We start from the raw sequence: 144,179 nt of genomic DNA, 5'->3' as shown, positions 1-144,179 counted from the left end.
TCATGTCGTCATTTTGAGGTTATAACTGATTTTCCATATGCACTAAGTACTCAGTTAACTATTTAATAAAACTGATTTCCGGATAGCAAATTCTTGTAAGATACTTTCACTTTCCTTTCAAAAATACAATAGTCCTTATTTCATGAATTTTTGAGATTCAGTATTCTTTACTTTTTAATTTCCTGCTTTCTAGATCTGCTTTATACAATCTGTACATTGTATAGTCTGCTTGTGGTTCGAGTGTTGTGACGTCCCTGCTCCTCCTGATGTCTTCTGCAAGGCTGTAGGCACTTTCCTGGGCTCTGCTCTTTTTTTTTTTTTTTTCCACCTTGTTTCTTTTCACACAGTGCCCTTTACCATTTGGTAACACACATATCTACCTGCTTATTAAGGCTATTTGTCTGATTCTTAACAGCTTCCTAAGAAGTTTAATAATACCCCTATTATTTAGTGCATATTGAAAGAGTTAATGTGTTTCCAGAGATTCTATTTTTGAAAGAAATTGTTGACATTGCTAAAGGAGCTGTTGTAGTAAACATTTCATCAGAAGACAAAGCATATTTTGGTTCTCCTGCCATCCTTGATAATACTCTAAAACAGACCAATGGGGACTAGAGCCTTGTGTCTGCTAGAACTTTTTGGAAAGCTTTGTTGACTTCACTTTCTACTGTGTTGGTATTATGCACATATGTACATCTATTTATTGGTGTTACTCACCTGCTCTGAGCAAGTGGCTGGTACATTTGATGTCCTTATTGACCTGAATGATGGGTGGGTACATCTAAATGCAACTTTCAAAGCTTAGGAGGAATGCTGTATTTGAAAAAGCAGTTGTATGCATGTTATAAATGGAGTTAGTACATCCTGCATGTGAAATTAGTGTTAATTTTAACAGAACTGTATCATTGTGTATGCTTTCACTTTCTAAAATTGAGAAAATTGTATTTCATTTTTGCATATGGATTATTCACACTGCCAATTATTTGGGTTTTACTCATCAAAGTAAATAACAACCTTCTTGGTTGATTTTGTTTGATTAGCCAGTACAACTTAAAAATAATAAGCACACACATATATTTGAGTACTTAGAAAATTATTTCCATTAATCATCTCAAAGTTAACAGTGAGATAGATAACTGGCTTCTTTTTTTTTAAGTATGGAAATTGACTCACTTAGTTCATAAAACTAGCAAACAGAGTTAAAATTGGAACCCAGGTTTGTCTAAAAGATTTGGGGGAGACTAACTTGGCTTCTTCCTTTCCCTATCCAGTCCAGTAGCCTGGGTACACCACCATTGTTTATCTTATAACTGTATTTTAAGATAAGGTTTGTCTCATCAAATGATATAACATAAAGAGGAATACCATCACTTTAAGGTCATGCCTGGCATTTTTCTAATCCATTCCCACAGAGCTTACACAGATTTGTCAGTCCATTTAGACAAGTCATTCTAAATTTTTTTATGCTAGAGTTGTAATAGTTATAGGATACATACCTTTTAGTATTAATTATTAGCTGCAGACTAGCCATATTTTATTTCTACAATGTAATAAATAAAGTTACAATCTTCCATAGGATATTCTTTCTTTTTCACAAAATAACCTAAAAAAATCCATATTCTTCCTTCAGGATCTGTCTCCAGTTAATCAAAGCAAAATTCTTTTTGGCATCACAAGACATTTTTAAAGTATAATAGTAAGATATACAAGCTAGAATGTCTTTATTAACAGGAATAGTGCAAGTTAAAGACAGAGAGAAGAGGGAAATTTTATCCCTGCTATCACAAATGTTTTTTTTGAAAGACATTATTTTTTAAGAGTAGTTTTAGGTTCACAGCAAAACTGAGAGGAAGGTACTGAGATTTCCCATATACCCTCTGCCCCACATATGCATGGCTTTCCCCATTGTCAACATCACCCACCAGAGTGGGACATTTGGTACAAATGATATCTGAAAAATCTACACTGATAAAACAAAACCACCCAAAATCCATGATTTATCTTAGGGTTCCCTACTGGTGTTGAACATTCTATGTATGGGTTTGGGCAAATGTAAAATGACATGTATCCATTATCATGGCATCATATAGAGTATTTTCACTGCCCTGAAAGTTTCCTGTGCTCTGCCTGTTCTCTCCCACACCCTCCCCCCAACCCCAACTCCTAGCAGCCACCAATCTTTTTTTCTACCTTCTTAGTTTTGTCTTTTGCGGAATGTTATATATTTGAATTCATGTAGTAGATAATCTTTTCAAACTGGCTTCTTCCAATTAGTAATATGTGTTTAAGTTTCCTCCATGTCTTTTCATGGCTTTTCAGTACTGAATAACACTTCACTGTTTGAATGTATCACAGTTGATTTACATATTCACCTACCGAAGGACATCATGCCTGCTTCCAAGTTTTGGCAATTATAAAGAAAGCTGATATAAATATTCGTACACAGATTTTGGTGTGGGTATGTTTTTAACCCCTTTGGCTAAATACCAAGGAGCCCAAGGGCTGGATTGTATGCTAAGCGGATCAGTTTTGTAAGAACCACCAAGCTGTCTTCCAAAGTGTTGCACCATTTTGCATTCCCACCGGCAAAGAATGGGTGTTCTGCTGCTTCGCGTCCTTGCCAGCATTTCTTGTCGGTGTTCTGGATTTTGGCCATTCTGGATTTTAGCCATTCTAGTAGGTGTGTAGTGGTATCTCATTGTGTTATTTGCGTTTCCTGGATGACATATGGTGTGGAACATCTTTCTTATATGTATTTGCCATCTGTTTATCTTCTTTGGTGGGGTGTCTGTTAAGATCTTTGTCTAGTTATTAGTCAGGTTGTTTTCTTATTAATTTTTAAGAGTTCTTCGTGTATTTTGGATAACAGCCTTTTATCAGATGTGTCTTCTCCAAGTTTTTTTTCGCAGTTTGTGACTTGTTACTTGTCTTCTTGTTCTCTTGGGAAGTGATTTTTCATAGCTTAAGAAGTCTCACTTTCTCAGTCTGTTCTTAGAAACATTAGTTTCCTATTATTTCAGGGCAGTTGCTGAATGATTACCTTGTGACTAAGACATTTGTTGGCATGGGATAGATTTTGTAGGCTTACCTTTGGTGAGATTTGATATAACTTATTTTTCAACATTCAAGTTAAAAGAGATAAGTAGTTTTTAACTAATATAGATGGAGCCAGTATATTTTTTTGTGTGGATAGAGATTCTTATATAGGTTAAAAATTTTATAAATATATATCCCTCTGTGAATACTTTTGGTTTTTTATGTGTAGATTTCCAAGTGCGACATACTCATTATTTCTATTTTCCCAGTGTGAAATTCACATCAAGGTGAAATACTATTCCAAAGGGAACACCGTATCATGTTTTTGACTTTTAGTTCGATTTCACAACCAGTACAACATGAAATCACTACTAAGTGCAACTACTAATGTCTTATCCTTCTGTGAAATAGATCTCTTTCACAAAGAAACCTAAGTAAGGGGAAAATTATACCAAATGTAGACTAATAATCAAAGTGAGGTGAAAACTCTCCTAGGGAGAAAATGACTTAAGTAGAATAATTGTAAAATTATTCTCATTGAATTCATCATCATGCTAGGGTTTTACCAACTTCATTTTAACCAAAATGAAACTATATAGAGTTGGTCACAAGACTCATGGTACTTTTACTATTAAAGAAAACTCTGTGTGCTAATTTTTGACACTATGACTTATAGAGAAATATACATGTGTCTGTGGAAACAATACCTATTGCATGTGGTTCCTTTCAGTTTGTATTTATGTATTTGCCTTTCTTTATCATTTGTGGTATTTATTAGGAGTGAATAATGAAACATAATATAATCATTTACATGAGGCAGAATTGGCTTTTAACAATCAGTCTTTCCCTACAAGCTACACTTTTTTGTATAAATTCCATAGCCTAAGGCTATGAATCTTCTCTAATAAAGAACTTGGTGTCTGATCCTAGGCTGTGCGTTTCTCTGACTTGACAGTTGACTTTCTTCTGTTCTGAATGGGCATTCTAATTGCATCATCCCAGTAACTATTTGAATAATCTTCAAAAAATTCCTCCACACCACATTAAGGCTGATGATTTTCAAACCTTCATTTGTAGCTTGGCCTTTTCTCCTGAGCTGCTTCTCTAATAAAATTTCCGTAGCCTTTGAAGTCTGTGCGTGTTTATCATCTTGGTCCTCTGTCTAAGTGGCTCTCTTTTTTGTAATTTCTTCGTCGGTCAGTTGTCCTGTTATTTACTCGGTGGCCTGAGCAAAAGCAGTCTGGGAGTCCTCTCTCTCACTTCCTCTGGAGTTTTTTTTCAAATTTCTTTTTTATTGAAGTTTAGTTGATTTACAGTGTTGTGTTAGTTTCTGATGTGCAGCCTAGTGACTCAGTTATACGTGTATGTATTTTCTTTTTCCTTATAGCTAATTGCAAGATACTGAATATAGTTCCCTGAGCTATACAGTAGGACCTTGTTATTTATCTATTTTATATACAGTAGTCTCGTGCTGTCTCTTGATTCATCATTTTACGTTCTCTTTGTTTTCAGTAGTTCAGGACAGCTTTTGTCTGATATTTGTACACTGTTCACCTGGTGTCCTCTTGACTTCTAAAAGCCACGCTCCATGAAGCAATACGGTTAATCTTTCTGAAAAGTAAATCTGAGATGATGTCGGTGCCTGACCAGATGTCATGCAAATCAGTGCAATTTCCTTCACAGCCAACCTTTATGCAAAGGCAGAGACAGGCAGCTGGCTCTAAAAGGTAAAGCAAGGAGTGACTGGAGTTTCTCCTTCTCAAATATCTCTCTTTGCAGAACCATCACTGTATCTGAAATTTCCATCTTCCTCATTCTTTGTGTTAATCAATTGAAGTCTTGTTTTAAAATGCAGTACTTGTTTTTTAAAATAAACTCTTTACTTTGCACTAGTTTTAGTTCTACAGAGAAGTTGCAAAGCTAATACAGAGTCCATTCTAGACCCCTCATCTATTCTGCCCTCCCCACCCTTAACACACTACATTTCATGGTATGTTTATCAAAACTAAGAAACCAGCATTGTCATATTACTGTTAACTAAACTCCAAAATGTATTCAGATTTCATCTGGTTTCCCATTGATTTCCTTCTTCTCTTCCAGGACCCATGTCAGAATGCTACAGTGCCTTTAGACAACACTTACATTGATAAAGAAAATTAAATGTAGTTATTGAAAACTTAAGACAGTTTATTAGATGAATGAGCCAATCACTGTTTATACTCTGCAGAAATGAATGCAGAATAGGACAGTAGGCAGCAAAATTTAGGTAGAGCATGTTGGGGTGTTGGAGTGTCGGCTCTAGTGTGGGATCCAGGCCAGGCTGGGTATGGCATTGGTGGGAGGCCCTGGGAAACCAGGAAACACCTTGAGGACAATTGATTCAGCAGATATAATGTGAAGGTGGCAATGAATAAAGGAGCAAAATGAATCATTGCAAGCCAACATTTCAATCCCTAGTTTGTTTGTGAATAATATTTATTGATTCATAGATAATGATCAGATTGTTCCAAGTCCAAAGTGGGAAGATATTTGAAGAAAAAATAAAAGTATATGTACCATTGACTAGGACTGCAATTCTACAGATGTCTTCTTAAGAGACGCTTTGTGCATTTGAAGGAGATACCCGTGTGAGGATGGGAAGAGACACTCAGAGTAACTAGTCTGATTACTGTCTTGTCATGATAGGCTTTTCTTCAGCTGCCACAAAACTGATGATTGACCTTAAGTATCTGAATGTCAGGTTTCTAGATTCAAATGAATCTAAAGGGGCAAACTGAACTCTCTGGCTGGCTCATCTACAGAGGAAGCTGGGGGACTGTCTGTGTGTTGTCAACCTCCCTGGAAGCATCAGATGTAGACCCCTGCAAGGGCAGGATATTGGATTAGCTGTTCCACTTTTAATTTCCTGGGAACATATTGTGTGGTTCCAAGGACATCATAAGAAAAACCTGCATTAAATTCCTTTTTAAAAATGAGATGTTAACAAAAGATTTGCATGCTATAATCTCTGTGTGGAGGAGGTAAAGAGTTTCTGGGTGTGGATTTGTGTTTTTGTTGTTTTATGGAGTTAAATTTTCCATTCCAAGATAATATAATGTGCTGCTGAAAATGAGGGGTTTGTTCAAGTACTAAAAATGAAAAACATACTCAGAAAGCACATTATCCTCAGCTGAGGGCTCTTATTTTTATATCAGTGTGTGTAGGTAGTATTATGGAGAAAATATTTTGATTTATACTAATTGTGCAGTCATATAGTACATATTTTAATTTATCATCATGTTTATATTTTAATATATAAATAATTCATAAAAAAGCAATAGTGAGGCATAAAAAGAAAATCAATTAGGATTTACTCCTTCTTATAAGGTGTCAATAACTTTCTTATTTATATTTTTAATGTTTAATACCTAAAGTTGTAGCTAGAAAACAGCAAGGCCAAGGATGGTTTTTGTTTATTGGAGCTGGGTTTTATCAATATGCTTTGGGATTAGAAAAGTCTCACATCATAAACCTTTCCACTAGTTCCAGTGATAATTCAGCCATAATGTCAAATCATAAGTTTATCAGGCATTTGTCATAACAACAATAATGATAAATTAGAGCATTTTATATTCTTGAGAATGAGGAAAGTAATTAAATTGGTGGTTTCATTAGTTGATGGACAGTTTAAAAGAGTTAATTTCTTCTGGAAAATCCAGGTGTATTGTTCTTTCCTCTTCTAAGTAAGTGCTTAGTAGAAAAATGGGTTTAATAGAAATCTCAATTTAACAATAAAATAATGTTATAAATATTGACTTGATTTTATTAATAAACTTTAATATACTTATTTTAAAGATGCAAAGCCTTAGCTTGGAATTTAAATATTAGAATTTTTCTGCATTATATTAGATTTCATTTTTAAAAGATAATTAGATGAATTCAAGACCAAGTCATGATAATATTACCTGTTGTATGGTCTGTTCTTTGAAAATATGCTAATTGCAAGCTTTACAAAAAGACGTGGAGATTAAAACCTTTGTAAATCCTTAAGCTTTGTAATTAGCCTTTCTGATTTTTGTTTTTTGCTGGCCAGATTTAAAAGCATACAAATGATTAATTTGAGATCAGCCAAGCTGAAAAAGAATTTTTCAATATTTTTAGTTAGTTAATTCTAAATTGGCTTTGTTTGCTCTCGTGCTATTTCCTTATTCTCACTTTTTCCTGAAACTGCTAATATCACAGAAGGAAATTAAAATAACAGTATAGTAAATTATAAATACCTTGTTCTGATGTTTTAAAAATCCATCGTTTGTAGCCCTGTTTTAGATTACCAGTGTTTTTTTTTACCAGAAAAACTTGAAGCATGACTACACATTCTCACACATTCTTTCCTTTACATTTTTTATGCTACAGAATTAGCATTTACTGAGCTTCTACTGTATATTGTCCTCTGATTCTCCACCTCTCATGCGATCATTGAAATGTGAAACATTGCGTGGGCATATACTCTTGCAAAACGTGTGTTGCTATGTGTATGCATATACTTCAATTTAAATAACTAAATGATGTTTGTGCTGTATTTCATCCTGTTTCTTAATGTCTCTCTTCAGTTTTATGCTTTTTTAAAAGACCCAAACATGTTGCTCTGTAATACACTTCACCCCTCCCCCATCTGCCCTATAATCAAATGCTTCCAGCTCCCAGCAGCCACAGGTACAGCTCAACTGAGCATCCTCCTTTGACTCCCCTCCATCACTGGTTTTCAGATGAGGAGACCGAGGCTTGGAGAATTGCACAGTCTCATCAGGATTGCATGGCTGGGATTAGAATGTGGGTACTCCACCCCCAGACTCCCCCAGTGCTCCCAGCATCTCTGGTGCACTGTTCTGATTTCAAAGCCATCTTGTGCAATCCAGTCCAAATGGCTCTTTCTGGAAGGACTACACTAGCCTTTAATACTTAGCTTAAACAGAATAACTCAGTGGTTGATACAACAGTCTAAACTATTAGCATTATAATAAGGTGCATAGTGTGCAATGAAAGAGCTGAAAATACCATGTTGTATGCATCTAGTCAAGACTGAAGTGGCAAGGGAACCGGCAGTTGTTAAGTGTCCACCACGTGTCAGGCACGGTAGCAGAAATTTTATGTTCAGTAATTAACTCTGCCCACTTAGGTGCCCTTTGAAGTAGCTAAAATCACTCTCTTCTAACAAATTAGAAAAGCAGCCTGAATTCTCATCACTGCTCATCAACAGAGTCTGAAGTTCAACCAATATTGGTCGGCCCCCAAAGCTCATGTTTTTCTTAATAAACCACAGTATCTCATTTTAATGAATCTACTTAAAATTAAATAAATAAATAAAAAGACTGTGGCAAGTTGGCTGGATGAGCCAGGTGTTTAACTCCTCGCAAACTACAGGCACCGTCAGCCTTAGCAAAGATTTGTGTGAAATTCTTTTCAAATGCCAAATTCTATACGTCTGTGTTTTCTTATTGTTAAATAACCTCTGGGAGGTATCAAGAGTAGAAAATATATGTTTTAAAAATGAATTGGAGATTCATTTTCCTAGAAAACAAACATCAAAACTAAATTGATAAATCAGTTGGAAACGGGATCTCGTATCACCAAGCCTGTTGCACGCGGAAGGTTTGGACCTGGCCCTCCTGTGTTTGTTGGTGTACAGATGGACACCCAGATGAAGTTAGAACATTGTTTCTGTCTCCCATTTACCTCTCAGTGAAAACGACCTGCAGGTCTTCATGGTGATTGTGACAGGGAGTTACTAAGGGTCTCTATTAGTTCTTGGAAGGACCATTTTGAGAATTCCTGAATATTGTTGAACAGAAACTCTCTTGTTCTCTCCATAGATAGTTTTTCTCCTATGCTTGAGCAGTGATGAACGTGATGGTGAGTCAGTAACAGTGCAGGTATCAGAATGTCTCCCAGATGACAAATCCCACCAATAAAGACGGAACTGACGTAGTGTAGCCAAGACTGGGAAGTAAATTCAGTTTGGCACAGGAGTTTCTCTTCCATGAGAAATATCTCTCCCCTTTTTTTCTGCTACGTAGACCAATCCCAGGAGAGAACAATGTTGCAAAAGGGCCAGAACCAAGAGCTGAGCTCAACACAAAGTTTGGCAGATCTTGCTAATGTAGGAAGGTCAGAGTCCAGCCCCAGGGCAGGGGGAAGTTGGAGACAGGCTGATAGAGTGAGATCCTGTGACGTCCCTCAAAGCAAACCGCATAGGAGACCACTCTGCTTCTGCCCCACAGTGTGCACTTGGCTCAGAGGTAATTAGCAGACGTAATTAATAATGTTACTTCGAGGATGTTGTAGCTGCTTGATTTATTTTCAAGTCAAATGGAAAATTGTAGTGTCCCCTTCACCGACCCAAAAGCATACTTGACATTTCTAAGTTTAATGACTATGTTTTTTGGATAATGCAATATTTTGAGTGTCTGGAAATAGCAAGGCATGGGTTTCTTTAAAATACAAATAAATGAGGAAATTAATTATGAATATTTTATAATATGATATATATTAGAAACAAAGGGAAAGAGGTGTCAGCATTTGATGCTATACATTTTAGAGCATGTTACCAATCACTAATATGTGACTGTATGCACGTATATGCTAGTACAGTACATGTAATAGTAAATGTACAAATATGGTGACACCACTTCTTGAGTTAGAATGTGCATGCTGACTACCAAAATCTTACTAAATTACCAGTTAAAATATATAAACTATTTATAAGGAATGCATTATTTTAAAAGACTTACACTTTTATTTATGATGGTATGAGGCTGTGTTTTTCAAAATTATTTTAAAAAGAAAAAGTTGAAGAATAGTGAAAATACTAAGATAAATGTATCTTTAAAATTTTAAACATTGTAAAAGTAGTACTTTTAATCCTTTTAAGTTCTGCTTAAGTTATTTAATGATACATGAATACAGATAGAGGAAAAATAATTTTATATTTAACTTGCCTTGTATACTCTAAATAACATCACACTTCAGTTATTTATATAATACATTACTTGAGACGATGGTAATCAGCCACCTGCTCACCGTTCCCTTGAGTAAGGTCTACTTAGTATCATTCTAGTTGCTTTTCTAAAAAGATCTAGGAAAAGGATGCGGTAGTTTCTTACGTTTTCTCTAGTTCCAAAATTCTGTGGGTTCTGTGAGCCTACGTCTTGCCTCTTTTCTTCCTCCCTGTGAAGTCTGATGTCCTTTGTGGACCTTACTCTTTTACAAATTTGAATCAAAGACTTCTTGGCAGACTATCAGTTCTCTGACAATCTGTGACAATATATTATTTTGTGCAAATGTTACCAAATGAATAGCTACTAAAAGTTTTCCATTTTATGATTCTAAACTTGCTGAGTTTGATGAGTAGGATCTAATATTTGGCATTTTTATCTTTGCATGTCATCATTTTAGTCTTGGTAGCAAGTTCATTTATATAACAAACGTTAAATCTCTGTACTCACACCAATGCAGTGCAGGGAAAATTGCTTTCCTTCTTGCTCCCTTGATTTCTTCTTTGTTGACCAGATGGATGGAAGAATCTGTGTTGCTTTTAGATGAATTTTTTTTCCAAGTGGAAGCTTTTCTATATTGACATATTGCCTATCGTATTTTTTCGTACAGAATCTTCATCTAACTGCATTATTTTTGAGGTCAAGTTTAATATCTAAACACCACTGAATCCATTCCATACTCAAGATGTTTAGATTTTAGATTTGGGTGGTGTTTCTTCTAAGTGTATAATAAATCAAGTTCAACAATAATCTTAACTATCTGAGTGTCGTTTTTTAATTGTCTGGTACGTATAGTGTCAGTGGGTCCTGAAATCTTCACATTGTGAAGTCACTTACCTTGTGATATGTAAATGATTTTTTCAGTCAAAAATATGTAAATCTCAACTTTGCAATTGTGCTCTGAGGAACGAGCTTCATTTGAGAAAAAAAAAAAACAAGCTTTTTTTTCCTGCTTCTGAAAGGAGCATTTGCATGACTAACATATGGTATAAATGTTTGCATAGGAAATTTATCTTTTATTTTACATCTGCATGGCTTATAGTCTTTAGTTTCAATGATTCAAAGCTTATCTGAAGGACATAGAAAATACTTAAAAGCTACATACCATTTTTATGATTTCAGCTAATTAGGAAATAATTTTTAATGCATAAACACCATCTTCATCAAGTTAAATAGACTTGGAGGGAAATTGTCACACAAGAGTATTTTTTTAAAAGGACTGAGCCTAAAATTGGAGAGACTTACTTGAAGTGGTGAAAGAGGAAGAAATAGGCACTGCATCTGCCTAGATCTTTGAATCTTCCTTGTAGGAATAAAATACCCAATCTGGCAGTGGTATAGCTGTTGTATCATTTTTAATGCCCATCCTATTCAAGCATTTAAAGGCACTAAAGATTAATTTATGGAATATGGTTTATCTTCTGTGTAACACTGATGTTACATAAAAAGCTAAATAGATTAGCTTATCACACTTTGTTTTTTGCTCTTGACCGACCTCTCCGGATTTAGTTCAAATAATTAACTCTTCTCTCTCTCACATACCCTCAAACTGAGTAATGTTACTTCAGTATCACGTTGCGTGGGGAGGGAGATTCGTATTCTTTTATTTGGTAGTGCACTTGGCATTTCATTTTGCCCTGTGAGTGAAGGATTAGCAACGTGATACACCTGTAAAGGAAAATGCTGAGCACAATTGTTAGCTTTACCCAAACAATCCTTGAAATTTGACTCTTAATTTTGGCTTCTGTCTCAGTGTCTGAGCATTTAACGTGGTTCTCGGCCCCTAGGGGGCTACATACAGTGACTCGAGAAGTGAGCTTCATGAGAAGAAGCCAGTTCATGTGGAAATGCTAAGTCCTCAGAACTGAAAAATCAAAGGGGAAAGTCAATGCCAGATAATGAGGCAGGCCGTCTGTAACAGAGGAGCTTCAGCTGACACAAGCGGGCCATTTCATCAAGAAGAACAAAGCGGGACCGGACAGCTCAGGACAGAGAAACAGGAAACTCATCCTCTGTAGAATGTCTCACTCCTCTTAAGAGCTCCCTAGTGGCTTTACTTTACTTTAAAATACATATTGAAGGTAATTAATTAGTTTAATTCTGGTTAAAGAATTAAGTGGCTTATTTTAAGCCTGAAAAAACTTTGACATTTGAGTACTGGCAATCTTGTCTAAGTAAATGGTCAGATTTCAGAGCGACTTTCTGAATTCCAGGAGTTAGCCATGAAATGCAGTGTTTTATAGATAATTGATGAATTCTGAGGAAAAGTAATATTGCTTTAAAAAATTCAACCTGAGATCGTTGTGTAGAGATGACGTAGAGTGGCAAATAGTGATATCTTCTGGCTACTTCGGTCCAAGTCCATGTTCAACTCCTTTCTATGTTAATCCTCTGGGGCAAGTTATTTAACCTTTGAAAACCTTAGTTTTTCTATCTCTAATGTATAGGAAGTAGGACTGAGCTTTTATGCCTATAGTGAAAATTACATCAGTCAGTTGACCTGAGCATTTATACAGGCAACTACTTCGTGGTAAACATTTACAAATGCTGTCTGTTACTAGCAAGGAATCAGCATTTCAAAACACATATTTGGCATGTACATAAAAATCAAATAAAACAGACTTAATTTTTCATCATTAGTAGAAAAAGAAAATAAATTGAAATGGGACACAGCTATAATTTAGAGCAATGTGAGTGACACAGTTGAGAAAGCAGGTACCACATGGTATCAAGTCAAATTATTTCATTTTCCTGAAGGAGAAGTTCCAGAGAGGAGTGGCAAGACTTCAGTACCAAAGGCCCACCAGGTCGATGGTGGTAAAGTTTTGAAATAAAAACGGTGAATCCTGAGAACCAGGTTAGAAAGAAACGTCATTTGAGTGATAGAATTATGCTTATTTTCTCCAGATGCAGGATTCTGAAAATGTGATTTACAGAGTTTACAGGAAAGGCAGTCAAGGAAGGAAGAACTAAAGATACGGATTGAGGTTTCAACCGAGGCATAGTTTTGCCGGGGCTATGGGTGTTGTGAGAGAAATTTTAAGGATGAATGTGGTAATATATATGAAACACTCTCTGTTCCCTGGAAGAAAGGTTCTATAAAAACATAACATATTGCTGATTCTTAGAGTGAATGGTGAAGGTTGAAAGATTTTCAGACACAGGAAAAGGGCATTCACAATCCAGCGAGAAGCAAAGGATATTGAAAATGGAAGGTCAGAATCAAGAGAAGGACCTTTTAAAGCTCCTTATAAGAATACACAAACACACACACTCATGCACGCACAAAGAGCAGTTTTAAAGAGAGCTGTCTTCATTTTGAGTTACTCTGTACAATAAATAATAGGCTGTATTTTTAAAGGATTTTTATTTCCAAGATCACTGCACTTAGAATTGAATAATTTAAGTGCATGAAGTTAAAATGAATACAGTGATCAAAAAGAACAGAGTGAACTTGGGATAAATGTTGAAGGAAGCAATGTTGTCAAAGAAAAAAGTATAATAGAAACCGGAAAGAAGTTTCTTCAAGAAAAATTATTTTGCCAAAAACTTCAGGAGAATGTTTTGTAGGATGAATTTTTTTTTTTTTTTTTTTTTTTTAGAACTTCCCTAAAAAGGTCTGCACGTAGTGGGTAGAGAGAGCAAAAGCTTGCAAGAGGATTTATGGCCACTTTTAGAAAGACAAAATGAGTTGGAGGAAATACAAGGAAATGAGAGTGTGCCACCAGGGCATCTCGTGTGGAGCAGCTGATTGCATATCTGGATATCAGAACTGATGCAGAGGTGGCTATCAGGTAACTTGGCCAACAGGATGCCTTTGAAACAAATGAACTGTCCGAGTTACAGACACTGTTGACTTGAAATGTGTTGCCATGAAACACCCATACTTCCTTCGTGATTTGAATCTGGATATAATGTTGACTCTGAATAATTAGGCAACCTTCTTATGTTTTTACTGAAACATTGTTAATTGAAATTTCATAGTTAAATAGAATTGGGATTCTAATGGTAAATGTCTGAAGACTTAAGGAAGGGACATTTGGAAGACAGATTTAGCAAATGCTCACAGGGAACAATTCAGTACTCTAGTATTATCATAAATTGAAATCATGTGTTTTGTTTTGTGTCTAATATACACTTGGAAAGATGGTAATAGATTTTTCATTTGCAACTACCGTAAATCTTATGAAAGAAGTAATTCAATGTCCTTGATTTCAGAATGTTATCAGAGTCTTTTATTATACCAATCTGTCACATATTTAAGTGCAAATAAGGAAAGAATAATCTCTAGCTATCTCATTAGAATTTTCTCAGGGACTTGCAGAGAGGAAATAATTTTGACTTTGTAGACTTTTCCTTTAACTCTTTTTTTTCTTTCACACTCCTCTTCCATTTAGTTACCAAGTTCTTTTGCTTCTACTTTCAAAATGCATCCACCACCTGACTTTTGCTCATTCACATCCATCACCACCACACTGATCAAGCGTCAGTTCTCTCTCCCCTGGATGACAGCTCTTGTCTCTGTGCCCCGTCCTTGTCTTCGCCCCTGCAGTCTTTTCTCACCCTGGTGACCAGGGTGACCCTTTTCTTTTTTTTCTCCTTTTTCCTACCATTTCTCTGGTAAGCTGGGAAGACATAGGAGGGACAAAATCAAAGCTATATTATAATAAGATCCCTATAGGTATTGTATATAAAATGAAAAGCTGGAAGTGGTAAAAATCTACTGAAATAATTCGGGTGAGAATATATGGTAGCTTCAATGAAGGTAACAGCAATGGAAGTAGTGAGGAGTGATCAGATTTACTGAAGACTTTGACATGCGGTGAAATTTTACCAAAAAATTAGACGCGTATGAGTAAAACAAAGGAGTTTTTCTTTGTTTGTTTTGCAGATCCTAAATTAAGTAGATTAAACTAATCCCTAATTTTACTGATGGAATTTTCATATAAACAGCTTAACTGGGTTACTTAAAGGCACTGATTTTATTAATTGAAAAAAATGCATTTTGTCTTTTTATAGTTGACCTGCTCTTTATCTGAGTTAGAATTCTTTATAACTTGAACACTAAAACATTTACACATATTTCTGAAATATCTTTTTCTCACTAAGTACTTTCTTTAGAAACCCGCCTCAAAAAAATTTGGTAAGACTGATTCACATCGATTTTCACTGTTTATTTTGTTTATATGTATATAATATTTGCTAAAATATCTGCATGTAAGTCAGATTGTATTTCTCTTCCACTCAGACCTTCCTATTTCCATCCCACTTGGTGCTACAGCTGCGCGCTGGAGTGAGCTGAGTCCCCCAGGATTTGTCCCCCGTCACCTCTCTGACATTGTCTCCTTCACACGACCTTTGGCTCGCTCCCTCCAGTGACATGGGTCTCGTTGCCACCTTCTGTTTTTCCAGCCCTCATTCTTCCTCAGCTACGTGTCCTTCTTTCTGGACATTTCTCCCCTGACCATCTTGGTGACTTACCGCCTCACCTGATTTGCTCACATGTGAGACCTCACCTGAAAGCGACGTCTAACACATTAATACGGTGCAGCCTGTCTGCTGCCCTTATGATTGGGGCCCCCTGCCTGTGTCACTTAATCCATACACACAATAGCATTTATACCATCTGGCAAACTAGCCTGTTTTTTTGACTTTTTTCTCTCTCGCTACTTGAGTGGAGAACTCCAGGTAAACTGGGGTTTTTGTCTTTGTTAACTTTTGAATCACGGAAGCTAAAACATTTTTAGTATGTAGAGACATGTAAAAGTTTTTTCCTAACATACAAATCAATGATGTTACACCCAGACGCTTGTTAGTGTAAAGACTCTTTGATAAAACCTCATTGTCTTAAAGCTGTAAAATACTGGGAGAGGTTGCTGGATAGAGTCAAGGAAATGGTACGCAGTGGGAGGGGGGAGTTAGAGAAGAGGATGGAATAAAGACAGTGAAAAGCCCACAAAAGTGTGCAAAAGAAATGAAATATAATCAGACTAGCTTGCTAATTTCAGAAGACACCTTGGCTTTTCTATTTTTAAGAATTAAGAGTACCATATATTTGATGAGCTTAACTAATCTTTGGGAAAATTAACAAATAAAGTTTTCCAAATTTGAAACTTGTTCTCCAGCTACACGTTTAATCTTTTTTATAACAACAAAATTGGTGCTTTTTAATTTTTTTTCCTCATAAGATGACAGCTATTTAAGCCACTTCTAACATAACTTCAGTATTTGGGGTTACAGATTTTAAATAGTCCTGTTGTTATATAACTTAACCAAAGCTATAACTGAACATTAATTTCTAAATAAACTTTTAATATTCAAACTAGAGCCCTTAAAAAATGCTACCCAGTTTGTAAGTGAACCAAAATTTGTCTGCTTACTTTTGCCAATAGATGTCAGTGGTGACCATGTTAGTGAAGTGACTGCAGATGTACGTGTTTTATGCCGCTGTTAAAAGGCTTGACTTTAAAGGAATGTCTCATTCCTTAAATGGTCCTTTTTATTATTTCACCTTGAGAAGTAACATATTTATGACATGATAAAGTTGACAATAGGAAATTTTAATAGATTCCCTAATTGATTGCAACTATTGAAATATTTAAGAGCTATAGGAAGTATTCACAAAATTAAAATGACTTTTTAAAACGCTTGCTTTGTGTACATAGATTTATGTCTATTCCTCCAACCAAGCAATTTTCAAAGTGCAGGAGCAGCTGTTCACACGCACAGGGTTTTATTCACATTCATATCTGCAATGGAGGTTTTTATTGAGGTTTCTTGCAACTTATTCAAAAACAAAACCAGGAACATCGTCCAAGGCAGTTTGAAAATAAAGCTTTTTTTTTTAATACATGACTGTATGGTAGTTGAGTAGTCATCATGGTCTGCCTGTTAGATGTAATTGTGAACATTGCATTCGACATGAAATCGTCTCGTTCTAAAGTCTTCCAATGAGATACAGTGTTGTTCCATTCCCTTGTCTATTTAGTGTTTTTATCCTCTCAGTGTTTTTTTTTTCCTTTAATATATTGTCTTCAGTTAGATGTAATGTTAAAGTAAAACAGTGTATGGCATGTTTACTTGGACTAATAATTTGAAAAAATTTGAAAAAATTATTAGTTCTTCAGAATTTTCAGGAATAGTAATCCACACATCTCTCCTTTGGTCAATGGGAAACGCTCAAACCTCTGAGATATTTCAAAACTTTCCTCATTCGTGATTTTTTTCTCCTAGAAAACTGCCGTTACTACATTGAATAAAATATTGAGGTGATATTTTGATAAGGACTTTATTGAACAGAATTGAAATGTATGCTGTCATTTATTAATTCAACACATACATACTGAGCTCCCACTCTATACCACGGTCTTAAGATGATTTCTTTCTTACCTGTGGTTATCTGATACCCTGTAGAGATCTTTGCTCTCTTTTTCCAATGTGTAAGATCACTGTGTGTGTGTTTTCAATAAACTCCTTGAGTGAATGAAAATACCAGCCACAGAGTGGGAGGCAATATGGGCAATATAGAATCTGACATAAGATGTGCGTGCGGAACATAGAAGGAACTCATAAATAAATCAAGAAAAAGACAGCCCAACTGAAAAAAAAAACAAGCAACAAGGTTAAGAAGCACACTTCATAACAGAGGTCATCTTTAGTTTCTTTTACAGATGTCTTTGCTCACTTTTTACATAAGACTGTGAAAATATTAATTGTCTCTGTGCTTTTTTTTAAAATTGTTGTCGATTTACAGTGTTGTGTTAGTCTCTGGTGTACAGCAGGGTGATTCAGCTAGACACACACATATATATATTCTTTCTCATCTTTTCCATTGTAGGCTATTACAGGATACTGAGTATGGTTCCCTGCGCTATAGAGTAGGCCCTTGTTGTTTATCTGTTTGATGTACAGTAGTTAGGGTCTGCAAGTCTCAAACTCCCAGTTTATTCCCACTCCTTTTACTCCCCTGGTAACCACAAGTTTGTTTTCTGTGTCCTTGAGTTTCTTTCTGTTTTGTAAATAAGTTTATTTGTGTCACTTTTTAAGATTCCACATATAAGTGATAGTTATCTTTCATAGCAGAAGTTATCTTAATGGCTGATAAACTATTAAAAGATACCTACAAATTTGAGTCATTAGAGAAATAAAAATTAAAACTTAACCCCTTAACACAATAACTAAAAATTTTAAAAGAAATAGCAGTATCAATTGTAGGCAAAGCTGTGGAGCAGCAAGGTCCCTCACACAGCTCGGATGGGAGTGTAAATTGTTAGAACCATTTTGGAAAGCTGTGTGCAAATTATCTTTAAAGCTGAACATGCGCAAAAAAACGTGACCTGGTAATTCCAAGAGAGTGGCACACACACGTGTCCTTAAAGATACGCATCAGAATGACGTTGGCAGACTTGTTTGTACAAACCACACGCTAGAAATAACCCTCATGTCCACTTACAATAGGAGGGATAAATTAATAGTGGAATTCACACAAGGAATACTCTACAGCAATGGAAAGAAGGAACTGTCACTACATGCAGCAACGCAGAGGCATCTCACAAACATATTAGGTGAAAGAAACTAGTCGAAAAAGTCTACAATTTAATTCCATTTTTATAAATTAGTTCAAAAGCCGTCAAAACTATAGAGGCAGAAACGGCAATGCCTTGAGGAGGTAATGACTAAAAGGGCTCTTGATGGAGGCTTCCCAAGAGACAGTAACCTTTCTGGATTTGAGTGGCTTTACACAGGATGTGCACTGTGACATAATTGTGGTTCCTCCACTTTTCTGTTCAAGTGCTGTGCCCCAGCACAGTGCTCGAAAATTGAACTGTGATTATGCTTCGTGATAGTTCACTGAGTAATACTGTTACATTGTCTGTCACTTCATTAAGCACTCCATTCCAGATAAAGGATTTTTTGAAACTCTTCATAAGATATGCAGATGAGTTTCCTTATTCACTCGTTAATATTTTTACCATAATCTGTTGGTGAAAGGACAGGACTCTGGTGGCGGACAGGGAGAAGTGAAATAACACAATGGCGCTCCTGCCCCAAGGAGAGCCATTTAAAGCACAAACTTAGTTCTGAAATCTTTTGGAGATCCCATCAAGAGAGAAACATAATGGAATATGGAATTTTTTTTGTTTTGTTTTTGCCTGATAAAATAAAGACTATCAAAAGAAACAAACTTTTTTTTTTTTTTTGCCACGTCTTAATGTTGAGGAAATCATGTTTTATGGGGTTTTTTTCTTTTCCTTTTTAAATAAAAGTCATTAAACAACATAATACCTGTAGTTTATGGCTGTTTGTACAAGATACATATACAATGAGAAAAATTCAAATTAGAAATTATCTTACCTGCTACTGTTTCCTGGCAATAAGAGTTGACATTTAATTCCCAGTGGGTACTTGAATCCTATCACGAGACACAACTGAAACAGCCAACTTCCTTGTTTCGCCAAGGATTCTGTGAAAGATGCCACTCCTTTCTTTCTTTTCAACAATATTTTGGACATTTATTACTTAATTCCACAAATATTTACACATTGCTTACACTTTGTGTAATAGGTACATAAAATAATAATGAAAAACAGAGGCTTTTCTATGAGAAAAACGTTTAAAGATGCGATTGTGACAGTCCTTTTTTCCATGTTCATTCTGTTCCAGCCTGACTCTCGGTAGCACACACACCACTTAGGTTCAGTTCATCTGTCAGGTGTTTTTTGTTTTTTTTTTGTTTGTTTGTTTGTTTAGTGTATCATTTACTTAAGTTCTATATTTAAAATAACAGAAGGAAATAAGTGAAATGAGTCAGACAAAGAAAGAGAAATTCTGTGTGATTTCACTTATATGTGGAATCTAAAAAACAAAACAAATGAACAAACCTAACAAAAGAGAAACAGAGTCCTAGGCACAGAACAAGCAGACGGTTGCCAGGGAGGAGGGAGTCGGGGGGTGGGGGGCAGGGATCAGATGAGGGACTTTAAGAGGTACCTACTTCTGGTTACAAAATAAATGAGTCATGAGTCTGAGACGTACAGCAGGGGGCATACAGTCAGTAATGATGTGGTATCTGTGTATAGTGGCAGGTGGTGTCTAGGCTTAACATGGTGATCGTTTTGAAACGTATAGAAGTATCGAATCACTGGGTTGTATGCCTTGTATACCAGGAACTGTCACAGTGTTCTAGGTCAATGACACTCAGAAAAAGATGAACAAATTCAGAGAAAAAGAGATCAGATTTGTGGTTACCAGATGTAGGGGTGAGGGGGAGGAGAACTGATGAAGATAGACAAAGTGTATGAATTTCCAGTTATAATTAAAGAAGTACTAGAGAGGTAATGTACAATGGAGCTTGTTAAGAGAATAAATCTTAAGAGTTATCACAGGAAAGTTTTTTTTTAATTTCTTTAATTTTATGTCTATATGAGATGATGAATGTTCACTAAATTTATCCTGATAATCATTTCATGATCTATGCAAGTCAAATCATTATGCTGTACATTTAATTTTATACAGTGCTGTATGTCAATTATGTCTCTATAAAACTGGAGGAAAAAATATGGTGAAAAAGAATATGAAAACAAATACATGTATGTCCATGTGTGATTGAAGCATTATGCTGTACACCAGAAGTTGACACAACATTGTAAACTGACTCTACTTCAATTAAAAATATATATATATATGAATATATATATAAAAAACACTGGAGGAAAAAACAATGAGAGGAAAATAACTATATGGTTTAGTCTTAGCCAAAAATCACCTCTTTTTCATTTGTTTATTTTTTAAAATTGAACATAGATCATTTTTCACCTGGAGTTCAGAGGGCTTAAGGAAGTCAGCTTCAGGCTGGTCCGTCTGAACTATAATATGGCTTTAATATTGCTGACTAAAGCTTTCTCATCTGTAGGTAATGCTGTAGCTAATTTCGTGTATAATGTACTTTTGGGACCGGATGGCTTAATGGGTGTCCCTTTCAACTTTTTCAATATTATGGTCTGAAAACATTATTTAGAGGAATGTTCTGAGTTGGTAAATACATAGAGGCAGAAAGTGGAATATAAAAAACCTTTTCAGACTGTAGATGTTACTGTGATTGGGTCCAGAGACTGAACTCATGTTCATTTTCTTACTTTTCTCCACTCAAAAGCTGAACACACAATTATAAAGCACTAGGTTTTGTTCATGATGATACATCATGATATAAATGCAAGAAAGGGGCTTATGTATGTATATACTTTATACAAGTTACATGTATATGTAGTCTATATAAATATATATGTGTAATTTATCTTTATAAATAAGCTTTATGTATAATATACACATATACATGAAAAATGGAGCTAAGAAGGGTTATGAGGAGAACTCACACTTTATTTTAAATTTTCATTTTTTTGTTCTCTTGGTTTATTTGATATTTCTCTTGAGATTTCTTCCACAATAAAGGAAAAATAACTGTTTATAAGCATAAATCTTTCTCTTATATTTAGCCATAGTCCTTGGGCAACATCCTGAAACTTAATAAACTTGAATTTTGTCAGAAGAAAAGTGAAGGTAATTTAATGGTCAAGACCCTGTCAAAGAAAATATGTTCTTCTTGGAGCTCTCTGAAATTTGAGTTGGTGAACTTCTCTCTGGCAAAAGGCAGTCCAGAGACCAAGTAGAAGAGATGCTCTTAAACCAGTGCAGGCAGAAACTATAAAACAATATACTGTTTAAAACTTCTGCCTTTATGGAGGCCATGTTCTGTAGGAGAACAACGTGGTGGGAATTTCACTGGTTTTAGAAGACATAAGTTCAAATCCTGTCTCTGCCATTTCTAGTTGAACAGTGTTGAAGAGAACAGTCATTTCTGGACCTCAGATTACCCATTGGAAGAGTTAGGGATTTGGACAGTCTTTTATGGCTCCAAGTAATGGTACAAATTCCAACACATTCAAATATCAGCAGTTTAAAATAAATTCACAAACACTGACTGTGTTCTATTGAGTGTTCTAATTGTTGCTGCTGGAAAACAAAACAAAGCAAAAACGGTAATCAAAAAACTCACAAAAAATAGTCTGCTCATGAAGGGCTCATAGTCTGTAGAGGCAGAATTTAATAAATCCAGCAATTAATATCAAAAACCAAACAACCCAATCCATAAATGAGCAGAATACCTAAAGAAACATTTCTCTGAAGAAGACAGCCAGATGGCCAACAGGCACATGAAAAGGTGCTCAATATTGCTATTTATTAGAGAAATGAGAATCAAAACTACAATGAAGTATCACCTTACACCACTCAGAATGGCCATCATTCAAAAGTCCACAAACTATAAATGCTGGAGAGGATGTGGAAAAAAAGGAACCCTCCTACACTGTTGGTGGGAATGTATATTAGTGCAGCCACTATGGAGGACAGTATGAAGGTTCCTTAAGAAAATAAAAATAGACTTACCATGTGATCCAGCAGTCCCACTCCTGGGCATGTATCTGGAGCGAACTCTAATTTGAAAAGATACATGCACCCCAGTGTTCATAGCAGCACTGTTTACAATAGCCAAGACATGGATGACTGGATAAGGAAGATGTGGTATATTTATACAATGGAATACTACGCAGCCATAAAAAAGAATGAACTAATGCCATTTGCAGCAACATGGATGCATCTAAAGATTATCATATTAAGTGAAGTAAGTCAGAGAAAGACAAATATCATATAATATCACTTATATGTGGAATCTAAAAAAATGATACGAATTCTATTTATAAACCAAAACCAGATTCATGGACATAGAGAACAAACTATGGTTACCAAAGAGGAAAGGGTAGGAAGGGATAAATTAGGGGTTGGGGATTAACAGACACACGTTACTATACATAAAATAGATAAACAACAGGGACCTCCTGTGTAGCATAGGGAACTATAGTCAACTTCCTGTAATAATATATAATGGAAAAGAATCTGAAAAGAATGTATATAATCTGTATACCTGAATCACTTTGCTGTACACCTGAAACTAGCATTGTAAATTGACTACACTTCAAAAATTTAAAATATATATATATATATATGAAAAAGAAAAAGAAACCCAGCAAGAAATAATGTAAATTTTAAAATAAAGCTTGAGTTTATATGGTTATCTTTCCTGCTTTTCTTTCACTTGCATGGACTTATATCAAGAATTGCAGCTCCATCATTTAATTCCTGTGTAAACTCAAGCAAGCTGAGCCTTGGTTCTCTCAGCTGTTAAAGAGGGAATGCTAATATATCTACCTTGGCAAGATTTAGTGAGATGAAAAAAGATCTGTAGCATGTGCAAAGCCCTTGACACCGTGTCTGTACTTCGTAAGTGCTCAAAATGGCTAGTTCCCTGCCTTATCCAACCTTATTATTTTGAACAAATTATGGTTAGTTTATGAGAAAATGATAATGAAGAGGTCAAAGATAATAATACAAGATTATTGGGAGGTAAGGACAATAATGCAAGATCCTCACCTTTGTGGAAGGAAAATTGTTCTATATTTATGGGTGTTTGTCCCAATTGCTCATGCTTATCTGGAAGGATGCCACTGTTCACAAAGGAACTTATGTTTAAGAACTCAGAGGAAACTTCTAACTCCTGGTAAAGTCTGAGGAACACTGATGGACAGTGGGCCAAATGAATTGTATGATCTCAAAAGGATGGTGATCCTGTATTTTGTTTTAAGGAGGTGGAACATCAGTTAACAACAACAAAAATAACGACTTCAAGATACAAAAGTTTTGTCCTTGAACTTCAGTGGAGACCTTTATTGCTTCAGTTGAAATGCATAATGATTACTCTTTATGTACACTTTCTCCTTGCCATTTAAGGATGGGTTTTTAGAAATTTCTAGATAATATTGCTTTAATTGCCTTAATATCATTACCTAATATTTAGAGACATAATATATTTCTAATCGAACGTTAAGAGTAAATTAGATTAAGAAAAAATGGAAAACATAAGATTTGAATTTCTAACTACATTCTTTAGCTTACACTCATTTTGTCTTCAAAATACTGACTGTAACAGTATTAATGACACCAGTAATTACCCAAGGGCACTGTGATTTACACACTTGTCATCTTTAGCAAGTCTTTAAAAAATAAACTCAGATTTTGGGTTCATTAAACCCAATATTTGTGTCTTACACTGTTTGTCTCAGACTCTGACACTAAGGAAATAATTTTGAAAGTACACTTTCTGAGGAAGTCACCCATGATCGGCTCAAAATGCTAACTATAGTTTTCTCACCTTAATTTTCCTTTGATACAAACTGTTGCCAGCATATCATCCATTGCTGTGTAAAGATTATTACAGAATCTAATTTTTTTCAGTTTTGGAGTAACATGTACTATCAGTGCTCTCTCCTTCATGTGCGTAGTGTATTTTCTCTCTCTCCCTTTCAAGATTGTAAGGTACATCACTATTTCCGGTACTTTAAAATGTTTTCCTTTAAGGATAAAATTAACTTCTGCTTCTCATTGCTCATGGCATTATAAATCTTTTTATCCAGAGTCCCCTGCTGCACTGATAGATTCAGAGAGCATGCATCGGTGACTTCGACTTCTTTCTCCCCAGTAAAAATCGATAGCTTCAGAGTCCATCATCACATAACTATGATTAGGATTGTTTTTCTCTCAAATTCCCAATATATTTACTTTACTCTATAGAGCTTTGCTTTATCTTCCTATAGCTAAGTTGGTTTTTTGTTTTTTGTTTTTTTTTTTGAGATGTCAATTGTGTGGCAGAATCTGCTAATTGTGTTGCCTCACAGCAACCAGTCCTTCCTTTTCTCTTTGATTAATGGGCTCCCTGAGTTTTTGCTAAGCACATTTCCCAGGTATCTTTGCAGCTGGATGCAGCCATGTGACTAGGAACTGGTCAAGGGTCTACAACTGGAAGTAATGAGTTTGCTACATCATAATTTTATGAAAACATTACTTGTCCTCCGATTTCCTCTTGTCTTGTTACTGGCTTGACTGTGGGTGTGACAAGGCTAAGAAGCAAGGGAAAAGCTATTAGGATCACTGGATGATGTTGTGGAACAGGATTCTAGACTGACTGCCCATCACTGGATTGGTATGTGGGAGATAAGTGAAGTTCTCAACTGGTTGAGCCATTGCATTCATCTTCCTTGGAGTAGCTTAGCCTATCGACTGAGCAGTGCACTGTATAAAACTGAAATTATATTGCATATTGTTCTAGATGATTTATAAAGTGCCACAGGTGCCCCTACTTTTGATATTTTTCCATCTTTAGATTCATTTTTAGTTTTTTAGCCTCCCTCTAAATTAGTTAAGCACAACTCATTGAAAGACAACTGAGGGTACACCACTGAAATATATGTTGCAGGACCCCTTAGATTTCTTTTTGGAAGGAAAAAAAAAGTGATTTCAACGAATAAAACAATACACCAAGCCACTTTTGCATACTAAGAAAATCAACATACCGAAACTTCTTGACATTGCTTGCAGCTCTTCCCAAAGGGTTACTGAATCTAGTTAAGGTAAGAACAATGAAAATGTAATCAATCAACAGAATACAAACACTTGGGAAAATGACATAATATTTTTGCATACGTACATTTTGAAAAGATTAGTAATGGGTTAATATGTTAATCTCACAGAGGGTGACAAAGATAAGAAAGAACAATGTCTCTATTTATGTACTGACTTAGAATATTATGATTAATTCTTTTCCAAAAAGGAGATATTGTGTATGTTCTGATTTAAAAGGTGTCAGAGATTAGACACTGTTGTATTTGTGAGCAGTCTGGAAAGATAAGTGCTTTGCCTTCTGATAGAATTTGATTACATTTCTTTCAGTATCATAATATAAATTTCAACTCATTAGACTTATTTTCCTTCTGTCTTTCCTTCTAGACTGGCCTTCTTAAGGATAGCATCTGTATTGTTCAGTACTCCATCCTCAAAACATGTAGAATTAGCAAATGGATGAATGAAACAAAACGTATCTAGGTCATTTGTTGTCATGAGGATTTGCAAGGAAATCCCTTTGATAACATTAACTTATTTATGATGTAACAGGTGACTGTTTTAGAAATTTAACCAAGCTCTATTCGATTTCTATGTAGTACATCATTTCCTTTTGGGCATTGTGGAGGATTTAAAAGTTATATCAGTAAAATCCCCTTCTTGAAGAATTATCTAATGTATGCGGGAAAAATAAATGACTACATTATAAAGCTGAAAGTAATATGTTCTATAAACAAGACTCTGCAGGAATTCAGAGGAAGAATCTCCTGGTATCAGGGAAAACATCATTTTCAGATGACACTTGAGATGGGTCTTAAAACATGGAGAGTAATTAACTAAGAGAAGAAGGTCACAGGAGACATTCCAGGAGTACTGAATCCTATGAAAAACTGTGTGAGATTTAAAACACTTAAAAAAATCATTCTGTTTAGCCTGAGCATAGTGATTGGGGAAACACTGGTAAACATAACGGGAAAGTAAGGCTGTCTAATTGTAAAACTCGTCAAATGCAAGCCTGCAATTACACAGTTTGGGGCAGGGAGCAGTGGAAAATTTTCAAGATTTTTGAATGAAGAAATGACATGAGTAAAATTATGTGTCATAAAGGCAGTGTGGCAGCTGCACAATAAAATAAATCAGGGATGAGACAGATACAGCAAAAGGCAAGTAAAGATGCCCAGCAGAGTAGCCTATGAGGGGATCAAGGTAGGACAGGGTATATACAGAAATATAATGCAGAGGACTTAGCATAGTATTTGTGGGCAGGAAAAAGGAGAGGCATGGATGAGTCTGACGTTTCATGATGTTTTGTCTTGGAAAAGTATGTAATTTATAGAAGAACACAATTCTCCAGGATAAAATTTAATCCAGTACAGGTTATGAAGAATGAAATTTTAAAGAGAGAAGTAGCCATGTGTCTTTCTTGAGGACACAAAGGAAGGATAAGTGCATTTTTAGACTTAAGAAGTCTTTACAAGGAAATAAGTTATCATTTTCAGTGAATATAGAAGCTATCTTAGCAGATTTAACTGTCCAAATATGAGAACAGCATTATTCTGTGATAAAACTGCGAAATTGGCAGATGATGCCTTTTTATTGATTGACCGAGCAATTGATTGATCGATTGTCTTGCAACCATGTCCTGCGCTCTCTTGGACCCAGCGGTTAGTTGGGACTTCATCCTGGGCAGGCCTGCAGAGGTTGCCTCTGTCCTGTGTGTCCTCCGTTCTCTTGCCTGCTTGCTACCGAAAGTCTTCGGTGGTCTCAGTTCCTCGAGGTCTCTTGTCTCAGTATCTCAAGGTGAAATTAGATCACAAGAGCCAACTTGTGTTGACATTACTAAGAGATTGGGCCAGGGCTTGCTCTCCTCCTTTCAGGGAAGATTTCATTTACCCAGAGACAAGTTTATGCTGTAATTGTGCCTTGATTGTTAATTCATCGCAGGGTCCACGTGATGGCAGTTTCAGAACTGATAAAACACAGAAACAAGGGAGGGACGTCGGATGGTTGTTTCTGGAACATCTCAATCCTCGGATTCTGACTATGTCTATCTCTGTTTTACCCAATGGTTGGCTGTTCTTGGATTAAAAAATTGAACCTACAGAACTCACGAAATCTATAAATTTGGCATTACGTGCATCTGATAAAAATGTTGAATCACATTTTGCAAAGAATATAATATGATGTGTCTCTCATGTGACACTTAAGGGGCTTCATGCCAGCTTCCTGATAAGCAAAGTAATGATAATATACCTGCACAACTTGCATTCTAAAGTTGTCATATAATTTGGATGAAAAAAAGTGTAATTTGCAAACCATAGAGTGCTATAAAACGCATGGTATTGTTTGTGATTAAATACACTCAGCATATAGTTTTATATAAAGACTCTGCTTGGTTTCCCTTGTAAGACTTTGAGTATGTTTATTTCACAGAGTCTAGCTCCATGTCCCCTGGTGACTACTGAGGATACAGCTGAACGATATAAATTCCCAGATTCCATCCTGCAGACTTGCTATTTGATGAGGTATTTGTGTTATCATAAAACAAAAAGTATAGAAATTTTTTTAAAAGACCAAAAATTCCATGTGGCATACTTTACAGTTGCCATCAAACTAAAAATCCTACAGATGCTAATTGGACTTTTAATGAATTATTAAAATAAAGGTAATGAATATTCAGATATGTTGCAGTCAATAGTTCATAAGTGATCATTGAGAGAATCTTTAAATCCTAAACAATAATAATAAAAAAGCTCAATTCAATTGTTCCAAGTTTATGTAGAGATCCCAATGTTCGATTACCACCAAAATTGTTGTTGCCTAATATTAAAATGCGCTTAAAAACCTAGTCTCCAGGTTTCTAAGACTGGGAAATCTGCAGGTACCTTGGAGACTCCCATGCTCAACTCTTTCTTATAAGCTCAGTTATTCATTGAAAGAATATTTATTATATTTGGCCAGAATTTATTTGTTTTGAAAAAAGAAGTTTTGTCATTTTTTTTTTGTCTTTCAGAATATCTTGTCCTCCATATTTTTGAAATTGAAAAATCAACCTCTTTATAAAAGAGAGGGTGAATAGCTCTTCTTCCTGCAACTGAATCTATTCTGGAAGGATTCCACTTTCATATGTAAGCAGTAGATTTTAGCGTGCTTTACTTAACTGTGCACTTAGAAACAGTTTGTGACATTCTAGTCCACTCGTGTCCAATAGTGTTTTTTACAATAATAGGTAGGGTTTATAAATCTGTGTTTTCCAGTATCTTAGCCATTTGGCACGTGTGACTCGAGCATTTGAAATGTGGCTAATATGCCTGAATTTTAAATTTTAATTAATTTCCACTTCAGTAGTGGTATGTGACTGGTGGCTGCCATATTGGACAGTGCAGCTCTGTACATTTACGTATAGAAGCTGATTCAGTGGGTAAGAGAAACAGTTTTGCAGGACAGAGAAGAGTGTGAAGAAAAGAAAATAGTAACAGAAGCAAAAATTCTGAAACGAAGATTCTAGAACCATGGAGCTATGGTGAGAGAGAGAAGCTTGAAATAAATTGGCACAGGGTCAACAGTAGTGAATACTGTTGGTTACCTACCCAACCCTTCAGTCTTCCTAACAGAACACTGACTTTTTAAAAAAACATTCCACTTTTTTCATGACCAAGGCGACTGCATCCTTAGTTTCAGGATTAGACCTTAAGTGGTTTAAATTTCTTTAAATTTTGAACTAGTTATGGTCATCTCATTCTTCTTGCCAGTGATTGGGTTAAGAGTGAAATATTTAACCCAACAGTGAGGAGACGTGTCCTTCATTGTAAGAAAGAGACTCGATAGCTGCTGTTTTCTCCCAGACTTGCTGCTTGGGTTCTCATACCTGAGGCTACTGCAGTCTGTCAGTCTTGCTACCAGCTGTTCCCTAGCAGCTGCTGGGGGAGAGCAGAGCTGGAGAATGTCAGAGACAGAGAACCGAGGGCCTGACCCTGGAGCGCATGCTGCCTCTCGACCTCTTATTACTTGAATAATATGACATGAGGTAACATTCCAGCATTTGCTGTAGTGTAAGTCGGCTTGCATTGATGTGTTCTGCTATGTACGGCAGAAGGCCTCCTGACTGCTGCCTTCAGGGTATGATGGTCAGGAGGGTTTTATTAATTTTTCTATCCTTTTTTTTTATATCACAGACATAAATAGAAGCATTCTTTGTTCCCCTTGAAGCTGTCAATTGGACGATGTCAGGAATTAATTCAAGAAACCCTTCTCTCTGGTGTTACCCCTTATGTTAGGAACAAGAAATGATATTTACTAATGACAGAAAAGTCTAGAGAACTATTTAAGGATTTCTCATCACTTATTTTACCAGCTGAATTATGAACTCTTTAAAGGTAAATACTTTGAGATAGTGTCTGGTAAAAGTCTTGACACATAATTTCACAATAAACTCATGCAAATGGTATATGGACAAATAAATAAATCAACATTTGTTCCTTAGCACGCTAAATAGATTTTTACACTACTAGTTTATATAAATTTAACTTTGCTTTGTTTGCTGAGTTATACCAAGATTTTACTCACAAGACTTATCAAGAAAATGTAGAAATTGCAGGATTATTTCTTGTTCTAGGTGGCCTTTGCTGTTACACTATGTCTGATTTCTTCCTACTCTGATTTATCTCTAGAGCAAAATGACAACAGACGTGACCTACTTCCTTCTTTTCCTTTTTCCTAATCAGATCAAATATCAAAGTAGAATAAATGACAAAAGAAACAATAGCATTGTCATAACCTCTGGTTATATTTTTCCAAATAAAACCCAGAAGTCCTCCAACGTGTCCTTTGGCGTGATACAGCTCTAACCTTTAAAATGTTCTTTTCCTTTGCCTCGACATTCTGTGGCTTATCAAAAAGTAAATTTAAGTTGATGTCACGTAATGGCTAGTGGGCGACTGGGCAGTGGAAGCCTTGTCATTGACGGACCTGTCTCTAGCTTTATAAGCTGTGGCTCTTACAGTTCTTACTTCTGTCTGGCCAACAAGTCATATAATCAGCCTGAGCTTGAAGGGATAAATTTGGTAGTTTGAGATTCGCAAATGTTAGCCACTATGTATAAAAATAGATTAAAAAAACCAAATTTCTTCTGTATGGCACAAGGAACTACACTCAGTATCTTAATAGTACTCTTTAACCGAAGAAGAGTATGAAAATGAATATATGTATGTAAATGCATGGGTGGGACATTGTGCTGTACACCAGAAACTGGCACATTGTAATTGACTGTACTTCAATTAAAAAAAAAATGGAATCAAAGAAAAAAAAAACAATAATTGTAGAGAGATCATAACTGAAAATGATCTGTTTCCCAAGTGTCTGGCTGGATGATATGTATTCATACTATTTATCATCCTGTGTCTAATTTTACCATAAATGATTGACCAAGATTTCTTCCCTGTCTGGGGGATGTCTTTTTACATTCTTGATGGCATCATTTGCAGCACAAACTTTTTAATTTTGTTGGAGTCAGATTTATTTATTTTTATTCTGTCACTTATGTTTTGGTGTAATATCTAAGAAACCACTGCTAACATGACTCACAAATATTTATTCCTATGTTGTCTTCTATGAGTTTTGTAATTTTAGTTCTTCGACTTACGTCTATGATCTATTTTTAGGTAATTTTTTGTGTATGATGTGGGCTAAGTCCAGTTTAATTCTTTTACATGTAGATATCCAGTTCTTAGCACAATTTGATGAAAATACTGTTTTCTCCCTATCAAATTATCTTGGCACCTTTGTTAAAAATCAACTGACCACAAGTGGAAAGATTTATTTCTGGACTCTCAGTTCTATTCCTTTGCTCCCTATGTCTGTCCTTGTGCAAATGCCACAATGTCTGATTATTCTAGTTTTGTAGTAAGTTTTGAAATCAGGAATTGTGAATCTTTCAGATATGTTTTTTTATTTTTTAAGAATGTTTTGGCTATTCTGAGTTCCTTGCATTTCCATATAAATTTCAGAATCAGCTTGTCAATTTCCTGAAAACTCCAGCTGACATTTTGATAGGAATTACATTGAATCTATAAATCAGTTTAAGGAGTGTTGTTATCTCGACAGTAATATCTCTATAGATCCGTAAACTGGGGTATCTTTTCATTTATACCTTAATTCCTTTCAACAATGTTTATAGTTTTAAGTGTACAAGTCTTATAATACTCCGCCAACTTTTTATCTAAGTATTTTATTCTTTTTGATGCTATTTAAATAGAATCATTTTCATAATTTTATTTTTGGTATGTTCGTTGCCAGTATATAGAAATACAGCTGATTTGGGGATATTGCAACCTTGCTTAAAGCTTGAGATTTAAGATCTTAATTATTTCTTGATACTCCTGTGGTCTCTTTCTAGTTCATCGTTGACTCTTACCCATACCCCTCCCCCTTACTTTCTCAGGAACATAGAGGTTTTTTTCTCTTTCTACTGGATGACTACATGGTTACCTGTTTTCTTCATGGTATGCTAACCCTCTTCATCTCAGCTGTTAAACACCACAGCATTACGCTCTCACTCCACTTCTGTAGTTCCTTAAGTCACCGTTCTCAGCTCAACCCGGCCTCCTGCAGTTCTACACGTTTCAGCCGCCATGGTGTGTTCCAGATGGATTTGACTATGTCATTCTCTACTCAGAAATCCTTGACGACGTCTTGCTATTTGTATAAAAAACATTACGTTAATGTTCTAAGAGTCCTACCTGGTTGGACCCTGCGTGCATCTCCATCATATTACACACAGAATACCGCTGTCCTCTTCACCCTCTGACCTCCTGTCACACTTTCCTCCAGTCTGTTCCTGGATCATGCTATTCCCTCTCTATCGTCAGGCCCTGACAGGTGGTGCCCTCTGCCTGACACTCCCTCCCCTCACTCTCCCCTTGAGAACACCACACCACCCTTCAGATCTTAGAGAAGCCCCCATGACCTATGCCTTTGGCCAGTTTTCCTGATTTTTAACCTACATAATGCCATGCTCCTTTTCTTCATAACAATTACTCTTGTTTATAATTGAACACATTGGCTTTAGTACTTAATTCACTACTTCATCTTTCAAAGGACAATAACAGAATATCGGTGACTATGTCTGTTTTTGCTCCATTGTAACTTTAGTGCCTGACACCTAGAAATGTTTCAAATACAAACGTATTGACTGAATGAATCCTTACTATCATTTCTGGCAAGTAGTTCATACCTGGAGTACTTTGCTTTGTTGTGGTTGCTGGAGTCATAAATGGGAGTGGATGCTGTTTGGCTGGTTAACGCGTTAAAGGTAACAGCATTGTTCTCTCTGATCAAAGGAATCTAATCAGGAGTTTAAGGTTCAGGAACTTTCAATTGTGACTATTGGATCTGTTCTCTCTTGCCTCAGGGAAGATACTTCATTATTTATGTCGCTTTTGCATTCAGAAATCTCTTGTCTTCTTTTAGCAGAAAGTCACTAATGGGGATGGCGCCTCCAAAAGAGTGTAGCGTAAGGTTCTTAATGACCCTGTGACTCTTTGAAAGTTATTTAATGCCTTTGAGGCTCTGTCTCTACTCAGTGAAACAGCTACCTCACTGGTTATAGATGAAATGCCTCATGCATAAAGATGTTCATTTCTTTCTCCTCTCTCTGTCCACCTGCCTCCCGCCACCTCTAACCTAACGGTTTTCAACCTGCTCACACATGTTAAAATAATGTATAATTTTCTGAACCAGTGATCTTCACAATGAAATGCACACATACAAAGAGTCCTAAAGGTAATCCTCAAAATTCTAGGAAGAATATATTAGAACTTCAGTTTATAGTTATTTGTATTTAACAATAAAGACATGCACAAAGGTTTATTTTGTATACAATACAAATGGATTCTGGTAGCCTCAGTTTCTAGTAAGTAAAATTTAAAGTTATCTGATTTATTATTTTTACTGTTTAATCTCAGCAAAACTAACTTTTGCAAAATGGACATGTTGCTTGGGAAGATTCTGGGGAGGAAACCTCAGGTTGAGAGTACTGACAGTTTTCATCTCAGCTTCTCGTCTGGTGTATGTTGGGTGGATCAAGGAAACTAAAGCGCTCTCAAACAGTCACACTCTTGCATGCTGTCTGAACTCTATTTTTAATTATAATCCCTTTTTGGTAAACATGACCTTTTGCACAGTGAGTGAGAAGGAAACTTGTGCCAAGAAGAGAGCATTTTTAAGATAGATATTTGGAAATGTTTTGTTACAAACATGTCGCCCATAAAAACTCTCATTGCTTGTTACATTAAAAAGATCTGGGAACCATTTTTCTAACCAGTTCATAAGAACAGCTGGCTCAAAGAACACAGAAATTTAATGTAAAGCTAAAATTCAACAAAATTTTAGTCTAATTCCATGTGGATTGAAAAACATGCCATAATTATTAATATAGTTGATGATACGTTCCTTCCACTTGTATTTAAGTGTTTTCAAAGTAATTTATTTTGCTAAAATGTTAATGTCACGTCTTAAACCCAATTACCAAAATACGCTTCCCATAGAAAGGAAATTTGGATGCTCCAACAGAAATACTAAAACATTTACATTAAGTAAGTTTTTGTACACTTAGCCAATAAATGATTTATTAAAGTATTTGTTTCACTTTTGAAGAATCATATTTTATGTAAATTTTTAATATATTAAAGTATTTGTTTCATTTTTGAAGAATCATATTTTATGTAAATTTTTATGTCATATGTTAGCACATTAGTGTGTGAGTATATTTTTAAATAAATAATTCTACATATACTAAGGGTGCATGCTCAATTAATTTTTTTCTCTTTCCCTGAATCAGGATTCACATGACTGGCAACAACCTCCAAAAAGAGGTGGTTTAAGAAGAAAAATGAAGAGATCGTAATTATGCAGCTCTGAGAATTCGAATTTCACTTCTTCTTCCTTCTCTGCAACATTTCTGTAACTCATCACCCTTTAGCCTCTGGTTCTATTCTCCTCTATTGTTTCAAAATCATAGTTTTTCTCCTGTTGACTTCCTGGCTAGAGTATTCCTGACAACCTTCTCAGGAATGCCTCATTATCTCTTAAGTTTGAGACGTGTTTTTATGCTCTTTCTTCTTCTTCTCTAGTTGGAGACCAGCTCCTAGTCCGGGAGCACTTAACTGGCAAATCCCTCAGGCAGTGAGACAAACATAGCACAGACCTGCGGTCACCGGAACAGGTCCCCGTGGTATCCGTCCATCCATCCGAGGAGGCCCTAGTTGAACTAATTTCTCTTCACCTCCTGTGAAGGCTGGTCTTAAACTCCTCCCGTTGATTCTCTCCCCCTCATCAAGTCATCTCCGCATTAGTAGATAACAGTAATTCACACAGATGTGTTGAACTCAACCCCCTTAGGTCCCTGCAACGAATACTGTGAGAGGCTGGGGTGGGGGGTGCCAAAACCTCTCATTTTCTGCTCCCTCTTCTTCTGAGAGGTGTTTTCGCAGTTTGCCTCCTGAGAAATTTGTATTTTTCAAAGTAAGTGTTGCAAACAGATTTTACCAAGGAGAGGTTGGTCTTTACATTTTATTGTTTAATTTGTGGTTTAAAAGGTTCACAGAGAAGAAGTATGAATTAAGACAAGGCTAATGAACTAAAAGTGACTGAGTTTAATACGTTTACACACACACACAAACACACACACACACACACACACTCTAACTGGAACAATTTTTTAAAAGAAGGAAAGTAGTAGTAGGGAAGGAAGAAATGCCTCCTTTTTTTTCTTAATCCTCTCAGGGTGATACCTATTCAGAAGAAAGGAAAAAAGAGGTCCAGGTCATTGGAGGGCAACTTCTGCCTAAAAATCCAGGACTTACAGATGAGGCTACCAGCCTCACTGGTGGGGAGTCACGGGAAGGGCTGAGACTCCATCAGGGAGAGGCTCCAACTACGACATAAACATGAGGAATAGAAAAACACTGTCCAAGTCCCGGGAAACAAGGCGGCTCGGTTGCAAAGATGATTTGATTAATTATGCTGAATACCGTTCTTCACTGAGGCTGCCCTTTTCTGTATTTGCTGTCCTTTGAAAGAGGTGGCTGGGTCTCTGGCGTGTCTTACATCTACTGAAAAACTGGTTGAAAAGAAAAATTCAGGCGCTATTTGGCTTCTTTCTTCTTATGGTGCCAAAATCAGTTTTGTTACATACATATTTTTAAATCCATGTTCTAATGAAAAGTTTTTGTATTTCTGTGATTAATTGCTGTCATGCTTACATGGTTTTCTATTAGCATATTTCCACACACATTTATTGCAAAATGTATTTCCCCGAAGAATACCCCAAAGTCATGAAAATGCAAAGAAAAAATACATTCCATTCACGTTGTAAGTTATCAGATAATGACCAGTGCCAGAGGTTAGATTTTTTCCGCAGAGGTCAGATTTTGAGACAGAAAGACCAAAGTTGTGATCTCATAGAGCAGTCTCCTTCTTGCTATCTTTTCCTTTCAGCTCCTAACTTTAAAAATGTGTTTAGGTTGTTGGCACTTTATTATATATATCCAGAAGGAAACTTGACTTACTTTTCAGAGGTGAAAAAAATCTGAAAGTGCACAGAATTAAAAATAGCTCTTACCTTTAAGATAAGTGAAATATATTCAAATTTAAATCATAGTTACCCTTTTGATTAGTAACTTACAGTCTATAAAACATGTGGTACTACTTAGAGAGAAAGTGCCACATTAAAACACAACTGTAGTTTTGAGGAAGCGCAGTGTGAAAATTATAACTTCGTTCTAAATGTCTCTTAATGCCAGTTTAACCATTTGAGGAAAAAGATCGTGATATTTTTCCTATAAAGTTTTCCAAGTCAATTGGAAAGTTTTTTTTTCCTTACTGGCACTGCTCAGAATTTAAATAAAATTAGTTCGAATCAGTGCACTGGTCCCCATAAAGACAAGAGAGGAAACTAGAGCTTTGTTATTTTCTCTCCGTAATCTCTTCTATCATGAAATTTAACAGATGCAAGTATAAAAGGATTTTCTAGTCAGTTATGTTCCAGGTTTTTAAGATAAAGGACCACGACCAGCCCTTCTCCATTGTTGGCGGACAGGAACGGCGGGTGGAGGGGGAGGAAGCGAGGGTGCATTTAGATACTTGCTGACTTCTTTCCTTTTACATTGTACCCTCAGTAATTGTCCGAAGGAATCGTTTTCCTTTAAAGTGCTATCTCGGCTTAAATGAGAGAGAAGGTTCTCAGCTGAGAAGAGGAGGATTTGGGGGGAGAATAACCAGGTCCCAGACAAACAGCAACTCCACTGAGTCAGAAATACTCACAGGCAAACTCCGGGACTGTCAGGAGAGCGAAAGCGAACTTTGTATAGGAGTCAGGGCAGCCGTGCACTGCCCAGGCCTAGACTCCCCACCGGTTATATTCATTAATTGACTGAGCATTTACTGAACAAACACGTGCGTGTGCATGCAGAATGTGGTGCAGGTGCTCTAAGGGTCAGGCGCGTCTTGGTGAGTGGGGGACCTGTAAGAAACACTGAGTCCCCAGGGTTCTGGTTTTTGGAATTGCCTGGAAGTGTGTGTTCACACAACTTCTTTCACTGGTCACCATCTTCAGCCAAGTGACAGGTAAAACTTCTCAGGTTGTTCCAAAGACGATGTCATTGTCTAGAGAGTAGAATTTTCCTGCTTAATAAATACAGTTGGCCTCAGTTTGCATTGTGAAATGTAGCACATCCTTTTCTTTTCTGCTGAAGAAAATATGTATGATTCCAACTTGAACCAGATAACCAAGAACCGATTCTTTGTGGGGAAAATAGCTATTTTTACAATTCAAGGAAATAATAGTTGAGTTCAAGTTGGTTAGAATTCTGCAGAGAGTGTCTGATGACTGGAAATGACCTTTATTTCCACATCGGGGAATGGCTCAGAAAAATCTCAAAGGATTAGTGAGGATATATTAAGAAGATAATGTTAGGGAAGGGCTTTGGATGTGAAGAGAGGTGGTGGAAAGTGCTGGAAACCAGCTTCTCCACAGGAAGCTCTTGTGAAGGGCGGGCATTTCTTTCCTAACATAATGTTTTCTAATTGCAATCTTACTTAAGCAGTATTAAGAATGTACATGCCTTTTAGTAAGATAATATGGCAATTATATCTATCCTTCTGCTAGGAGACTTGTTGCCTTTTTTGAGGAAGTCATCTCTAATTCGTGAACATGACTAAGGGCTCAAATCGCTCAACTTCTGCTGGGTTCCTTCAGTTTTTCCCTTTACATCTAATTTACTTTCATATATGATAGTTCTGCTTTATAGTTCAGGTTCTGGGTGTTACTTAGGATCTGTTTAAACTGACCATTTTGATTTCCCCGTGGAAAAATAAAGTCAAGTGATGCATATTTTGTAAATAACCTTAGTATTTGGGGAATATAGGCAAAGATTCATTTTTACGTCCAGTCACAGTATCATATTGGATGGCCTATTTGATAAAACGCAAATAAAGCGGCCAGATGTAATTCCAGGTGGGTGGGGAGGGTAAGTGAAGAGGTCAGTAATGAGGATCAGCAGGTACACTCGGGCCAGATAAAGCCCCAGTGCAGGGATCTAATGTGTTAGGGGAATTTTTATAGGTTTTGATACAGCTGAAGAGATTGTTTAAGGATGGCAACTTTGCCAGAGGCTGGCTCATTTCTAGAAGAGACTAAAACAGGACAGCTAGGTTAAACACAATCACACTCGTGTAGGAGAAAGGTTCTAGGGGCGGGAGCTGAGGTGGCAGGAGCTGAGAGGGGAGGCTAGGTTCTGGAGATGCTGAGGAGAGAGACCGCAGAGGGCGTGGTGGTATTTGGATATGAGAACCGAGTCGGTGTGATAAATTGAGCTACATTATTTTAACAGACTGTCAGGTATTTATAATTACAAGTGCTAAGTTAAAATGTGGGGCATTTTTATAGCAAGCCAACTCAAAAATAGAAGTTAAAAATTGTGGGCCAGTTATTGAAAGTGTGTGTACGTGTGGGCAAAGGCAGACCTTAAATAAGGAAAGAGAAAAACGTTGTGTTGATGTTAGGGATGAGCTCTTCAAGAATTCCTTTAGTGCACTCTCGTGCTGTTTAAAAAAATAATAATAGCTCCCAGTTCCCAAGCACGTCCTGCTGAACTTAAACCACCAGAACTCAAATACTAGTTCATCTGCTTGAATTGTAAATGTAACCAAGTCAATTAAACAAAAGAGGAAATTGACAAATAGAGGTAAAACATGTTAATGAGTTTTTAAAAACCTAGCCCGAAGACCTTGCATGATATCTTTGACAGCTTTATTAAGATAAATATTACTTTATGTGGAGTAGGATTAATCGTGTTATTGAGTGTCTTCTTGTCATCTTGGACAAAAAATTAAACCCTTGGGACTGTGATATCTCTATCTGTTAAATGGAGATAGGGAGTTACATATCTCAATGTCTTGGAAAGGTTTAAATGAGATAATATATATATAAAATAGTGTGCAGATTGCCTGGAAAATATCAGTTGCCCAATCTGGGTTAGTGGTATTTTTTCCTGTCCTTTCTTGAGACAAACCTACATGAGTAAAGAAATATTTGTAGAGCATGGTCTTACTGATAACACGTAGATCCATACAGCTTCATATTTGTTCTGGGAATTTACAACAACAACAAAAATCCTCTCTTAGACTTGTGACAGAGAGGGAAGTGTGCAGCTCTCAAGCCGGATTGCTTGGTTGATGTTTATATGAATTCAGTGCTGAAGTATTAATTACCCCATTCTGGGGAAGATTCCTTTCTCAGAAATCTGCATTTCACTTTTGTAAATATCCATCATAAAACTTACCAACATAGAGGAGCTGAGCTTTTTTAGCTATGATTTGCACTACAGATATGTTGCACGGGCACAAACGAAGGGAAGCCTGAAACACGGCAGGCTTGGCAAAGCTAATCTCTCCCTGTGAGCGGCCCCGAACCCTTCAGACAAAGCATGACGGGGTTGCAGTCCCTCTGGGCACTGGTCCTGTGCCCCTCTAGGTTACCCCTCAGATAGCTACTGGCAGGTAGCGTTTGCCCTTCAAGCCAGGAGGCGCTCTGCTCCCTTGAGGGCCTGCAGTGTTCGTAAGGACGCCCGTGGCGTCACCCGCCCACGGCACGGCCGTCTCCGGTTGGGCCCTTTATGCCGCTCTGGCCCGCTGCTGGGAGGCGAGGGTGCAGCCTTTCTGCTCTCAAGACCCCTGGTCTTGTCTGTCTGTCTCTTTGGAGTCCGTGGGGGTGGAGGCGATGGGAGTGGAGGAGGAGGGGCACGCTGGGGGCGGGGGCACGTGTGCCTGGAACGGAAGAAGTGCTCTTTCCCCTGCCTCCGGCCAGGGTGGTCTGATCTCTTTTTGTAGCGCTGACACGTTTCGCATTTAACACAGTGAGCGTTGAGAGGAGGAAAAAGAACATGAACCCAACAGGCTAATATCTCAGAATACCCTCAAGAGATTTGCCTAACAAGCCGGCAGCTATCTTTGAGAGTAGGGTGTGTGTGTGTATATACGTATGTATGTATATATGTGTGTGTATATATATGTATATATATATATATATATATATATATATATATATATATATATAAAGTGTTTCAATGCCAGCCCCAGTGCAGTGTCTAGAATATAATGATGTTGAATAAATATCTTATTTGTCAAAAGATAAAGAGGTCCACTGTTTAAAAACATCTTTTAAAAAGGGTCAACCTTCATTAAGTCCTTACAAATCTCTTGTACTACATTTTCTTGAAGTAGAACATGCTATTTATGAAAGAAAAAAAAAAGTTAACATGAAAGTATTCCAATCAGTGGTAGTTTGGGATGCATGGAGAGATTATCTGACAGAAAAACCAGAAAAGAAGGCAAATACATTTAACAGAGATTTTATATCCAGGTGTATTATTTCAGGATTGCAAGTTAAAATGTTTTATTATAATGTAACTGTTTAAAGGCCATTACAAAAATTTCATTTCTTAGATTTTAGAGTTTATAAACTGCAGAAAAAGGAAAATTTTAAAAATACTAGTGTTATACATGTTGGTACTTGGGCTTATGGTAAAATTTTTGGTGAGCATTACATATAATATATTATTAATCAGCTGGCCTTGTGATAACACTGCATAAAAATAAATACCTTAAAGGTAGCTGTAACTAAGTGTTTATTTTTCTCCAAATATCAATAAGATATTTGGTAACGACAAACTTTTGAACACCATGCTAGTTTTAAAAACCTGAAGGAAAGAATTTTTATGTTACAAATACGCTTTGAATTTTGTGTCCAGATTTTAACTGATACAAATAAAACAGTATATTTTCTAAACATATGTGACTTACATCAAATTTCTGTTTACAGTAAAGAAGCAGAGCTCAAGTTTCCAATATCAGAGGATAAACACCATTTTTTTCCTATGTTTGTTGTTTTAATTTCATGGTGAAATAACAAGGTTTATAACCATTTTCCCCAAATGTAACCAGTTTAAAATATTCAGTGTGAACTATGATTTTTCTCCTCTGTTTTAAAATATTGCCTCATGTAAATCTTTCAGAAATGGAAAAGCCACCCAAAGATGCAAAAAGGAGCAAAATAAGTCATGCTTTATATAAAAAGATTTGAAATTTATTTTAAGCTTTAATACAGATATGACGTTGATAGATAAATTTAATTATGTAAGTATTTTTAATTCATGTATCTATGGAATTCACTCTGAATTATCTTCAATATATTAAGTAGCAACTGAGCAAGAAAAATTTTAAGGCAAAAAATATACCAGCATATTTATATATTCTAAAAGGATAATTTGCAAGATTATTATTTTCAGACAGTCTTTGCCTTTTAGATAATTCATATTTCATGCATGTTTTACCTAGAGGGTTGGAAAGAGGCATTATCTAAAAGTATGAAGTGATTATCCAAAAGTGCGGCTTACTCCTAGAAAGATACTGATACTCCGCAAGAATTGTAGGGCCATGACGGAATCAAAGACATCATAACTTCCTGGCCACCCCCCTCCTTCCCCTCTTGCCCTGATTAAGTCACACTGAATTTCTCTTCCATTGAACTGTGTATTTCTTCCTCCTTGAGCCATCATCAGGCAACTCTTACTGAGTCATCACAACATGTCTTCCAATGTAATTGTATTATGTGATGCACTAATATATTCCAGTACATAATTGACTTTTAATGACTTCAGTTGGTCGTGCACTTCAGTAACTGCATTTGGCAGGACCAAACTTACTCTCCAAGACTGTACATTATTTAATTTAAGCAATGCCAGTTTTAGCCATTTCTAGTTCTCTTTGTACATACTTAATGACTCTCTGTTGAATGCGTTCATCTGTTTCCTAACATAATACACCTGCCTCGAGTATAAACACACACACACTTGTCTTGGTCTTCATATCTCTATCACTAAAACCCTTCTGAGCCTCATTTTATTCATCTGTAAGATGAGGCTAATACTATATGCATCACAAGATTACATGAGGATTCACTGAATTCATGTGTATGGTTAACTTTAACACACACATTTCCAGAGACTCTTACTGATAGTACAAAAGCTTCTTGTTATATTTATTCCAAAAAAAAAAAAAAGAGCAACTCTTACCTAAAAAGCAATAAATAAAGAGCTGCCAGATATACAAAGCTGAACAAGACATGGTTCCCACACTTGAGGACATTTCAGTTGAGTAGGGAAGGTAGCAATCGTTTATTGTTGCAAAGTAAACCACCCCCAGGGTGACCAGTGTTCAGATTGCCTGGGACTGAGGGGCTCTGTGGGACAGGAAATGTTCAGTTTTAAAAGAGAGATAGTCTGGAGTAAACTGGGTCAAGGAGGTTGCCATGAATCCAACCCAAGCCTTGGTGGCTGAAAGCCACAGTGGTTAATTGTTTCTCATGAAGCTGGCCAGCCCTTCTCCTGGTTTTCTCTGGGCTTCTGTGCACAGCTCTCTTCAGCCAGAGAGGTATCTGGGCCTCTCCAACGACATGGTCTTTGATCCAGCCAGACATCTTCACAGCATGGTGAGTGGTCTCAGTTGTAGGCCCATATACCTCAGTGCTCAAGCACTGTATCAAACCTGTGCTTCCCTCACCTGGGCTCCTGTCCCATAGGCCAAAGCAGGTTTCAAAGCCCAGTCCTACTTCAGTGTGAGAGGAGCACAAGCGGGGCGTGGAAAGCAGGAGGCCCAACTTGCTTGAAGCCATTACTACAGAGATCGCCACTCTGAGCAAGTCAGTGTTTCGTGGTCTTCCTGTAAGGGGTGCAAGGGATAGAAGAGAGGTGGTAGAAGAAATATGTACTGTAGAAATGGCACAGACAAACCGAAGTGGGAGGCAAGAGCAGTGGGCTCGGGTTCCGAACCCTGGGCCAGAGACTGAGCTCTGCAATACTTACTTGTTATTCCTCAGTTACCTAACTTCTAGAAGTTTCATTTTGTCATCAACAATACCACCCATGCTGACCTCACAAGGTCCTTATGCTGTAAAAATGTAAGTTTAAGATATAAAAATATGACATATTTTTAATTAAATTATCTTAGGATATGTCTTTTTTTTTTTTTTTTTTTTTTACTACTTAAACCTTCTGATGGGGTAAAAAAAATCTGATAAACTAGCACTTTATAATAATTCTTTTTTGAAATCAGTGCAGCTGGTTTACTTGTTTTAGCTATGTTAAGTCTTCAAAAATTATTTAATTTTCCTTTTCCAACTTCTTGGTTGTTTTTATTGATCAAAAAAAGGATAATTTCCATTTTTTGGCATTTGAGTTAAAATAGAAAAGTATTTATCCAAACCTGAATAAAAACTATTATCAAGTACACAGAAATAATTACATCTTGGTGTTTGAATATCATATTTAAATGCATTCTAGCATCACGTTAAGCTTTAAATACAGTGTCTGACTTTCGATGATTTGACTTTGGGTTTTTTTTACTTCATGATGGGGCAAAAGTGATACATTCAGTGGAAACCATACTTCGAATTCTGAATTTTCATCTTCCTCCGAGCTAGCGCCATGTGATACGATACTTGTGATTCTGGACAGCGACATCACGGGGCCACGGCTCCCGGTCAGCCCAGGAACCACGAGGATAAATAACAAGTACACTTACATCGATTCTGCACCCAGACAGCCATTCTGTTTTTCACTTTCAGTGCGGTATTCAATAAACTACATGAGATAATCAATACTTTCTTGTAGAGTGGGCTTTGTGTTAGATGATACGGCCCAACTGCAGGCCAGAGTAATTGTTCTGAGCATATTTAAGGTCCGCGAGGCTAAGCCATGATGCTCAGTGGGTTAGGCGTAGTAAATGCATTTTCAGCTTATAATGGGTTTATTAGGCTGGGTAACCTATTATATTATAATTTATTATAATGTGTAACCCTGTGTATGTCGGGGGAAATCTGTGATGTGATTTCCATGTTGTTCACTCATGTTAAATTCCTCATATTTTTATTTTTTTAAAAAACTGGCTATTTCCTTTGATCTTAGTAGGCTGCAACCATTCAGTCATTTCAGACCTATGCCTGTGCCTTTTCCATATGACTTGGGCAGAGCATATCCGACTGAAATCCATTTCATAATGCTTAATTGTGTGTGTTGTATAAGTGACTTTGGGAGTACTTCTTCTTTTTCATTGGAATTAACCTGTTACACAGAAATTTTCCTGAGGTAAAAACAGTGAAAATCTGAGTTCTGAAGTTTATCTGGGTTCAAATGTCAGCTCCGCTACTCAGTAGCTGTGCGTCCTTGAACAACTTTCTGTGCCTGTTCTCTTCTAATGGTGATGATCTTTGTACATATCTGGTGGTACTGCCATGAATATTTAATAATTTAACACATGCTAAGTGCTTATAACAACGTCTGGCACAAAGGGGTGTCTAAGTAAATGCTTCCTTTGTAACTACTACATTATTTATGTTTCATCATAAAATGAACTAGATTTTTCCCTCACCACTTATTTAATTCTGTATCCATTCAACAAATACGTGTGAAGTGCCTGCTCTGCAGCAAGCATTGTTCTAGGAAAGGGAATCAGTGCTGCTGGGGTGGCGTGATGGGAGTAGGTTGCGGTGTTCAAGGTGGTTCTCACTGAGTCGATGATATTTATGTAGGGACACGAGAAGATGCTGAAATAAGCAGTGATGACACCTGGAGAAATGATGATCCAGGTACAGGAAGAGCCAGGTACTGGTCCTAATGTGGAAGCAGGTGGAAGTATGCCTGGGGGGGGTTCAGAGCACACGGAGGCCAGTGGGACTGGAACTGAATGAAGGAAGGAGGAATAGTAGGGATAAAAGAGAGGTAGTGGAGGCTAGATTGCCCAGACTGGTAAACCATTATAAGGACTTGACTTTTCTGCTGAGGAAATTGAGGAACCATTCTAAGACTCTGATTTAATGTTTTAAAAGGCTGCTCTGTTGAATAAAGAGGTCAAGATAGAAACAGAGAGACCAGACTCCACCGATGATGGTCTTGCCAAAGTTACCAAATACCTCCCTGCTCCTGTGCCCTACGGGCGCTTTTCAGTCCTGTTACCCAAATTTCCAGCAGTTGGGGTTACCGTGGGTTACTCTTTTTTGTTTTTGGTAAAGCTCTCATTCCTGCCTATTCTGACTGCACACCTCTTAATATTCTTCATCCCCCCCGCCCCCCGGCTTTTTCTCTGTCTCATTTATTAGCTGCACTTTCTGTTCTGGTACATACTGGTCTTGCCACAGAGTTCTCATCCTATGCACTCTGTGTAGTGGCATGAAGGGCAGTTGAGTGGTTAAGAGCAGAGGCACTAGAATTAAGTTGATCTGATTCACCTGCCTACGTGTGTGTTCTGGGGGTAGATTAGGGAACCTCTAAGGTTAGAACATACTACCTTGTACAAACTATTAATCTCCAAGATCAAGTGTGACTTGTTTGGAGAAGGTTTTTAAAAGAAGATTAAAAAATATTTCCTAACACTGCATCCATGGCAACCGTTCAGAAATGCAGTTTAGTTGCCCTTTTTGTTGTTTGGGTTACTTACCAGATACAGAAATATTGTCATAAAGGAGCTTTCATCGCTTAAAAAAAATGCGCCTGAGAAAGAGCTGAAATGTCCTTGGACTAGGGTACATTGTGCAGAGATGCTGTTTGGTATAATTTGTATGGGCTTACCTTTGAGAATGCTATTTTAACAAAGAAATTAAGTCATTATCACAGAATGGTCTGAAAAAATGAACATGGCATCTCTCTGAAAATGGAAGTTGATGTAGGAAAGGTTGACGGAATCAATGATTCACTTCCCTAATAAATTTTGGCCACCTCAGCATAGATCATTAATCTAGTGGATTATATTTTGTAGTAGACGCAGGTTTTTTTTTTTTGGTGTATGTATTAAAATAACATATGGAACCTTCCCATTTTAATGCTCACTTAACCTTCACTGTGTAAAATGCTTAAGTGAATTTAAACATTTGTATTAACATCCATGGCATCTACCCCAGACACTAAGTAGTGGAAGCGTCAGTTGGTTCTCCCGTATAAGTAGCAAATATTGTTGGCTGGCATGGTGCCGTTGGAGGCTCCTTTACCTTGGATCCAAGGGTACTTTTATTTTTGGGGAAATTGGGAAGTAGAAAATATTTGTCTTCAGGGTCCTATTTAGTTCTCATTCATTTGCCATCTTTCAGTCCTGGTTACTTAGAAAAAAGTTACAGTAAAGGGATTTACAGCTATATATTAAAGACTTCTTATGCTATTTTTAAAAAATACTCATAGTTTTAAAAAGATTATAATAAAATGATAATGTTTATTTATAAATAAATGAATCTTAATATTAGCATTTTAAGTATACACCCATCATTTTGGAGAAAACAAGTAATCCATTAATTCAAGAAACATTTATTGAACATGTATTTCATGCCAGGCATTTTCTGATTTGGGGGTTATCATTACAAGATACGTGAAAGAAGATCCTTCACCTCCCGGAGGCCGTATACTAGTGAAGAAAACGCTAGGTAAATAACAACAACAACAACAACAACAACAACAACAACAACAACATGCAGTGATAACTTCTGCCGAAGAGGAAACTAGAGAAAAGAGAGAATAATGCTCCTATTTCAAAACACAGACCTTGTTGCCGTGAATCTAGAAGGAAACTTGCGCTGAACTGTAAACGCTCAAGAGTCAGAAACGGTGACTAATACAAGGGTATGATTGGGGTAGAGAGCGTCTGTGCTGGGTGTGATATGAGAAGAGAGATAACCAGAATCATGCTTGATATGGAAACTGTGATATTACTGGGCTGTCTCTATTACAAAAATGTGGCTGCCGACCAAGACCCCTACCTGGGACTGTGGGTACAAAATGAAACAGAAGGAAGAGCCTGAGTGATGGTCTAGGGAGCCACCTGGACCACTGCCTGTGCAGCCGGTTTATGGAGGGTGCCGATGCCAGATCCAGTGCAGCACCAAGATTATTTTTAAGAGTCTCCCCAGTCTCGAGGCAGGAGGAGAAGTAGGATGGTTAAAGTGGTAGAGAGGACTTCAGACCCCTCACATCAAATCCTGCGGACGGCTGTGTACATTAGACCGACCCGTCCTAGGGGACTTAGCAGATCTAGATGGGGAAGTTCTCACAAGGAAGCTCCACACGCCTTTCCTTAATTCACAAGCTTTCTGCTTTGGGTTCTCTCTGCACTCTGCCGACTGCATGCTCCCTGACGCAGCTCTTGAAGAGCAGGGAAGCAGGTCACAGCCCAGAATACTGCAAATAGCAGCCCTGAAATCATTATCCAGGCTGATGAAGCCCAGTTCTGCCAAGAGAGGGCTTCAGTCAGACTTCCTAGTGGATGCTAAAGTTCAGGTGAAGTCAGCACACCCACCAGAAACCTGGTGTTTTAGGAACTCTTCACTAGCAAAAAGTCTCTGTGATTTGGTCAGAATTTTGACTGCTTGACTCCAAGAGGTTATTCATTTCTCACTGGTGGTGGGATTTCAATAGAGAAAAATAGGAACATTGAGCAAAGAAAAGTGAGGCATAATGATTTTCAATGACTTTCTCATTTATTTTAGTACCACTATTTCAAAGAAAATGAATCCATCAATTAAGATGTTTATTTTTAACTTGCGTATTATACAAGACTATGTGATGTTTCTGGGTGTGGCATGTACTTTTATAACTCCACATCTTTTTCTTTTTTTGACTCCATACCTTTTTATTCCATTCTTTCAGCCTCTTGCCTTTTATCTATTGTTTGGAAACTTACTCATTAGTGCTCCACTGAAGTGGCTGGTCACCCGTTTGGCCGTCCCCAAGACCCCTTCTCCAGGAAGGACTGAATGTACCAAAATACATCGCTAGTGACTTTGTTACGCCACTTACTTTTATTCTTCTTCTCTTCTAACGAGATCTTTGCGTGTCTCTTTCCCAATCTAGACTAAATGACTTTAGCAATAGTTTACACATACCCAGCTTTCACCAGATGCCTTATTTCATTTAGTCCTCAAAAGACTCTTGCAAGATAAATACTATTATTAACCCCTTTTTACAGATTAGAAAAAAAACTGAGACACAGAAGGGACTTTCTCGAGGTCAGTCTAGCAGTTTACTAAGCAGATTTCTAAACCCAAGAAGTCTGACAACAGAAACTTTCCTAACCACTAAGCTTTTAAGTGACGGATTTTATAGAAAAGAAAACTTTATCTCTACATAGGGATATGAAAACAGAAGGCCACATTTTTAGGTGTAAAGCAGTAAAGAGGACAGTCCATTTATGGTGAGATGTAATTCTGCGTTTCCTCCTGTGTTACCAAAATGCAGCAGCTCAGATAACTCACCATCTGTATCGATGACACTTAGACACAGAACACGCTTTATGGTAATTTGGCTTCTTTACTTGCATTTTGTACTTTCTTTGAAATTGGGTCATGAACTTCCTTTATATACAGCCCTGAAATAATAGATAAAACTTTCAGAAAATTAATTTCTTGATCAAAATATTTTCTGGATTGTACATTAAGTTCTAGGCATATTCTTTTAAGGAAAGAGTATTAAGACCTCAAATCTGAGACTTTTCTTCTCATTATCTCCATATTGGTGAGAAGGAAGTGAATCTTCAGTTATTTTTAATTGCACTGTTTTACATTTTTTTAAAATATATGCATTGTGTAGTATAGGCTTTAATGGATTTAGGTGTGTTATTTCTGAGGAATTAATTTGTTGTATTTTATCCTATATGTATGTGTGTATATATATATATATTTTTATTGAAGTACAGTCAGTTTACAATGTTGTGTCAATTTCTGGTGTCCAGCACAGTGCTTCAGTCATACATGAACATATATATATTTGTCCTCATATTCTTTTCATCGTAAGTTACTACAATATATTGAATATATATTTTACTCATTTTTAATTTGTGCTCCTGGAAGAGATACAGCTCAAAAATGCTAGCTAGTTTACAAGACATTTAAGGTGAATATGAATGTCAGTGCTAAAAATTAGGTGAGATTAAAGACTCAAAAATCTGTCTCGTGCTACAGCAGAAACATCTGCTTTCATTTGAAAGAGGAAAACGTTTCTCTGTAAGTAGGCGCCACTCGCCAAATAATGACATCACCCTTGCTTATTGACAAATGTGCTGCTTCCTGCTTTGGTTTTATCTTGACATTGGCTTAAATTTTTTTTCCCATGGAGCTAAATTGTCATGTTCACAGCTATGCTCAGCAATTATCTCTAAGAAATACACTTGCAGAAATGAATTATATTAATGCAAAAGCTGTTACTCTTTTAAAAGTTTGCTACTGTATTTAGGGCTGTTGTACAAACAAGAGTGAGCAAAACCTCCAGGCCTCCACTTCAGATTAGGGTAATTGGAGAAATCTATGTATACAGATGTACTTATGTATATCTTACATAATTATACATGTACTTCATATGATATAATTATAAATATGTATTATTTTATGAAGTATTACAGAAGCCCTAGAATTTTTAATAATTCTATTATTAATCTTCCATATGAGAAAAAGTGGAAAACTGCTAATGGTCTGAGTGTATTCAGAATATTCTGAGCCAAGGTTTTTTTCTAATCCACCAAAAAACTGTTTTATGCTCAAGTCCCCAATTAATTTTATTGTTTACTATCGTTGTTGCAGATCAGTTTCTTTTCAGAGAGATAAACATAGAAAAAGATGTTTAATGATAACATACAAATAACTAGGGGTTATTATTTAGACATAGGATAAGAAAAATAATGTTTGAAATGAAGACAAAGAAGAACTTGACATCAAATGGGAATATATCAGGTATGGATGGTCTTATTCCAGAATTCTGATACTAAGTTAAAAATGTGTATATTTAAATTTATTGTTGAACAAGACACACGTGAGGAAGTGCTTTGGTAGGAAGAGAGAAATGAATATGATGTTTCTTCTGTAGTGTAGCTTATAGGAAAAAAGTAAGTGGCAGAAGAGAGAAAAGCAGATTACTAATGTGTTATTAAACAGTAAGCAATTCAAGATGTGACATCATAATTGCAGAGTTTGTATTTCAAGTCAAATTTCTACATGATCTGTGGTACTTTAGGTATAGAATCCATTTTATGTCTTCAGAACAATTAAAAATATCTGTGACACCAGGAAGGGCTCTTGCTTCCCAAGTTTAAACCTTTCATTGTGTTATTACTAATCGCTCTCTTCTCTTATTCCATATGGTGAATATTATGTTTTTATTTTGATTTGAAGTGTTTTCTGTTACATGTTAAACTTTGGTTTCTCTTGACTGGATTCTTCAATTTTTCTTCTACCACACAAAATTGACTAGCAATGTCCTGTGAAATACAATCACTCCATGAACATTTATCCAAATGGCATTTCTAAGTCACTGTGGCTTACATTCATTTTTTTTTTAGAACTCCTGCACAAAAAAAAGATCATAGTTTTTCTCCAGAACTGGTGGCTTTTCCTCGAGTCCATTACCCTCACAAGTGCTGATCACATGAAACCTTAATCAGTCCCACACACATCTTTTTTGTTTTCTTTTGGGGGGGGGATTAGGCTTGTTTGTTTGTTTTTGGTGGACGTACTGGGGATTGAACCCAGGACCTTATGCATGCTAGGCATGCACTCTGCCACTGAGCTATACCCTCTCCTGGGATCTATTTGTTTTCATGATGTCCATTCAATTCACATTTTTCTGAATGCAGTTGGTTCTGCATGTCTAACTTAATCTAATGGTCTGTTCCCCAGAGAAATGGATCATTAACACACACACACTCTACCACATGCAGATTCCCTTCTATCCAGGCAACCTGCAAAGGTGTATCCTGGAGGTTCACATAAGTCATTTTTCTTTCTCTCTTTGTTCATTGAATTATTAGTAAATGATATCGATGTTAACATCTGTCTATGTACTTTACAACCATATAGTAAGATTGAAAAGTCATAGCTTATGATATTTTTCATATTTTTCTCATTTGTATTGCAAATACCTGTCATCCTTGACACCAAGCCTAGGGGTCTATCGTCCATTAGAATGGGTGACCCAAAGTTTGAGAGGTGAGCAGAAGAGGTAGATGCGTAGTGGAAAAAGGGAAATGAAATAAAATCTGAGAGTAGGCATAGCAAAGTATTAGCTTTAAATATGAAAAAAAAAAATTCTACAACGTCTTGTGAAAGTACATACTCAATCGCAGAAGCACTTTGGAATCCATGCCTGCAAATTATTCAGATAACACTTGAATCAAACTGGTTTGCCTGTAACAATTGCAGCACTACCTGTTTTTATTTCTGTATCTCAGATGATGTGTATACATCATTAAAACTAGTCAATATCTTGTAGTAACCTATAATGAAAAAGAGTATGATAATGAATATATGTGTGTGTATGTATGACTGAAGCATTATGCTGTACACCAGAAACTGACACATTGTAAACTGACTCTACTTCAATTAAGAAAAAAAACTACTCTCAAAATATTAACTCAAATGAAGGGCATCTCTTACTGTTTCCTAGAGTGTACAACTGACAGATCATCAGCATTTGAAATGTAGAACTATTTATTTTCCTTTCTTTTCCTCATCCTTATAACTGACTTGCTTATTCTTTTTGTCCTTACACCTGAAGTCCATTGTACACTCCCCACTCAACATGGGCACCCATCTTCATGTACCTATTTCACTTATTATGATGATTATTGTGTTTATTGTCATGGTGTGTTTTATTACTATTGGGTTTACTATATTGTGTTTCTTTTTCAAATGACTCTTTGGTCCGCAGACATTAAATATGCATAAGTAGGATGAGAGAACATAACCCAGTTTTCCTTTTAAAAGTAGTCAGTCCATTTCCAAGATTATTCACGTTCCTAGATTTAACTCTAACATGTTGCTTCCAGCTTCCCCACAATCCCCCACGGTGTGCATCCACCAGGTTTTCACATCTAGTGTCCATCTCTGTAAACAGTCCTCCAGTGAACATCTGTTTACATCATCCTCTAAACAATCTTACGAAAATTTCCCTGGACGTGTAATCAGGAGCAGATTGTGTATATTTTCTTTAGCTAAGTAATTCAAGGCTGCTCTCCAGCGTGGCGTCAGCGGTGCGCCTTCCCACAGGAGAGCGTGAGGGCTTGCAATGCCTGACACTTGGCGCTCCACAGCTTTCTAATGGAAGTAAAATGGGAAGTTATTAGTGCTTTAATTTGCATTTCCATGGTGACAGTGATTTTGAGGCCTTCATCTTCTGTTTGTCAACTTGTTTGGTTTTCTCTGATAGAGAAGGCCTGACACATCCTTCATTTTTGTTTTGGGGTTTTATTTGTTTTGGGTTGATGGTCAGATGTGTTTGTATACTTTTTGCTTCTTGGGTTATGCTTTGGCAATTTTATTTAAGTTCTTTTTTTGTTCTTGGTCATAGTAATTTAGTCATTTTCTAACATTTCTTTTACTGAACATTTATTGGGCTTTTGGATCTGATCTCGCATCTATCTAGAGTTCCCCTCTTTTTTTTTTTTGTATGATCTTATGTAGGGATCCAGTTTTGTATTCGTCCATATAGTCAGCCCATTTTCCCACACCAAACGATCCTTCCTTTCTTTCCTGATTTGCAGGGTACCCTACTCATAGGGTGTCTGTAAATATATCTGTCTGTGAGCTCTCCATTTTGGTCTATTGGTCCTTTTTTTTTCCCTGCACCAATGGCTTTTGAATTGGTCAGAGCAGCCCATATTATGCTTAGGTAATAAGCAGCTCGAAAACATCAGTGGTTCAGAACAAGAGAAGTTTCTTTCTCACTCACGCTGCAGATCCACTGCAGGTCAGCACGGTGCTCCAGCTGTTAGTTTCTCAGGAACCCGGCTTTGACAGCAGCCTGCAGCTTGGGCATTGCCACTCACGGGTCAGAGGAGAGGACAGACTAGAGGTTTTCATGTTGATAATTAAATACTCCGGTCCCAGAGTGACCTACATAACTTTGGCTTACAATTTATCATCCAAAACGAGGGTCCAGCAAGTGGCATCTAGAAATAGCGAACATCTCTGATGACTGATACAAGTTGGCAGTAATTTCTGATTGTCATACTCTCTTATTTACACATCCTTCGTATGCCTCCTCTTTATTCTCTCCCCTCCAAACACAGGGCTAGTCCAGGTTTTTTTTAATCATTTATTAGATTCACTTAATATCTCTGAGTATCTCCAATTTGCCTTCCCTGCTTAACAGTTCTACCTTTAACCACCTCTGTCTCCAGTTCCAGTTCATCATTTTCACTCCTGCAAATGTAACTGTTCCAGATTCAGTCCTGGTATTTTCAATAACCAGCTCGAAGTTTATCACTTTCTCTCGTTGCCATTTGGCATGGTGCTCAAGGCCTTTCCTCTGCTTGCTCTGCTCTTTCTTAGATTGCTCTCCAGCCACGATGGAATTTGCGTGTTTACCGAAAGCGCTTTATGCCTCCATATCTACGTGCAGCGGGTTTCTCTCCGTCTGTGCCCCTCTCATTTGCCTCCTCTTAAATTTTAGGGTTCTCTTCCTATTCTAATACCTCAGTCATGTTTTTATCAAAGCGATTACAGCACCATTTGCCCTTATTGGCTTGTAAATCCACTCAAGCCTAATGTAAATATCTTAAAGAAGCTTATTACATGAGATTTGTCTTCATATTACTCTGTCCAACATGTAGTTAGCATTCACTGATCTTTTTTTGAATTCACTAGTGTATAAGAGTAGGCAGGTAAAATATATTAGTGATATTCAATTAGAATCTCTGTAAGATTCAGTTCTGGGATTTAACAAGAGTTATTTTGATTTTTTGAACCCCTCTGAAATTTTAGGACACATTGAGAGGTTTATCCACCTAAGTTAGACTGCCATGATGGACAAGTTGCCCGGACTGCATAGAAGAAAGGCTTTAGCAAAGAGTTGGTGGAAAAGTTCTTTGTCACAGCAGTGGTTAAGTAGAACTCCTACGTTAGGTAACAAGTATCAGCCATTCTTCCTGTAAGTCACTTGCAATTTCACGTCTAGACATTTGAGAAATGTTACCTCTAGTATAAATGTACAAGTGAAAATAGTATGATCCATCTATCTACCTATGGACGCATAAACGTCCTGACATTATATTTCACATGGTATAGTTAGAAAGTAAACATCCCTAAGGTATGTTTCCAGTGAGTCTAATTAGATGACCCTAAAGCCAGGTGTTCTCACAGAGCTGCAGATATTTTGCATTTAGGAAAATACATTACAAACAAACTGTTAAATATAGCTTCTTCCAAAGGATACAAGATCCCAAGAAGCCATTGATTTGCACATTGCTTAGCAACATGATCATAACATTTCTAAAATTTAGAAACTGAAGATGCAAAAGATTTAACCCTCTACTTGTTTCCATGTCCTTTTACAAGGGATGGAGACAGTTTTTCTATATATGCAGTGAGCAACTTAAAAAAAAAATACCGTCCAGGCAACTCATTTTTATGTAGTTTTGTTTAAGAGTGTATTTTAGAATAGTTTTGAGAGGTTTTTTCTGCATTCTGTATTTCTTATTAGATTTGCTATGATCCCATGGTGAGAGGAATGGCTAAAATCTGGGGGAAAGGAATTAGAACTTAAAGTGGCCTTGACGTTTTTGAGAAATGGTTAGTAGTAATGCTTTGTGTTACCTTCCTTCTCTAATGTAGTGCTTGATCTGACTGCTAAAAACAGAACAAAGAAAATTCATTTACATTTGAGCAAGAGTAATTTGGATCAAGCATAAGAAAAGTCTTTCTGGTTCAAAGAGAAGTTAGACATGAAAGTGGATTACTGATGAAAGCTGTATCTTCCCATTCACTGGAAATCATTAAATATGGACAAATGGTGATTCGGACCAGAAAAGCTAAGATATAGATAATGGAGTAAAATTTATGACTGAACTCTGAATGACTCTTTCCTCTTTTTCTTGCTTTACGTATCAATATTTTCTTTCCATTTATATATATAATGAGAAAAGCAAAAGTTAAGTTCGTACAATTATACATTATAAAGTAATGTTATCCTAATTAACACACCTTTTTGAAGACAACATTTCTCAACATGCAGTCCATAGAACATTACTTCCAAATAACATAAACATTATTCATTCATTTACTTATTTTTAAAATTTGTATTATTAGGTGCCTATTACTTTCCAGGGGGATGAGGTAATGATATAAAATTAAACAAGTAAATATGATTATTTCATATAGATTTAAAGATATTGAAAGAGAATATCAAGAATATCTAATACAGTAATTTTTAAAATATAAATAGTATTAGGAGATACATTATAATTGCTGATCTCATAAAACCTCTGTGAGAATTGTAATAAAAACTGGAGATTGAGAAAGTCAGTCAAGTAGATACCTAGTCAAGAGTGTTCCAGGAAAAGGAACGTATGTAATGCAGCCCTGTGGGCATTATAAACATGACGTACTTGAGAAAACAAAAGAGGATCAGCATGCAAACAAAGCAGAAATTGATATGAAGCTGAAAACTAAAAAGGTATGTAAAGACTAGATAATAAAGGGCCTTAGAAGATAAGAAAGGGTATTTGAATTTTCTGTAAATGTAGTAGAAAGTCATTGGAAGAGAATTATAGCACCCGATTTAATTTTTTAAAAGATAATTCTGTTGCTGCTGTGTGAAGAGTGGGTTGTAGGTTCAAAAAAGTAGAATGAATAGACCAGTTAGGAGACTACTGCTGTGCAGTAAGATTGAGGGATGTTTGAGTAGAGAACTTCTGGTGAAGAAGGAGAGAAGTGAGTGGATTGGAGATGTATTTTGCAGTTAGAAGTTCTGTTTGTCTTGCTAAGAATTAAAATGCAGTGGGTAAGGGACAGGGATGAATCAAAATGACCCCTTTTCTGTGGTTTGAGAACCTGGGAAGTCAATGATTGCACTTAATAATATGAAGAACCTGGCATATAAGCAGATTGGAGGAAAGAGTTCAATAATTAGGTTTGGGGAAGAATAAATTTGAACTGTCTACTAGACATTTGAGTAAGGTTCTGGCACAGTCATTGGATATGTTCACAGTAAAATCTTCATCAGAAAAAGATGAAGAGTTACTACTTCAATAGTGAATCTTAACTGCATTGTAAGCTACGTGGAGATAGTATTCACCCTCCTGGTTAGGATTTCCAGCACCTGGACTGGCACATAGATGGTACTAAATCATGTCTTGCAGGATAAATGGATGCTAAGAAAATGGAGCCATGTTAATCTTTATTAAAGTAACTTACACATGTACATACATGCGCACAGTCTTTGTCATGGTGGTCCACTCAGCATAATGTAGTAATGCAGTGTAGAATGCCTAGATTCATATCCCAGTTGTTATTCACTAGGCAAGTGAACTTAGGAAGTTATGAAACACAAAGTTCCTACATCTTTTCTACATTGTTCACCATGACTAAATGGGATTTATCTCAGAACACAAGTTTAGTTTAATATCTGAAAAACCATTAATGTGATTATGATACACTGTATCACTATAATCAAGAACTGAAAACCACATGATCAATTTAATAGACAAAGAAAAAGCATTTGGCAAAATACTCCTTTTTAATAAAAATGATTAATAAACTACAAATAGAAGGGAACTTTCAACCCATATGAGCACCTATTAAAAAAAAAAACCTATGGCTAATATTGTACTTAATGATGAAAAATCTAGATGTTTCCCACCTAAAATCAGGACAAGATAATGATGTGAAATTTCACCTCTTCTATTCAGACTTTTTCTAGAGTTTTAGACAGGGCAATTAGGCAAAGAACCCAAACCAAACAAAAGAAATCCAACATGGAAAGGACAAAGTAAAACTATCTCTATTTAAAGATGATATAATCTTATATTTATGAATTCCTAAAGAATTCACCAAAAAACAATTAGAACTAAAAATTGAGTTCAGCAAGATTGGAAGATACAAGATTGATATACAAAAATCAATTATATTTCTATGCAGCATCAATGTGAACCCCTCTCCCAAATTAGGATAACAGTTTTATTTACCACAGCATGAAAAAGTATAAAATACTTAGGAATAAACTTAACAAAAGAGATGCAAAACTTACAGTCTCAAACTAGGAAATATTTCTGAAAGAAATTTTAAAAGACCTATATAAACAGAAAGACATACCATATTCATGGATCAGAAGATGTAAGATGGCAATACTCTCCAAAGTGAACTGTAGATTGAATACAATCTCCATCAAATCTCAGCTGATTTCTTTGCATAAATTGATAAGGTGATACTAAAATTGCTATGAAAATTCAAGGGACCCAGAAGAGTCAAAGCAATCTTGAAAAATAATTAAGTTGTAAAGCTCACATTTCCCAATACAGCAATCAAGATAGTGCTGTGCTGGCATAAGCGTAGAAATGTAGATCAATAGAATAGAACTGAGAGTCCAGAAGTAAATCCTCACATTTACAGCCAATTGCTTTTCAACGAGTGTATGAAGACAGTTCAGTGGGGAAAGGATAGACTTCTTTTCAACAAAGAGTGCTGAGACAACTGGTGGTCCACCTAAAAAAGAATGAAATTGGGTAACTACCTCACTTCTTATATAAAACTTAACTCAAAATGTATTGAAGACCTAAATGTGGGAGCTAGCCCCACGGTCACATAAGCCAGCTTCTTGAAATTAATATTTTCTCTCCCTCTCACTCTCTCTCCCCCAATATACTATTGGCTCAATTTCTCTGAAGAAACCTAATACTGACATATTTGGCTATAAAGTATCTGCCTCATCATGAAATCTGACTTTTATTAGGTCAACTCAAAATCAAATACATCTCAGGGCAGAAAATGCTTTACTAATGCATTAAGAATTCTGAAACACAAAAAGCCAAAGTAAGTTCTATGGTGGTTATAGGAATTTGTGAATCATTGCATAGAAAATGTGAAAAAAAAAAAACTTGTTTCAAAGAATTTGAGATTAAAAAGCACCACAAAAAATACACAAACATCTTTTCATGCCTTCACTCTAGCTAATGTTCATAAGGATAATTTACTCAGTCAAGTGAAGAATTTCTATACATTGCAATTTCCAATGTTAAGATTATTTATTTTAAAGTTTCTTTTTATTTCTATACACACATTCCTCATTAAACAACCCACTAGATTATGTTATGGATCCTGAGAATAAAAGACATTTCAAGGATTTTAGCATGTGAACATGAGAACTTTGCATTTTTATTTTTTTCCACAACTAGTCTGAATGATCATCTGTTGGTTGAAGCTGTTGTATGTATGAAATGAATGAAAGCTGTCTGAGGAATGCAAAGTAGAATTCTTTGTACTAGTGGTGCAGGGATTGTGCTGAAAGTGGAGTATTTAGAAGGTAATTTCAAGTTAGATAAACTTGGTAAATGCTTTGCAATGATAAAATTCATTTGCTTATAAAGAAATATTTTTAAAAGCTATTTTAGAGTTTGAAAACATTTTTTTAATTGAAGTATAGTCAGTTTATAATGTTACATCAATTTCTGGTGTACAGCATAATGTTTCAGTCTTACATATACTTACATATATTATTCCTTTTCATATTCTGCTTCATTATAGGTTATTACAAGATACTGAATATAGATCCCTGTGCTATCCAGTAGAAACTTGTTACTTATCTATTTTATATATGTTAGTTAGCATCTGCAAGTCTCGATCTCTCAATTTATCCCTTCCAAACCCCTTTCCCCACTGGTAACCATAACTTTGTTTTCTATGCATATGAATCTGTTTCTGTTTTATAAATAAGTTCATTTGTGTCATTATTTTAGATTCCACATATAAGTGATATCATATGGTATTTTTCTTTCTCTTTCTGGCTTACTTCACTCAGTGTAACAATCTCTAGGTCCATCCATATTGCTGCAAATGGCATCACTTTATTCTTTTTTTTTATCACTGAGTAGTATTCCATTGTATAAATATACCACAAGTTCTTTACCCAGTCATCTGTCCGTGAACATTTAGATTGTTACCATGTCTTGGCTACTGTAAATAGTGCTGTTGTGAACACTGGGGTGCATGTATCTTAAGTTTATTTTTAAAGCTCTTTTTAATGTTTTTTTTGGGGTGGGGAGGTAATTAGGTTTATTTATTTAATTAATTTATTTTTTAATGGGAGTACTGGGACTTGAATCAGTACTTCATGCATGCTAAGCAATACCCTACCACTGAGCTGCACCCCTCCTCAAAAAGGTTGATGACATGTTCAAAAGACATTATAAATTCTTTAATAGCTGAAGAACTGGTGGGCCTCTCTGGGGCTCCAGGGCTCATGACAGCGTGGTGGATGTGTTCTAAGAGCGAGCATCCCATGAAAGCAAAATGAAAGAACCTGACGAAAGATCTGATGATCTGCCTCAGAAAGAATACGGCGTCATCACTGCCACATTCTGCTGCTTGAGGTTGTCACCAGAGTCTTCCCAGATCCCAGGTGCAGGGGTGAGGAATAAATCCCAGCACTGATGTGAGGAGCATCTAGATCAGAGTCACATTGTGAGATCGTGCAGATGGGAGCTAACGTGTGGTCATCTTTGGAAAATACAGTCTGTTGCAGGGGTGTAGTAGAGAAGTGAAAACTTCCATCACTGTGGGAAGAATTCAGGTAATGAAGTTCTGAACCTGAGGACTGGATGATCTGGATGATCAGAGTTGCCACTGATCAGTCAATCAGAGAAGCCAAGTGTGTGTGTTTGCCAATTTGGAGCAGTCTTTGGGAACACCGTCTAGCATTGAGTGATGAGCCTTTGCCGTTTTTGGTCAGCAGGACGGACAGCCCATGGTTGGGGGCAGGGGGCTGGACACAGAGCAGCGGGAGTGAGGACAAGCGGGGATGTGGGGAGCAACGTTGTGGCTATTTGTCACGTGATGTCACGTATCCAGCCATGATGGCCTTCAGGTGGTAGTGGCATCTGCCTTCCTTCCCTCTCCAAAATCTTTACAGTTTATTTTTGTAAGTTTTGAGAAACATACTACCATCTTAACAAATTTGCCACTGTACACACCACCCCACTGAACCTAAGATGATCTGGGGGAAAGTGGAATAGAGATGAAGCCTTCGTATTCCAACAGGGCCCTGAGCAAACCCCTTCTCCAGCTGCTCCAGCTGCTCCAGCTGCTCCAGCTGAGCTCAGTTAGGCCTGAGGATATGGACACAGGAGTACTATTATTCGTTGACGCAAATAATGGGATGCAAGTATTCTCAAGAGATGATACAGTCACCAAAAATGATACAACACACCTCTACCAGGCAACTTAAATAAATACAGGTACATTTCACTCCGCACATAACTTTTTGACACAGAGCATGGATGACACTTGTGCTTTCTTAATGTTGTTAGATGTGCCTACAAGAAAATTTGCGTTGTTTTAAAAATAATCTCTGAGTTTAACCCTGGAATTCCTAAGAATAATGAAAGCCATTAAAAAGAGGTCATGAATTCATGCTTAAGCGTAAAGAGTTTTGGGTGGTTGTTTAGTTTAAAGATATCTTAAGCTTTATGTAAATGAAAGAAGGATCTTTGATTTTCCAGTATTTCAACAAATATATTTTGGTTCTTTTACCCTGTGCCCTGGGAGCATCCAAGGGTACAGAGATAGAAGGCATGACATTTGTCTTGAAATTACTTCCATTGTTTACAAGGAGACAAATTAGACACAAATGGGATAATCAGATAATGACAAATAGGTTATCATTAAAAGCTAATATGTATGGTGCAGATATTAATGTTATGAAAATTTCAAGAAGAAATTTTTGTTAAAGACAAGTTAGAACACTTCTTGCAAGAGGGATAGAATTGGATTTTGAAGATCAGATAAGATTTGGAGACATGAAAAGAATGATGGAACACACTCCTTGGATGATATGAAGAAGTAATGATTTGAACAGTCAGGTGGTGAATTTAGTTCTTTCCTCCTTAAGAGTCTAAAATCTGTGAGGCACAGCATGAATAGAGATGTGAAGGAAAGGGGTGGGTGTGTGTGTGTGTGTGTGTGTGTGTGTGTGTGTGTGCGTATAACTGAGATTGTACACGATTTATAATAAATAAGTCCTGGGAAACCGAGGTGGAAGTTAAATGGTCATGAATACTACTGAAAATTCCTAAACAAATTTATGGGATTTATTTTCTTTTAAAATTCTTTTTATAAGCCTACATACACAGACTCAAACTACAGTCTGTGGGCAGATAATTGGAGCTCTTGGTTCCCCTTACCGAAGATAAGTTCGCTGGTTTTCTATCACATCACAATAGTTTCAGCATTGCTTAATCATGCTAAGCCTTAGCATTTAAAGCACTTTACATAATATAATTTTACTACAGCACAAATTAATGTTTAAAAGTCCTTCCCAACAAGTATATAAAATATATGAGGATACAGTACCACTTAGGAAGCGGGGGAGTAATGTGACCATCAAGACTCATTTCTTTTAATATTCTGGTTCTTCCCAAATAACGTCTCCTCGCTCTTTGAATTACCTTGGCTGTTTCCCTTGGCTGTTTTGACTAGCAAGCTATTAAAGAAATTTTCTTCTATTCAGAAACAAACTCTTCTTTCTAATTTCTGTGCTGAGCTTTCCAGGTTTTTAATATTTCCCTTCATTAGGGTTTTCATAAACAATGTATTAAGCTAATGATACTAATGATCTGTTCTCTCTTCTGCTTTTCAGATCTGTGACAGGCTAGTTAATCTTCAGTGGAATATGCAAATAGAATTTCTGAATTTGGCATGCAGGTATCTGTGAGAGGTAAGTGCAAAAGTCAACTTCGCTAACAACATCAGTGCCTGCAAAAGCTTTCATATTCCGGGTTCGTGTGTTGAATGTTACATTTAAGTTAAATTTAAGAAACATTATTCAATTCAGACATGTATTTGTGTATTTGTTTGCTAATTTGTTGATTTACTTATTTTAGTGCTTTAAATATTTACTTTGTATCTGAGCCTCTAAAAAGACACAGTCTTTCCAAAGACCTTTCAAAATACTTCCGATAGTGATATACGTGAATCTGTGAGTTTTGCATTTTCACTGCCAGGTGCTAAGAAAAGTGAGGACGACATCACGAAAAAAAATCCATCTTGGGTTAATATTTGCTCTTCTGTTTTCTAACTTTCAAGGAAAATAATCCTTTTTAGGATCTTAGTTGCAGTCATTCAAATGATTATTATTGCAACCTTTTTGCAAATCAAAATATATTTATTAATAAATTTGCTCCCACAGTGACTAAAAGGAAAGTAAAAAGCATCTTAATTGTAATATTGTTTGAAGTTTAAAATTGTCAGACTACTTTAAAAGTCAATTTCACAGATAATAAGCACTTAAATGGTGGTTCTTCTATCACTGAAATGCACCTACGTGCAAAACTTAAATCTTTGACTTTCCAGAGATAAAACTGGGTATGGCATGAACCTCTGGTGACACAATAGCAAATGTAGCTTGTAAAAGCATTTTAATTGACCGTGCATCTGGTTATAGGTTGAATTCCCTGGGAAGCAAATTCTGAGATGGAGGTTAGTTTGTAAGATGTTTACTGAGGAGTGCTTTTGGATCAATGCTGTGGAAGGGAGAAAAGAAAGCAGAAATAGACAGATGTTTGGCTGTGAAGTCATCCTTATAAAGGCTTGGGAGCACCCCCCCCCAAACAGGGACCATGGAACTGGGCTTGAAAATTGTCTCAAGTCGGGGCGAGGGATCCAGACCTTGTCTTCCCAGTGTAGCTGGCCATTGAATGTGGAATGCCTCTGGATGGAGATGTGACATTAAAGAGGCAAGTTTCTACATCCAAGGCAGTGCAACCCCAAGGAGGCTGGACACTGAGAGCTATTTTGTTGGCAGGACTCTCAGCAAACTGGGGGATATTTACATCATTCTGAAGAAGGATCTTGAGGAGTGTACAGTATTCTCCAGCACAGTTTCCCTTGTAGATTATCTTATGGCAGCAGCTCTTTCAAGATTCTAGCGCGTGTCTCTCCCTGGGGAAAATAGCAGAGGAACGTAGGTAGGACAAATCACACCCCCACCACCAGTGTAACCTTCCCTTCTGAGCATACCATTCCGTTGCATGTCCGTGAGACCAGTATTTCTTCCTGGCAGCTGCAAGGTGTCTCCAGTTTGTCCCAGGAGACCACCTCTAACTGCTCCTCAGGTCTTTCCCCTGAAGAAGAGCCTCAGGGCATTCCTCTCTCTATTTGACCAGCCTGACGGCCCACAGCCTGTGATGGGGGCGCTAGTCCCTTCCCCCAAACTCCTCCAGCAGGAGTTATTCTCCTCTTTGGAACATGGTGAGGATGCTGAGGGCAGGGACAGTCTGAGTGGGTGGAGGATGGGGTTTCCCAGCAAAGCAAACAGTGCAGTTGGAGTTGGCAGGGGTGTAGGTACAGAGGACACAGATTACCCAAATGGCTCACAGGGATTGATGATAAATTTGGCCACTCCTGTTGCTACTTCTTGGGTCCCTGGCTCATGTGTCCCACCTACTGGGGACATAGCAGCATATAAAGATCTTTTATTTAAAATGCATATCGTGCCCCAGAGGATGGTGTGCATCCATGTAAAGTGGCACCTCTGAGCGGATGCCTCAGCTGTACCTTTAATGGGCTGTTCCAGCACTTTATCCAGGCTGATGGCTTCTGGATGCTATAGTTTGCGATGTGAGTGGTGAATCTCAAGCTCATGTACCCATTCTCACTCGCTCTTTGCTATAAAGCAAGTCGTTTTTGGTCTGATGCGCTAGTATGTGGGAAACTGCCAGCGAATCAGACATTCTCTAAGCCCTCAGTGGTTCTGGGTGAGGCTGTGGGCAGGAGAGAGAAACCCATGCCTGGCCTACATATTTATTTCTGTTAAAATAAATAGCTACCCCTTCGTTGAAAGAGGGCCAGCGCAGTCAATTTGCTACCAAGTGGCCAATGAGTCTTCTCCAAAGGCGGTGCGTACTGGGGGCCCTGCAGTTTTCAGCTGGTACATCCAGCAGCAGCAGAAGCTAGATCGGCCTTGGTGCTCGGGAGCCCGTGCTGCCGAGCTCACGTGCGGCTCCCGTCGCGGTGACGTGGCTGTGTGATTGGCGCACCTGTTGTGCCCATGACGGGGCGGCTACAGACAGCGGCCAGCCGACATCACCTGGCCAAGCCGTTGTGCCTCCCTGGGTTGTTTAAGGCCTTTCTCATGTGCATGATCTCTGATGAGCATTAATATGCAGTCTTTCCAGGGTGGTCATCCCGTGTCCATTCACATGCCTCATGCCTCGACCTCAAAACTCCTTGTCTCTAACCTTCCCATATTCCTATTGTAGCCCTTGACCAAAGTCAAACCTTTCATCACTGCCTAAAAATCTATTTATATTTTTTACCTCTTCATACTTCTCCTCACACAGGCATCTCCTTACCATGGTCTTTTAGAGCCGACTCTGGGTTGGCTTGTAGCCCGGTAGCAGTCCGTTTTTGGCTTTCATGCACCTGCCAAGCTGCCCTGTCAGCAAACCAAACTCCACCATTTTCCTCTCTGACAGTGGGTTGTGAGGGTTCCTCGCAAATGGCCATAGGAATGAGCTGAGTTGGGGCAGCACATCCGTGGGGATGAGGCGGAGTCTGGGGTAACTGCCCTTGCAGGTGGCTTGTGCCCTTCGGTTCTGTTTACGCTCAAGCCCAGTTGTAATACTACCGTCGGGTTCTGGTGGGCTATTACTGGGCCTGCCCAAACTTTTGACTCGGTGCGTCTGATAAAACTCACCTCATGGTTGGCTGTCCTGGCTTCACGGTTACTGGGTGTTCCGTGTTCAAACACTCCATCTGTACCAGGACCCAGGAACTTAGGAGTTGGTTTTAGAGAGGTATGTAGTTCTCCATTTTAGTTGGAGGATTTCTCCAGGACACTAGGGAGCTGCATCATGGTTCTCCAGTTGGTGTTTTATGAGCCCTGTGTAGCACCTTCCCCATCACAGATACCTCTAAACCAACGGTCTGGCAGGTCATGTGGCTTCAGCCCCAGGTCTGCTTGTACACAGTCTGGGTCTGCTGCAGAGCTCTTCCTCGCTCTGGGTTTTATACACATCTTAGAGCTTTTCATATCATTTAGTTTGTGGGTATATTTGTCTGCTTGGGCTGTCATAATATAACACCACAGGTTGAGTTGTTTAAACAACAGAAATGTGTTGCTCCACAGTTATGGAGACTAGCGGTCCAAGGTCAAGGTGCCGGCAAGGTAGATTTCACAGTGGGGCTTGCTGTATGCCCGTGTGCACACGGGGAGAGAAGGACAGGGTGAGCTCTGCTGTCTCTTCTTCTAAGGATGCTAATCCTACCAGATCGGGGCCCCACCCTTACAACCTCATTTTCCCCCCCCTTAATTACCTCCTTATAGGTCCTACCTCCAAACACAGTCACATTGGGGGTTAGGGTTTCAACACAGGAATTTGGGGTGGGGGGACACAATTCAGTTCATAGTGGTGGGTTTGTCTGTGCACCATTGTATGAGAGATTTCATGAATAAAGACAGAGGTGAAAGGAATGCGCCTGAGCATCTGCCTGAAAGAAGCCTCGCAGGTGCAGCTCTTCTCTGCAGCGTCATGTGTCTGTAGCCCTCCCCCTGCAAGTTTACGTGCGAGAGTGAGAGCTCCCTTGTCCGCTTGGCTGAGACTTAGTCGTCCACAGTGACTCACTGTGAGTGTGATCGTCCACAAGAATCTCTACTTACTCCTCCTTCAGATGAGATTGTAGTCATGTGCCTGCATCACTTTTTAAATACAAAACAACTGAACTAAAAATTAGCATTTAATGCTCTAGGACTAACGCTCGACCACCCTGATAATGAATACCCCTAAGGAATTGAGCTTTGCTTCATTCTGTCTCAGAGTACGTATTCTTGGACATTTTGGGAATGTTGCCTGTTACACTCTCCTGTTGGTCAGAAAAGTTGAGAGGGGCAGCCAGGACAGTATAAATGTCCTTAGGTAAGAGTGACAAAAGATGCTGCAAGGAATGCTTCTGGAGAGAGATGGCGAACAATATCATCATCTCTCAAGATCCAGAGATACCTCCGGATCATGATGTCCGTACTGTAGTTTACGAGTTTCACCCCAGTTGCAGGGGAGGGACGGGATCTGTCTGAGCCGATCAAATGATACCGCTCCCCTTCACTTGCTGATTTCTTCTGAACCAGGCAGTTCTTAGCTAATTGGAATATAGCATTACCAAGGCTGCAGAGATTTATTCAAGAAGAAGCATGCAGTCTGACTTTGACCAATGAGATGTAAAGACAGTCTAGGTAGGGAGCTCTAGGAAAGGTGATTCTTTTATCTCATGAGAGAGTCTCCAGAAGTGCCTCTGTTCTCTTTCTTTGGGCATGGGTTGGTAGGAATAAAATGAAAAAGTCTCCATTCCCACACTCTTAGGAAAGGCTGATTATTCTGTAGCCATTGTAACAAGTATCCATCAGAATCCATTTTAATCCATTAAGTTAGTCAAAGACAATACTCCTCACTGGCCGTACTTTTCAAACTTATCCAAATCAGGGACACCTTGCTCCTGAGCGTCAGAAAGTCAGCAACTGTCACACTCCACTAGTGACTGAACAGTTCCACCTTGAAAAGCACACCAGTCTCTGAATTCTGTGCTTCCTAAAATCTCATATAGGGTCAGCTTTCCTCAAGGAGAGTCTGCCTGAAAAAAAAGACAGTTCTTCCTTGCTTACTTAAATAATAAGCTTTCGTTTCAGATATTGAATGCTGATCTCTTCCTTTAACAGAATCCAGGAAACGCTATAGCCATTTTGTATCTCTGTAGACTGGGGATTAAAGCAACACACAGAGATGTCTGCGGCCAGGAGAAATGAGGAGAAATGGATTGAGCTGGAACCACTGGCTTAGGCTCATTTAGAAAGATCTCCTTCCTCGGGATTTCCAGCTCCATGAGCTAATAAATTCTGTCATTGTTTAAGCTAGTGAAGTAGGGTTTTCTGTGACTTGAATGCAATGCAAGTTAACTGATTAAAGAAGCGATGTTTAGGCTCATTCTTAAAAGATATGTTGGTGCTAACAATTGAGGACAGAGAGAGAAGTTCTTAGAAACAAAAAGAACAGCAACTTGGAAGATAAAGGAGGAACAACATTTGTTAAGGAACTTTAAGTACCGTCACTCAGTATAGTTGGAGTTGCAGGTGTATATAGAGATCTGGAGAGAAAAGAAATTATGGAAATTGTAAAATTAAGATATAACGTGAGGGAGAAAATACCAAATCCAAATCTCTTTTTTTATGTTTTCTAGGCTTTTGTATTTGTCTGTCTACTTGACCATCCAGTTGAGTAACTCATGATACTTGACTTATTCAGACTGATTTTTTTCTTCCCCAGTTTCCGTAGGGGTTGGGATGGTCTTCTCAACAAAAAACAACTCTGCATTTTCTGTCACTTGTGCTGGGTAGCCTCCTTTTAAAGCTCCTTCATTTCCTGTCTCTCTGTCTCTCTCTCTGTCTCTGTCTCTGTCTCTCTCTCTCTTCTTTCTAACCTTTTCTCACTGTGGAATTCTTTTGAAATCGTAATTTTCTTCCCTTTCTCCACACTGTAGTAATTCTGGCCTTTGACACACCACTTGTATTTTTACTTTTTGGTGTTTTTACTGGTTGGCGTGTTCTGCTCTTCCAATTACCATATGAAGATTTATTCCTTTCTTTCTCATCTCATCTCAAAAGCCACCTTGTAGAGGCCTCTCTCTGGACATCACAAACCAAAAGCGCACCCAGCATCTAGGCACCATTGATTATATCACTTTATTTTCCTCCTCAAAGCGATCACTATCTGAAATTAATTTCTCCTTGTTTGTTTTTCACCATCTTCCTCTTCCCAGACTATAAGGTCCACAAAGGAAAGATGCTTTCTGATTCCTTCATGACAGTATCTACAGGGCCTAGAAAATGACCTGCCACTTAGTAGATGCCCATTGAATTTTTGAAAAAGTAACAAAAACATAATCTGAGCTGAAAATGTTTCTCTCTCCCCAATTATTTTTATCTGACATAGAAACAAAAGAGAAGAAAAATAACAAATAAAATGAATTAGAGTCGTGTGAAAAATAGAACAGTTCCATGAATAAATCAGCTATCTCATTAACTCATTAAAGATGTGAAGAGGATGATTACATTTTGACTGATAACCCAGAAATGGAACTGAGGTTGTGTATTATGTGTGTGTGTTGGTCAATAACTAGAAGCCTGTAGGTTATTTTTCCTTTGGCAGCTTAAAGGAGTTTTGTGCAGATGAGGATGACAAATCATTAAAGTGATGGAAGGAGGGAGAAGAACCGGATGGCCCACTGAGCCGGTGTCCTCCGGTGTCTTTGTCCTTGAGCAATGACTTTAATTGATCATGGTTGCCTTGTGTTACCTGTTCAGCAGTTTTCCAGATCATTTCTCCCCAAAGTTTGTGGTAATGACACATTCATACAGTGTCTTCAACAACCAAACCAACAGATCAAGGCATCCTGTTTGCATTTAGGAGAGGAACAAAGGAATTCGGAAGGTAGCTGCTGCCAGGATTTTAGTAAATTTTTTTTTTTTTTTTTGGTTCCAATTAGGTCTCTCACTGGTACATGTCTTAATCTGAGAGTTCTCTCCTTGTTTATAAGACTGAATTGTATCAGTCATGATTATCCTCAATAACTTTCTGTTCCTGGATGCATTTGATGTTTTCAAATAAGCGAAAGACCCAGACAAGACCAAGGAGAATTCTGCTCCTGGAATTCAAAGCGATGGTTCTAAGATTCTGCTCCGTCTGGATTATGTGACTTGCACTAATATCAACTTGGGGGTTAAGGTTGTCACTTTGGGGAGGTGCTTTGTAAGACAATGTGCATGACACAGACTTAAAATCAAGCTTGCAGAAAGAAAACAAAATAAATTTAAAATGGAGTATATTTGCGGAGAAACAGAGATAGGGGACCAATATGAGAGTCAGAGAGAAAGGAAGGACAAAGGGGGTTTCTAATGGTTTTGCAGGTTGGGGTCCAGTCCTCAGGAAGCCTGGCTGTGGTCTCTGCTCCTGGTTTCTGCGAAATACTCAGATCTGTTATTCAGAAGAGCAATCAACCCTTTTTCTTTGGCTTCAGAAGTATAATTATCTGATTAGTCTAATGGGGCTAATACTGTGCATATATTATTACAGTATGCTCTCCATCTTTACAAACATGTTCAGAAATGAACAAGCTTTTTACCAAGTCAGCCCTGAAGAGGAGGAGCAATGCTGTCCATGAGGAGAGTCAGACGAGAAGTGGAGGTGCAGTGACCACACTTCCCAGACTTGGCTGACCGTGGGAGGAAGCCTCTGAAACTGGAGAAAGCATCGTGGTACAACTATGTATGTCTCCCTAGACTTAAGTCCCAGAAATCGGCCATATGTTACATTATGTTGAAATAAAAGCCAAAACCACGGGGCCTTTGGCCCCACCACGTTTCAGTGTCTGGAGAGGAGACCCCCTTGCAGAATGAGCCTTCTGTTCCGTCAGGGAGAAGCGGTGCTGTGGGTGCTTACCTAGAGGGATTGCTCAGAGGCTCTTCTGTCTCCCGACTGATTTGATGAATAGCAAATCAGTGATGCTGCCAACTTTGGGAGAGGAGTGAGGTTGCTCTTACTAAGGCAAAATGATCCTGAAACTGGAGGTTGCAGGGAGCGAGGACTAATCAGAACCACACCCAGACCTTAGGAGAATACACAGAGAGGGCCTGTGGGCAGGGGGAGAGCTCTGCAGAGTTTGCTGCTCCCGGGAGCTTGTTCTTGGTGCGGTCTCTGCCGGCCGGGGGCACTGAGCAGTGGGCCTGGAATATGGTCCCCGCAGCCCGGTGGGGAGCCCAGAAGCAGCGCGAGCTGTCGGAAGTGGACTTGGGGCTTGCAGCCTCTCATCAGCATGATGCTACAGGAGACTCCCCAGTCTGTGAATCTACCTGGAAGAGTTTAAACGGGGGAAAAACGTTTAAATTTGAAGAAACAGATATTTTGAGTTGAGATATTTTAATTTTTTTTTTTTTAATTTTGCTACCTAGCACGGTGGGGGCTTTGAGGAAGGTCAGATCCCTTATAGACACCCAAGGAGCTAGGCCTTCTTTGTACATCTGCGTAGTAATGGTGAGTTCAGTCAGAGGAGGGTATTTTTTGCTATTATAACAAGCAGTGCAGGCGAATGGCTCATGTCTAACTTACGTAACGCGTCTACCACGGGTCAGCAGCAGTGTTTCTGTCTCGTCGTCACCCAGGGGCACCGAGTGCCTCACAAGCATGGCTGGTCACCTGGCTGGGGGAGGACAGAAGGCTTCACACTGGAAATTAACTGCTTCTGCCCAGAAGTGACGTTCACCGCTCACGACGCGTCGTTCAGAACTTGTCATATTGCTTCATCAATCCCGAGGGGCCAGAAAGGACAGCCCTGCCCTTTGTGTGGAAGGGAAGAGAGCCAGAAATATTTCAGGGGCAGCACCGATGCCTGGAGTGCGTCCCGCTGAGGGAGGGGAAATAAACTGTCCCGTTGCTCCTTTCCATTTAAGAAACTGAGGTGGAAGGAAGTCACAGACGAATGTGCTTTATCAGGGTGCACTGATACAAAGGTGGGCCCCGGAGCCGAGTGGAAAGGACTGAGCTCAGTTATTCTGCCTAATGAAGTAAAGGAGACACAAGGGTGAACCCGTCTTGAGGAAGACAAGCTGGGCCTCCTGCTCGTGTGACTAAATGACAACGACAGACAGAGAGGGGCATCTAAGATCTCTCACTGCGGGTGCTGCTGGGTGTGGATCCCCAAGGTAGCCCCCACTTGATAAAGTCTGTCACACCACACAGCCCTTATAGAAGGGTTTGGTGATGTTTGTTTTGAGAAAATTAAAGGGGGAGAGTTAAACATCTGTCTGGGAAGAGAGGAAGAGAGAGAAATAGAGGGAGAGAGAGAGGAACCTTAGGTTAAGTTGAGAATTAAATAGGTCCAAGGACATGCAGCCAGCGGGACTCCTGGGAACTTCCCATAATGACGAGGGTGCTAAGTTGACCACAGAATACGGGGTAGAGTCCCCAGAACCGTTTCTTTAAACCTCAAAGCCCTGGGGCAGGAGGGTACAGCTCAGTGGTAGAGTGTGTGCTTAGCAGACTTGAGGTCCTGGGTTCAATCCTCAATACCTCCATTAAGAAAACCAAACCAAAACAAACAAAAAAAAGCAAAACAAAAGAAAAACAAAACCCAAAGCCCTGAGTAACTTCAGCTGGAATCTGAATAATATTCAGAATAATATTCCAATACATTGATCTCTTTGTTTGTCCTAGCCCAAAGTATATGCCTGTTACCTAGAACCAAAGTAAATGTGACCAAGACCCTTTATAGAATACTTAATAACCAAGAGAAACTGCATAGATTTTCTATATTCATAACAAAGGAAGCGTGACAGTTATAGGAGAGGAAAATTTTAAAGCATGTTTTAAACACTTCTGTTTTTCCAGACTAGTTTTGCTCCACACCCAGAGTTAACGGTACGTGTTATTTATGGTCTACCTGTACTTTGCATGAGAGGACACTGGATCCTTTTAGCTTCAAATGCCCTTTATTTTTTGATACAAGCCTTTAAATTCACAGTCATCTGAGTTGCTGAGAAAAAGCTGCGATCAGCCTGGAACATCCTGCTCTGTAAGAAACCAAGATCCCTCAGCTGCACGTTTTCACACATGGGGGATTTTAATCCTTCTGTTTTTTAAAAACATTACATGAAATTTAAAGGAGGTCTTTTTTGAGAACATCAAGATATTTAATTTTCCAAATTACTCTCATAAACAAATGAATTAAACATTATTTTTTAAAAAGAGGTTTGTAAGGAGAAATAAGTGTGGCCATTTTGAAAATGTTCAGTGAGGAATATAATTCCTTTAGCCAGACTTCTGACGTGTGGACGGGGCAGATGCCCACACAAATGACGCAGCTAGTCTGCCTTTACGACGCTCCCGCAGCCAGTGTCTCCTCCTTGGTCCTCGTGATAAAGGTGCAGACCTGTGAGTGGCCGGTGGGGATCACAGGCACCTGCCTAACTGGGGCTGCTCTGTTTGTTCAAGGTAGATAGTGTCTTCTTTTTCCTGAAAATGCAGCGTGCAGGGAGATAGCACCTTCTGTCAGCTCAGCACACTCAGGCTTCACACTTGAGAAAGTGAAGCTTGTAATGTCTAAATAAGTATTCTAAGTGGGCAATTTCAGGAAATTGAATGGCAGTCAATGGACCTTTCTACGACTCCCTCCCCTTCATCTATTACCATTACTTCCACGTGGGGGTTTTTAGCTCGGGGCAGACATTACTGGAGAGCTCACGAATGACGGACATCATGAAATATATTCCTCCTCCAGCCCCCGCCAACTCCAGGGACCACACTCTCTATAAGATTTAACAAGACATTTATGTTGTACTATGTGCAACTTCTGTAAAGGTGTTCAAACCTTTAAAACATTTCACAGGTAGCATGCAGATGTTGCTTTATAAAAAATGATGAAGTGTTAGATCAAACACTTACACGAAATCTTTTAAAAGCCAAGATATTTAAGTCCTATCGTATTTTGGGGTGGATGCATAGGTCTCATGATCATGCTAACATTTGTAGATGTGAATGAAAACTATGTAGATTACAAGCCTTATAAAGCTAATTACTGGTTTTTATTCTTAACTCAGTATCTCTCTACTATATATTTAATTTAAGCCACAAATAGTTTAATGTTTCTAATTGTGTATCAAATACTTTACATCATCAAGTCATTTCATTATGACAATCTGATAAAATGTGTGTGTATTGTGATTTTGAGAAAGATCCAGAGGAAACAACACAAATTCCTAAAAAAATCAAAAGAGACTAATTTATTTGATATTGCTAATAACTTTTTTCTTCTTAACTGGGCCATAAACAAATTTCATAAGCCTCTAAGAAAGACCGTTTTATATCTTTCATTGCAATTGTTTTATGCATCTTTTTTAAAATTTGCTTTGGAAAGTCTAAGACCACTGCTATAGCTTTACAATCTCAACTCCAAATAAATCATTGAAATCTGAACTATCAATAAACCTGATTGATCAGGCTAGCACTTTGTTTGCTCCCAAGTTTGCCTCAGAACAGTTTGAAAAATGTTATATTTACATTGTATGTACAAGCATAATTGGATTAAATTCACCATGACTTGGCATTAGTTACAAAGACGAAATAGAGAAAATGTTATTATGTATCTCTTTCTAAAGTTTCTTCCCACTTTAATATTTTATACATATACAGACACAAATACAAATGTAAACATAAGTATACTCACATATATACATACATAAGTGTATATAGCCACTTTTTTGATTCTTTGCTCTTTATTGTTCAATGAGCCGTCGGTTCTGCTCTGTTACCTGCTGTATCCTTTTTTCTGAACATATAAAAAGGAAAACAAAAGTGTAAGGGAACAAAATTTGCCACCCCAAAATGTCTCTTTGGCATGTGGATTATTTCGAGCTGAAAACAATCAAACCCCAAAAGACTCAGGAAGAAACTTTGACCATCCCCCAACTGCCTAAAAGAATTTATCTAGAGGGCCTGTTACAGGAACAGAGCCATCACCAGGGACATCTGTAATGAATACGAACTGGGTGTGGAGATGGAAACTTGGAGATCAGAGTTTACTGTGTCCCCTTGTCTCTCCAAGGCTCAGCAAACATTTATTTGGCAGATGTTTGCTTTTCCATCTCCACGTGAATTGCCTTCCTCCCTTTTGAAGTCCAAGCCACTACCTCCAACAACCTCTTTTGTCTTTAGCTGAAGATGTTATTTAAGGTCAGAGTCTCAGCCATGTTGGCGAGTTACTCACTTTTCCTGGCTGTCTCCCATGTGCACACGTTACTGAGCTTTTGTTTGATTTTCTCCTCTCAGTCTGTCTCATATCAATTTAATTCTGAGACCAGCCAGAAGAATCTAGAAGAGCAGAGGAAAGTTTCTTCCTCCCCAACAAAAGGAGTGCCTTTCCTCATTTATTTTTGGTTGTGGCTTAAAAACAAAACAAAACAGAAGACTGCTTTTCTTCCTTCTGTGGGATGGCAAGTGAAGGTTCTTTTCAATTTTTGCTTACCTGCCATTTCCAGTTGAGGCGATATCTGAATTGTTTGAAGAGTAGAGTATGAGGGTTGTCTTCTCTGCCAGCTGCAGTAGAGACAGCGCGAGGGAAGCAGCATCAGATAGGCCCTGAAGTAAGAAAGTCTCGCCAGGAGAGAAGGTCCACATCTGCCCTAGAAAAAGCTGTTTAAATAACCCTGACTTTGGAGCCATCTTCACTGGAACCAGGGGAAAATGACAGATGGGAGTGGGCTAAGCCAATTTGTCCCTTTGAAAACTCACCTAAGTTTAGGTTCAGAATGAGACTCTTACAAGAAAATTGCTTTTATTCCTTTGAGAAATTTAGGATTTGCTGACCACAGCAGTTTTTGTGTTGCCTATGACATCAACCGCCCTACTTTTTCTAGGTTGTATTATATATAGAACCAGGTTATGTTCCTCAGTTAAACACCACCTTTTGTGAGAAGCAAAAAGTGAAACAAGTTAAGATAAAGTAGTTGAAAGTTTGAAGCCAAAAGGAAGCACATCCATGTGGGTGATTAATAGTACCTAATATAGATATGACTCTTTCTTTCAGAATCTATTCGTTCACACTTTTTGACCCCTACGTTCTTAATAAGCAGTGTTCTGTAAAATTGGTAATGTTGCTTCATAACTTCATGGTTGGTCTGTTTGCATCACCTTTAATTTTTTTCTTAGGATCATTGAAAAATCGCATTGAGGAAAACAGGATAATACTTCATGATTGTTTATCAAATGGGGATGGTCTGAAACTTTTAACCACTTTTACAAAAAAATAGAGGGATATCTCCCACACCTTAAAACTGAGGTTTTCCTTTCCACCACTAGTGTTGCCCCCTGTTGGTCTGGCGTCAGAAATTTTTACTGTCTGATACAAAGATTGTGATCATTTTTTACATTTAAGGCAGTATGGTAGAAAGAAATCAGGAGATGTTTTATCTAATGTTCAGTGTTCTATCACTTAGTTAGAATTGTCATTAAATGTCTCTAAACACAGATTTCTTCATTTGCAAAACAAGGAGTGGGATACTTCACTTATGACATCGTAGTTCTTATGAGTAAGGATTGTCTCATTTATAGGCATTTTGCTCTTTATTAGTAGTAAAAAGTTTCAAATCTTTATGAAAGTTAATATTCAGCAATAATCCTGTACTTCTGAAATTGTGTAATCCATCTTCAATATTAAACAAAATAATATGAATTATGAAATCTATTTATGGAGATGGATATCAGCTTAAAATTGAACTCTGGACAGTAGCCTAAAATCCAATCCAGATAATATTTTTTTAACATTTTATTCTCTAAGTAACAAGAATGATAAAGCTTTCCTATAAAATTTATTTGAACTAAGTATAGTTCAGACTATTGAGTTTCAATAAAAATAGGCATTGTACTTTAAATTACTGAGAAATTACAAGCATAATGAGTGATTGCAAGTTTGTATTTTTACTATAAATAATTTAGTCTGATTTTCTTTATTCTTATAAAATATATATTAAATTGAAAAATAGGTCAAAAAAATACAATTCTTAGTATTTCTTTCGTTTTCCTCCCTTTGTCTTTTTTTATCATGGTTTTTGCACCCAAAAAAACTATTCATCCAAATGCCTTTCCACTTCTACCTTCAGCCACTCAATACCTGCCACCAAATGAAAGTTCTTAGGGTCAAGTGACAACAATATTTTTAAAAGAAACTTAAGTTTTCTTTTTGTAGAGTAAATTAGTTAATGTCATGGTTTTAGCAAATGGAATTGGAAGAGAGAAAAACTCTGGAAGGAGAAAAGTAAAGTGAAGTAAAACAAAATAGTTAAGTAAACTCTAAATTAAATTGGGCTAAAACAACTTGAAAATGTCATATATTTAAATCTTTTGATTTGGCTTTTCTAAATGATTCATTTCTGCCATCATTTATTTCATCTCTTTTTTAATACAGAGTGCATTGTTTAGCATTTGATTTCTTGAGAATTATGTGTAATTTCAAATGTTGAGAGTTTGGTAACTGAAGAAATTCTAGGCTTTGACCGTGACCCTTGATGTGTATATGGATAGAAAATGGAAATTTAAACTGTTGCTGTTTTGTATTTCCACAAAGTGAGGGATCACTTAGCCTTTCACACATTATTTCAGTTCATTTGCATATTTAAAGGCATTAAATTATTCCTGGTGCCTAATAAATCCTCTCTCTATACAGGTTTTAAAATTTATTAACAAATGTTCTCTTGCTTTAGCAGAAGGAACCGGTTTTCCACTGTTTAATTCTGTAGGTTTAATTCTCTCTCAAAAGCTCTTCCAGGAACATGTTGAAGATGTGATATTGGTCAGACTGTGCAGGCTATTTGCTCTTTTCTCTCAATAACCATCCGTGCAATGCATGTGCTATCCAGGATCAGTTTCTCAGCGTGAATAATGGAGACCATTTGAATTGTCTTCCATTTAGACCTTAACTTCTCTGCTTGATTTGCTGATCTAATTATATTATGTCTGTATTCATTATGGGTTGGAAAGGTTTTAGTGTGTCCCCTATTGCTAGGATCAGAGGATGACTCACATATTCCTTTAACCAAGATGACTGCTGGTCAAGTCCTGCGTCTGAGAGGAAGTGGTATACTCAGTATCCATAGGAAGTGATGTAGCTGGTTTTGTTATATGTATATACATGTGTATGTCTGTGTGTTTTAAAATAGTGTATGACTTATATTGGGTTTTCCCCAAAGCAGACCTTGAAACAGTGGTTTGAATGCAGATAATTCATCTAGGAGATGATCATAGGAAGTCTGAAAGAAAAAGAGGGAAAACAGAAATAAGGGCAAGAGAAAAGCTAAATAAATATGCATTTATTAATGGTTTCCCACTGTGGTCAGTGGGGACTCAATCCCATTGGGGGAATTTCTGAGAAACTTGACTCTGAAGTATCTTACCAGGCAATGGGAGCCTAGGACATTGATGTACAGACTCTCACCCTTGGCAGAAGATTGCTCTGGGCTCATCTCCATCCCTCACACATCCCTGCCTGAAACCACAACTTCGGGTGAACTCAGGTCCATCAAGAGGACATGAGATAAGGCGTCACAGGTCTGCTACTACCTATTCTAGCCTGCCTTCTTCTTCAGGCACGTTTCTACTGCTGTAAGTTGCTTGCCTGGTGGAGTCACCTACACCTTCATCCCTGAAGGGACTGAATTTCTGATTACCTTGCCTTTGTTAGGCTACGGTGGCTATCATTGTTTCCTTTGTATTATTAATGGGTATGAGAATGTCAAGAGATGCCCCAGCGTATTATTCAAGTTCAGAGACATATTTCTCCTTGTTCTCAATAGGAATCATCAACTCTAGATACTGATGATAGTAATTCCTTTGTTTGTAGTCTAGTCTACCTGCATGAATTGCCCGAGATGACTTGGTATCAGTTGTAGCTTTGGGTTTAATGAAACACTTCCAGTGCCGTCTGGCCGGAGAAGCATGCCCTGCTGCACTGGTGTAGGGCACTAGGGTCACTTACCTTTAGAGCCTCAAGTTGCGTCGGAAGGAAACAAAAATTCCCCCAAAAGTTCACTGAGAGTTCTGGTAAGAGCCATTCCACTTTTGTTCCAAAATTCTTGGTTCTATGTGTTCTGGCTGCTGGACACACGACACCATCTCATTGTCACTGACTCAATGTTTATGCCACATCCTGAAGGAGATTGCTCCAACTCAGTTATGTGTCTCCTTGTTGTTAGCATAGATAAAACTTTGAGTATTCACTCTAAAATTCAGGGCATGAACTTCTGGGTGATATAGTGTATGACAGGACTAGGGAATCTCATGGGTGCATATTCATTATTACATTTCCTTTGCTACAAAATGACCTCCTTGGTCTGTGGCGATACCACTTAGTATACCACATCAGTAATTCTGTCAGTGCTAGGCTGGTAGTACTGGGGCAAGGGGAAAAAATCATTCCAGCATAAGTTGCAGTTGCAATAAGGATGGATCATTGCTCCCTTCATGAAAGAAGAGGTTTGATGTAAACAACATGCTAGTAAATGGTTCTCTGCTTTTGAAAGTTCAGATACTCAGCAATGTCTGTGACTATCAAAGCCTTGTAAAACTGAGTTCTTGCCTTTGGGCTCATGCATAGCCTTCATCCCTGCCACTGTAGATCCTCTGCTCCTTGGTTAATTGTGCCAGAAATGGAATGGTCAAAGACAGAGGCCGACTGACATCTACTGGACAAAGTCATCTAATCCACCTAGTGGTTCAGGATCTCCTCTGCAGTAGACGTCCCCTTGTGGACAGTGACATGACATGTGAAAGTCTTCCTATTTCAGGTCCGTTCACATAGACCCACCCATATCGCTCTTCACCATAACTCCTTTATCAAACCTTCAGTATTGTTTCTAGTTTCTAACCAACTAACCAAGCCATTTGCCATTGCACTACAACCCATACGGTTTTTATCTCCACCACTTCTTCTTCCCTAAAAGGGGATCATCAGGTGTACTGCTTAAATTCTTACCACTGGGATGACCATGTCCTTAGGGCCACCCTGAGTGGAGCTGTGTGTGTGCCTCCAGAACTCAGAAAGGACCACCACATTGCTTTTTCATAGTGCTGCGAAAGTAGTAACATGTCTTTACAAATAGATGTCCCATTCCTCCCTGAGATCATTGGACCTCCAAAAATTTTACTGATGAAGCAGGACTCTGATTATCGTAGAGTTTCTCTCCCACCCTCTGGCATATGTGTGTCTTACCAGGGGATCCATTATGTTCTTGATACTCCCTCCTCACTAGGTTCAATTATCATAAAGTCACCAACATGGTGGACCAGTGAGATATTCTACAAAGTGTCAAGGTGATTGATTTTTCTCATGAAGAGTAGGGAAGTTAAAATAGCCCTGGGAAAGACAGAAAATATGGTTTAATTTCTTTCACAAGTGAATAGGAACATCTTTCCTGATGAGGAAATCGCATTCTCTAGAACAGGGTTTGGCAAACTACAGCTCATGGGCCAAACTGGACCCATAATCCATTTTTATAAATAAAGTTTTATTGGCACACAGTTGCATTCATTCATTTTTGTGTTGCCTATGCCTGCTTGTGTGCTGCAATGAGAGAGATGAATAATTGGGATATAGACTATGTGGCCTGAAAGTCTAAAATATTTACCAAGCAGTCCTTTACGAAAAAACATTGCTGACACCAGCTCTGGATCAAAGACGGCATCACAAGGGCCAGAAGCAGCGCTGCTCTCTGGCTGGAGGTTCCGCCATATGCAGCACAACAGCTGGTCCGCTGTTGGCTTGAGTTAATGATATCTTGTTATCATCCCCATGATCCATTTTTTGAAACCATATTGATGTGATGAATGGGTATATGGTGGGGACCATCACTCCTACTACTTTCAAGGCTAATATTTATAACTCCACCCATGATGCACTATTGTCTCTGATTTACTCTCATGGTTTTGGAGGGGACAGTTCTAGGAACTTTGGCTTCACCTTTTGTACGATAATGACTCATTTTCCACTGGCCAGAGTGGTTTAGCAAACTGATCAGTATGTCTGTTTCAGTTATATGCTGTGAGGACAGGGAAGCAAAGACAGCAAGGACCCACAGACTCATAGTAAACCTGCCAGATGGACAGAAACCAGGACTTCATTTCTCACTTGCATCCCTAAGTCCCCACACTAAGAGGAGGTGTGATGACATCTGTGTTGACAGATGACTCAGCTGAGAGTCTATGTCCAGAGATTCTCAAAACACAAGGTAATTCCCTTTCCCACTGTTCTGTTTCTCTGACAAATAATCAGGATTGTGGCTACATTTACTGTATATACTTGTAGTGGAATTTCATGGACCTTCCTCAGCAGAACTCAGTTTCTGATGTAGTTGTGGACTCTGGGTCTGAGATTTGACTCAATTCTGGAAACTGGTGGAGGGTTTGTGCTTTTCTGTGTTGGGATCTGACTTCAACCTTCTGCTCATCCATTCCTGATTTATTTTTGCTGTTGTCAGAAGCCAAACACTATCCTTATTGAATGACTCCTCAATTATTTCACCCTTGGGAGCATCGTAATCTATCAGCCATTAATGTGGACCCTCAAGGTTAGGATCCTGGTTGCCACGTAGACACTTGCTTATTGTGGTGGTAAAGCCCACCTTCCCTCTGGCACCACCTTGTCCCTGCTAGTCTAGAACACTGCCAGCCATAGAAATACTGTGGAGCCCAGTTCCATGACGGCGTCTCACAGCATTGAGCCTTCCTACACAGAACAACCACCATTTTCTCAGTTTTCGCAATTGTGTCACCATCTACCTAATTAGCACATTCTTTGCTGCTTTAATGCAGGGAGTTCCTGGGCCATCTCAGGCAACACATCCAGCTAGTGGAATCTCTATCATCAGATAATAAATCCATTAAAACATTCTCATCTCTCTGAGCCTCTGATCTCTACCTCAGTAATCTCTCAAGGCTGTTCCAGCATCTCCAACACATTTACCATCGGCAGCCATCATGTCCAAGATTCTGAGAACCATCTCAACAAACTGATAAAACCGTCTGCAGATGTCTTTGCCAGGAAATTAAATCCTGAGTCACTGGAGACTTAGTAGAGTACCTCCATGTCGATCAGTATTTCTGTATGCTGTCTTTTACCCCCTCACCCTGCTGGCCTGATACCCTCAAGATTCTCCCCCATGTAGGCTCCCTTCTTCCTGCTAACATGTATTAACCAGATCTCACAGCTCTCTTGGTGAATAAGCTGATTCCTCCAATAGACGGGAGACAATGAAGGGAGGAAGGGCAAACACTGATGGGGACAAATACTGTCATGAGGTGTGAGCCTCAGGGAAAGCTTGGCTTAATTTCTAGGCATTGGCGGAATGGCAGGCTTCCATGCAGCAAGATCAGGGGATGGGGACCACTCAGGCAGCGAGGGGCTCAGGGCAAACAGGTTTCAAGCTTCTCAAGCATTCGACTAAAGGCTCCCAGCCGTGGTCTCATGGTCTTACTCCTCCTCTGTCAGGGCCCTCACGGTAGTGCTGGTGACCTGCCAAGGTGGTGTACCCAGTCTCCTTTGTTCTCTGAGATCTTTATGACCCAATTCTAGACAAAGTTAATCAGTCCACTGTGTCCTCAAGCTGCTTAAGAAAAAATATCTTCAAATGCTGCTCCTCGGTAATTGGCTGCCTTGAGTCAGTCATTGTTCTGTTTAAAGGCTTCGAGGGCAGTGACCCCGCGTTTCTTACGGTTACCTCTGCCCTCACGTCCACGTCGTTAGCTGCTGCCTTCCGCCCCTGCCTCACCCTGATCCAGAAGAAATGAGAGTTTAAATAAGTGTGATGCCACAGCATGCCCCCTTTTTAAAAAAGGAAACTGAGGCTTTTTATTAAGATAAAACTTTAGTTACCAAAAAAAGTATTAAATGGGATATGTTTTAAATTTGATATGTATATGTATAAGATATGTATGTTTAATCATGAGAGATGAGTAACAAAGTATTTAGTATAATTAAATTCTTATAGAGACTAGTTTAAAATCACAAATTATATAACAACAATCTTAACTAATGTTGATGTTTGATGTATCCTTATAAGTATGTTGCAGTGAAAGTTAGTGATTCCAGCAAGACAAACTACGGCAGATGTAAAATGCAGGTTAATTAAAAATACCTTTAAAGTCAGTTTGAATACTGAAATATTTAATGATTTAATGACTGAATTTGCTTCAAAATAATATAGGAGGTATAAATAAAATAAGATCAGCTTAATTATTGAAGCCAGATTGAAGTGCATGGGGGTTCATTATATTATTCTGCCAAATACTCTGTTTGAAACTGTCCATAATAAACAGTTTAAAAAAAAAAGTCAATGTACAGAGAGACACCGAAACCAGAAGTCATGAGGATGAAGACAGATTTAACTTCGTAAAAGCGCTAACCTTATATGGCAAAAAGAAAGCACATAAAATAAAAACAAAATATCATAACAAAACATGAAAAAATGGGAAAACATTTATAACACATGACTTACAGTGTTAATATTTTTAATATGATTCTTGATTCTTATCAATCAAAATTTTGAAGACCCCCCCCCAAAAAAACTTTGGGGCATAAATGAGATAGTCATAAAAGAAACATAAAGGGCAAATAAAAATATAAGTGGGGCCTTGCTATGTCCCCAGTGATGTGGTCTCCATTGTCACCTGACCAGCACGAGGACTAATTCCAGAATACTTTCTTCAGGGGCCACTTCAAGAGCCAACTTTCTTAGATTTGTTCCCTCAAAAGCAGACCTGAGAAAAAGACATGATGGTAAATATTTCATACGGGAGATGATTCCAGGAAACACACGTGGAAAAGTAGGGTCAGTGAGTTAAAAGTGAAAAGCCAGTGATGGTGTGTGTTATAGAGCAGTTTCCATTGTGAGGGCTGGGGTTCAGTTCCACTGGGGACTTCCTGAGAAGCACAGGGCACACTTGTCCCACCAAAGAATGGGGACAGTGAGGCATTTATTCATTGTCCCCCTTTCTGTGTTCTCCTAGTATACTTTTTTCTTTAGGTACCTGATCATATGATACCTTGTTTCCTGCTTCATATTTCATATGTCAAATATTTTATAAGTTTGGTATTTGGGCATTCTCTCCAGGGCCCTGTCCAAGATAGTTTATATCTGAGAAGTCTCAGAGACACAACTCTTCTTCGAGGTTTTCTCTTAGCCTTTGATTTTTTGCAGTTTGAATCTGATATGCCTAGGTGTAGGTTTTTTAGTGTTTACTGTATTTGGTGTTCTCCGAGCCTCCTGGATCTGTGGTTTAGTGGCTGTCGTTAATTTTGAGAAATTCTCAGTCATTATTTCTTCAAATATTTCTTCTGTTCCTTTTTTACTTTCTTCTCCTGGTAGTCCCACTACAGTGTTTGGATATTCTGTTCCATCTCTTCCATTTTTCTTTCTCTTTGCATTTCGACTTTGGAAGTTTCTGCTGACATAGCTTCAAGCTCATTGATTCTTGGCTTTATCCAGTCTCCTGAGGAGCCCATCTACTGTGTTTTTCATTTCTGTTACAATATTTTTTATATCTAACATTTCCTTCTAATTCTTTCCTTGTAGCTTCCACTGTTCTGTTTCTATTACCTATCTGTTTCTGCATTTCATCTACTGTTTCCATTAGAGCCCTTAGCATGTTAATCATAGTTATTTTATATTTCTGGTCTGATCATTCTAAATTCTCTGCCACTCATAAACATCAGAATTTTTTTTTTTTTTTTTTTTTTTTTTTTTTGCCTTTTAACGTGTCTTCTAACATTTTGTGGAAACCAGGCATGATGTATCAGGTAAAAGGAACTGCTGGAGATGGGCTTTTAGTGTGAGATCTTCATTTTCCTTTGACTAGGAGTTTGGCTATCTATGTGATTTGCTGTAGCCTTAGTGTCAGAGGCTAAAATTTTCTCTTGCATCTTTGTCTCCTGTTGTTTGGGGGTATCCTTAGCAACTTTTTAAGGCAGATCTGAGGTTTGCAGGGTTTTAGCTGTAATTTTCTTCTATTTTACAGGAATTCCATTGATGTCATGGTAGGTGCGTGAGGAGGAAAAGTATTCTCAAGTCTATGGTTAGGTCTGTGTCTTAGAGTGAGTTTGAATTGTTTATTTCTCTTCCGCCATGTGGAAGGCTGGAGGGAGCTGGGGTTAGGAGTTTTTCAACTCCCAGGTCAGTGGGTTAGGCTCTGGTAAAATAGTTTCCTTTCACAACCGGTCTTATGAAGGAGAACAGAAAGTTCTGGTCGTATTTCAAAATGGTTACATTTCCCTGCTCCCTGCTGGAAGCACTAGGAATTTATTCTGTGATCTTCACAGTCAGAACCTTGTAAGGCAAAATGTGGGGGCTCCTCTCAGTCTAGGCTCCTTTGCAGTTTCTAACTCTCGAGCTGGTCTACACTGAGCCTCCAGCAATCAGTCAGTTATAGTTTTAAATGTTCTTATTGCTTTTGGCTCCAGCTGTGGGCTTCTGCTGCTGGCCTTCCACTCCAGGTATGCTGTGATTTTCTGTATCCATCTGTCTGTCCAGTTTTCAGGGTAGCACTTCGCCCTGTGATCTCAATTCTGATGGGTCTGAGAATTGTTGTTGATTTCCAGTTTGTTCAGGGATTTTTTGTTATTGTTTTGAGGATGGAAGTGATGGCTTCCAGCCTCTCTTTATGTCAAGTTGGAAACCAGAAGTCATACTGATAAACATTTTGCCAAGTTATGGATCTTCACTGCTTTCTCATTCACCTGCTATGTCTCTAGAGCAACCAAAACTAAAATGATATGAGTTAAATAATCTCAAAACAAAAAGAGGATGGAGAGACTTGCTGGGAATTAAAGGAGGGAAGAAAAAGAGGTGAAGTAAAAAAAAAAAAGAAAAAGAATTAACATCCTCATTATTCTACTTCACTTGTTAAATTTCTGTTTTCAAGGTGATAAGCTTATCATATGGAATCTAAAATAGTCATGTGATTTGTCAAGTATAGGCAAAAAGTTAGAGGCCTTGCTCTCAAAAAATTTGTTTAAAAGTTACTTCCTGGAATAGAACAGTGCATACTCTTCTGCCCCTTGAATGAAGGAAATCCACATTTGTTTTTATCATAATGTCATCTGCTTTACTTAATCACAAAATTCCTCTCATAAAAATAACTGAACAATTTTTCATACATTTTTATATTTCTGCTATCTTTTTTAGTAACAATAACAAGTAGATAAGTAAATGAAATTTTTTTATTGAGCAAAATTTAGAATAATATATAAGTTTTGATAAATCATCAATACAAGTCAAATATAGATAAAAATCAATAAAATGTCAGAACAATTGGAATGAATGTTATTATGCTTGGCTTTAATTTTTTTCCACTACATCATCTGACAGTCTGCTTCCAATGAATTCCCACTCGCAGTAAATATGATCACTGTTTTTGAAACTGAAAAAGGAGGGTGAAATCAACCAGACAACTGACCTATAACCCTCCACAGGGAGAGGTTAATAGCTGTATCTGGGAAAGTTGTCTTCAGAAAAAAGTATTACACCACAAGAGATGATTTATGTAACTCTAAATTAGACTAAAAACAAATGTACCATAATGAAAAGAAAAATGTGTAAGTACATCTGAATGAGGAAAAAGCAATTTTTGCTCAGCCCAGGTGGTTTGGGGAGTTTTCTGAACCAATTGAAAAGATCCTGTAAACAGGTTAGCCTTTTTCATAACATGTGTGGTTTGGGGGGTTTTTTTTTTTTGGTTTGTGTTTTGGAAGTATAGTCAGTTTACAATGTTGTGTCAATTTCTGGTGTACAGCATAATGCTTCAGTCTTATAGGAACATACATGTATTCGTTTTCATATTCTGTTTCACCGTAAGTTACTACAAGTTACTACAACTGAATATAGTTCCCTGTGCTGTACCGTAACATGTGTTTTTATGCCACAGCACTGCTGTTCACTTTCTTGAAACACACCCTGACTCGAGTCTGTGTTAAATGCTGCTCAGTGAATCTGCAGTGTTTGACATTGTGAACATTTTTCTCCTCTTTGCTTGAGTCCCTTGAGGATGAGACAAAGACTCCACTATTTCTATACATCATATTCTTTTTCACTTTTATCTGACACCTGAGTTTTGTTCCACATGTATCCTACCAAATGTCAGGGTCAATACAGTTATGGAATGGCACTTTTATTTTAAAGTCTGTTTCCACTAGATGTAAAGACATCTACCTACCAATTTTTCCATCTGAGCTTTTTCACTTACCACATATTTTTCTTTTGCTTGAATGGAACTTAGATCTCTGTAAATGAAGTTAACAAAACGTTCCCAGAGGAATAATTATTTTAACCTATGAAAAGAAACATATGCTGTTAGATACCACTCTATCAATTTCTTGAGCTAAAGAGAAATAATCTAGAATGAAATATAACTAGCTAATTATGCTTATCTAATAGAGTGATTAGTGTGCATAGCCATTATTTTGAGGGGTTAGAGCTTTTTTTTTAAAAAAGATCTAAGCACTTTCTTAACAGTTGGGAAAAGACAATACATGTAATATTTGAAGAATCTTTAGCCTTCCTTACTGGAGGAAATTAGAAACCAGAAATGTTGTCTGTCCACTTAATGGTTTCATGAGTTTCAGGGGGTTATTAAACATAATAAGATGCATCTTTTTGAAATGTAGATAGGTAACTTATGTTTTAAGATAACAAGACAGTCTGATGACTTTTTCCAAATACTATATAATGCACAAAAGTTTATTTAAAATGAGAGAAAAGGAAACAAAGAAGAAAGGATGAAGAAAAGAAGACATTCAAATACACTGAAAGCAAAAAATAAGAAGTATCTATGAAACAGAAACCAGGGGCAACTATTCCTGCATCAGAGCCCTTTGGCACGGTAATGGGGAGCACAAATGGTTGTCATTCTATTCTCCGCCAACCTGAAATAAAACACCCTACTGAGAGGTCCGCCGCTGGAGGCCCGCTCCCTTTCCTGGGCGGTCTGGCCTGGCTGAGATGAAGGCTGCACTAAGCAACGTTCGATAAGCCAGATCGATTTCTCCATGGGCATTTCTTTCTGAAATGGTGATTCTCTGTTCTTTTGGCACCTCTATTTCAGTGTTTGTTAAAAGACTACAGATACAAGTTTATATTTTTGCCAGCCCTGTGTGAGATTCTCCATTGCTCTTTACCTGCGTGGTTTGTTGAGTCATTATTTTTGGGATGCGCACTTGTGTGGGCGCGCACACACGTAGGCACGCGTGTATAGACCACTGCATGTTTAATTTGCATTTTACTGATGGGAGACAACTCTGAACTTTTTTTTTTATATGTTTACTGGTCATTTGAGTACCTACTACCATGGCACTATGTTCGTGATGCTTGTTTTGTTCGTTTGTTTGTTTTGGGTTTTTTTTTGTTTTTTGTATTGGGTTTTTAGTCGTATTGAACTATAGAGTTCTTTTCTTTAAAAATAAATAAAGTATATTCTGGATGTTAGTGCATTAGCCTTCATGTATCAAAAGACTTTTCTCGATACTTTGCTTGCTTTTTCGTTCTCTTATAAGTTCTTATGATGAACAGAATCTTAACTTTCATGTTCACCAATATATCAGTAGTTATTTTGATTACTCTTCTTTCTGAGAAGCTTCAAGTATGTTTCCCTGTCCCCAGGCCGTGAGGACATTCTCCTGTAGCAAATCTAGAAGCTTTATTGTTTTACCTGCCACGTTTAGATCTACACTGAACCTGGAATTGAATTCTTGTTTATAGTTGAACGTTGGACTTAGCTTTTTTTTTTAAAGTGGGTAGTCAATGAAAAGGCCTTTTACGGTCTTTTTAGTCTGTAACATTGGACAACTTGTCTCTCCGCCAGTACCCTGGTGCTTTACTTATTACAGCTCTTTAATAAGTTAGTATCCGGTAGAGGCTGTTCACTTAACTTACTTTCTTTAAGAGGTCTTTGCTCCTGGCTCTTTATATTTCCAGAAGAAGTTTAGAAGCTGCTTGTTAATTATCACAAACGTATTTCTCTAGGTCTTAAATTGTGCATTTTTTTTTAACCTTTGAATTAATTTTGGAAGAAATTATATTTTCAGAATAGTGAGTTTTACAGTCTGTAAACATGATGCATCTGTATTTATTTAGAGTTTTTCAGTTTCCCACTGCAGTGTTTTGTAGTGTTCAGAGTGTAGGTCCTGAACTTGGTTCAGTTGATTTGTATCTAGATATTTGATATATTGATGTGTTATTAAATTGCACCTTTGGAATGTTTATGTTCCTAATGATTGATCCTAGTATATAGAAAAACTTATTTTTGTATATTGCAGTTGTACCAGAAACATTCCTGAATGCACTTATAAATAATAATCCTTATCTGGGGGGCACATTACAATATTGCACTGAGATTGCTGTTTTGTCTGTAGCTCTTTTATTCAGTCATTGTTGCTTTATATTTTCAGAAGCTGTGTTATTAACAGCATAAGAAGTTAGAATTTCTATAATGCAATGGTGAATTAAAACTCTCACCATTATAAAATATCTCTGTATTCTCTTTTTTCTTTAAAGTTTGTTTCATGAAATAGTAATACAGCTACTGCATCTTTCTTTTGATAATTTTTGGTCCATTGTTCTTTCTCATGCTTTTACATTTTCCTTTCTGTGCTTTATATTTAAGGTGTTTCTTTCACAGGCAGCATATGTTTGATTTTTTTTTTAATTCCAATCTACCCCTCCTAATTGCAATATTTAATTTGTTTTCATTTATTTGCATTCAATATCATTATTGGTATATTTGGGCTTAAATTGACCATATTACTGTTTGCTTTCTATTTGTATTGCCTTTTTTATTTTACATTTATTTCTTTACAGCTTTTTGGTTGAAATATACATTTAACGGTTTTATTTCCTCCTCTCGCTGCCGGCGTTATTACATCTTCCTTTACCGTTTTAAGAGGGAGTAGACTGCTTGAAGCATATTTCATATCCAGTAGCAGGTACACTACTACAGTCTTGTTATTTTCATTCTATTTTCTATTTTTAAAGTTCAAAATTAATGATTATTATAGTTTGTACAGTCAGGATTGATTTTATTTACTCGCTCATTTACCACTTTCTTTGCTTTTCATTCCTGCAAACATCTCTGATGGTGCCAGTAATCAAGTCATTGCCTCTTGGTTCCAGATCCACTCATCATTGTCTGTTCTGTGGTCACGGAGATGGACTTGGTGAACCTGACTTTGCGGGCTGATGTGATGCTAAACTTTGTCAGCAGAGGGCGCAGGGCAGACAATGAGGCACAGAGAGTGTTTTCTTCCAGTCTCCAAGGCGCCCTCATCACCAGCGTTTGCCTTGTACGGATCTTCTGCAGGGCGTGGCTCCCGCACAGGCACAGCTTCTCCAGGAGCATCTTCCGTAGCAACGGCAGCACCCAGCACCCAGCAGGTCCCCCACACCCCACTGGGTGACATCATGATGGTGGAGTGGGGCTAGCTGGCTACCTCTCCTCTAATAACCCACCCCTCCCCCCGCCCCTGGTGGCTTAGCAGTGACACCACCCCCCGCACCACCCCCCGCATTTCTGACGGTAGATTTCAAGCCAGTTCTACAACAACTTTAGTACCCAGTGAGCCAAAGCTTCACACTCTCCAGTGAGGCCTGGATCTCAATTTGGGGCAGAGGGTCTCTTACTTGAGCACTCTCTAGCGGCTGTCCCTTATGTCTGCTCTTTCTGTCGTGTTAAAAATACTCTTCGCTTCTTCTTAGCCAACTTCTCGTTACCCCAGTCCTTATTGCGGTTAGTTATTACTTACATTAAGTGTTCTCCATTCAGATTACTGTGTAGTTTCTGTGTCTCAGAATTGATTGATAACCAACTTTCTACCTGTGATCATTTTTTAAAATACTTTAAAAATAAGAGAGTTTTGGGTTTTTTGAGCAGTTTTAGGTTCACAGTAGGACTGAGCATTAAGTGCAGAGAGTTCCGTGTACTGCCCCTCTCACACATTCCACATTAACCTCCCACACCAGGACATCCCTTACAAAGGATGAGCCTACAGTGACACATTGTTACCACCTGAAGTCGATAGTTCATATTAGGGTCTGCTCTTGATGTCTGTTCTGTGGGTTTTGACAAATACATGATGATGTGTGTCCAACTCTATAGAATCATACAGAATAGTTTACCTGTCCTAAAAATTCCCTGGGTCCCACCTCTTTATTCTTCCCTTCCCCCAAATCCATGGTAACCACTGATCTTTTCACTGTCTCCATAGTTTTGCCTTTTCCAAAATGTCATATAATCGGAATCATACAGTATATAGCCTTTTCCCATTGGCTTCTTTCACTTGGCAATATGAACTTAAGATGCCTCCACATCTGTTTATAGTTTGATGGCTCATTTCTTTTCAGTACAAAATAAAATTCCATTGTCTGGACGTACCATGGCTTATTTATCTATTTGCCTACTATCTTAAAAACATCTGTGTACAGGTTTTTGTGTGGTCATGAGTTTTTAATTCATTTGGGTGAATATCCAGGAGTGTGACTGCTAATAGTAGGTGAGAGCAGGTTTAGTTTGTGAGATAATCCACTCTGTCTTCCGAAGTGCAAGTACCGTTATTTCCCGTTCCCACCAACAGTGAATGATGGTTTCTCTTGCTCCACATCCTTGCCAGCAGTTGGTGTCATTCTTGTTTCAGATTTTAGGTGTGTGGTGGTATCTCATTATTTCCTTTGCAGTAGTTCCTTAATGACGTATGATGTTGAACATCTTTTCGTGTGCTTAATTGTCATCTCTATATATTTGGTGAGTTGTATGTGAAGAACTTTTTGCTCATTTTTAAATTGGGCTGTTGATTTGTTTTTTTATTGCTGAGTTTTAGGAGCTATTTGCATGTTTTGAGTAACAATTCTTTATCAGATATGTTCTTTGCAAACATTTCCTCTGAGGCAGTGCCTCGTCTTTGCATTCTTTTGACCGTGCCTTGAAGAGCAGAAAGTTTAAAATTTAATGAAGTCCAACTTAATTATTTCTTTCATGGATTATACCTTTGGGGTTCTATCTGAAAGTCATAGCCAATCTTAAGATCACCTAGATTTTCACCTGTGTTATCATTTAGGCTTTAATAGTTTTGCATTCTCCATTTAGTTCTGTGATCCATTTTGAGTTACTTTTGTGAAAAGTGTGTTTGAGATCATTTTTCTTCTCCCTGAAGAAGATCCTTTTGTTTTTGTATTACAGTGAATTTGCTATTGTTGGTTTGTCTCAGGTTTTGTTTGCCCAGGTATGTATCTCACTTTTATTCTTGATGGATCTTTTTTACTGAAGATAGGTTTCTATATGCAATTATTTTACTTTAAGACTTTGAGAATATTGCTCCTTTTTAACTTCTGGCTTCTTTTATTTCTGTTCAGTGGTTAGCTGCCAGTCTGATGGTTTATTGAAGGAATTGTGGGCTGTTAATTTTTTTTTTTCACTTCAGTGTTTTTAGATTGTTTTCTTTGTCTTTCATTTTCAGCAGTTCTACTGTGACACAATTAGGTTGATTATTTAATGATTCTGGCTTGCGATATAAAAGACTGTCAACTTTTCATTACTTTGGAAAATTCTCAGTTGTTATCTCTTCAAATGTTTTGTTTCTTCTTTTTCATCTGTCTCCTTCTTTTGGTATTTCAATTAACATAAGCATTAGAACCTGTTACTACACTCCTTACTCTCCACTTTTTTTTTTAAATTTCCAATATTGTTGTCTCTTCAAATTTTAATCTGAATCTTTTCTTCTGAATCACCTTTCAGGTTAATGACTTTGTCTTCATCCATGTTTAATCTGCTGCTAAACCGACCCATGAATGCTCACATTTTTCCATTTATTTTTTTTCAGTCCTTGAATTTCCATTTGATATTTGTAATTTTCAATTTTCTGCCCATCGAGTTTTTTATCTTTTGAAGCATGTTGAAAATAATTATTAAAGTTTGTGTCCAGTAGATTAATTTTCTGTGTCATTTGTTACTTTATTTCTATTGACTTTTTTCCTGCTATCTATTGACTATGTTATTATCTTAACTTTTCAGGTGTCTGGTTATTTTTAATCGAGGTATGAAAAGTTTCTATCAAAAATTGTCAAGATAATTTGAGAGTTAAGATGCTGTTTTCTGTCCCAGAGAGGATTTATTTTTTGCTTCTAATCTGAGGTTAAAGGACTGGTCATTTCTGATGTTCTTGGTTTGGTTTCTGGGACTGAGGCATCTAGAAGCCAGGGTTCACTTCATTTCTAGCTCACCCTTACCCTTTACTACTGGGTATATGCCGGCAGGCTGCAAACTGGGAGGCTGGTGTATCAAGCATCTCGTCTAGTAGTGTCTTAGATTCCATTTCTGTCCCTACAGCTTCTTAAAAATATGAAAAATGCTGCTTAGTGTTTGAGCATCACATCAGGCTTGAAGTTCATACAGGAAAAGACCCCAGACTGTCGAATTTCCCTCTATAGGATTTCTTTTTTTTAATGGATCTTAGTCACATAATATTTTACTGTCTTGTTAGGCTTTTCCATGACATCAGGCTGGTGATTTTTATACTATTTCTATCTTTTCTAAATGTTCTTGGAGGTTCTCTGAATTACCTACTCCACCATTATTGTTTAATGGACATATTTTTCTAAGAATTAAAAAAAAAACCTCCGGAAGTAAAAAGAAAAAATATTCCAAAAAATCGAAATAGAATTGGCCTCAGCTTTCTCTTTGACAAGATTAAAATCCAGCAAACTGGCAACATCTCCACAGACTGAAATATAAGACTAAATACGTGTAAATATGCTTACACAATTTAAAAATAAAAAACTTTTTAAAAGCTTAAAAGTTAAAAATGACAAAAGTTAAAAGACAATTCCTTTTAAAGAGAAAATAAGAAATTAAATGACATACTTCTCAGACTATTTTTGTACAGGAAATAGATTCAGTTCCATGTTCTAGAAGGCCTACGTTACAGGTGAAGAACAAACAGAAAGAACTGAAACTGTGACTAATCCAAACAGTAAGCAGGATAAAAACAATTTTTTTAATACTTTGCTATTATAAAACAACTATTCTCAAGATTGCTTTAAGTAGAGATCTTTGCTCTTGTGCTTACGTTACACACACCTACTGAAAACAAAATACAAAGAAGTTTTGACAATTAAAAGATGGGGAAAATGTACATCAGGTTTGGTAAAAGTTTGCACTTCAAGTATGAATGCTAAACATCCCTGAAGATACTAAAATTATAATTTAAACTTTCAAAGACTTTGAATGGAAGAAAGTACACGATTTTAAGTTCATAGTTAAGTATATTCAACAATGGAGATATAATAGTGCTCATTATTTTGCATTAAATAAAAAAGAATCCGCTCCACAATTTCTTAGGAACATTTTCGTGCATCACTAGGGGCCTTGGGCCTCTGGAACTCCGTAAGAGGAGGAAGTGAGTAAATGCTGCTGTTGTGATCGAATCAGGTTCCTCCTGATTCTTCTGTTTTCCTCCGACTCAGTTTTCTCAGCTACAAATGTACATGTCGTTCAGGGTTCTTGTGAGGATCAGGAATATATACATAAATTATCTAGTTTAATTCCTGGTACATAATAGATGCTCAAATGATGGTGTTACTACTCTCATTATTGCTATAATTTTTAGTACATATTTGGCAAATAAACTTATGTTGTCTTAATTTTAGCAAATCACTATCATTTAATACAATTAATTTTGTTTTTAAAAATATCGTTTTATAGTTTTATTTGAATGTCAATCTAATAGAAAAGCCTCATTCTTTAAAAATTTTTTTTTTATTGAAATGTATTCAGTTTACAATGTTGTGTTAGTTTCTAGTGTGCAGCACAGTGTAGACATACATATGTTCCTTTTCATATTCTTTTTCATTATAAGCTATCACAAGATAGAGAAGCCTCATTCTTAAAACTTTATTTTTATTCAAAGACTCTTTCTTTTCTAAAATCCCATATTACATAATGATTATCCATACCTATCAGGAGAGTAGAATCAATACTTCTAATATCAAATGCGCTGGCTCAGAGATCACTTACAACTCACTGATTTATATCTAAACTTGGGGAAAAAATTTCCCACTATGATTCTGTTATTTATAGAACTGGCTAAGATTGCAGTGTAACAGAATTTTACCACTATGCCTCAGTAAAATTCTACACTCAATATTTACTTGAATAAGTGGAAGTAAACAAGGTTTTTATATTATCTCAGGTTATGAAAAAGCTTAAGGGACATATATTAGATTTATAGAAAAACAGATGGTATTAGAAATGCATATGGATATCAAATATTGAATATTTGCTTCATTGCCTTGTTTGCACATGTTGATGTTTACTTGTGATGTGATTTACAGAGTTGCATACTCAACAACAATAGTTGTAAAAGTTGCTTTTACAATATGCTTTCAAACTGGAAGAAAAAATCTTACTGATTCTACGATTGATTTGTAAAGAATCATACAAGATATTCATGAGAAATGGAAAAGAAAACTTTAATACATTTGTTCCTATGAAGAGTAAAATTGTAAAGGGATGACTTTTTATAAGTATTTTATAAGTTTAATGCACTTTGAATCAATACACTCTGGATCCAGACAGAGCACACATTTCCCACCTATATGCTTGGCTTTTTAATGGGTGTTTGAAAAATAATATGTGTGATGTTGTAGCTTCCTTTTATCTGGCCTCACAAAACCTTAATCTTCTCAATTTTTAATTTCCATGAATTATATTATTGTCTACCAACTAGCCAAGCCAGCAGCCAAAGCAGAATCTGTACCTGTTTTGTGTTCCTCACGGTGCCTTCTAAGGAATCACCAAGTCTCACTGTACTTGATTCTGCATTGTTCCCTAACCCATCAATTTCTTTCTGTCTCCATGGCCAATACATGAGGCCAATTCAGCATCATTTTTCCTAGATTACTGCTACATTTTGGTAATCTCTTTGCCTCTTGTCTTAGTTTTCTCTAATCTATTTTCTTTAATGCCAGCCTTAATGACCTTTCTAGAAAAAAAAAATGATCATGTCATGTTCCTAGTTCATAAAACTTAATTATTCTGAGTGCTAAAATAAAATCCAAACTTCTTAATATGTCTTGTAAGTCCAGAACTATCTGAGCGTTGTTTATATCTCTAGTAGGATCACTTAGCATTCTTCTCCACATACTCTAGTTTTAACTATACCGGATTTCTCTGTTTCTTGAAGGTCTTATGCTTTTTCCTGCGTCCCAGGCTTTACAGTCGTTTCAACAGCTTTATTGAGATGGTCAAACAATTCACCCATTGAAATTGTACAGTTCAGTGGCTTCTAGTGTATTCATAGAATTGTGCAGTCATCAACACAATCAATTTAAGAACATCTTCATCACTCTTAAAAGAACCCCCACATCCATTAGTGGTCACTCCCTCTCCCCTGCTAGTCCCCTCCTCTCCACACCCCCCTGCAGCCACTAATCTACTTTCTATTTAGATTTGCCAACTGTGGACATGTCATAGATGGACTCAAACGTTTATGCTTTGTGTCTGTGTTCTTTCACTTAACGTAGTAGTTTCTGTGCTCATCTGCGTTGTTGCAATGAATAAGTACTTCATTTCTTTTTGTTGCCAAATAATATTCCATTGTATGGATATCATAGCACTTTTATTTATCAATTGGTGGACTTTCGGATTGTTTCCACTTTTTAGCTCTCATGAAGTATGTTTTTGTGTGGATGTGTATTTTCAGTTCTCTTGAACATACCATTTTCAGTGAAACTGCTGAGTCATACGATAACTCTCCTTCCTCTTTTCAAAAAACTGCCAGGCACTTTTCCAAAGCTGCTGCATCATTTTACATTTCCACCAGAAGTGAAGGATTCCAGGTCTTCCACATCCTTGTCGATACTGATTATTTTTTGTCTTTGCAGTAGTTTCTTTTTTTTCCTGGAAAACGTCTTCTTTTGTGCTAGCCTCCTTGTCTCTTTTCCAGAGGGCTGTACTTCATCCTTTAATTCTTAGTGTGAATGTTACTTCCGCAGAAATTTGTCCCTGACATGCTCAAATATTAGGTGTCTTAAATTGCCGGTTGGCATGACATCATATATTACCAACATTTATTATAACAGTTAGTCCAATCAGATGTCATACCAGTCACATTCTAGCCTTTGTGAGGCACTAGGACTTTTTTTTTTTTGCTGCTGAATCTGAGCATCTTGAAAAATACCTAATATCTAATAAATGCCCCAAATATTTGCTAAATGATTGATGGAATAAAAATCTGACTCTAAAATCTATTTTTCAAAAAAAAAACTTCTGTAACCAAACTTTTAAACATCAGTTTATTAAAGAGGATCACAATTCCTCCCGTCAGTTACTAATACCTACATTGTTTCGAATTCCTTAAAGGGAAGTTCTAAACATTCCATAGAGCATTCTTATGCATTAGCTTCTGCAGTGTTTTTTTCAGCAAAAGAGCCAAGATAACCCCAACTGTCCTTTCTTCACTCTTGGAGCTGTACAAATTATGCTTTTCAGTATTGTTGGACAAGATCTGGTACCAAGCAGCAGATGCTCTGGTCCCCTCTGAGGGCTCGCCGAAACTTCGTGGATGAGATGTCATTGGTGATCCACTTAATCACCAGGTGAATGTTGTTCTGATGTTTACACAGCACGTCAGCTTCATAGATGAAACCACTGAATCCTTTTACAATCAGGGCCTAAGTCTCTTTCTAGTGACACCGTCTACAAAGCTCCCCTCGCAAGTTCCCACCTCCATCCTCTGATTCGTGGACCATTGTGATCCAAGGTAGTAGCCGTTTTCAGAATGGGACCAGGACTTTCATACATTGAGACTGGCTGTCTTTTCCTCACTCTCATCTACATATTCTGCTCGTTGTACAAGAGGGGTGTCGGTGCCACCTTGCTTTTGAAGCAGTCTTGAAAGTTTCTTAGACTTCTCGTATTCAAGCAATGATGATGCTTGAATATCCAGACGCTGTTCAAGACGAATTTTAAAATGTCACTTTGTACAAGTGTCTTATAGAGAATTTTCATGTTACTGTGTCAAGGGATTAGTTGTGATTACCATAGTAAAGAGAGATGGCAAGAGCAGATACTGTGAACCACGAACAAGGAAGGCGGGCAGCTTAGCAGTGATCTGTAATCCATCCCAGCGATAATTTGCGCCTTTACTTTTTGCTGTCGTTACAAAGCCCTTTATCCATGATGATGATCTAAAAACGGAAGGTGGTCGCCTGTTCTCATCGCTTTTCCTTGACTCTGCTCTGTTATGCATCCTGTTACCCTCTTGGTAGTTTTAATTTATAATGGTTTTCTGCTATCACCTGGGTTTTGAAATATTGAAACTTTTATGACAGAAATACAATTACTCTCAGTGCACGTAGTAAACAGTAAGAATAGAGACTGATGCAAAAGAGTCCACGGATAAAAGAAGACAGAAACAAAACAAAAATTGCCACCTCCTACATCCTGAAGGCCGATACAGCCCAACCTCTGTTCTGTTTGGGACCCAGCACGTTGAGAATGCTCTGTGAATTTTTTTACGACAGCAGTCTCATAAGTGCACAGTGCCTATGCTTTAAATATTCCTGGTTTAGTCATTCTTATCATATTTTATGGCTAAAATTACTTCCCCGTAGATTAAAAGTAAATCTTCTTTGATTGAAAAACTATTAAATCTTTATTTTTCAGCAGTTTGTACTTATTGGCACATTGAAAATGAAAGAAAACAGTGTGTTCCTTCCTTTGCTCTCATAAATGGTAATTAGATTATTTGCTAAGAAATTACTTTTCAGAATTAGCTCTCTTCGTGGTTATTATTTTTCCCTTTGACGGGACTTAACTGATTTAATGTGCTTCCCACTACCTTTGGCAACCATATAGAAATTCCATGGTGGGATGAGTCAATGTTTGCACGAGGAGAACTTTCAGAATTATAGACAGATAGATGAATGTCAGAAGATTGGAAGTCTAGGGGAACAAAGCTTCCTCTTAAATTACCTTTGTTCTTCCTATAGTGCTACAGTTTCATTCTGCAGTGCGACAGGAAGTGGAGTTCTGTGAGCTGCCTAAACTGCAGGTGGGATGCCACGGGTATGGGGACAGTGACAGCACAGTACTGATGTGTCTCTTTGTCAGCGGTAAAGCTGAATCAGGGCAGCCTGTGTGCTGGGCCACCTAGCTCTTCCCTGCTGCTACTTGCCCTCGGGGGAAATTGTGAGTATAAAGTATATTCTTACAGAAATCTGAAACTTATGTAGGCTTTGTGTGTGTACGTGTGGCTGTGAAAATAAATTGCCTCTGTGTCTTCCACATGGAGCCTTCTTGACCTGACCACCTTTTGTCCTTTTTATCTCCCAGACACGTGAAGTCCCTTGAAGAGCTGCCAGTGTCGTAACCATGAAAGAGCAACGAGTCCCTCTGTGCTCCTGAAAACGCGCGCTCTTCGTCCTGGGACCGAGCAGCCACGCTGGGCCCGGCGCCCGCACGGCCCTGCCTCGCCCCAGCCCTGCGCCGGCTGACGGAGGCCCCCGGCTTGTCCCCGAGCAGCTGGCGCTGCAGAAGTGTCCAGGTGCTCGCAGGCACGCCTGCTTTTGCTGCGCTTTGCTTTACTGCATTTCGCAGACTTTTGTTTTGTTTTTTAATTTTTTGTTGAAGTGTAGTTGATTTACAATGTTGGTTTCAGGTGTCCAGCAAACTGATTCAGTCACACATGTATGTATTTTTTCTTCTCAGATTATTTTCCATTATATATTATTACAAGAAATTATAGTTCCCTATGCTATAGAGTAGGTCCTTGTTTGCTTTATATGTAGTAACGTGTGTCTGTGAATCCCAAACCCCTAATTTATCCCTCCCTGGCATTTCCCCTTTGGTAGCCACAGTTTGTTTTCCATGTCTGTGAGTCTGTTTTGGGTTTGTAAATAGAATTTGTATCATTTTTTTTTAGATTCCACATGTAAGTGATATCATGTGATATTTATCTTTCTCTGACTTCACTCACTGTGATCATCTCTAGGTCCATCCACGTTGCAGATACTGCATTTTTTACCAATTGAAGGTTTGTCACCAACAGCAATCCACCAGCGCTGTTTTCTCAGCCGTCTCACATTTTAACTAAGGTGTGTACATTGTTTTCTTAGACATAATGCTACTGCACACTTTATCGACTACAATATAGAGTAAACATAACTTTTATACACACCAGGAAACCAGAAAATTGTGACTTGCTTTATGGTGATACTCACTTCACTGTGGTGTCTGGACCTGACCCACAGTATCTCCAAGGTCTGCTTGTGTAGGAATGTAAGTATAAAGCCGGCTCCAGCAGTGCAGGCAGCGTGAAGCTGTGAGCACCGGGTCTCCTCCTCAGAGCTGGCGGCAGTCCCCAAATTCTGATCTTTTTCATGTCTTCTGTGGATTAACAACTTGGCTTGCAGATAGACAGGGCTATAAAAATACAGATAACTTCTTGTACACGTTCTCCTCCCGTGCCCATTTCACTCTCTAACTCTTCAGCATAACTCAAAATATATTACGCTAGCGTGTGAAAGATTTTGTGGGTTTGGATGGGAGTAAGAAGTAAATCTTAGTGTTATTTACCTTCTCGCTGTGATACTTTTTTTTGACTGCCAAGGAAAGGTGTGGGTGACATTTGAAGTACGGGTGGCTGATTTGGAAGAAGCCTTCTTTTACATAATTCTAGCGGCTTTTAAAAGTACGAGTGGGTTTTGCACAGCAGGTGGTGAATGGCAGCTGTTTGGGCAGAATACGGATGAGAATACAGACACCTCCACATTATAAAAGTTTCAAAAACAAAACATGTTGGGTCTGATATATGACAGTGCATATGAAATTACCTGTTCTTTTTTTTTTTTCCTTTCTGCTTTTTTTTTTTTAAGTGTTGGTTACATTTCTTCTGTAGTTTTAATTTAAGACAATGTATTTTAGGTAAAATTAACAATTTAAATTTTACCTAAATAAACGCTTTCATCAATGGTATGATTGTAGCTTTAAATGTTTTAAACTTCGTATTTCTCATTTGTCAGTTTGGTTAGGAAAGTAATGAGAAGGGGACATTGTAGTTGGAAAAACTCTGAATCTTAGTCTGGATCTGACTTCTAATCCAATTTCAACCACTATCACCTTAACATAGTTAAAATAGGAGTGGATATTTAAAATAATTTTGAAGATAAAGTCTTGAAAAAGTCAATTTCTGCTTTTCAGCCCAGACATTCATTCATTTACTCATTCATTGAAACTTTTTTCAGTTTCTACTGTGTGAGACCCTATCCTGGATACAAAAGAGAATAAACCATACTTGGAATCTTCAATGAGGCTTTTATATGGGAGGATGACAGAATAATATAAATAATCATGGATATAGAGAGAGAGAGGATAATTGCATCAGAATGTTATCTCTGTGTTTTCAGAATTTAGAGGATGTCTGTCAGGACTTGGAAATATGAAGAAGGGAGAGGTCACTGTATTGATCTTGACAAATGTCTACTGTTACTACAAAAGAAAAGAGATGAGGAGACTCAAGGAATGATATGAGAAAAACTTTGGAGAATAAGAAGTACTGAGTATGTGCAGAGGACCACATAATTTTCAGCTCAGAGTCAGGGAGTATTTAGCAGAGAGCAATGTTGAGATACGGCTGGAAAAGAATTTAAGGGCTCCACCAACACACAGAGAAACAAAAATCAAGAGATGTCGAGTAGGCTAGGCAAAAAATTTTCTTGACAATAAAATAAAAGAGCTTCCCTGTTCTAAGTACTATGAACCTCGAACATAGTGGATATTAAGCAAACGTTGCTGGTATAAAGGTCTTATCTCATTTTGTTCCCCAAGCAATTAAATGAAGTAAGAATATTTCTCAAACAACCAAAAATAGAACCACCATGTGATCCAGCAGCTCCACTCTTGGGTATATATCAGAAGTTAAAAAAACACTAATTCAAAAAGATAGTACACCCCAGTGTTCATAGCAGCATTGTTTACAATTGCCAAGAAATGGAAGCAACCTGTGTCCCATCAACAGACGAATAGATGAAGATGTGGTAAATACATATGCGATGGAATATTAGCCGTAAAAAAGAATGAAATTTTGCAACAACGTGAATGGACATGGATGTTTTTTGCTTGATGAAATAAGTCAGAGAAGGACAGACACTCTGCTATCAATTATATGTGGAATCTTAAAAAAAAAAGCACAAAAAGTGTGTATAACAAAATGGAAACAGACTCACAAATATAGAGAACTGGTTATGAGTGCAGAGAGGGATGTCTGCTGACATAGTTCAAGTATATTTTATGTTAAATAGAAGTGTGCGTATTTTGTATTAAATAGGCTACTCAATGAACTATGTGACTCGGGAAAATCTCTTGTTAGGTCTAAGCACTCGGCTTACAAATGAAATACTGAAATGCAGACCAACATACCTTACCCAACACGTCCACCTTCACCCATGAAAAGAACCCCAGTGCTTCCGTAAAGTTTTTTATTTCTAAATAAATGAATTCTGTGTTCATGCAGTTGATATTCATTGAGTGTCAGCATGTCAGGCACTGTGACAAGCTTTTCACATACGTTGTATCATTTAAATGTGATTCATGCTAAAATGATACAGTCGAAATGGCAGTGTCTGTACGCTAGCTGCGGCCAGGGAGCACGGCGGGCGCAGTCGGGCCGAAGTCCTTTAGGAGGGTGTCTCCCTTCCCTGGGAAGAGGCCCTTTGCAGTCTTCCATCTGTCCTTCTGTTCTTTCCATCGGGCAAGCAGACATCAAGCCAGCAGCTGCTGCGGCACACTGCAGTCACGGGGACGAAGGCATACACGAAGAAAACAGAGCATTAAAAAGACCGAAGGAGCCTTGCCCACAGATGTCCTCTTCAGCCTCCCGAGTAGCCTGCTGATCAAGAGAGAGAAATGAAGCTGGCTTAGCCACTGTTAATTTTTGACAAATAATACCATCACACACAGAGAACACAGTGAAGGGCTAGCACAAAACATGAGCGGCTCGCAACGCTAGTGTGTGCTGCTGTTTGGCCAAACTGTGTTCATGCCCTTCAGGAAGTCAGGTGTCGTGGAGAGACAGGCGGGCAGGATGTTACGACTGTGATTACTGTCAGCAGAGTTTCACATACACGTTTTTTCTCATGTGTGATTCTTCTGTACTGGCTCCTGGAGTTTGAAGGATTAACCTTAGGAGAAGTCCTTTGCCTTTTCTACCACCTTTTAACCCCCTCCTCATCCTCCTGTAATGTGCGTCTCATAGTGGATGAGACAAACTTTTGGTCGCAGGATAGAGAAAGAAAATGTAAAAAAAAAAAAAAAAAAACAGTAAAAAAAAAATGCAACTTTACATGAGAAATTTGCTCCCTAAATTCATGTTTGCTTGTTTGTTTTTGTGTATGTGTTTTCAGAGGTCCTAGAATTATTTAAAAAGTTAGTAATTTTAGTGTCCATTAAGGAAGTTGTTCAAAAGTTCAGACGCCTAGTGTCTTGAAAGCTGCTTATAAAACAGTTTTGACTGTGTTTTAACAAAACTCCAAGTGACAATGACAGTAGATGTTTCTAGAAATGTCAACTGCTTTCTGGTCTAGATTCACTCCATAGCACCAATAGTAGTTTCTAATTGACATTTTACTTTTCTGTTTCAAGCTAAAGACAGACGGGTGTGTGATATGAAAAGCAAGTGTTTTCTCAGTGCTCGTTTTCAAATCGAATTGTTGTCAGGTTCCATTGGACTTTTTGAAGAGGTCTGCGTCTATTCTTTATTTGTAGTGTTTTTGTTTTTGTTTTTGTTTTCTGTCTCTGATTGCAACCTGGCTCAAGGCTTTTGCATCCTAGAATCATTAAGTATGGCAGCAGGCAGTTGGAAATTAGAATTTCAACGTACCGATTTTCTCCTCCGGAGGCTTATAGGAATTGGTGGTGAAACAATAATAAAGTGATTAGGTTAGACAACACTCCAAAGCTGACATCTGTCTCGGGAATTCTCAGTGTGAGTATTAAAGCTAGGGTCAAATACAAGGTTGCAGTTTAATTTATTATACTGCTTGAAATGATGAAACCATGATCAACTCTGGGTCTGATGCTTGTTGAAATTAAGGTTAAAAAGATGCCTATAAAACTGTCATGTAATGTTCATTTCTAGCACTAAGTATTGCCTAATGTATTTTTTTTAAATGGAGGAAGATATTTGAACTAATGAAGTAACTAAAAATTAAGTCCATTCTTAAATAAATAGGACACTATGGCAATATATTTGGATAAGGGTGATTCTATAAATAAGATCATGTAAATGCCTTTTGTTAATGGTAATCTTCTTTAGCATTTGCCAAGTCTGCTTCCTTCAAGAGGCTTAAAAAGTGCTTTTTAATATCCGTCTACTGCTTCACAGTAGCTCTGTGTAAAATGAGGCGGATCTCCTCTCTAAAAATGTCATTGCAAAAAGAATTTTCTCTCTGGGAATAAATGACCTAACATTGAATAAATAGCCCCCAAAAATCTATTGCTTCCTTTGTCTGCCTGAGAGTGTACAGTCAGATCAATGTCCCATTGAACTTTGCACTGGTGTGAAATCATCTGATGTATTTGGTCAATTTGGGGTGTAACATTTTAAGAATAAGTAGTCGATCATGTCTAATGTATCAGTTCGTGTATCTTCTTATATGTTCATCATATATAATAGTTGTTCAATAAATATTTAACACCTGATTTAGTATCAGATGACTGTATAAATGCCATAGAAGGTGGTATGTGGCGATGATAGGACACTGTGCTTCACACATATGCCCTCAGTAAATGCAGTTATTAATTTGATTATTATTCAAGATTATTAGAAAAGAAAAATACTATAGAAAAGCCAAAAGGACATGAATAAATACATTTACTTAACTAGTATTTTTACTGCTTTATGTTAGAACTCGTCTGGAATAGCACCCATCCCAGAGGAGTACAAAATCGAATTCAGAAAGAACTTCTAATTCAAAGTCATTTCTGTGTAGCAGTGCTTATTGTAGTGCTGCCCGGCTTCTCAGCATAGTGACTAAGAAAACCCAGGGTTGGCGGGGGCGGTGCGGGGGGAACACTCAAAATCTTAAAATGACCATAAAAGCTAAAACAGAAGCAAACCACAACTGGATAAAATCTGCATTGTATTTGAGAAAGCAGATAGTGAATGAAAAGCATGTGTCCCAGGTTTTATTTAACAACATAACCGAACTTTGACCTCATGGAAAAGAAGCTAATGCAAATCCTACAAGAAAATGCTTCGTTTCTCTCAAAGCTGGATTTTGTCTCTCCCACCGGCCAGCTGGGCGATGCCCACTCCGGCTCTCAAGGGCTGACTGTGAAGTAGCTACAGGACCATGTCTTTTCTCCATCTCTTATCGCCAGGTCCCCTGCCCCCAGTACTGATTGTCCCCTCCGAACAGACTTGATTCATGTGGGCAGAGACTACAAAGCCCAACAAAGCACTCGGAACCTGGACTGCATGGCAGAGTTGCTCCAGCAGGTGGAGGTGGCGTGGAAAGAGAGGGGAAGCTGCGGGAGGCACAGGGGCATTGTAAGAGGTTTCACACTCAGGATCCAAATGCTACCAGAAGACATGTGGGAGCAGGACTTGCCGTGCAACGTGTGGTTTAAAGGCAGTATAGCCACTCAGATCAGCAGAGAAACAGGATCATGGCTCTAAATTAATATTTTGTAGAATCTTTCGTAAAATTTCAAGACTCTACTACATGCTCGATAGGGTTCAAGAAAATCAGACTTCTTTGTCAAGAAATGTAGAGAATTATTAGTTATTTCCATTGAAAGGGAACAGAGTAGAGATCAGTTGCATGACCCTGAGAGAGACTGTAATTCCACGGCACTTTTATTAAAATAATTTGATTTGAAGATAAAAAAGCAACAGATCAACAGATGTTTGCCACACTCTTGTGAATAAAAAATGCAATCTGAAAAAGAATCCTGTTCAAATAAACACGGGACATAGCCAATGAAGAAACATGTGTTGGTTGCCATGGTTAAAAAAAAATACTAGTGTAAGTCTGGTGAGATGCAAAGAGATAATCAACATAAATATAAAACTAACTTAGAATTACTTGATTAGTAGAACTGCATAGAGAATCGTGTTAATAGTTGACAACTTAGCACTGATAAACATCTTCTAAAAGCAGTGAATGTGTTACGGAGGCATTACAGAGTATTGCGGACTCTAAGGATTTTACTATCCTGCAGGATTGTTTCTTTATGTCTGTCAGGATGAGAGTATATTGGTTGACGTCATCAAAAAAGTTTGTTGTAATGGTTGAGCTATTTCCTATAATAATTACTTTTTTGGCCTTGACGTTGGATTTAAAAGCTTGAATTATAAATATTTCCTATTATAGTTTTTTCTTATTCCACGTGCATACCTCATGCAAATTAACTATCTTATAGCCTTGCCCTGACCTTTACCTCATTGAAGGAAATTAAATTGTAGAATGAATCTGCTTTGGCGAATCATTCTCAGAAAACATTTTTTTCCTCTACATTGTTGAAGTTTAAGAGAAGCCTTTAGTATGCCAAGTCATCAATCTTATTATATAATGAAATAAAAATCTAGATCATTGGTAAAATATTAAAATAGTTTGTTTTTCTGAGGATGAAGATGAAATAGCAACTTTCCAAATATTGGTGTATAGCAGAAAAGAAAGAAGTGCCTGTAACAGTTAGCTCTTCATGTTGTCAGGATTTGAGGGTGCTTTTCATATGGTATACGGGCACATTTGACACTTTTCTTGGCTGCTTGAAATCAGTGAAATACATATTGGGACAAAGACATTCGATCCTGTAGACATCTGAAAATCTTCAATTTGTACAATTTTAACCACTAGTAGTCATTCTAGCATTTATTCTATAGATGTATTGAAATCTTGGAAGCAAATCTGTATAGCATATGTAAAATAATAAAGAGAAACAGTAGGCCTTTTAAATGAAACACAAGAATAAATCAGCAGCTCCAATTAGGTCTTATAAAAATTATTCAACCAAATATCTAAAAATTGAGGTAGTTCTATTTAAGAATGAATTAAGAGATTAACTCGTCTACTATATGACATGTATCCTAAGAGTTAAAGCCAAAGACAGAAGTACCTGAACTTAGCATTTTTATAATTGAGTAGTTATTAGATGAAATATGCAATTTTAATATGAAAAATATTATCTCAATACTTCCAAAAATCAGGAAATCAAGAAATGAGTAAAATTTTAATACTCTTAAGAATTATGACTATCAATTCTTAGTATTATTTTTGACTTTTTAAGGCTTTTGTTATAATATGTTCTACTTACTATTAAAATCTAATTACATAGACTTCAGAATTTTCTAAGACAGTCCTTTGGATCCTGTAAGTGTGAATTTTGATGTAATAACTGCTAATAAAATTATATTAAAAAAAGGATTATGACTAACAAATTCAAATACTATGCCAATAAACATAATTTACTTCATTTTTTCATAAAATAAAATTCTCTGAATTTTCTCTGCTTCAAAAATTACCATTCAATTAAATGGTAGTATCTGTAGCATTTTATAAGTAAAATTAAATTAAAAACAATTAAATGTAAAATAGTTTGCATTTTTTGAATAATTATGACTGTGTGTGTGTATATATATATACACTAACACACATATTTATAATATCAGCAAAAAGAAATTTGAAGGAAAGAGTCTAGTTTCATGTTGAGGTCTGATTAAGGTTTCATTTCCAGTAAAACAAACAGACGCCTTTTTGGCAGAGCACTGTGCTTGGTATACTCACCAGGTGGTGTGTTTTATTACAGGAGGCTCCTGATACTTAGCAGGCACTAAGGAATTATTATCGATGAGATGAACAGGTAAATGGTGCTGGTTGATGTGTGAGTCATGTTTTTACTCAAATTCTTTATTTTGCTCTAAATTATTCTGCAGATGACTTCATTATTTCTGACTTACGAAATGTGAAAGGTTGATGAAACATGATCTCTAAATTTCCTTCCAGCACTAGTGTTCAGTGATGAAATAAAATTTAAGAAATCTGCTAATTGTGTAAGGCAGATTCCTAGTAATGAAGTGGGCTTCCCTTCTCAGAACAATGTCATGCCTTTGAATAGAAAATTTCAAATCTTGCTGATCTTTTCTTGTTCAAGAGCATCCCACAATGCGTTATTTGTAATAAAATACTACCTTTTGGGAGCCACTGTTACATCGATCTCATCTTTGTTTTTTTTTTTTTTTTTTTGGACTTCCTTTGGTTCCTCAACTTTATCTTCATACCTTCATAATCCAATAATTATTTTGGACTTACCTCAAGTATATCATCACCTGTCATTTTTGAGATCTGGCTGTATTCTACTCATGGCTTCATTGCTCTAGTTCATTACTGATATCAGTAAAATTAACAGACTTTTTTCAAATATTAATACTACTTTTAAAATACAACTTTTTGTAATCAATAGATAGAATTTTCTGACAATTAGTATTCATGTTCATAACCCGTTATTCAAATGATGAGAATTTAAAGTAGATTTTTAAAAGATGAGAAGGAAATACACATGTATGCTAAAATACTTATTTCTGGATTGAAAGATTGGAGGGTTTTTTTTCCAGTTTATTCTCTTCATATATTTATTTGTCATTAAGTCATATGTAGAATAAAATATGGGTTGTTTTTGATATGACTATGATATAGTGCTTTTAAAAAATATGGTATGATATTAGAGATTGTGGTTCAGATGATCATGGTTTTCATTTTTCTGTAATGCATTCTTTTTTGTCCAGAATGTGTACATTGTTTTTGTTGCCGATGTATGTGTCCTTGAAATGAAGGGATTTCCGCCAGGTAACCTTTACTGTTAACTTTACTATCACTTGGACATGTCTCAAACATTTGCTGGGAAACTAGCTGAGAAATATTATATGTGCTGTGATAATTACTCAACTCTGCCTTGAGAGGTGCATTTTCTGACTCAGCCACTTAAGAAAACGGAGGCCCCTAAATTACTCTGAAGTTTCTAAAGCCTTCAGAGATTTGGTACAAAAAATGAGAAGATGAAGATTAAATGATTTCTTTCCTCAGATACTGACAGTTGCTAGAATAAACAATCAATATTTGCAATATTCAGGAATAAAAAAATTCTTTTCACATACTTTTTAAATCACAGAATTTCTGTTTTATTGATTTTTCTCTAATTACTTTTTATCCATTATTTATAACCTAAATTTTCTAATCAAAATCCTTTGGGAAGAATAAACAGTCATATCACCCCAAACATTTACCTAAGGATGTTCTTCAGTGAGGGAGAAATAGTGAAATTATGTGACAGAAAATGCACTTAACCCAATAGACTGAAGAATAATTATAATTATTATTTATTATCTTTAAACTCAATCTATGTATGTATGTATGTGTATATATATATATTACCCTGAAATCTTCTTTTATTTATAAATTCTTGGGAAAAAAGCCGCCTAGAGAAAAAAAAACAAACAAAAATCAGAATAGAAGAAAATACACCTAAAATTGGCTAGCAAAAAGTAAATTAATGGATGAAATTGCAAGGTTACTGTTTCCTTCATGATCATGTGAGTTTTTTAGAGAATGTATTTATTGTATTTCACAATAGAAATGCTTATGAAAAATACAGATAAATAAATTTTATAGATTGAATCATGACTTTTCAGTAAATTTACTTCATAGTTTCAGGTATCGTCTATCTGGCTTTTTGGTTAATACTCATCTGTCTTTTGATGCTCTGCTTTTGACTTTCCTGTCAAAAACTTACTTCCAGAGGCTCTCTGTTAAGTAATTTTCTGTGAATAAAGCCTAAATACATTTCTGGGAGCTCGTACTTAAAGGGAACCTGTAATGAATCACAGTATAATAGGAATGACACCCATTTATATAGTCTATGTGATCGGTTCAGGTTTCCAGGGATTGGCATTTTAAGGTAGGTTTCAATGGAAAGGAAGCAATTCAGTACCTAATCTCGTATTATAAAATGCACTCAGACATACTGTGAAGACAAAAGGTGTGACTCTGGTATCGCACTCCATCGTGTGAGACCGTCTTGCCATTTTTTAGAGGTAGGTGACACAAGATAGATACATGTGAGTGTTTTGCACGTTATGTTGAAATGACTGGCTTATGTGCTTGCCTCCAGTGGGAACACCATGGGTGTAATAACCTCAGGGACAGACTTTATGCTGTGTTACTCATCTTTGCACTCCTTCCACCCAGTACGGTGACTGGAGCCCACGTGAAGCTACAGCAAATGTTGATTGAGCCGCTGGGGTTCTGTAGGATTCCATAAGCATGAATTAGGCATAAGATATTCCAAGCTATGAGTTACTAAATACTCGTACTGGTATCAATAATATTCATTTGACCTCGTTTGAGTTCATGTTTAAATATTCCAACTTCTCTGCATGTAACAATAGTGTAATGTTCAGAAAATAACTGAGGGGTTTCACTTATCCGTGGCAATCTTTCCAAATGTTTTTTATTCACTTCCTTGCTCTAGTAAATAGAGTCTATTAATCACAATTTTGTTATTTGTGGTAGCTCCAATTTAATAACGTTTTAATCTTCATTTTCCCCACAATTATTATTTATTTCCTGCCAGCAGGTAAAGATATTGGAGGTGAGACTGTAAACAGACTATCTGAAAGTCAATGCTGTTGTTTATAGTAAATCTATAATGAAGTATTTCCTTTGGTTATTACTTCTAAAGTGACATTTCTACTATCGAAAATTTAATTAGAAAACAAAGTTCCACATAAATGTGTGAATTTTCTGTAAAATGATTATCTTCTTGATAATGCCTTTTAATTGATACTGCCTTTTAATTTTATAAAAATGCAGTATTTTACCACTGATGCTGTTAATTTCTCTGTTTCTCAAGTGATATGATTTTTTGAACATTCCTAATAGTTATGTGGGTTTTTTTTTTTTTAACTCCTTGAAGGATCTATCTACAATGCGTTGATTTATAAGGCAAAAACAATGAAATGAAATTAACAGCAACAAAAAAATCTTAATTAAAATGTGTTTGTATACGTGTGTATGCTTTTAGTTAGTTTTGCTTTCATTTTATAAAATACAGGCAAAGTTTAAGTGAGTGGGTCTATTACTTTTGTCTTAAATGAGATTAGCTACTCAAGTCCTAGCTGCAAAAGATAAGTGATCTTTGCGTCATCAGTCATAGAGGGGTTTGCCGTTTGGGATAAATATGAAGAATTGTCTTGTTTAAAGCATGGCTTTCAGTTGCATGTCGTAGACGGCATACTTTATCAGAGAATGTCCCAGGAAGAAAGTTTCTTCCTCTTCCTCTTCCTCCCTTTCACTCCTGTTTGACTCACTTCTGAATGTCCAATAGCTAACAGTGCAAATCAAACACACCACGTTCGATAAATATTTGTTCACTCAATCAGCGTGTTACAGAGAACGGATTTGGATATGCTATCTTACCTTCTACTTTCGTTATTGAAAAGGCTTCAGGTGATGTAGATGAACCAATTTGTCAAATTACCAAGGGTTTTGGTTTTTGTTTTCATTTTCAGACAGCTGATAACTAAAGAGCAAGGCAAGTAAATATAAGGCCAGTTAATACGACACAGTGAAAATAAATTTAACGCGTTTAAATTTAGTTAATGCTGTAGTTAAGTCTGTGTGTATTTCGGGGGTTGTCTATTTTCAATATTCTTTGTCCTCTTTTTTTCTCCTGAAGAAGGGCTACACTACACATAACTAAGAAGTTAACCTTTTTTCAGCTTTGTCTTTGGAAAATAATTTAAGCATTTAATGTGCCAATATTTTTCCTTTAGGTAAATGTCATTATTTACAAAATTTTGTATGCAGTGCAAAAATACAAAAGATTTGGTGAGAGCTGTAGCTGCCGCCATATTTTATTCAAGAAATCTCGTTATTCTCAAGGGACATTTGTTTGGTTTGTAACCCAGACATTACTAGAAAATTTATATTATAATTAAAATGTGATACTTAAATACAGGGAATACTTTTCATAATCCTGTCCATGTACTAAAGTCAATTAATCTAACTTGGTACTTTACAAATATTTTAAAATTTAATCATCTTAAGAACACTGCAAATGTTTTATTCCAAGATTACAAATGAAAAATTGAAGTTCAGAATATTTAAGTAACTTTCCCAACATACTGCATTTGATAAGTGGCAGAGTCAGGATTCAAATAAAAATACGCCACATTTGAAAGCCTTTACTTTTCGCTGAAATGCTGTCCTACCTTGCCCATGTTGCTTTCTGTTGCTTCCATTTGATTCCAAGGTCCTTCGTTGAGCTTCTATTATATATAAAATAAGGTGTTTACTTTTGTCTGTGGGCTTCACGACACCTCAAATTATCTAATTCAACCCAAGTCTCTCTTTAAAGACATTCTGTTCTTATACATGTGACTGGCCAAAAAAAGTAAGATATTTCCTGTAATTTTTTTCTCCTTTGAGAAAGTACTGTGTACTTCCAAGATTTTTGTAAAATCGTTCACTATTCCTAGACCAATATCCTGTATTAACTTTTAGTCTAAAAATGTCCTTCATTAACTGTAATTATTTGCCTCTCTTTTTTGTTTGGGCATCAACCAAGAGGTGCTTTGGAAAACATCAAGTCAATAAATCAACGGAATCCATAAATGTGAGCCCTATAAAGAAAATTAGAAATCCGGAGTCCTTATCTTGGAAAATAAATATGTGTGGTAAGGGTGCTTTGAGGGGAAATGGATTTCTGAGGATCAGGCATCTGATCAGGGAGCCGGGCGCTGAGATGCTCAGGCTTTTGTTATATATTTCGGCCCGTTCCTTCAGCAAGTGTGCATTACTGTCTGCGTGTTTTTACTTGACTTCTTTCTCTTTTCCAGTTGTTGACTTTGTTTTCTGTATCCGGCTACTTATCTCCCTCACTGACACAAGCTCCTTGAATTCAGGGATTAACTTCATCAAAAAAAGTCCAGGTATGTTTTTGAAGGGTCTCATTGAATATTTCAAAATTTAAACATGATATTGGATGCTTTTGAAGAGTATTACAAATGAAAAAGCTACGTACTAGCTCTTTGTGGTCCTAGGAAGATGCTGTTAAAATCAGCCTGTGATTTTTTTTTTCTCCAATGAGATCGGAAAGCTTGGATCAGGTCTTAACTCTGTGTATAAAGCAGTCAAACTCTTTGAAAAGAGACTGCCACAAAAAAGGGAAAATATGAATCAGCCAAATTAGAAATAAAAAATACTTTCTTAATTGATCTTTGAAATGCATGCTGTGTTGTATTCATATTCACAACAGGTATCAGGATTTGATTTAGCATTAAGATTAGTGACAAAAGACCTCGATGAATACTTTCTCCTCCAAAATCATTCTAAAAGAAGAAAGTATGTCTTTGTCTAATTGGAGGACAGGAAGGATAATCAATCACCAGTGAGAGCACTTAGTGGTCAAATAAACACTAACTGTACAGGTGAAAAAATTTATAATATTTATTACTACTGGTCATCTACAGTTTTTATACTTTACATTTCAACGAAGATAACATTTACCAAAGCAAAACGTATGGCATCTTTAAATACAGACATTTACAGACCATGCAACACACATCTGAAAGTAAGTATTTCCCTAAAAGTGGAGACATACATACTTATTAGCATCATCATCTTTGAATAAGATCGTAGTAAATGATTCCGTGAGATGTGGAATAGGAAGTCATCCGTGGAGGAACACTTCCTGAATGCGAGCCAGTGCGGCCGATCCCTGAGTGTCCACGGCCTTGGATTCCCGATTTCTTTTCTTCATCTCATTCCAAAAATGAAGGCTCGTTACTTTGGGGATGTACCTCCTCTGGTCATCATCCCAGTGACTGACTGCCCACTATTTTAGCAGCAGGTTCTCCTGACGGATGAGAAGATGCTCGCCTCAGTCCTCACCTGGAGCTGTTGCACCATCTGCTCATGTTTCTGTGGCCCGCAGACATGGTTCTGTGTATCCAGGTAAGTCCATGCTCACTGAAGAATGAGCCCAAGTGTGGATCCACCCTCCGTGATCAGCCCAGGTTATGTCTAACTTGGAAGTTCTGTAGAGATGAATGTGTCCTCTCAAAGGTTGCTGTTACTGGCTTATATCTGGAAGTGATACATTGCTATTCATGAGCCAGGGTTAGTAATCCAAGAACAAATGATCATCCACTCCCTTTATAAGAAGTGGATCACTTCTCCAGTCTCTGTAACTGAGCTGGAGAGAAGTTTCATCATTACAGAAAATATCCAAATGTATCAATGTCTGAGCATTATAATGTTTACAACTAGAAAAAAAAAAACAAACTAGATATTTGGCTTTACTGTTGACAATTTTGCAAAAGCCTAACCTTTACTTAACTTTACAAGCTTATACAACATTGCTGTTATTTCTTTACTGCCTTTTAATTAAGCAGTAAGTTTTTTTGACTATGAATGAAATAAAGTCAAATGGAAACTTTTACAGACTATATTGGCAGATACAATATACAGTGCTAGAATAAAAGTTTTGGTTTACATTTTTAAAATCATTTCAAATGACATACTTTATTTTAAAAGGCATACCCATTTGTTAGCATAAAGATGCTGTATCTCAGAAGCAGATGTGTAAGTATGCCAGCAAAATGAGCAAAATTGATTTTTCTTTATAACCAAATGGACACATCTGAATTTACATCCTGGAATTCATTGTAGGTAAATGAACGTGATCGTCTTCTAAGATTTGTTGGCCTCTGAGGTCTTCCTTCTATCAAGTCTAAATAGATGTCAGATTTCAGAAACCGCATGTAACTGTCTTGTTCCATGAGCTGGTACACTCTGCTCTGTGCCACATCAAAACTGTGGAGGGTGGGTTGGGTGATGCTCCTGGCGATGATTTCTTTGGTGTGAAAATCAAGGTTAACCTGAAGAAGAAGAATAATTTAAAAAGTGTAATTGTGGTCAATCTTCTTAAGTAAACACCTTTGAGAAACAGAAGTTCAGGACTGACTCAGTGTTGGAGGGGGCACACTGCACCTGGGTGCCTGGTGCTTTTCCTGTTGCGGGTCTGGCGATCCAGTCATCTACTCGGGGCTGACATCTCATGTGGTTCTTCTCTCCCTAGGCTACTGATCTCTCTCACTCTCTGCTAATTTAGGACCATAGAACATTGTAATGGTAAGTATCACAGAGATCATTAGACCAACTCATTTTCAAAGTGGAAACTCAACTGCATCAAATTATATTGAGTGAGAGCAAACAGCATGTTGGGGGCATGCTTGGGGGATTTCAGTGTGAGCCTTCTGCTTTATCCAGTACTCTTTTCATTATACTGTGTCTTTCCTACAAGCAAACCTGTGCTGAAAATGCTTATGTTTTAAAGATACAAAATTCTTTAGTGCCTTTTATCACAGCACTGATGATGTATTTAGTTTTGATGGTGATAAGTTTTCAGTGTTCAGGTAAGTTTCTTCCTTCTCCCTGGTAGGTGACACCACACGAACAGCCTTTGTTTACCTGTGTATGAGGGTGGCCTTGGGGAAGACAGAATTGTACATTAAAACCGAAAACAGACTGAAACATACTGAAACAAGGAAAATAACTGTCATTTCATGGGGGATGATATCTACATAGGCAATGCTGCCTCAAGGATAACACCAATTTATGGTGAGACAGAACTCTGAGCAGTGACGGGCTGCCGTCCTACTGCCTCAATGAAAGGACGTTATTTATTGAACACAAGATGAAGACATAAAAACTATCTGATTTGTCTTCAATGATAGTCATGTAATATTTGCTAGTTTGACAGCCATTTTAACAATTGTTTCACACAGTTACTTCATACTGAGCTTGCAGTCAAAGAAAATCACTTTTGTTTTTTCACTTGAAGCATCGCCTGATTAGGTTTACTTTGTCTTTCTATTATGAAATTTTCATTTTAGTCTCTCGTAAGATGTAGAGATAATTACTTCTGGGCAAGCAAAACTTTGTTCAGGTAGATGAGCCAACATTAAAATGGTGTATAATACAAACTTTTTTATTTCTCTTACTTTCATCAAGTTTAAAAATCTTTAGTTTCTATGGGAGGTTACTTGTGCTAAAGTGATTAATATGATCAGTGAATGAATCTGAATATTGCAATTCATTGTATTTACTCTTCATCTAGAATAAAAACACCCTGAGGAGTGACTTCAGTTATCCCTTTCCTTCCATGGCAGTATCTTGTGATGCATCCTGTTTGTGTATAGAAGTGAGTGCACAAGCAGACCTCAGAGACAGCGCGAGTTCAGTTCCAGACCCCCGCAATAAAGGGAATATTGCCATGAAGAGAATCACACAACATGTTTGGTTTCCCAGTGCATAGAAGAGTTATGTTTACACTGTGTTCTAGCATAGTAAGTGTGCAATAGCATTATGACTGAAAAAAATGTACATACCTTAATTCAATAACACTTTATTGCCAAAAAATGCTAGCCATCATCTGAGCCTGCGGTGAGCCATAGCAGTAACATCAAAGATTACTGATCACAGATTATCCATAGCAAATATAATAATGAAAAAGTAAGGCATATTGTGGGAATCACGAAAACATGATACAGAGACAGGAAGTGAGCCAATGCTGTTGGGAAAATGGCACCAACAGACTTGCTCAAGGCAGGGCTGTCACAAACCCTCAATTTGTTAAAAACACGATGCGAAATGCAGTAAAGTGAAGGACAATGAAACGTGGTCTGCTCGTAAATAAGCACCATTGTTGCTTCAACAGAATTCTGACCTTCCCAGTAGAATGTACGGGCATACCAATTTGATGAAGACATATTCTCTCAAAAAGTTTTCAAACCGATGTAAATTTTTACAACCATCTTTACCTCCTGTGGAGCGTCATTCTGTATAAACTTCTCATATATTGATTTTGCTTTACGAATTATTTGTTGAGGGTCTTGGCTTTTCTTGAAATCTTCACAGGCTATCCAAAATTCAATGTTTTCCTCACTGAATTCGGTTTTAAGAAATCTGGTAAAAGTCTTCAGTCCATCTACCGAGAAAAGAAGTGATGTATTTTAACTATAAAATATGAATGCTGAGAAAATGTATCACTTGATATTCAAGTATAACCACGAGTGTCAGCAGAACAGGCATAACTTCCCTCTAATACGCTGGAATCTGCACAGCTTGTACAGTACACACGAAGGACTGAATATAAATTAGCTGAAATCTCCATGGTTATGGAGGTTGAGTATCATTCCTGCTGAAGTGAGGCTGGTGTCATACTTAGACCTGACTAACAGGGACCTGTAATCTGGACCCTGCTTTAGGTCTCTCTCAGCCACGCCTCTACCCTGGGTGTATGTGGTGGGGCTATTCCACAGAACCAGAAAGTCATTCCAGCTTGAGGATCTCTCATTATCTTTACCCAGAAGCTTCTAGAATGCCTACCATTCAATGAAGCCATCCACTCAACAACTTAACCCACAACTCTGGCATCCTTGGGGCTCCCCAATTTTCTTCTCAGCCCACACCCAGTTGATAATCAAATTTTGTCTACACTGTCTGTTTCATGTACCATACATCTGTCTTTTTCGTACAATCTGGAATTACTTTTATTCAAACCAGAATTATCTTTTACGTAGACTACTATAACAACCTTCTGACTGGTGACTCAGACACCAGGCTTCCCTTGCTTTCTGCCCACCCTCCACTCTCCTAGCTTATTATTCATATTTCAGACAGTACTATCTCTCTAGAGTACAAATTTAATTATGTTTCTTCACTGTTTAAAAATTTCCAATAATGTCCTTAATCTCTCTCCACTATCTTTTTCACACTCTAAGCCCCAAGCATGCATGCACCATGTTCCCACATCGCTTCACATTAGCTCCTGCTGGAAACATTTTCTCTTCCTACTCCAGTTGTATCAGTCTACTTTCTATAGTCCAATCTGTGTCATACATTCAGGTTTAAAATTAAAAATTATTTTATTGGGAAAGATTTCATCAACCTCCCAGGACTAAGCTGGGTGCCCTTCATACATGACTTCCTAGTACCCTGGGTAACACTTACAATATTTTGCTACGTTGCTCATTTTTGCTTCTCATGTTATACTGGGAGATTCATGAGATGGAAACCCTTGGCTAGTTGTACTCAAAAAATCCCAGCATGAAGAAATCAATCAATATTTACTTACTGAAAGAAATAATCAATAATTGAATACATGAGAAAAAATACAAAATTTCATTAAAAATACAAAAGTTCTAGGAAACTTTTTTGTGTTTAATGGAATATTAGTTCTATAATATTTTTAAAAGAAATCATCAGAGCCAGTAAGCATAAAAAGGCAATAAACAAACAAAAACCCCGTAAAAAATCTTGTCCTATTTTACTATGGACACCAAGGATATAAAATTAATAATATACTAGTTCATTTAAGAAGTCAATCCTTATCTTAGCCTGATGCTATTAAACATTTAATTAATGTTCTAATTTCAAGCTTGTCTAGCACAAATTTTATTATGATTTGGCTGCTTCTTTGAGCACACAGAGAGAGAAACGGCCAGTGACAGTTTTATTTCTGTGTCTGTATTATTAAGCTGGAACTCAGCCTCATTTTTTGCCAACACAAGCCTTCTCCTGAGAGTTGTGTCCTTCTTGGCATGCTAACGAATGACAACGTCAATATCATAACCTGCAAGGTTAGAGTTTGGGGGAAGTGCCAGCCTATGTGGCTTCAGATAAGCTGACAAACTCCTAGAGGTACACTGCTCTCTGTTGGGTATCACTGTGGGTATCAAGCATATTTGTAATTCTTTGGCCAACTATTTTATTAAATAAGTTTGTTTTCATCCTGTACTACCCACTGAGCAACTCATTAGTTTATTGGAAAATATATTTATTGAGTCCTGACTACCTCCTGGACAGTCTTCTAAGTACTGGTGGTCCAGTAGTACATGGAAGACAAAATCTTTGATGTTTTCAGAGCCCTGCCTTAAATGGAAAGAAATATTGCAATTAAACTATAAAGGAGAGGAGAGCCATGACAGTAATAGGAAGTAAATCGGCCCTCTGGCTACAAATAACTATAAAGCTGGACAAAATATCAAGACAGTAGTTTTCGCAGAGCACAACTGGCAACAGAGACGGGAAGCAGTGTGAGAAGAGAAGCAATGACGAGAGCCCTAGGGTCTGCTCTGGCTTTTTACCTGAGGACACAGATAAGACTGGAATGCATGCACATGGAGCCAACGCAAAGTGGAAAATCTTAAGTTGAGGAGACAGAGATGAGCTTGGGGATCATAATTTGTTTGGAGTTTGTAGGTTAGGGTACTGAAAAGAAAAGAAAGAAAGAAAAAAGAAAAGAAAGATGCAGAGGGTGCCCAGAAGTCTGCATGCAGGTTCCCTGCAGATCTTTGGCTGAGGGGCAGGCTGTACACGGGTAGGGCAAACCCTGTGAAGCCTGGAAGGGTAGAGCTGCTCTGGGTATGAAATGTAAATGGAGAAAAGAGAGTTTGCATAGGTCTGGGAGACTTTGGAGTTCTGGCCCAGCCATAGTGGAGATAACCAACAAAGACTATGTTTTTGGTATAAATACTATGCCTAAAGGCAAGGTTTTTGTCCTCTTACTAGGATAAATTGGAAAGAGATTGATTTTAAAGCTCAAACTGATCAAAAAGAATCAAGAGGATCTACTAGTGATTTAACTGACTGCCAGAAAAATAATCTAACACTCTTTAAAGGAAGACAACATAATCCAGACTCCTATGTCTTCTTCCATGCTCACATGCAATAAAAATGTATTAGGCATGCAAGAAATTCTTAAAGTGACTCATTATCAATAATAAAAGCAGTCAATAGAAACTGACCACAAGGTATCCAAAATGTTAGAAACAACACACAGGACATTGTAAAAGCTATTATTAATATGTTGAAAAATGTAAAGGTTAAAAAAAGATATACTGAGTGAATAGATGGAAAAACTCAGCAGAGAAATTGAAACTATAAAAAACAATCAAATGGAATTTCTAAAACTAAAATGGAAAATACCTGAAGTAAAAAATTCATTGGGTAGGCATGACAACTGATTCAAGACTGCCGAAGAAGAGATGAATAGATTAGAAGACAGTTGGATAGAAATTATTTTAATCTAAGGATAGCAGGAAAGGAGGGGGAAAAATTCACAATTATAATTGTAGTTGTAATTTTAATTCTGTTCACTCATAAATTTATAGAACAAGGAGACTATATAAAATCAGTGAGAATATATAAAACTTGAACATTATTAACCAAATTGAACTAATTGACAATTATACAACATTCTACTAAACATGTCTTTTCAAGTGCACATGGAAGATTATTCAAAATAGACCACATGCTAGGATGTAAAGTTAATCTAAATAAATTTCAAAAGATTGATTTCTTGCAGAGTTGTCCTTTGCCCCTAAGGGTTTTAATAAAAAATAAATACTAGTAACATAGCTATAAAAGAAACAACACACATAAATAATTTGGAAATAAAACAACAGACATAAATATAGGTCAAAGAAGAAATCACAAGAGAAATTAGAAAATATTTACAATCAAATTATAATAAAAATACAGCACAGCAAAATTTGTGGGATGCAGTTTAAATCGTATTTAGAGGGAAATTTATCACACAAAGTGTTATATTAGTAGAAAAGCCTATGTTTCCATCTCAAGTTTGAAAAACAAGAGCAAATTAAAGCCACAGTAAGAAGAAGGAAAAAAAAATTACAAAAAAATAGCTGAAGTCTATATAAAAGAAAGCAAACCATGAAGAAAATTAACAAAGTCAAAAGTTGGTTCTTTGAAAATATTAATAAAATAGAACCCCTAGTAAGGCTGTTTCATAATAGGAAGCGAGTCAATGATATTACCATAGATCTAGGAGATATTATACAGGTAGTAAGTAAATATTATGAACGAATTTGTGCCAGTAAATATAATTTAAATAAAATGGGGAAATTGTTTAAAAACAAAAGCCTACCCAAACTGACACTGAAGAGGAAAATCTGTAACTCTAATTTAATTAACAAATATAGTTTATATTAAACATACCCTCCACCCTCCAAAAAAAATCTTTGGGCCCAGATTTGTTGCATTTCATCAAAAATTTAAGAAAAAAGTATTCTAATCTTATACAACTTTTTTTTCCAGAAAGTAGTGGAGGGATGAATACTTTTCTTCTCATTTTAAGAGGCTCAGATAACTCTAATACCAAAACCTGACAAATAGAGCAGCAACACCCCCCTCCCCGAAATACAGGTTAAGAAGGAACGAAAAAAGGAAAGAAAATTCTAGACCCAGTGATCACAGACAGATGTAAAGATTCTGAACAAAATATTAAAGACTTAAATCCAAAAATTTGAAGAAGGAGAAGCAGATTCTAGCATTGTGGTTAAAATTTTTTTAAATTCTGAAATAAATGATAGCTTTCTTTGCTTAACTTAACATAAAGAATTAGTAGTCATAAATGATGTAACAACCTACAGACAATCCCTAGGGGTTGGAGGGTAGGATCTCTCCAACCACCACCACCACCACCACCACGACGAAGGAAGAGCCATGTGGACCTCCTCTACGCCACTGCCCCTTCCATGGGCATTTTCATGTGGGTAAGGGGAGATTCTGCCATTTCTTTTCCTCGGTAGGATCGGTAGTTTGATCCTGAGCACCAGGTGTTAGCGGTTAAAGGTTAGTGAGAAACTAGGAGAACAAGCAAAGGTTAACCTCAGCAAGAGTCTGAGAAGGTATGGTAGGCCTGACGTGCAACCCAGAACTTGTCTGCAGTGATTAGATGCTGGTAAAATAATTCCTAGTCAAACAACCATCTTAAGGAGGACTAGGTGTTAACTGGTTCCTGAATAAGTCAACAAATTCCAGTCACTGAGAAGAAGGAAGAATGATCACTGTGGGTGATATTTAACCACTCTTATTTCTATAGCACAGTGAGTGATTTTTCAAGATGTATTTCTCATGTTGTGTAGTGTGATTTGCTCAGAATGTAGCAGAGAAATATACATGGATGATTCTTGGAAGCATTTTGATAGATAGAAGATTTTCCCTAAATAATTAAAAATGTATATATTTCAGAGTAAAGTTAATGATCTGTCTCTGCTTTTATTAATTTTGAACCAAAATAGCTGCCAAAGTGAATGGCGGGGAGCCAGACATGCCGGTTTTACCCCGGCTTGTTAACCCACCAGGACTCCTAGGAGTTACCGTTCCTTAGTGTGTTCTGATTTGATTTTACTTCTCACAACTCCTTTTGCCTGCGTGGCTCAGTATCTGAACTTGTGAAAAAGCAGCTCAAGTCATTGCTGTTGCCCAAGATTACAGTCCTTTAATTTTTGAAAACTCTACTGCAGCAGCATCCCCTCGAGACTTCAGGTAAAACTGGAGCCTCAGGCTGATGACTTTAGCAAATAGGCTGAACAAGCGTCGTTTGGCTCCTGATTGGGAACAGCTTGAAAACTTCTTTTCCTATTTACGCAACTAGAAAGATGTTGTTACTGCATCATCTCTGGTTTTACTTTTTGGCCCCTTTTTTTCCCCTTCTATAATGATCCTGGAAGGAAACAAGGAAACTAAGGCAAAATGTGCCTTTCAATCCCTAGATTGAAATTGAAGTCGAATTTGAAATGTGGGCAATGTTTAGATGTGTGAAAGTGAAACCACAACAAAAACAACCATCCGTAGACCAACTGACTTGAACCAAACTTTAGGCAGTTACAACGTCATGCCCCAGCCTCTGGCCGGAACTTTAAAACAAACATTGTGAATTTCCCCTTGATGAATTTTTAGTGTAACAGAAAACCACTGCTTAGCACCCTTACTTACTTCCCCTTTCAAATTTCTAAGATGTTTGTCCTTTTTCCCCCCAATTAACATCCACTATTCACTGGACTGAATTTTAACTTACATATATTATACACATATTAATATAGATGTTTCTCTTAATGTATCCCTAGTAACAATTTTTAGAACTGATAGATTTTTGTATTTTTAATAGAATTCTGATTTTTTATTTGCCTTGATAGCTGCTATAAAGTAGATTTCTGAAGAGAATTCTTTGACTAGATATTAAGAAACAATTGGAAGCAAGACAACAAAATGATTGTGGATTTCAATGCGTAACGCTTGATACTTCTTTAAATCTATTTCTGTCAGTTAAGAGTATAAAAATGGCAACCTTAGTTTAAAAAAAAAGCAAAAGCATTCATCTGGAAATGTGCGCTTTGCTGATATCAAAGGCCCATCACTGGGTGTTATTGCTCTGTGTGTTCCTGATGTAGGTCCTGCCTCTTAAACGCTCCCACAATAAGAGACATTGTTCTCGCTTGCTTCTCTGTTACTATGTAAATGGAAATTACAGCAAAGATAGCAAATAAAATGCCTGCAATCTTAACCACAGAACAGTCTGTTCCAGGTCAGATCTAGATTGGAAAGAGGAAATTAAGAATACGTTTTATTGGGTTTATGAACAGTTACTTGGACCCCAGTGAAGGGAAATGCTTTTTTGATTTCATTTGATTCTATCCATATGTCATGTATAAGCATGGATTGATCAGGTTTTAAATACCAAATTATTTCTAAAGCAAAGTGATAAATTACTGTGACAGTTTTAGGAGGATTTGGCTATGACTTTTCCTATTAATAAACCTGAATTATAATACAAAATTTTTGTATTGACACCTAAAAGGGATCATTCAGTTTCTTGGCATCTGAAATTGTTACTTATAAAAATAACTTCCTTCCTCTATTTTTAATTATGTATGAAACACCTAGTGTGGACCTGAGGTCTGTGCTATATACTAAAAATGCAATAATATTAATTACAATAGTTAGAAGTTTCGAGTGTTTGCTGAAGTCTTGGCACATCACCATATGTCTTTTATTGGAGCAGTTCCACTTAATTTTCACATCAGCCCTAAGGAGTAAGTCCTTTTCAACCCATTTATACAGATGAAGAAGCTGAGGTTCAGAGACTTAATTTGCCCTGAATCTTACAGCTGGTAAAAGACAGCACAGAGGTTTGAGTCCAGGTTTATTTTGTTTGCAGTTCTAGAACCTTTATCATTAAACTGCCACAAAACAAGTGCTTACTGGTGAGGAATATGGAGGTTAGCGGACCAGACAGGCATGTACATACCAAGGACATAGGAAGGACGATTGCAGAGGTGACTAATTCTTTTGGGAGCAGCAGAGGAATATCAGTTTACTATAATCACTTTATCATGATAAAAATCTTCCCGAAATTATTATAAACACTACTTAAATAGTCCTTGCCTAATTCACAAAGCACGAGTGAGTGTTGACTGTGTACCAGCTGTTGCACTTTGGAATTTCATGCTATAGCCCTTTGTTCCCGTGCTCAGTCTTGAGCCTGATACAGTCACAGTGAAGTTACAGCACGAGCATCAGGAAGGGCACTGCGTGCGCTAAAAACGCTCTGATGAGTTGATCGAAGGAAACAGATTTTTGTTAACACAATATGAATATAATAGGAAAGAATAAATACTGATTCAAGAAACAAATTAATGATGAATGAGAAGGCAATTCATGTATTTAAAAGTTTAGGTAAATTACTTTTGAAAAAATAATCTGCAGTGTTGTGCAGGATTATCTCAGCACATCAGTTACTTCCTGTTTCTCTTACTTTGGGCAGCTGCATTAAGTCAGGTCACAATGGAACCATTTCTCATGTAGAGGCAGCAACTTACTAAACAGCCCTTTAGAGGCAGCAGTTGTGAAGGCAGCTGCCAAAAGTGCTTGATGGAACCTGGGATTAGAATTCACACTGGAAGGAGCTGGCTCCATGTGTCATACAAATATGAGATACTTGTAATTGCATGTTTCTAAATTGAAACTCTGGCATCTGTTGGAGTATTTTTCTGATGCCAAGAAACCAAATGAAACAAAAAGTCAAGAAACTCTGAAGTTGGAAACCCAAGTACATAGTAATATCCTAAGTACTAGGTTTCACTGCTTCGCCTTTGATATTTGGCGTCATTGTTTTTGACTTGCCACAGAATGTTGTGGTTACTATTGCAGTAATGAGTTCTTTATGTGGTCCATTTATTAAGACTGGGTTTTACTTATTTTTATTCTTCAGACAGGTTAGGAAATTGGGTGTTCGACATAGGTCAGCTTGATTCAGAAATTTAACTTTGCAGAACCCTGGAATCCCTGATCTTGCAGAAAATTGGTAACTGAAAATTGGGAAGGGCAACTTGAAAAAGTGTAAGGAGAAGTGCTCATTTCCTTCCCCAAAAGAAAAGTACGCATTTCCTTGCAGCCTTTACTCAGTCAGTAATAAGTATTTTCCACAGTATAATCAGATCGTGTTTTTAAGTCAAGTGGGTGCAATGCCTTACACATTCTACTTGTATCTTAACCTATTATGAATTATTCTCAAAGTTAAGCTTAGTATAGTCACAATTTAGGGTGCAAAAAAATCCAAGCAAACAGTCATTAATAAAAACTACAAATATTGAAATCATTTGCAATGACTGGAATAAAGGATGTACAGGAAAATAAACAGTTATATAGTAGTTGGAAGATTTTCTTATTGGCAGAGACTCCATAAGAAATAACATTCTCTTTCAAATCTTCAATTACCAGCTCTGTGAGATGGTTAGAAAATCTCTTACTGTGGTCAGTCGCCCTTCCAAATTCTAGGTGTGTGCCTAGAAAATCCTACAGAACTTTTGATACAGTTTAATAGCAACTAAATATGTCCAAACTCTCACCTGTTATCTTCTCCAAATCTTCCGCCTCTATTTCTGATCTCTACAAGGAACTGTTATCTTCCTATTAATATGGAATAAAATCTAGGGATATTTGCTTTATCCTTTTTCTTCCTCTCCCATTTCTTCATCATCTCAGTTTACAATGTATGTACACATTCAGTCAGTCACCAAGTTCATCCATTTTCTTTCCAAAGTAGCCCTTACCTTGAGGTTAGCTTTATATTTTTAACAGCCTTGCAAGTAGTCCTTATTATATGCATAGAATTCTGCCTTTCTAGCCATCAGAGCCAGCTTTCCAAAAAACTCTTCCAAAGTTTGTCCCCAGTTTGATTTTCCAATGTGTTTGTTCACTGCTCTGCCTCAGCAAAAGGGAACTGCTTGCGTTCCTCGTGCACCCAAATCACTTATTTCTCTAGCCCTTTTCTTGCCTTTTTCTACACTCAGGAACAGCCTTTTCCTCTGCCTGCTGAAACCTTGCACACATCTATACAGTCTCGTTTAATGATTTTCTAAAGCCTATGTGAAACATTGCAAGTTCTATAGACATTTTAAAAATGATTTATCCAATTGTTTTCAAAATTATACCTTTTCAGCAGCATTGTTTTACTTTCAGAACTATCTTACACAGAACCATATACATATATGTATACAAACACAAATGTGTGAGTATAATATACATATATAAGATTTTTATTGAAATTGATTTGCTAGGTTGATATTGACAAAATTTATTTTTATAAAGTCAATTAGTAAAAAGACTGACTAAATCTGAAATTGATGATTATAAATTACAGCTATGGTCTGATACTGGTTTTTGTTGTATTCTTGCTTATTGTTTTTATTCAACAACACTTAGAAATTACCGATATACAGCTTTAAATGATAGATTTGAATGGTTCATTTTGCAATTTCAGACAAATCTGTCAATAAACAGGGGCAGCAGGGAAAATTATCCTAATATCTGCATAGAAACAAATAAGGAACAGAAGCTAAATTATTGATGGACTGCATTGTGTTAAATTTACTTCATAACATATTTGAGTTTTTTAAAATAAACATTTAATTTTAGAATAGATTTAGAGTTACAGAAAAACTATGACAACAGTACAGAGCTTCCGTACACCTCACCCCCAGTGCCCTCCTATTGCTAATATCTTACGTTAGTAAGGTACATACGTTACAATTAATAAACAAATGCCGACACATTATTACTAACGAAAGTCCATACTTTGATTATATTCCTTTAGATTTTATATTCTTCTGTGCTTTTTTATAATTTTAAAAGACTTCAGTTACATTTTAGGAATGAAATTTGAATATAATAGTGGAATTATCAAAACACTCCAGGGATGCTGTGGTTTCTCTGGAACACAGCAAAAATAGTGTTCTTTCTGTTTCAGTCTCATCTGTCTATTGTCTGTCACCCTAAGCCACCCTTTCTTTTTTAAATTATGTTTTTCAATAAAGAATTACTTTCTTCTTAGTTCACTAAATCAATCGCACTGTTTAAAGCCCCATGCGTACGTTGGCTTTCTGCTTGGATGATCTCTTTCTCTCTTTGTCCAGCTAGTGAATTGTTGATTTATCCCCTAAAATCTAGCATAAGAACCACCTCCTCTATGACTCCATTCCTAAAGATGCTACTAATTATTCTACAGTGATTTTAGTATCAGCCATTTTTGTCAAATACTCAAATTTCCATTGTATTTCATTTGACTTACCACCTCATTTCCCATTTGACTAAATTTAATACAATATCCATTTCCTTTGTATAGACAAAGCATACAGAATTTGAGAAACTTACACATTTAACTAAAGGGAAATGCTATAAAATTTCATACAGCAAAGGTCTTTCTTGAAGTGTGTGTGTGTTTGTGTGTATGTGGGTGTGTATGTGTGCATGAATATAGTAACTTTTCTTTTTTTTCTTCTTGGCCTAGAGTCAAGTCATTAGAAATGAGCTGAATTTAACCATTGCAACCATAAGACTTTTTTAGGTGACTATTTTTAAGCTTTATAATTTACTGTTACTAAGATTTATAATTTTAAAAATGATTGGATTTGGGGGATTGATTAAAATAATGCTATTAACATATTTTTTTTAATTCAGTATAGTTTAATTAGCACTTTGATCATACACGGTAACAATGATGTCCAAGTGGGTCGGTGCTGATTTTGGGGGATTCATATTACCCACTTTTGATTCAGATTGCTGCTGCTTTTCCCATCTTTAATATTTCCACCAGTGGACAGCCAAGAGACAGCAGCTGACTCAATTTTTTTTGTTTAGTCTTGACTGCTTTTAAAGCAACATGGTTTTAGAATGTCAGGGGAGCATTTCTTGTAGGACTGATGACCTTCCTAAATCTTTCTCTCTGAATGGGTCGTGAGAGTATGATGAAATTATTATGTATCAATTTATGAAATTGGAGAAAGAAATCCAGCTTATATATTTCTTTCTATTGAAATTTAACCCTGTAAGTGATGGTTACACAGTTGGGAGTAGGCTAGAAAACAGAAAAAAGATTATGAAACTTATTGTTGATAATTAATATTTTTCATAATAGTGGAAACTGTTTACATTTGTGTAGTTATTGGTTTCTTAATCATCATCTCATCTAATCCTGACAGAAATTTATTTCTAGTGGAGCTAGAGACATCGTTATCTCCATTTACAGTTGAGGAAACTGAATGTGAAAGTGATTAGGAAGCTTAACTGAGATGATACAACCACTGTGTTACAGAAGAGAACCAGAACTTAAATCTCAAAAGGCACCCAGGACTAACTTTTTCCGAGCAACACATGGCATTGTATTATTCAAGCACTTAATACTTACCAGGTGATGTGTCAGGTTTGGGGATCCAGAGACGAAAAGACATGTTTCCTTAGGGAAAAAAAATGAATTCTACTTCTTTTTTTCCCTTGCTCTGAGGCTGAAGGGCTGACTTGTGACCAAATGTTGGAAATGATAGGAGATTTTAAAAAAAAATGTTTGGGGGAGGCATGAATTAGGGAGGACTTTTACACAGGTTATTGTAGTTAGTCATAAGAACTGACAAATGCCTGAACCAAGACAGTGGCAGCAGAGATAATGAGAATGGAGCAGGTTTGACATGTATTTGGTAAGAATTTTAATAATAGTTGAGAAATGACTGAATATTGAGAATGAAGCTAAGTGAGGAGTTAAAGAACGCTGTTATTCTCCAAAATAGGGAGAGATGGAGTATTATGGTGAAATGCGGATGGAGTAACTCTTTGTATTTTTTCAGCATAAACTTCCTTCCTTACCACTATCCTCTGTTGATTACATCCTTTCCTAAATTTAAGCCTTGATTTCTCTACCCATATTTTTCTTTCTCTGCATCAGGATTACAGTTCAGAGGCCAATCTATGTTCATTGGAAGAGGGGAGGTTTTCAGGGGTAGTCTGCACAGATAGGAATCTTCTGTCAGTAAAGTCAGGGGAACATGAACTGGTCACCAGAGCCTTAGAGATGGATAGACAATTAGCGAAGAGAAAAATACAGGACGTGAAGACAGACAAGAAAAGCTGGTGTTGCATCATATGGTGCACAGTACGTGAGACTGAATTACAAGCCCTGTACTCCCAGCTGCCCCAGTGATGGGAGCCCCTGCTTCCCGCAGACACCTCAGTGTGAGAAAAACCAGTCAGTAGCATTGATGAACTCAGAGAAGGAGGTAAGGACAGAAAACCTGGAGACACAAATGAAAGCTGTGGGCTTGAGGAAGCTTGCGGCTATTTGGTAGTAATGAAGTCTTGCTTCTTAAGCAGACTCTGCCTGGCTTCGTTTGGAAAACAACGAACCCTGTGGTTGACCTAGCCTCATCGCTTATTCAGTTCAACTTGTCAGTTTTGCTACCAGCAGGAGATTGTGAACTGAGTAAAGACAAAAAACAAACAAACAAACAAACAAAAAACTTACTCACCTGCTGCCTTATAAATTGACTATAAAGAGCCTGTCCTCTAACCCACGCTTTACTGGAGTGTTGGACAAACAGGAACTCAGTATTTGTCTTCACCATCCATCTCATCTACAAAGCTCCACCTCAAATACCCACCTAATTCTCAACTCTTCTGCAAAATTCTGATGACTGATAGGAAGAGTGAAGCATTTGTAAAATTAAAAATATGTATATTTTCATGAAGGTTTCCTAAATGTCCATCAAAAGAACTACTTTAGATTTTAGATCTCTTAATAAAAATAACATGGATAATCTGGGATTTAATAAAACCAAGGGTCTCATTCAAAAACTAAAAATTGCTGAAAATTGGAAACTATTAACCCAGCACAAAGAAATATTTCATCCACAATAAGTAATTCTTAATAAAATAACAATAATTTAAAAAATACTTTTATTAGTTGACCATTCTATTATTATGTAGTTTTTTCTGTTGATAAGAAACTCAGATTGCTGTAAATTACCAATCAGACTAAAGTTTGATGACAGCCTGTCTTAAGGTAGTTAAATGCATACTTCATATAATTTTCCATTAAGGAATAAAGTATTTGGGAAAAGTAGCACTAACCTTTATGGGAAAGCAGTTTGTCAAATGATTCACCCCATATCACTGCTTCTTCAGGGGAGATTCTGTTCAAGAAAGAAAATGTTTTATTACATAGTGTGCAAAAAAATCTATTTAGGAATCTGCTCTAATATATGCTATCATACTGCTCTTTTCAGTCATATTCCACAGGGTTTCTCTTTTGATTATTATATAATCAAAATTGTATTTACATTGGAAACTTCAAAAACATTGGTCAGCTTTCTTCTGGATTTTCCCTATCAAACAATGTATTAAAATAACATTAAATATTTTCTCGTGAGTGTATGAATTATTTTATTTTCTAAGGAAAAATTAATCATGTGCTTAAAAACAAAGAAAAAGAAATCAATTATCTTTCTTACTTCAGCAAATAGAAGAACCTAAACCGACAATATCTTTCAGCCAAACTTTTTTTTAACTGCAGTTTCCTTGAAACTCTTACCACAATATGCAGCAATTTTTTTTTAAACAGATAGAGGAAGTTTGACTAATGAAGTTTTAAAGGGGTAAGAAATATAAAACATTTTTAATACAACAAATATTTTAGACATGATAATTTAGAGTTGTATATATTTGTCTTGGATCTTTTATTGGTCATATTTCAAATTTGGAAGAATCTGTAATATACTAGTATATAAGGCTATTCCATTTTCTGTTTAAATTAAAGAAATGGCTAAAACATACGAAATATTTCTTTTTGTGCTTTATTTGATATTCTGTCTAGGGCATTTTTTCCCAAACTACCGAGGAAAGAGATGAACAGCACTTCTGAATGACAGTATTACATTGTGAAAACTCTTAAATTAATGAGTATTTCATCAGTTTATAAGGAGTAAAATATATTATTTTAAATTGACAGGTATATAATTTTGAAAGGGCATCTTTAAATTTTTATGAGATTATTTAATTCAGGCTATTAAATTGGTTTCATTTTATAGAATATTTCTAGTTTTTTTGAAACAAGATCTCTAACCTTCCTTATATTACTGTGTAATTTACAATAAAATGGAAATCTCTAATTTCCTCTTTCTTAAATCTTTAATGATAGGATCAGCAAAATCTACCCCCGAATAATTAAAAGTTATTCACCTTGTTTCTTTGGCCAAGTGCCCAGAACTATTAGAGAGGATATCTTGTTGAAACTCAAGTTTCTGCACAAGAAGACTTAGCCTATTTCTTTTTTCCTTATCCCTGTAATGAAAAAGCATTAGCTTCAGGACAACTTGGATGACAATTAAAATCCTTCTGACCATCAAACAGGCCGGGGTTGGTGATCACCTGGACAGCCTTCTCACTCACCCTCCACTCTCAACACACGATGGTTTTCTTAAGAATTTCATTTAAGTACTATGTTTGTGGAAGAATTAAGATAGCATATGTGAAGCATACTTGTTTTTACCCTAGTGTCTATAAAGTATTTGAGATTATATTTCAGTAAATATTATTACTAGTTCTTCTGTGTGGTTAAAATTGTGATACTTTAAAAAAAATTAATACACTTAAGGTTTAACAGTTATTTACTCCTAGTAAGTAGACTTTTTTTTTTAAAACATGTAACAGTACAACCAATATATTTTCAAACAGATATTTTACAAACAAGTGCTAACAAATACTCAATGTCAATCACACTTTTAAAGTATAAGGCTGATTTTTAAAATTATGATTTTACCTGATTTTGGCTTCTTTGCTTGTATCTCCTTTTCCTGAACCATGTATTAACTTGAAAAAAGTTTTTTCTTTTGGTTCGCACATATTTAATTGAGAAAAGAAAACCAGTGATGTTTCCATCTTCTCTTTCTAAAATGAAGAGATGTCTAATTTATTACATCTTTCACTTGTTAAGGCTATTCCAAGGATATACATGGTGGAGTAAAAAGTTATCTCAGTTCCGTCAGCAACACTTTAAAAAAAAAAAAATCGAGAGCTGTGTTTCTGCCTCGGCAAAAATTTAGAACTGAGGAACTAAAGTATAATTCGGTCCTGAGTTGTTTGGGGAAATGATACTACAAATTTGCAAAATGACTCTTGGTCTCTAAGATAAAGACTGGTGTTACCACAATGCAACTTCTCTTTCTAGTTTGTGCAACCAGAGTGATACTTTAATAGGCTCAAATGACTCTGTCATTTCCCACAGGAACTTTTTGGAAAGGACTTTAACATGTGTAGTGTGTGTTAAGATGTGTTGTGGCAAAGTGCTACATCAATCACTAGGAGATATTTCCCCTGGTTCTTAAAAAAGTACTTTTCCTTATTTTAATTACATTGAATGAGGTAAATTATATCTAGTTGATGTAATGCTATGTAATGTTAATCACATTTGTTTAACACACCATATCAAAATAAGAAGATAGATCATAGAGTTTCCTAGTGGAAAGGGACCATAAGAAGCATTTAATTCAATAATTACTAAGCACAGGCCCATGGACTGATTTTAGGCATTTATGAAACTTCTACCAGTCCATAATGAAAATGGGAAAAAAAGATAATATGTAATTTTTTTCTTGAACTATATTTTAATTTTCTTTAATATGAAGGACTTCCTTATTTTGAATTTGCCCTTCTGCCTTTTTTATTGTTAATATGTTGTTTTTAATGGAATATTTTAACTAGAGATGGCAGCTTGTGTGTTTATGTTCTTATTAAAAAACAAATGGCAACTTCAACCTTCACTTCTTTTACTGTTTCTTGCAACCCACATATCTAAGAAATACTGATCTAAGCCATAACTCACATTAAAAAAACAAAAAAAAAAACCAATCAGGCATGATAGATCTTTAGTGATTTATTCTTACAAAGTCCCAGAGGTCAGTAGAAGGAAAGCCTGAAATTATCAGAGCTTTGATCTCCAGTAGTGAATGTTTAATTCCTCTAAAATTGTATATATTAAAAAAAAAGTTAACAAATCTAAAAGAAAATTTATTTTATTTTCCATCTTTTTGAATCCTTGACTTTAAGAAAACAGTCATTCTTAGGGATTTTTCAGGATCCTTCCTAGGGATACTAGAAAGGAGCTCAAAATATTTGCTGAATTGAAATTAAAGAGTATTTAGTATATGTTTATACACACACACACACACACACACACACACACCCTGATTCCTTTTTTTTCACCCCCTGATTCTTTAACGTTTACTTTGAACATATTTTTAAGTTCACCTTAACTGTTAAAAAATTACAGGTGAGGGCATTTAATGGCAAGTCTAGCTGGAACCAGATGTTGACAATGCAGATTACGCTTCCTCCATGAAGTCCCCTAGTATTTATTAGCACTCACGATATGTGCATATAAGGTTTAATTTTGTAAAGGTGAATGAGGGCAAGGACAGAAGAGCATGGACATCATCTGGTCCCTAAGACTGTATTTGAATTACTATATCCAGAGGAGTGAGAAACAGGAATTTACGATTTTTAATAAGATTTGCTGAAACTGTATGCGAGATATGCTATTGACAAGCTGATCAAACTATGGAGAGAGAGACTGTGAAAATATGGACACACATAAAGTCCATGAAAGACCTGTATGAAGGTCTGGAGGAGAATGGGGAGACGTGGACGTACTCTGCCTGTGCAGACAGTGGAAGCAGGAGAGGAAAGGATGGGCGCTGCACGATGACTTCAGCTGATTATCATCCTTCGGAGCACAATTAGCCTTCAGCTTTCAGGATATTTTCACAAGATAGAATTCTGCGGTGGCAGTTGCTTTTTTCTGTTTTTTTTTTTTTTTGTGTATGTGTGCTTTTTTTCCTTTCAGCACGTTTAAGATGTTGCCTTTTTGTCTTCTGGTGTCCATTACCCCTGATGAAAAGTCAGTGGTAATTTGCATCACAGTTCTTATGCTCTAATGTGTCTTTTTTCTGTAGCTACTTTCCAGATTTTTTTTTAATCTCTGATTTTTAAAAATTTGATTAAGATATGAACGGTAGTCATTCATTCTGCGTGGGACTTGTTGAGCTTGGATTTGTGGGTTTAAATTTTTCATTCAAGTTGGAAACTTTTGGGCACTGACTCTACTTTTTTTTTTTCTTTCTCTCATTTTCAGAGACTCCAATTACAGGTATGTTTGACCCCTTGACATTGTTGCACTAGTCAGTTAGGAACTATTGAAGTTTTCAGCCTCTTTTCTCTCTGTTCCTGAAACATTTTTCATTGCTCTGTCTCCATAGACATTTTCACTGATCTTTTTTTCCTTAGGGCCTAATCTCTTGTTAGGTTTATTTAGCAATTAAAAAAAAAATCAGCTCCAGAAATTGCACTTTTTAATAGTTTTCATTTTTCTCACCACTATGTTCTTTTTTGAAAGTACTTGAACATATTTAAAGTACCTGTATTGAAGTTCTCTTCTGAAAATTCATCTCTGTGATTCTGGGTCTGTTTTATACCGATTTTTCTCCTGATGATGGCACATTTTTCTACTCTTACATATTTAATAATTATTTATTGATGCTGAACATTTCGAATTTAATGATGTTAAACATCAGGACTTTTGTAGTCTTTTAATGATGATGTAGTTGGTCTTGGCTAACAGTCATCTGAGTATCAGGTTTGTCTTTAAAGACTTCCATTTAAACTTTGTTATGGTGGGTCTAGAATAGCCTTAATTACTAAGATAAAAAGATTCTTAAATTTCTAATGAAATCTCAGGGTGTTCATTAAAGCTTTTCTATTCTGGATGTTAGGTACTTGAATGTCTCTTAGCCCTGTGGGAGATCTGGAAATTGTTAGCTTACAGCTCATGGTAGGTGTCCTTTGCCAATACTCATAGAGTTTTATCTGGCCTGTGAGCTGCTTGGTATTCAGCCAGACTCAAAGGTACCCTCAGATTTCCTGAGCTCTTTCTAAGTACTTTGTCTTGCAAATTTCAGTCCTCTTGCTCTCACTGACTGCAGATCACTATTTCCTCAAAACAGTAATTTTGGCTCTATTTAAGGAATACTCCATAATCTTCTCAGTCTCCAAATGAGATTTACCTTTCTCCCCTGCAATGACATCTTTGAAGAAGGCTGTTGAAGTTGTATGACTCCCTTCAAATGTCTCTCTTCTGTTGAGGATCACAGGTCCATGTTGCCGATTTTCAGTGTCTGAAAACAGTTGTATTATATATTTTTCCAGTTTTCAAGTTGTTTATGGCAAAAAATGTGTTGTATCAGTTAATCCATCATGATCATGGTCATCTTTTACCTGATACATATATATATGTGTGTGTATGTATATATATATATATATAAATAATATGTATAAATATATATTATATATAAATAACATCTATAAATTATGAATGTGTATTTTATATATATATTATTATATGTGTGTGTGTGTATATATATATACAGTTACCTTATTGAATTCTATTATGGCTATTATTATTCACAGGATTACTCATAGTTTTTCAGTTAGTTTCTTACATTTCTCAATAGATTCTTTACAGACATTGTGTTTCAACAACCCCTTTCCAGTTGTTACACTCTCATTTATTTTCCAGTGTAATATTATTGGTTTATAACTTCAGTACAGAGAGTTGATGGCTGGAATCTTTGTCCTCTTTTCCTTGGCATTAGCCCACTAAAATGAGGCTCAGTTTCAGACTTTCTTTTGTAAATGTGTGCATTTATATGATATGTTCCTTATTCTCTTCTTTTGTTAGTACAACCCTTTGTATGGAATTTGGATTCGATACATTTCTGTTGTTTATGTTCATGTAAAATTAGTTTTCTTGTCTATTTTGAATGAGCCAGGATTCAAGAAAACTTTGCTAGTAGCTTTAGTTTACTTAATTTCATGATTACATTGGTGACAGTTTTAGGATTATTATTCTGAGACTAATTCTAAAAATGAATAATTAATGGATGTTTTTATTTATCATTCCCTGTGTCCTTAAGAAACAGAATTCTTAGTGTGGAATAAGGGTCATAGAGATGAAAAAGGAGGAGTTTAGTAAAATCTCTAATCTTGAGGTTTGATTGAAAATATTAGTGAAAACCTAGGAAGTTGTCACTGGGTTGGCTATTGTTCTGGTGTTTTATGTTGGAAGGAGCTTGGGTATGTATTTTTCCTACCTATACATATTCCCTACCTCTTTCCACTCTGAAGACCTGAACACAGTGACTGATGCTTTAGTAATGAGACCCAGATTATGATCCTGAAATGTCATGCCCTCACTGAAAGCTACTTAGGTTTAGCGGTGACATTGCTGAGGTCTGAGACAGGAAACGTACAAGCTGAGACTGGCGAATCTTATCATGACAGTAAGAAAGTAAGCTATCAAAGACCAGTGGAGTCAATTCAGGATTGTCCAAGGGCCAGCTTGGCCAGTTGACCGCTAACCGAAATGAGACCACTTGAATTTCAGTAATTGTAATAATCAGAGCAGGTTGGATGGATTGAACTTATTTACATCTGTGGGTGTGTTGTGATATTGAAAAGAGTTATCTACCTTCAGAGGATTATGGAAGTTAACCCATTATCATGAAAACTGGTTATAAAGGGAAAAATTAAGCAGTTATCCTATATTATTAACTCAACCACAGGTAACCAGTGAATGAGTGGAAGTATTTATATACTAAAGTATTCTAACTAACAAACACAAGTGAAGTAACAGAATTCAAATCTCAGCTTTTTAAACCAACGAAAAATGGTTAGATACAGGTGTTAAGCTTCAGTGGTTGCTAAGATCACAAAAAGAGATAGCAGAAATTGCGTGTTTCCTAGAGCCTTGCCATATTCTACTTACAATTTTCCAAAGAGATCAAATCTGAGTTTGATCTAGTCTCTGGACCCAGCTGCCATTTTGCAGGAATGACAGAAGACAGAGAAACATGTTGAACTGCACCATGAAGGTCCAGACGTGGGGGACAATTACAGCCCAATTCTTCAACTGCTTAACTGAAAGGAAGAGAAGGAGATTGAAGTAAGTGGGAATAGAACTGTCTCTGGGGATTGAATGAAAAATGTAGATTTGTAAGCCAAATATGTCTTCTTAATTAAAGGACTAACTGACCAATTATTTCTACTTGAGAGTCTGAATGCTTGATTTGATCTCAGAAACACTCATGTTCTATCTTTCTGGGGAGAGGATGTAGCTCAGTAATAGAATGCATGCTTAGCATGCACGAGATCCTGGATTCAATCCCCAGTACCTCCATTATAAACAAGCAAACAAACAAAACCAAACAAACCTAATTACCTCCACACTACCTCCAAAAAGTGTTAACTCTGAATTCTGTGATCAGTGAATATACACTTGAAAAACGGTAGCAAATGAAGGCATTTAGAAAATATGTACCTTTTTTAACAAAATAATTGGCCCCTTCTTTCTAGACACCTCCATTCTCCTGTCCATTTGAAAACAATAATTGATCTTTAAATATTAAGCTTAAGCATTGCACTCTCTCCTTCAAAACCATTTACAACTTAACTAGGCAGAACTGAATATCTCATCCCCTGGGCTCTGCTATAACCAATATGTAATTTCATAAAAAATAATTCAAGGTTCTGTTGCTCATTTTGTCACCTGGTTTTTTTTTCCTCCTTGACTCTAGCCTCTGACTACAGAAAAAGTTTCTTACTCATTTTTGTAAATGTAGCACACAGCATTCTGCCAGCAACACAGATTATAATTTTTAAAAAGCATGAAAACGAAACAAAACAAATGTATGCCATAAAGAATTACTAAAATGCTAACACCCTTGTAACCATGACTCAGATCGAAAAATTGTGCTTTGCCAGCCACCCAGAAGCTCCATCCATGTGTCCCACCACAATTATAAACCCTCTGTCTCCCCATGAGTAACTATTATGCTGAATTTCATAATGATCACTTCATTTTTAGTTTTATAACCCAGATATGCATGCTTTTATTTTTTCCCCTTTTTAAACTTAGTATGACTTTTAAGTCTCTTTTAATAGGTCCCTCATCAGTCCTTTTCTCTCCTTGCAATTTATCTATTGACAAACTAGGCTGTAGTTTTTCTCATCATCTAGACCTTGCTGATTACACATTCATGGTGCAGTTCACCATGTTCCTCTGCTTCTGAATAATACTTGCAGGTAATATTAAAGCAAGTATGATGAGTACTTCAGGAATTAAAGGCATAACTATCTATGGTCAAACCTAGATACATTGTAATTGTGTGATAAATTACCTCTTACCATGTCGAAGGACTTGCCAAAAGGAGCTTTACATGCTGAGCAAAACTATTTTTCTTTCCTTTTCATACAGTAATATATTTTAATTTTTATGTCATTGTCAAATATAAAACTTAATTCAGTATATCGAAAGGGATTGAAAAACCTGCTTTTGTAAATTCATGGAATCAAAGCTGTGGATAAATTTCAACCTGCAGTTGAGGGAATCAGGAATGAGAAAAATCACATAGCTTGTTCACTGTCAGCATGTTCCCGGCAGCGTTGCAACTGGAATCTGGTTTTTATAACTCCCAGCCTTCCCTGCGCTCATCTGTAAGTGACTGAAAGCTTTGGGCTGGGACAGTGTTCTCTGGGCTCATGTTCTATGTATAGCATCCGTCTCTTTGGTTGTGACTTGACTCCTACAAGGTTCCTTTTCCTTTCCCGCAGGAGCTTTAACCTGCAAGCGGATAAAATCTACCATTAACCTGCCTCTCTTCCAGGATCTAGTCCCCAGATAAGTCTCCTCTCTCTGCTCTATTATTATGTGGTTCAATGGTGGTGTTGCTCACCTGCAGTCCTGTAAAGGCTTCTTTTCTAATGTTTAATTGCTACTTTTGCTAGGACTCAAATAATACATTGTAAGTTTTTAAATTTGATCAGGAATGTATTTTTAGTAAACTTTTTATTTTAGAAGGAGTATAGATTTATAGAAATGTTACAGAGGTAATACAGGAGTTGTCATATAATCTCTCTCTAGTTTCTGCCATTGTTAACATCTTATGTATTCATGGTGCATTTGTCAAAACTAAAATATCAACATTGGTTTGTCACTATGAACTAAACAAGACTTTACTTCGATTTCACTTTTTTCCACTAATGACATATTTCTATTCCAGGATCCTCTAGAGGATCCCACATGGCAGTTACTAGTCATGTCTCATTAGTGCCCTTTGTCTGTGACACTGTCTCAGTCTTTCCCTGTTTTTCATGACCTTGGCAGTTTTAAGGGGTACTGGTCAGGTATTTTGTAGAATATCTCTCAATTTGTATTTTTCTGATGTTTCAACCACGACTCCACTGAGGTCATGGGTTTGGGAGATGATAAGCAAATAAGTGCAGGGCCTTTCATCACATCACGTCAGTGGGAACACACCAGCAACGTGACTTACTGTTGGTGGTGCTGACCTGAGCTCCTGGCTGAGGTGGAGCTTCCCAGTCTTCTCCACTGAAAAGTTATTTTTCTGACCTTTTCATGTGCTATTCTTGGGAAGCAACTCACTAAGTTCAGTCCAAACCTAAGGGGGAGGAGGGCAGAATTAAGTTGTTTTTAGCTCTTTTGTAAGGAAGATTTATCTCTTTTCTTCTATTTATTTATTCAGTAATTTATTTTATCAGTGTAAGCTTGAGTATATTTATATTTTGAGTTAAAACTATCATCACAGTATTTATTTTGATATTCAGTTGCTCCAGCTTTTATCATTGAAATCAGATCCTTGTTGCAAACTTTTTAAGAGATAAAAGGCTCTTCTCAACTATCACTATGGGAAGGAAAAGAATTGTTGGGTATTGATAAATTCCAAAAAGAAAAATTTAAATTACTGTGATGGATTTTGCTAGTGAAAAAAAAAAAATCTTTGGAGACAGGGAGGGTATATAGCTCATGGTAGAGCATATGCTTAGCACAAGGTCCTGGGTTCAATCCCCAGTACCTCTGTTAAATGAATGAATAAACAAACCAACCAACCTAGTTACCTCCCTACCCACCCAAAAATATTTGGAAAATATCACACAGTCCCCATACACTTTAACACTCAATTTTAAAATTAGCAATGTTTTGCCACACTTTCTTATCTTTTTTGTCCTTATTTTGGAAATTTGATTAAATATTTGAAATCAAATTGCAGACATTAATATTTCTTTTTAAATATTTCAGTATGTCTTTATAAAGAATGTTTTCTAGATAACCACAGTGCCATTATCATAACTAAAAAAATACCTTAGTATCTACTAAACTCAGTCCATATTCAAATTTCTTTTATTGCTCAAAAATCTCTTCATATAGTTTGTCTTAATCAGCATCCAAAAATATGTCCACACTTTACAATTATTAGTTATGCCTCTTAAACCACTTTCAGTATAAAACATCTCTTATGTCCCCCTCCTCCAACTTTTCATTTTATCTACCACTCAAAAGAAATGGGTCACATACGGATTTGTGTCTATTAGCTGTATTCTTTTCAATTGAAAGTTAGAACTAAAACCTTTCAGTTTCAACTTTTTTGGTATGAATGCTTCACCAGTGGTGGTGTTCCTCTCTCTTGCAGTGCACCACATCAGGAAGAGAATGGTGACTGATTGGAGAGCCTAAGAGAGTTCAGTGGGTAGACATGGTAACAAAATGACTCCTGCATTGTATCATTGTGTTTTTCCCCCAGTGATGAGCTTGGGATGCACTCATACCATGTAAATATTCAGTTCCTCATCAACTATTCACATGTCTAAAGCGTATCTTCATTATCATTGTCCAAATCTGTCATGTAAGTAGCAGGGCACAGTGATATTTTCTCATTCTATAATTCCTTCCTTTCAAATTCCATGGGTTTTTCTGTAAAGAATAGTTATGTCCTTATTGACCAGAACTTTTTGGTTATTCTGAAATACAATTCGTTTGAAGAAACTGACTGGTACTTAAATGTGTCCCTTTTGTAATTACTGTGATTTACTTGATAGTAATGAGTGGTTCCCCTAGCACCCGTGATAGTTTGTGAACTTACTTGTTCTCTTTTTGAGTATCATTGTAAACTCATGGGGTTTTATATATTCAATATTTTAATTATCATTTACAGTTATTTTTCTTCTTGATGCCCGAATTGTCTTATCTTTGTCCTGTGAGATCAACTTCCAAGTGGCTCCTAACCCATTAGTCCTTTTATTGCTTCCTGGCTTTCTAGTACATGCCCACCTACTAGAGCATATTTCTTGCCTCAGCTCTAGACTCAGTTGTATCTCCAAGGAGCCTTAACTCATTTTAATTAGAAACGGTATTTAGAATCCAAAATGAAAGCATTATGGTGCTCTTTGCTGCAGAGTTGTCATTGCTTTTAGAGTAAAATACACATTTTGAAAAGAAAGAAAGTTCATACTTCTTTAATTTTATGTATTTTTCACACTGAAAAGTATCTCCTAAATATTTTCCTATTTGCTATATCCTACAAGGTACACAAAATAATTCCTAAATAGCAGTAACAATATTACATCTAAAACAAAGCTGCTGGATAACATCTACATTTTTTTCTTGCTGTTCTTTTTGTCCTTACAGTATATCATACTGAGGAGTTATATGCAAAATAAGGGGTTCTTAATTTTTTTTTCTCTTGTTCTTATGTGACTAAGTTACTATGAGTTAAAATTATATATTAAGATGTAAATGAGGGAAATACTCTTTTCCTGCCATCCTTCCCTTTCCTTTCTGTATATATATATATAAAATCTGTCCAGACAAATGTATATACACACACACACATAATTTTTTCCAGTGTTTCTTTTTGTAAATATAAACATGTATGTTCATAAAGTTCCCCCATTTTACAATACAAAGTAACACATTCTGTCTGTATGCCACATCTTACAATTCAAAATGTTCCATGTGTATTAAAACATTCTATAAACCTTACTCTTCACCTTACATTTACTTAACAAATACATACAGATCACTCCACCCCAGAAAATACAGATTTCCCTTATTTATTTTCCCATTCTATTGTGTATCTTAGAGTCAGTGATCCAATCACTTGCTAACATAAATAGGGCTGTAGTCAATAGCCCTGTTGTTATATCATTTCCTTTTCGTACTAGTGTATTTTGGGGATAGATACGGTATTCTGTGCTCCCCACACCAACAAACAATTGTTAGGGCTTCAGCTGATTGTTCCATAATTCAACTCAGTTCTGACAGTATCTACCCAGAGAGAGCATCAGATTCCAAAGGTTGAGGGCTTAATCCTACAAGACTGGCCCCAACCCCCTTCAGATGTCAGTTACAAGCCCAGGTACTTCTGATGGACTGGCTATAGTTTGGAGGTTCCAACAACCCCTTCCTTGACTTCAGACACTAGACTTCTGATCGACTAGCTATATAGCACAGGCTTCCATGACCCTCTCCTTGGGCTCAATTAAGTTGATAGAGCAGCTCACAGAACTCTGAGAAACATTTTACTTACTAGATGACTAGTGAATTATGAAAGGATGTAACTCAGGAAGAGCCAGATGGGAAAAGATGCCTAGCGTAAGGCGTGGGGATAGGGTGCAGGCCTTCCACACTGTCTCCAGGTGTGTCACTTTCCCCAGATCTCCACATGTTCTCTCTACACCCCTTCCTTTTGGGCTTTTGTGAAGCCTTCCTTACATAGGCCTGGCCAATTAAAGCTTGACCATTGGCAATTGATTCAACCTTCAGCCCTGCTTCCTGCACTTAGGCAATTCCAAGGGTTTTGGGAGCTGTGAGGGAGGAACCCTGGACAAAGACCCAGTAATAAGAGAAATGGTCATCTGAAGAACCAAATGCATATTTCTTATAAATCACAATATCACACATGGGTTTGCTGAAATTAATGGTAAACACTGTGTTGAAAATTTCCCTCTTAAGGGTATAGTATTCTGCATTTTCACCAACAATGAAGATGAATGCTTGTTACCTTGCAGCCTTACCAACAAATTGCACTTTCAAGCTTTTGGATTTTTACTGAGAGGTTTAAACTGGTCCCTCATTACTTTTCTAAAATTTTTGTTTTAGTGTGTGTAGGTTAATTTTTAATTAACTTTTTATTTTGAAATAACTAAACACAGAAAAGTTGTAACATAATAAAGTCAGTTACAGATACCCTTCACTTTGCTACTCTTAAGGTTAGTATTTTACATGATAGTAAACTTACCAATACAAGGAATAATGATACAATATTGTATTTTTAACAACTTCAGTGAAAAAGCTTTGATACATAAAAAATTATATACATTTAAGGTGTACAATTTGATGTTTTGATACATGTATACATGGATACTAGAGAGGTAAGTGCACCCAGAGAGATACAGCAACCAAGATGTGGAGAAGCTGCTGGAACCATAAACTTACAGGACATTTAAGTAGTAACTTTGGCAAATTCCTGAAGTTGAGTGGAGGCTAGTGGGAGGGTGAAAAACTCTTGGGAGCCACAGCTTTAGGAGAACCCCACATTTTTATGGGCTTTCCTTCCAGGAACCCACCAGGTTTTTATGGTCAAAGTCCAAGAAAGATTCCCCTCCTGGCTCTGGCAGAGAGAAGGATAGAGTAACCATTATGAAACATGCTCAGAGCCTTCTTCATAACAAAGGTATACTTTCTCAGGGAAAGGGTTTGCCAGATCCCAATTCTGAAACTTCATCTGGCTGAAGGAAGGGAACCCACTTAAGCTTTCCTATCTTAAAAGTGGTGGGAAAACCACAAGCATCTAGAATCGGGGCTTCAAGGAAATTGACTTGAGAATGTTATATACAGATAAAGGAGTTAGGGGACTGAAGGCAGAAAGGCTGCAGAAACACTTGTGAAGGTCATAACTCCAAGACACAGGCCCATCAAATGATTGAGATTTAATCAGAGGATCATAGAATGTTCCTCTTTGCCCCTACCTTACCACCACACCACAAAGCTTTGGTATAATAAAAGTAGATAATAGCTGAAAGAATTGTGACATACAAATTCTATGAGCAGGGATACTTAGCAAAGCACAAAGTCAAGCGTGGAGATCCAAACAAGGACACTGGAAAAACAAATTTAGACTCTCCCACTGTCTCATTGTATGAGAAGTTGAATGTGAGTTTCCCCTCTACAGAATAAAAGCTCTTCATGGAGAAAGACCATATTGTTTAATCTTGGCTCCTTCTGCTCGGCAAATCAATAAGATGTCAGCAAAGTTTTTTGAGTGAAGGCACAGGTAAAGAAGATAAGCACGTTATCATATTATGAGAATTTATAAAGGAACAACAAGAAATCCAGGGGCTTAAAATCTTAATTTAAACATATTTATTATTTCCTTGAAAATATCCACTTACAAATGTTAATATTTCTTCCAGTGTACATAGTTCACATTTACTATAGATGAGTGGCTAAATCAGAGGTGGCCAGCGATGATTAAGTACATATTACAGTTGTAGGCATCTCTGTTGGAAATATCCAGTAATTTTGTTATTTTTAATTTCATGAACATTTCACACGGAGTCCTGGAGTGTTTCTGTAATGAGACTCCCTCCTAACTCCACATGCTCCATATTCACTCACATCACTTTTTTTTTTTAGTGTCGCATTTTTATTTTAACTTAATTAGGAATGTGCATTTACAGAAAAAATGACACAAGTGGTGCAGCCACCCCAGGACCAAGACAGTAGCTTCTCCCCTAAGCTGTGTTGCAAACTCCAGTATAAATCCCCACCAAATGTAAAAGCCCAACTTCAATTCTTCATCAAAAGGTGCTGGTGAATGTTGTCAGACGCCTTCTGATATAGATCCCCAATCCAATGGACAGCAGATGAGAGAGCAGAAGAGACAGAAAAAAAAAAACTGCTAGAAACTGCAGAGAAAATGTCCCCATCTTCGTAATACTCGTGTTCCTCATGCTGAGCGTGCTGGGGCACCTCAGGTGTTTGAAGAGGAACTCCTTGGGTGGGGCAGGGATCTTTTCTGGGCGATTTGACCAATTGCATATCTGGTCTGATTTCTTCAAGATGCTTTGCATGTCTTTCCTTCTCTCCACATGAACTTCCTTGGACTGAGCTGTTTTCTCCTCCAATACTACGTGAGTCTCTTTCAGAAGCGCTGTAAGCATCTGGTGGGTCTGTGTGCGAGGCGCGTGGTCAAAGCGCGAATCCTCCGAGTGACTCCCTCCAGATTCAAACTGGGCATCCAGCAGGGGTTTTTCCACGTTGCCG

General features: G+C 37.0%; 1 protein-coding gene, 1 long non-coding RNA gene and 1 pseudogene across 3 annotated transcripts; 1 reads left to right on the top strand and 2 right to left on the bottom strand.

The window, feature by feature from the left end:
• The first annotated feature begins 61,460 nt into the window (after positions 1-61,460).
• On the top strand, positions 61,461-98,294 carry LOC135318762 (uncharacterized). The gene is made up of 3 exons (XR_010377082.1): positions 61,461-61,852; positions 97,745-97,943; positions 98,088-98,294. It is a non-coding gene; the product is annotated as an uncharacterized LOC135318762 (long non-coding RNA).
• A 13,949-nt stretch (positions 98,295-112,243) lies between these two features.
• Positions 112,244-131,067, bottom strand: RGS18 (regulator of G protein signaling 18). Of its 2 annotated transcripts, XM_010989826.3 has the most exons (5): positions 130,767-131,066; positions 130,187-130,288; positions 129,080-129,141; positions 115,636-115,802; positions 112,244-113,691 (listed from the first exon to the last, which is right to left on the bottom strand). In XM_010989826.3, exons 1-5 carry the CDS (start codon positions 130,883-130,885, stop codon positions 113,434-113,436), a joined length of 708 nt encoding a protein of 235 aa, XP_010988128.1. In that variant the 5' UTR covers positions 130,886-131,066; the 3' UTR covers positions 112,244-113,433. The 2 variants fall into 2 exon arrangements, with proteins under 2 accessions (XP_010988128.1, XP_031294228.1); XM_031438368.2 differs by lacking the exon at positions 130,187-130,288 and having other exon boundaries at positions 130,767-131,067.
• A 12,646-nt stretch (positions 131,068-143,713) lies between these two features.
• LOC105097317 (BCL2/adenovirus E1B 19 kDa protein-interacting protein 3-like) overlaps positions 143,714-144,179 on the bottom strand; it is a 697-nt pseudogene continuing 231 nt past the window's right edge.

This window comes from Camelus dromedarius, chromosome 21 (assembly GCF_036321535.1).
Source record: "Camelus dromedarius isolate mCamDro1 chromosome 21, mCamDro1.pat, whole genome shotgun sequence".
Classification (NCBI taxonomy): domain Eukaryota; kingdom Metazoa; phylum Chordata; class Mammalia; order Artiodactyla; family Camelidae; genus Camelus; species Camelus dromedarius.
This window is presented reverse-complemented; position numbering and strand designations above follow the sequence as displayed.

Excerpts from the sequence above, each read along its gene's own strand:
- RGS18 (XM_010989826.3), bottom strand. The coding sequence starts at position 130,885 with ATGGAAACATCACTGGTTTTCTTTTCTCAATTAAATATGTGCGAACCA. Across the intron at positions 130,289-130,766 it reads AGCAAAGAAGCCAAAATCAG|GGATAAGGAAAAAAGAAATA; the intron begins GTAAAATCATAA and ends TTTTCATTACAG. Across the intron at positions 113,692-115,635 it reads AGAATGACGCTCCACAGGAG|GTTAACCTTGATTTTCACAC; the intron begins GTAAAGATGGTT and ends CTTCTTCTTCAG.